Here is a 127628-nt window from a genome sequence, read left to right as displayed (position 1 = left end):
GAACAACTTTAATATAGATTATAATCTCCATTAATGAGTCCTAAATGTGAAAGCTGTGTAATGTATTCACTTCAGATTTTCTAACATTCTCCATTACTCATTACAGCTCGATAGTTTCAGGGTTTTGTGTTGAGGTCACAAGAACAGATAAGTGGCTCTAAATGTCTGTCACGTGGGCGTGCATGGCCACAGATAAAAGTTGATTCAAAACACATTTGATTCTGGATGAACTTGAAATCTGAATGCACATCATTACCATGGTTTGTGGGAGTGCGTTGTTATTACAGATCTTTGAGTGGGATACATACAGTCTAATAAGATTTGTTCAGATGTCATGAGTCTTCGAGAGTTTGAGATCACTTAGTTGGATAGACAACTCAAAAATGGTTGAAAGAGACTAATTTTCAATATATTGCTGTTAGCTAGCAAAAAGGCTATGACTGACTTTAAATTCATGGATTGACATAAGTGTGGGCTTTTAAAAAATGGACAAGATAATAGTGTAAATTAAATTGCAATGATTGTTTCATTGACAATTTGACGCCTCAAAAGCTCGATTATATTTAAATGAATAAAAAACTGTTATATTTCCCTGTCTTTATTATTATTCTGTCTGCCAAAATTGTACAATTGGTAATTAAAAAAAAAGATCATGTATGATGTATTCCTACAATATTTAAAAACTCCTCTCATGTTATTATGTGTGATGCTGAATGTCAATACAATTGTTTAAAAATAGAATCACAATTTCAACTTTCTTTAACAGTTAAGCCCCATGCCCCCGGACGCAACATCTTGCAAGAAACAGCGTCTGAGGGCTTCTTAAGATTTAACAAACTATGAATGTGTCATACTCACTTAACGGGAAGAAACTCAGCTATCAGACAATATTAACCATTTTTAGCTAAACGAAACACAAGGGTAATAACAAAGGCTCTGAATTAGCCCTGAGCGAAAAAATGCTAACGCACTTAGCACAGAACTCACGGTAAAATACCCTTATTACTAATCGGATCTGCACAAACAAAATATCGATTAGCAAACTGAGATTCCACAGATTCCAGAAATATAAGTATCATCACTGAGCGACCAGAACTCGCGGCATGGGCAACAAAACCAGACATCACACAACGTAGCATTAGGTAGCAAACACGGGACATTGTCTTATCTTTTGCTGTTTCTGATCAAAAGTTGTGTGCAATGGCATTACAACGATAAAAACACTGCTGAAGTTAATCCAATGCGTCTGTGTCACTTTGAAATGATTACTGATAATCCATCTTCATATTTATGTCAATAACGGAGATTTCATATTAGCTGCTACGAGAGTGTATGACAGCTTCCGGTTTTAGGCATTCTGGCTACGCATCACTCATTCACCAATGGGTAATGTTTAGATGGATTTTAGGGACTTCCACTCGATTCTATTGGCTCTAACGGTTAAAAAGAGGTGTCAATCATCAACATCGATAGAGGGGGGCCAGAGATATGGAAAATGCACCCAAATGACCCCAGAAGTGGGTTTTCTTTGCTAAATCTCTCAAAAAAAGGTCAAACGTCACTTGTTTTGCATCAATCTTGATACAGGGTACTTATAGGTTATAGTTTGGATTCCTAAAGCTTTTAGTCTACTATCCCATCATTCAAGGGTAGTTTTCACTACTTTTTTTTGGACGGATACTATCATTTACATCACTATGTTCAATCTGAATTTACTTTAAAATAAAAAAATTCTATATTGATTCTGACTTTTCTACATCCAACTCACTTATCATTGCTTTGAGAAAAAAGATGATTAACTTACCCCTTTTAGAAGTGAAGGTAGTCAATTGTTCTGGAAATGTCATTTTCGAGCTTCAGTCCTGAAAAACAGGCTCAGGGCTCAACTGGGATCAAGTTAAAGAAAAAACAACATTAGGCAAAAGTGTAAACATTTTTGTATAAGTAGCTAAAACTGAAATAAAAGGACTGCAGAGTATTTGTTCCATAAAGTGATTCCATTTATCTGGAGATGAAGTGATTTCACAGAGTTGACACTGACCAAACACTGAAGTGAGTTTGAGATTTACAGGAAGTAGAACATTTCAGTGAGTGTTTCCTGAGTGGAAATGACACTGAAGATCCAGGGAAGGCTTCTTGGGAACAAAAAGCACAGTGAGTCACTTTTGGTGTGAAATACAATTCTGGAAAAGCATAAAGAATTGGAGGACCAAGATCATCACAGCTGACCACTTTTCAGACATCATACAAAGACCAGCAAACAGCTGTTACGTTGTGTGATATGAATGTGAAGCTTTGTTCTTGTATAAAAGCGCATTACATTACATGTCCCTTGTTAAACGCTTTTATCCAAAGCGGCTTACATACATTCAATACTGTGGACAATTTGGGATGAAGTGCTGACATGGAAAGAGAGGGGGGAGGGGGCACAGGCACGAGCAGAGGATGTTAGAGGGGAATGGGCTGAAATGCATAAAAGGCCACATCAGCGTTTTTTCTTACCAATCTAACAAAAATATGCCTGGAATGACAATTTCTTGTGACGGTGTAGAAGCAATATTTAATTGTATTTTTTTTTTTAAACAAATCACTGACAGATCAACACACTCTCACTCCCTAAGCGTCCAGGAGCGACGCTTGGTCAGGGTGACCGTGGCGTGCAGTTGGGACGTGCCGAGGCTCCTTCAGCTTCATAAATGGACGCAAAGAGCTTTCAACTGATTGCAATGTATTCCCAGGGGTCATTTAGATGCTTCTTATGAGACTTGTGTTTTGTTTTGGTAAAAATGGTCAGTATTGTCAGTTAGCTGAGATTCTTCCCGTTAATCTGGTATAAGACATTAATAGGTTCTTAAATATTAAGATGCCCTGAGACAGTGTCGTGAAAAAAAAAAGAGCCCCCGCCGAGAGGGCTTTGGGGCTTAACAGCCAGGGGGGGATGTTTGGTTGAGGGAGAAGAAGTCATTGGGCTGTTGACAGGTTTCGGTGAGCAGAAGGAAATCAAGAGATTTTTCCAAGATTAGTTCATGGACGATGTGGGCTTTCTTGTTGAGTGATCGGATGTTAAGGATGGCAATGTTAGTTGAGTGGGAGGGGCGTGGTGTGGTCACAGGCTGAAGAGGTAAGAGGTTGTCCAGGTTGACAATGCGGGGGGGAACGTGAGATGGGGGGGAGAAACGGAGAGGAGGTGGGAGGAAGTGTGTTATTATTAGTTTTTAGTGGTTGAGGGCAGTGGAATCCACTCCAGGTATTTGGGCCAGCTCTGAGCAGAGCACAGCTCCACCTAGTGTCAGCAGAAAGTATTCAAAATAATTATTACAAAAAAATGCAAAAAATAATTAAAAAATATATAAAATATCTTTTAAGATCATGTTTAATCATCTGATTCGTCTGTACATTGCTGTTTTAGTCTGTGTTCTTCTAATTAGTGTCCACAGTGTGTCGCTGTTTAGAGCCATGTGGGACAAAGCCCGATCATGCCCCTCCCTCTCACTGTTATAGTCAGCGGTGCCCAACCAGTCGATCGTGAGATTCCCAGTCGATCGCGAGATGTGTCTAAAAATAGAACAACAATATTCTGTTTTATCGTTAATGTCCTATAAAAATCTTCCTGTGCCAGAATAATGCACTTGAATGCATCAAAGCTTTGTGATTGGCCGGCGTGACCCCATGTGTCGGGGTGTGGCTGGTGGGCAGTAGTTCCCTGACGTTGTCCGTGTCAACAGGAGTGACAGTTCGCACCGCACACACACAAGACCGCAATTATGGCAGAAGCAAAAAAGCCCAAAATATATAATTTTCACTCCGAGTGAGAGGATGATTATTTTTTAATCTATTCCAATTCAATCTGTCTCATCTGCAATGCGAGCGTGGCTTTATCGAAGAAGGTTAATTTAGGAGCGGCATTTCAAAACAGTGCACAAACGCTACGAGACGGAATTCCCTCCTAATTCTGTCCTACGCTCCCAAAAGGTGAGGGACCTGAAAGGACAGCTAATGCACAGCAGTCCATTTTCACCAGGCCCAACAACAAGAGCAAGGCTGCTACCATAGCATCTTATCATGTCAGTCACGTTCTTGCGAAACACATGAAGTCTTTCAAAGACGGCAAAGTTGTGAAAGAAGCATTCCTGGAGGCTGCCGACGCGCTTTTTGGGGACAGTAAACATAACAGTAGCATTTCGATATAATAAAAACTCAAGTTAGATACCGTTATTAATCAGCTGTAAGTTTTAGTTTGTTTAAAGTTATTCATTATAATTATTGCACAAAATGGTATAAGAATGCAAACATGAAGATCTGTTCTGTTTAAATTGATAGTCTATTATCAATTCAGGTTAAGAAACTAGTGTTGCTTGCATCCTATTTTAAAAAAGGCATTTCTTTTTATACTCTACTAAAATGAAGCAAAAAAAGGGTTTGATTCTATTCATTTTGTCTTTTTTATTGCACTTTGGCAGCAGATTCCTGTGTAGCTTCAGATCTGAGTTGTCTTATTAGTAAGCCTAATTTATACTTTTGTAGCAACACTATTTTTTATATAATGGCAAAGAAAGGGTTCAGAGTCTTTTCCTTTTTTCTTGTGTCATATGTGGCAGCACTCTTCAATGTTTCTTGAAAACATTACCCACTGTAGTATGTGACGTGTGAATAAACTCCAACTCTGTATCAACAACACTGTTGTGTAATTTCAGTTAAATACTTTTATGTGTGTAGATTAGAAAGAGGTAAGATAAAGGATCTGCAGTATTTTATGAAGTATTCATCGTACAAAGGTCAGTTTTATACAAGAAGTGTGTATTTATCTGGTAGTAGGCTGTCAGTAATGGCTACGTCTCTCTATTTGGGCTGGTAGATCTCGGCAGACTGGCAACTTTAAAAGTAGCTCTCAGTTCAAAAAAGGTTGGGCACCCCTGGTCTAAGTCAACGGTGACTGTAAAAACGACACTGCGCATGCTCAGAGTATTGTCCTATTTAGGCCCAATCCCAAACCACTCCCTCGACCCTACCCCTCCGTGACGGAGTGAACTCCGTCTGTAGCCACACTCGCAGCTCAACGAGGCTTCCTCCTATCAGATGGAGGGAGTAAATACAGCAGCAAGCTTTGGGACGGTCTCCCCTCTCTCAAAAAGACAAAAAGTTTAAATTAATAACTCAAATAAAACTCCAAACATCTTTCATTGTGTTTCAAAGCTCTTTTAGTTTTAAACCTGATGTTTATAAGCTTCTTAGTTTTTGCAACAGTCTGTAAATATACACAACTTTATAATAAAATGCACACATTTACCTTTTTCTAGACTAAACACAGGTATGATCCTAAGTTAAAAACATATTAACATCGCAGTTTATCAGTGGATGTTTGCTGGAACTACTTGTTAGCAGCTTGTTTCCTGACGGACACACACAGCGTGACTCCGGTCAGATAGAGACCGGTCTCAAGTCAGCACCGCTGCAGACTCGCTGTTTGAGGGCTTGATAGCCCACTCCCCCTCCACACTTGTTGGTTTGGAACAGCACTTAATATGGCGGACCCTCCGTGCGAACGGAGGGGTAGGGTGTAGGGGGCGGTTTGGGAATGGGCCATATTGTAGTTCCCGTGGGAGGAGTTATGCAGAGAGATTCAAAAAGGGGGTTTTTCATTGGTAGGTAAAATACGATGGCCTCGTTGCAGCCAATCAGCGCGAGCCAGAGGCAATCTGGAAACAAGAGTCTCTTAGATTTGAGGCAAGATAAACACATCTGGGCCTTTTCTCAATCGCGAGGAAACTGGCTTCCAAGCCAATATTTCAAGGATACTACGTCATCGAGTGCCGCCGAAGGACTGTTCCAATCTCCAGCATACTTGGAATTCCACCGAGGCCGCGTCGTTGGTTTGGGGGTAATTTCGAGGCTGCACATGGGTAGACTTCGCGTCCTTCAAATCCCCACAATGCTTTGGGCACGGACCAATTTCCCCAAATCTGTGGCGGGAAATGTAAGGTGGGGCCTCTCATATGACGCACACCTGCACACTTTCTAGCCTGTTCCACTCTTTGTTTTCCGAATGCCAGGAAGGATTCTTGCCTAGCTTCTGAAGGAAGTGACTCGGAAGACATGTGCTACCAACCAAGAATCCTTGCGATTGAGAAACGGCCCTGGTGTCCGTTGTCTCGCATTCTTGCCGCCTGCACACGCACTTCTGCATAGACCTCTCTCTCTTCTGCCCCCTCCCCCATCAGCTCAATACATACAGTTTCACATACTTTTGGCCATTTAAGATATAGTTGGATTATACAAATATCACATGTGAGTTTACCTTAATATGAGTAATAACGAGGAAAACATACCTCTGCTCTCAAGCAGTCCTACACATCGTTTCTGAAAATAGTAGAACCTTACATAAACATATACAGAGAACGCACTCATTTTATCCTGCAGCCCTCCAGATGTTTTGACAAGCTGTGTCCAAATAAGGATATCCCATTTCTCACATCTCCACTTCTCCAATACAAATGTTTTCACTTCTCATACTTCCAGCTTTTTGTTATACAGACTGCTACTATTTGATACAAAGTAATTAAACACACATCCTATATATCAGGTGACATTAAAATGAATATACCAGAAATACGCCTTATTGAAATTTCTGCTATAACACGTTAATTTAATACTTCAAATACTTCAGTACTTCTCAGGCATGCCGGGTAATCTGTGACGTTTCGCTCTCAAAAGTTGGGCCATTTTATCATCATGCGCCAATGAGCAACTCTCTAAGGCCCATTCCCAAACCGCGCCCTACACCCTACCCCTCCGTTTGCGCGTTCACGCGGAGGGTCCGCCATATTGAGGGCTGTTCCAAACCAACGAGTGTGGAGCGGTATGGAGGGGGAGTGGGCTATCAAGCCCTCAAACAGCGAGTCTGCAGCGGTGCTGACTTGAGACCTGCTTGAGACCGGTCTCTACCTGACTGGAGTCACGCTGTGTGTGTCGGTCAGGAAACAGTATTTCCAGCAAATATACACTGATAAACTGCGTTGTTAACAACCTCATGATAACCTCATATGTTTTAACTTAGAATCATACCTGTGTTTAGTCTAGAAAAAGGTAAATGTGTATTTTATTATTAAGTTGACTGTTGCAGGAACTAAGAAGCTTATAAACATCAGGTTTAAAACTAAAAGAGCTTTACAAAAAAGTAACACAATTAAATATGTTTGGAGTTTTATTTGAGTTATTAATTTACATTTTTTGTCTAAGAGATGCTGATTTGAAACCGTTGTTACATACAGTTAGGGCATTTCCTGTTTCTGCCGGAGAGAGGGGAGGCCGTCCCAAAGCTTGCCGCTGTATTTACACCCTCCCTCTGACAGGAGGGAGCCTCGTTGAGCTGCGAGTGTGGCTACAGACGGAGTTCACTCCGTCACGGAGGGGTAGGGTCGAGGGAGTGGTTTGGGATTGGGCCATAGGAATGAATGAGGCCCCGCCTCCCACGCTTTATCCAGTTCTTATTATACATCCATGCTCCACACCCGTTGCTTTGGAACAGCCCTCAATATGGCGGACCCTCCGCGTGAACGCGCAAACGGGGGGGTAGGGTGTAGGGGTAGGGTGTAGGGGGAGGTTTGGGAATGGGTCTTCATGTGTGTGGCAAAAAAATGATGACCATAGGGGCACTGAGCTGCCATCCCCACCATACTTCATCTCACATAATTCAGAGCTGATTGGCTGTAAGTATGTGTGCCGCGAAAAGTGTGGTGTGTGAAGAGGAGACGAGAGACGCATCCTAAAACCCGGAAGTAAGCTGCGCATGGGTTCCCTCCACAAAAAAGCAATGAGATTTTTCCATAGGATTTTGAAAATAGCTCAAAATAAGATCTATGGGAAACGTACCTGTTAGATAAATGCACGTTTTGTTCAGCCGGATAATATCCACATGTCTACCATACTTTTATAATTTTCGAATCATAAATCTATCGATTAGATTTATGATAGACTTTTGAAACTACAAGAAGATAAGGAGGACTTTTACAAAAAAGTAATAGAGATTTTTGTCCAGAAGGATAGGCAAATGGACTTCATCTTCAAGTCAAGAGATGTTTCTCAATACTCTAATTTCCCCTCCTCGACTCCTAGCCTCGAGACTTAGTGCCGCCAACAGGAGATGCGAGGACTGAGGGGGGGAACCGAGGAGAGAGGAGGGGAAGCAGCAGGCGGTTAGAGAAATGAGAACTACTCTCCTCTGAGCGGTCATTTTAAAGAGACGTCCATTAATGATGACAGGAGGCACAGCAGCTGTCTGATGGACAGATGTGTTCACGACGACTTATACTTTTAATTCATTGACAGTGCGGTATAATGAGACAATAAAAGGCTACAGATGCGGACATATACACACACACACATATTTATATAAATATATACAATTTCAGAATCAAACAAGTATGAGAGCACTCTCATAATAACACAATCATAGACTGGATATATCCCCCCCTTCTCATGGTCGCTGAAATGGGGAATTGAAATGAAGGCCCAAAAGTTGTATTTACAAGTATTAAAAGTAAGCATAGGACACCAAACCAATTGAGACCTGTTTGTCCGACGCATCTACGCACTGTACAACACACACACACATACAGCTCCTAAAGCATATAATATATACAGTGGGGAAAAAAAGTATTTAGTCAGCCACCAATTGTGCAAGTGCTCCCACTTAAAAAGATGAGAGAGGCCTGTAATTTTCATCCTAGGTACACTTCAACTATGAGAGACACAATGGGGGGAAAGAATCCAGGAAATCACATTGTAGGATTTTTAAAGAATTCATTGGTAAATTCCTCGGTAAAATAAGTATTAGGTCACCTACAAACAAACAAGATTTCTGGCTCTCACAGACCTGTAACTTCTTCTTTAAGAGCCTCCTCTGTCCTCCACTCGTTAACTGTATGAATGGCACCTGTTTGAACTCGTTATCAGTATAAAAGACACCTGTCCACAACCTCAAACAGTCACACTCCAAACTCCACTATGGCCAAGACCAAAGAGCTGTCAAAGGACACCAGAAACAAAATTGTAGACCTGCACCAGGCTGGGAAGACTGAATCTGCAATAATTAAGCAGCTTGATGTGAAGAAATCAACTGTGGGAGCAATTATTAGAAAATGGAAGACATACAAGACCACTGATAATCTCCCTCGATCTGAGGCTCCACGCAAGATCTCACCCCGTGGGGTCAAAATGGTCACAAGAACGGTGAGCAAAAATCCCAGAACCACACGGGGGGACCTAGTCAATGACCTGCAGAGAGCTGGGACCAAAGTAACAAAAGCTACCATCAGTAACACACTACGCCGCCAGGGACTCAAATCCTGCAGTGCCAGACGTGTCCCCCTGCTTAAGCCAGTAATTGTCCAGGCCCGTCTGAAGTTTGCTAGAGAGCATTTAGATGATCCAGAAGAGGATTGGGAGAATGTCATATGGTCAGATGAAACCAAAATAGAACTTTTTGGTAAAAACTCAACTAGACGTATTTGGAGGAGAAAGAATGCTGAGTTGCATCCAAAGAACACCATACCTACTGTGAAACATAGGGGTGGAAACATCATGCTTTGGGGCTTTTTTTCTGATAAGGGACCAGGACGACTGATCCGTGTAAAGGAAAGAATGAATGGGGCCATGTATCATGAGATTTTGAGTGACAACCTCCTTCCATCAGCAAGGGCATTAAAGATGAAACGTGGCTGGTTCTTTCAGCATGACAATGATCCCAAACACACCGCCCGGGCAACGAAGGAGTGGCTTCGTAAGAAGCATTTCAAGGTCCTGGAGTGGCCTAGCCAGTCTCCAGATCTCAACCCCATAGAACATCTTTGGAGGGAGTTGAAAGTCTGTGTTGCCCAGCGACAGCCCCAAAACATCACTGCTCTAGAGGAGATCAGCATGGAGGAATGGGCCAAAATACCAGCAACAGTGTGTGAAAACCTTGTGAAGACTTACAGAAAACGTTTGACCTCTGTCATTGTCAACAAAGGGTATATAACAAAGTATTGAGATGAACTTTTGTTATTGACCAAATACTTATTTTCCACCATAATTTGCAAATAAAGTAAAATCAGACAATGTGATTTTCTGGATTTTGTTTTCTCATTTTGTCTCTTATAGTTGAGGTATACCTAGGATGAAAATTACAGGCCTCTCATCTTTTTAAGTGGGAGAACTTGCACAATTGGTGGCTTACTAAATTATTTTCCCCCACTGTATCAGGATACAGCCGTTGTGTATTTTATTATGTGAAGCTCTAAATGGTCTTAGAAAAATATCGACTCTTTGTTTGTAGATATCTACTAAACTACAGCATACAAATACAGAGAGTAATGTAGGCCTGTTATACTGAGTGATATATTTTACACACTGCTCTGCTTTCTGCACGGACCTCACAGCTGTTCTCACTGTAAAAATCGCATCGCGATGAAAGCAGTTACTAAAATAATATCCAGGGGATGCATGCAGAGCTGTCATTGGCTGAGATAAGTCCGGCCGTGCGTAACGCCTCCACCGTTCCCGGAAATGCATCCGCGGAGGAGCCGTGGAGGACCCATCAGTGGCCGTTTCTCAATCGCGAGGATGCTGACTTGGTAATCGCGTACTTCCAAGTCACTTCCTGAAGAAACGAAGCAAGAATACTTCCAAGCCACGGATTCGGAAAACGAAGAAGAATGGAAGGGGCTGACAAGTGTGCCACTCTCTCTAACAGTTTCAACATAAACTGTACCGAAAATAAATACCTCAAGATGTCTATCTAATTATGAACTTGCTTTACTTTCACGGAACACATTTTTAGTGGTAACAAATGTAACAAATTTACACACTTACCAGCACATGTTCTACGCCACTACATACTTACATTTCAATGTGTGCTGTGTCGGTTCAGCCATTCTCCGGGTTTTTGAAATTGGTCCGTGCGCAACGCATTGTGGGGATTTTAAGGGGGCGAACTCTACCCATGTGCAGCCTCGACATTTCCCCCAAACCAAGGACGTGGCCTCGGTGGAATTGCAAGTATGCTGGATATTGGAACAGTCCTTCGGCGGCACTCGATGACGTAGCATCCTTGAAATATTGGCTTGGAAGCCAGTATCCTCGAGATTGAGAAACGGCCAGTGTCTCGAGTCCTCGATGCTCGGTCCTCGATGTGCATTTAGAGAAATGAGATGTCCTTCAACATGGCGCGCTGAAATCCATTTCCGGGGGTCCTTCTCAGGTCGATTAAATGGAATCCTTGCGTCCCTCACTTGCGTCGTTTCCCTGCGTTTAGTCCCTCCCACCAGGGAAGCACGGAGATACGCTAGGAAACCACGAGAAGCAGGGAAATTAGTTTTAAGGGCAATGGGACGTCCTTTCTTCCGGAGCACGTGAAGCGACGTCCGTTTGTGATGACGCTGCACAGCTGTTCGTCTGACAGCAGCCAGCTCTGTCCCCGTTATTTTTCATAAACACCCCCGCCTCTGTTGTAGACCCAAATACATTAAATAAAATAAGAACTCATTCTCAAAAAAGATAAACGCCATTCTTAAAATGTATAAACGAAAAAAGCGATCATGAAAATGTTTCCAATAAATGAATAAAACATTTTTTGACCTCTTTGTTGTTCAGATATATCACATATTTGTAACTAGATGAATTGAAAGAAAACACAGTAGGCCTTATAGACTGAGGAGTGACTCTCGTGAGTTTCATGTATTTTCTTCACTCCGCTAGGAAACTGCTCTCGTGTCAAGAAGCATCAGATCAGTGCATGCACTGCATCGTCCAATCAGTGAGCGATACACAGTAAAAGGGCGGGGCGAATATCTGTGGATTTCATCGGAGGATGGTCTGGTGATTCCTCCATTATCGCTCCTTGCTCCTCGGTCCTCCGGCAGAAATAAGCGCCATGGGACGGTACTCAAGATGACGCAGACAAATCAACTTCCGGTGATACCGAGGACCGTGGCCGTTTCTCAATCGCGAGGATACTGGCTTGGTAGTCGCACACTTCCAAGTCACTTCCTTCATAAAAGAAGCAAGTATACTTTCAAGCCACGGCTTCGGAAAACAAAGAAGAATGGAACAGGCTAACAAGTGTCCCACTCTCTAACGGTTTCAACATAAACTGTACCGAAAATAAATACCTCACGATCTCCATCTAATTATGAACTTGCTCTACTTTCACGGAACACATTTTTGGTGATAACAAATGCAACAAAGTAACATATTTACCAACACATGTTCTACGCCACTACATACTTACATTTAAATGTGTGCTGTGCTGCGTCAGTTCAGCCATTCTCCGCAAGGGTTTTTGAAATTGGTCCGTGCGCAAAGCATTGTGGGGATTTGAAGGACGCGAAGTCTACCCACGTGCAGCCTCGAAATTACCCCCAAACCAAGGACGTGGCCTCGGTGGAATTCCAAGTATGCTGGAGATTGGAACAGTCCTTCGGCGGCACTCGATGACGTATTATCCTTGAAATATTGTTTCCTCAAGATTGACAAACAGCCGGAGGAAATGAAAATAATCGACACTACTGTAGGACCGAGGAGAGGAAATTAGAGTATTGAGAAACCTCTATTGTAAGACCACAATTTTATTGAAAATGGGATCTTACTAAGAGAGAACAATTCAATATTTAAATGATAAAATTACATTTTTTGGGTATGCTTTTGTTGAACTGTCTGTTTAAAAATTAATCGAAGCATCAGACAAAAAAAGCTTTTGAAAATAATGTTATATTTTGATTTAGGTCAAAATATAAGTCAGTGCCAGTGCCTCACCAGCCATGAACCTCACTGCAGAAGCTTATATACAGGACTGTCTCAGAAAATTAGAATATTGTGATAAAGTTCTTTATTTTCTGTAATGCAATTAAAAAAACAAAAATTTCATACATTCTGGATTCATTACAAATCAACTGAAATATTGCAAGCCTTTTATTATTTTAATATTGCTGATTATGGCATACAGCTTAAGAAAACTCAAATATCCTATCTCTAAATATTAGAATATCATGAAAAAGTATACTAGTAGGGTGTTCAACGAATCACTTGAATCGTCTAATTAACTCGAAACACCTGCAAGGGTTTCCTGAGCCTTGAAAAACACTCAGCTTGGTTCAGTAAACTAAATCACAAGTATGGGGAAGACTGCTGATCTGACTGCTGTCCAGAGGACCGTCATTGACACCCTCCATCAGGAGGGTAAGACACAAAAAGAAATTTCTCAAAGAGCAAGCTGTTCACAGAGTGCAGTTTCAAAGCACATCCACAAAAAGTCTGTTGGAAGGGGGAAATGTGGCAGGAAACGCTGCACAACTAAGAGAGATGACCGCAGCCTTAACAGCATTGTGAAGAAGAGTCGCTTCCAGAATTTGGGGGAGCTTCAAAGACAGTGGACTGAAGCTGGAGTCCAGGTATCAAAAGTCACTGTTCACAGACGTGTCCGGGAAATGGGCTACAATAGCCGTATTCCCATGGTCAAGCCACTTCTGAACTCAAGACAACGGAAGAGGCGTCTGACTTGGGCTAAGGAAAAGAAGCACTGGACAGTTGCACAGTGGTCCAAAGTCCTCTTTTCAGACGAAAGCAAGTTTTGTATTTCATTTGGAAGTCAAGGCGCCAGAGTCTGGAGAAAGGCTGGAGAGGAGCAAAATCCAAGTTGCTTGAAATCCAGTGTGAAGTTCCCACAGTCAGCGATGGTTTGGGGAGCCATGTCAGCTGCTGGTGTTGGTCCACTGTGTTTCATCAAGCCCAGAGTAAATGCAGCTGTGTACCAAGAGATTTTAGAGCACTACATGCTTCCGTCTGCTGAAAAGCTCTATGGAGATGAGGAATTCATTTTCCAGCATGATCTGGCACCTGCCCACAGTGCCAAAACCACCAGTAACTGGTGTACTGACCATGGCATTACTGTCCTCGATTGGCCTGCAAATTCCCCTGACCTGAACCCCATAGAGAATATGTGGGGTATTGTGAAGAAGAAGCTGAAAGACACCAGACCCAACAATGCTAATGAGCTAAAGGCCGCTATTGAAGCATCCTGGGCATCCATAATACCTCAGCAATGCCACAGGCTGATTGCCTCCATGCCACGCCGCATTGATGCAGTAATCCGTGCAAAAGGATTCCCAACCAAGTACTGAGTGCATTAATGGACATTTCCAAATGTTTGATTGTGTTTTGCTGTTATAAATCTTTTTTTTTTACTTGGTCTGAGGAACTATTCTAATTTTTTGAGATAGGATTTTTGAGTTTTCTTAAGCTGTATGCCATAATCAGCAATATTAAAATAATAAAAGGCTTGCAATATTTCAGTTGATTTGTAATGAATCCAGAATGTATGACATTTTTGTTTTTTTAATTGCATTACAGAAAATAAAGAACTTTATCACAATATTCTAATTTTCTGAGACAGTCCTGTATAGACATCTAAGTTTTTTGTGCCCCACCACTTTTGTACATATAAAAACGCCACTGTAGCCAGGCCACCACCACGGTGGGGTTTAGTGATGTATTTAAAACCAGGGGGGGATGTTTGGTTGAGGGAGAAGAAGTTATTGGGCTGTTGCCAGGTTTCGGTGAGCAGAAGGTAATCAAGGGATTTTTCCAAGATTAGTTCATGAAGGATGAGAGCTTTCTTGTGAATAAATGAGAGAATAAACTAAAAGGAAACACTAAACTACAAAAACATTCAACATTACCCAAATTAATGAAGAATTTGAAGATGCAAAACAAGCACAGAGAAGGAACTGCTGCCAAGACAATAATAAGAACCAAAACAAGCCAGTCAACGAAAGTTTGATTATCCGTTGCATGTCTGTGTCCAGCATCTTATTTTCTCATAATCTGCAAAAGTTAGTGTTTGCTCCTGTGGTCTGACCTTTTATGGATCAACTGACACCAAGTACAAGGAGGCGTAACATGTAAAAGCATGTAGAGTCACATACGACACGCTATTATAAATAATTTATTATCATATTATGGTTACAATTATAAAAGGATATCAATTTGCTCTTAATCGAAGCCTCCCAAAAATATAAAACTGGGCTGTATAGTGTCAGGAGTCTCCACCTGATGGCAGCACCGAGCACAAACTTCCCAACAAATTTTAATAAAAATTCTGCTAGAAATGACTAGATCTTTCACAGTGCCCACACCATATGAAAAAGCTCATATTATCCAAAGCAGCATGAATACAAAATAATGAATACATTAAAAAAAGAAATGTTCACATTATTGCAACTTGTTGCACAACAGAATAATTCCAAAATTAAATGTATATTCAATTCTAAAATAATTCTGCTAAGATAAGTTTTTTTTATTGTGATCTACAACTATCTTATAGATTTTCAATTAATATCCGATAAAGAAAAAATAACCAAATAGCTTTTTTTCTTTTTTTATGAGAATATTTTGAGCATTAAAAATGGAGTTTGAGAGACATTTTCCGAGTTTATACATACCTTTTCTGATGACGCTGAAAATATTCTTATGTTGGGATGTCATCCATCTGAGTGTATCCACCTTCACTATTATAACTCTTGACAGTACACATAAAAAAAAAGAAGATATTTATGAAATGTTGCTGCTCAAAAGGAACTGATTATGAGGGTAGTAGCTTGATTGAATGATGATAAAGGTTCTGACTGATATACTGGCCCCGAAACATTAGACAGAACTACACTATCAAATTTATAAACCCAAAAAGTTGATATTGTCACTAGAATACAATTATTTCCACACCAATAAGAAAAACACAAGACAATAATTCTTCATACATCAACCATAAAATGGATTTATTTCACCAGAGGTCCAAACATATTTCCGTGTTGCCCCAGGATGCATAGAAGATGTCAGTGTCATAGGAATTCAACTTTTACAAACCAGTGTTTACAATCTAAATTTTCTTCAGCTCGACCATTGGTTTGAACATAAAGCCAGGCGCAACAGATCTTTATGTTACACCGTATCAAAATGCCACCGTCTAACTGGGACAGTCTGTGAAGGAATTAAAAAGGAATAAAGAGGGGGGCGGGGGGCAGTTTAAAAAAATAATCTTAATTTGATCAGAGGGACGGTTGTGGTTCTGCAGGTGAATGAGTGTAAGGCTACTGGTATAGGTCAAAGAAAATCTCTCTTCAGTGTTTTCTCACTATTACACTTCTCTCATGTGGAGGGAAGTGGAAACTTGTACAAAACCACATTACTGTAATAAAACTAATACTCCTTATGTGGTTAGGGTGGGGTGAGGCCCCAGCTCCTAATAGTAAACTGAGCTGAAGGGTCAAATTCAGATTAATAGGGGAGGGGAAACGGGGAGCAGGGCAAAGGAAAAAGAAGTTTAGTGAACATCTGTGCAGGAAGCTGTGTTTGGGTTAAACCATCTACCACTGTCAGTAAACACCCCCCCATCAGAACATCCTACAGCATCTGTAGGCATATCTTACAGCTCTTAATTTATCTGTTCCAAAGTGGAAGGTTTAAAGTGCCCCCGTCACCGCAGAAGGGGGGGAGGAGGTTGAGAGTAGGGGTTTCACTTTAGAAAAACAAAAATTCAGAAATGAGAAGTCCATACATAAGTCCATGTTTCCCCCTCCCTCAGAAGCAGGTAACTCAGCCACACCCCCCGGGGAGGGAGTGTGGAGGGTGGATGCTCTTACTCTCCCCCTCAGGTTAGCCTCTGCACGATGACGGCGTTCAGGAGGTTGGCCTGCTCCAGCGTCAGGCTCTCATCCGACAGCTCCTTGTTGGGGAAGGTGGTCATCAGGACGAATTCGCTGGCTGCCATGAGGGGCCGGGCCCCCACCAGAAACTGCCGCAGATCCGACACCCTGAAGGAGCAACAACACGGGCGGTTACTGATGTTGCGGTGAGTAAGGGATAATGTGCAGCAAGACATTCACTACTGCAGAATTCGTTATATTGACCAGAGTTATGCAGAATGATATGACTGCACATAGTCCCTTAACCAGAGCGTCCTTGGCAACGGTCTGCTATCAACAATTAGCAGGTCACTGAATGTCAAAATTCACAATTAGTTAACCGAGTCGTTTGATAACAAAACAGCTTTTTTTGGGGCATGGGGTTAACTGAATGAGAAAATGTCATACTCAATCTAAAAGAGGGAAGCACAGATTCACCGTCTGTTCATCGGTAATTGACGATATTCACCTTGTTGACTTCCAGGTAAACACGATCAATCACAATGCTTATCCATGGGGTCACATCAATCATGCCCGTCTAAATGTCTGTCGGTTATTTGAAAAGAACACTCTGCTACAGCATAAGAAATCACGTGTGGTTTGTTTACAATTTAACGTTAAAGAAAACTGTCAGCAACCGAGGACCACCAACAAGAATGCTGTCTTAATTGTTGATGTGTGCGTGCCATCTTTCCGAAGAGAAGAGCTCATGAGGGTGTGATGTCGTCACCTGTGGGTGTGGTTGAACCTCTGCACCAGCCGGCCTCCGTCATGCAGTCTGATCTGGATATTGGTGACGGGCTGGGAGGAGTCCAGGCTGACGGTGGCGCTGGCCTGAGCCTCGTTAGCCAACTGGTCCTGCTGCGAGGAGGTGGGGGAGTTAACCAGCTCTGGGGTGGCACTGTGGGAGGAGGAGGGGGAGGGGAAAGTTAGCCAAGGCATTTTTATACAAATATTTGCATCTTAATATTTGATAGAATTAGCTTCCTAAAAAACGGGAATTAGTCAGCATTTTGCCATCATACATACATACATCTTGGCGGGGCGCTGCGCCCTGCCTGAAATTCAAGGTGTTTTTTTTATTATTTAAAAAAAAAAGTAATTTATCTACGGTCACTTTTCACATGTGCTCTTTTATTAAATAAACTAAACGCCTATGTTATTATTTATCCAATGTGCATGTTCCGGTGTCCACTGCTTAGCGTATTCACATTCTCCCTCCGCTCTGTTACTGAAGGCTCCGCTCCCCCCCCCCCACACACACACAAATGCACACACTCACAATCAGAGACAAGAGCGGAGGAAAGGAGGAGAACAACAAAGTGTAAAAAAGTCAAACAAATCTGCATTATTGCCCGAGCTCTGCTGTCTGCCCGTTTGTGTCCCCCCCAAGTTTCAAATTCGTTTATTATTATTTTTTAACCGCAAGCCGTTATCGTCACGGGAGAAGGACACACAGCCTGCCCAGGTGGACGCGCGCGAAGAATAGTCGAATGAGTTGGCTGAATAAAAAGACAGGAGATATGAGTTGGTTTATTCAGTAAATTAGCTCAGGATAATTGGATGTTCTGTCTACACCTGTTGATGTGAGGCTAATGAAGGATTTGCTAGCTTGAAGCTAATGGCATTTAGCGGCAGAGACTCAACAAATTGCCTCTTAAAATGTATCGTCAGCAATGTATGACAAGCAGACTGCTTGTTTAATGTTAGACTCACACCAATAGCTCAATATGATCATAACACGATTGCTTTCATATCAGAGATCAGATGAGGTGGAGCTGCCTCCAGCAATAGAGGATGAGGCAGAGAGAAGCAGCAGCAGCACAGGGTTGCAGCAGGTATGTTATATGCTGTAGTCAGGTGATTTAAATGTATCAATGAAAGGAAGAAGTGTAGGCTACATGATAAGAAGGGAATACAGTCTGAATTAAAGTAATTAGTACAGTGTAACACTGTACTTGATAATGTACAAATACGTTGTTACTGTACGCTATCAATAACAATAATCCACAGCTTCTCTCTCTGCTCCAGCGGATAAAAAAATGTTGGGGGGGTACCCGAGCAGCACCCTGCAAAGGCAGTAAACCTGGGAAAACACTGTATCACAAATAAAAAAAATAATAATAAATGTATCAAAATAATTTAAATAAGAAATAAATACAATTCGGTTAGATGTAATTAGGAGGGTCTTAGGGCTGCACGATTTTGGGGGGAAATTTAATTGCGATTTTTCTGACAAATATTGCGATTGCGATTTGCGATATTTGTTTTTAAGCGACCCAACGTAAGGTTATTGTAAAATGCGGCCATATCTCCGGCTAGGAAGGTCGTATCAACATGCTCCCGTCCTTAGCACCCCCACAGCCCGAGCTACGAGTGAAAGAACTAAACTTACATAAAACTTCCGTTGGGTTGCTTTAAAGTCAAGCTTCAGTTTAAGATTCACCCTGTAATAGATGTAGAACATGTGATGGAGCATTACTAACCTGACTCAGATGCTTTGTTTCACCAAACCATCTAGGGAAGCTCCATTGGAAGCCATTTGGAAAGGGCAGGCACTTTCAAAAATACTTGGCAGGTGATTGGATCAATCTGTCTATCACCTTCTATCATGGGCCACTTCTGATTGGTTAACAATGGCTGTTGCATGTGGGGCACAGCACTTCTGATTGGTGTGGATGACTGACACACAATAAAAATGTTTTTAAAAAATGTAAAAAAATAAATAAAAAAGTGTTTAAAAAATCGCAGGCTTTGCGATTTGATAATCGCATCATTTCAAATCGCAATTTCGATTTAAAATCGATTAATCGTGCAGCCCGAGTCTTGAGTTTGCTTTTAAAAGTATGAACAGCTCTGCTGCCCTCAGGCCCTTAGCATCATAAACTCCCCACGCTTTTTAAAGCCCACCAAGTGTAACATTATTAAATTCTGAACTGGATACTGAATACATGTTTTCTTACTTGTAGCTACTTTATCCAACAGCACGAACAGTGTTAGCTACATATAGAAAACCCCCTTTTCAGTAAAGACAAGTTAAAAAAACAAACATTTGCAGCAAATCCCATTATTAGTTTGAAGATGCATGACATGATGCGGCAGCAGACCATCACAAAATATCCAAGACATTGCCTACACTACAAATGTGATAACTGAATAGCAACTATGTCGAATTTACAATCGTAGATTTCCTTATTTGGGTTATTTAAGTGCTGTTAAAATCCACTAACTTTACTTTAAGAGAAGGGACAACTTTATTTTAATGTGCTTAAACAGTGCCGCATGACTAGTTGGAAAGCAGTCATTTCACTGGAATGAGCCCAGACATAAGGACAGATATAAAGATGATTCATATTTACGCAGAGCAGGTAAAACTAGTTTTCCAGACTTGATTTAGATGCTGCTTTTTGTTTAGAAAACAATACTGAAAGCATGTTCAACTAATAAACAAGACAGCTCATCAGTCTCACGTTCCCAGCTTCTGTCCTTCGCCACCAAAGGCCTTGAAGGCCACCTTGGGTTTGGAGAAGTCCTCGTCTCTGTGGTCCTCCATGTCCAGGTTGACCTGGCCCCCCCGGGACCGCTGCCTCAGCTCCAGGGGAATCTCCCTGCAGAGGGACAACCGGTCAACATACAGCCATATACATATTCACATAGGAGCATTAGAGTCAAGTGTGTGTGCTGACAATGTTTCTATTAGTGACTGTTCTCACCCTCTTCTGATGGCCTCGAGGAAGTTGGCATTTCCAGGATCGCTGTAGTTTCTGAGATCACCGTTATCCAGACTGAAGCCTGTCTTCCACAGCTTCAGCACCACGTGTACCTAACAACAGACAGAGAATGGGACAGATCAAACATCAGTATAGATGTTATTCCCCTACAACTAGTCTTAGCAAAAACTGAACAATTTGACCTTCTCTGATGACTTTATTTAGTTTAGTCTTTTGTGTGTACTGTACGTGTGCAGTACTTAAATGAAACAGCAACAGCTTTGTATGTCCTGTACATGTGGAACCACAGCATGCCAACTACATATTTTATAAGTTAACGGCTTAATGTAGCCTACAACCTTAAAATTATGCTGCATATCGAGGCATTAATGGATTTACTTTCCCTCAATATGACCACATTCAATTAGCATGTACTGAAATGTGCTCAGGGCTGAACAATAAAAAGCCTATAGTCATATGACTGGACATTTTATAGAACATTATGAAGCTAGTGGACCATCACATGTTTCTATACAATCTGACATATTCTTTGTGTAGCAACACACGCCTATTGGATAGTGGGTAGAGGCCAAGTTAGGCTCATCACTTTGACGCCTTCAAGTTAGAGTCCGTACTGAAGTTATAGTTTAACGATGTTAATAAAAACAAACAATAACTAAAACAGGAGCAAGCGGTCAATCCTCATAACTCCCTTTGTCTTTCCAAATCAGCCCGGAATCAAACAGCTGGACTAAGAATCCAACCCCTGAAACCAAACCCATCTGACAATTGGTGGAAGTGACCTTTTACAACCATGTTCTGTGTAAAAAACTAATGATAATTATAGAAATGTGTAATTATACAAAATAATCATCTTAGCTCCTACACTTTGTTTATGTTAGATAGATAGATGGAATGGGAGGGATGAAACCCCTCGTTAATGGTCTCACATGTAGAGCACACAGCACACAGTGACATTTGGCCTCTGCATTTAACCCATCCTAGTACCAGGAGCAGTGGGCAGCTGTTGTACAGCGCCCGGGGAGCAATGGGAGTGGGGGGGAGGGGGGTGTCTGGTGCCTTGCTCAAGGGCACCACGGCAGGGCCCTGGAGGTGAACTGGGACCTCTCCAAGTAGCAGTCCACTACTGCCTGAGCCACTAACAATCACAGTGCAGAACATGTGCAGAACATCTGATACAAAAGTAATCACAGCAACTAAATGAAGTTTGTGTAAAAATAACAATTTGAATACATTTTGTGCAGATTTATTATAGACATTAAATACACTTTTCTTGTTGAATTATGTTTTTTTATGCTTGGCCATTCTTCTATTAGCTCTTAGGTTGTTCTTTTTGACTGTTTAGTCAGAGAAGGGTGATGGCATAAGCCCTTGTGCTGTGCCTTGAATAGTGCCAAAAATGGCAGACACAAAGCAAGACGTTAAGACAAACTCACATCTTGCTGGCTTCTAGGGCCGCGCCTCTCTCCGGACACGTAGGCTGACTCCTCCTCAGGAGCTGCACCCAACCTGTAGCCCCCACCGATAAAGGCCTAAGAGCAGAGGAGGAGATAAACACTGATTAATAAAGCACAAGAAGAATTACAAACAAGAAGAGGATGGAACTGCTGACCCATCTGTTTGAGCGATTAAAACAAATATGTTTTATACAGATGTAGAGGGGGAAAAGGACAATGGCGTTGTTCTCAAGAGTTCCCCCGTACCTTGGCTTTGCTGGTCTCTCCTGGCCCTCTCCCAGGCCGGTCCAGTGGCACAGCCCCATGTTCTCTGGCCCCCTTGAATAAATCCTCCACCACTTCATTGGAGCTCTTCTTCTTGGGAGGCCCTACGATCTGCTGCCCACTGCGCTCCGACCCCCCAGCAAAAAACCTGGCAAGGTGAGAAAAAAGGAGTCAGGAATTAGAAAGTTCTATGAATATCCCCCTCTGTGAGGGTCTCAAAGTCTCAGGTAAGATATTTATTTTGAGAGATGATAGATGGTGAGTTTAATGTCTAGGAAATATCAGAGAGGCCAACTCAGTGGACATTTTTAAACGACAGCTTAAAAAAACATATTTTTTCATTAGCTTTGTATGGTGACACCCCACTTTAAAAATATATTATTTTATTCTTTATTATATATTGTTTTACTTATTTTATATGTTTTTAATATGATTTATTTTATCATTTTATTAGCGACATTCCTTTTTAAGTTGCTCTTTTAATAATTTCACCTTTATTATTTCTTATTCATCATTTTAGTTTATATTGTTATCTTATTTGGGTTTTTATTTTATTTATTTAAATGTTTTTTACATTTTATCGTATGTATTGGTTTTGTCTTCCTGTATTTTACTGAGGGAGATCACTATGATTTCATTGTGTTTAATTTTGTATTACCATACCTTGTCTCTTAAACTGTTAAACTGTTATATCATGTTGTTATGCTGCATATGTACTTCAAGGCTTTATTGTCTGGCCTGATGAAAAACTGTGATGTGTGCCTTGTTACAGCACTTTTAGCTCCATGAAAAGTGCTGTACAAATATAACTTATTGTATAAGTGAATACAATTGAAATGGCTCACAATCTCACTGTGGAAAGCAGCATTGTATTCAAGTCTTCCTTGCTCTTGTTTTTGCATTCCAACAGCTTACAATTAGCTCAGGCTCTATGATTACTTATGTCATTCTAGTGCATGAATTGCAATCACTTTGAAGAGTTACTATGTAACAGATGTGCTCTGGATTGTATTTTTCCAGCTATAATTTAAAGGATTATTATTAACTCTTTTGCCCTGGTTCTCAAAGGAGCACCTGGAGATGTTGCTTGGTGCTCAATTAATGTTTAATGGTCTCCTTTTCACTGCAGGAGAAACCTACGCTAATGTTCTCTGTTCGTCTTTATTTTGTTGCCTTTATATATGCTTTATTTAAATTATCTGTAAATGTATTACTTAAAAATTGTAATTAATGAATGGAAAGTATGTGCTTTGAATATGACTTATTAAAAACAATTACAACAGAACCCCTGACTTTTTTAACGAAAAATCTTCTAATTGAATAGGTGATTGCAAGGGTGAAAAAGAGTGTTTTGCAAAAGTGATTTTTTTACAAAAATATTATTTCGATCTATTAAAAAGGTAGTTCCATAAATGAAAGGTTGAACAAGAAGTTATTTTGTCTTTAATAATGAGTTTTCCTAGCACAATAGGTAAATAAATAACAGAATAAGAACATTTTACAGGCTCTTTCTTCAGAGCCTTGGGACTGGAAAAATGTGATTTTATGGTCTTCACAGAAGCAGGGACATCTGGAACCTCAGTCAATTAACTTGTTTTTCTTCCAGGAATGTTATTGTTTGGACGGAAACAAAATCTGATTATTTATAGCTTGAAACACTGAGTGTTCATTTGACCCCTCACCTAAAAACTGCTGTATGATCAGGGGTGCACATAACTTTTTTGCCCTGGTTCTCAAAGGAGCACCTGGAGATGTTGCTTGGTGCTCATCCTTAAAATGAAATGAACCGTAACTTTTGAGGGGGTCTTGATTTCATTTGCCAGACACACGGCACTGGACACACATGCAGAGGTGAACACAGAACACACATGCACAGGTGAACACAGAACACACATGCAGAGCGAACACAAGACAACATTAGCACGACCAGTAATCCTACAAGCTGTCTTCACTACCCACCTGACTGTTCTCCTCACTGTCTTCCTCTCTATCAGACATGGTAGCTGATGATGTAGGCCTACTACTTTCTCTCTGGTTGAGTCTGCGATTAGCTGCTTGCATCCACAAGCTGGTTTTGGGTCGAAAGTCTCTGTTGTCATCTTAGACAAGTGGATGTAATCAAATAAGTATGTGAACATAACCAATAATCTACCATAGCCAATAACAAATGAATGTAACTTACTTTATTTGTGTTGTTCATTCATATCTTATTTTACCTTAACATTTATTTAAGCATTTTTTTTATCTCTCCAGTTTTAAAGGATATTTTTGGTTACTGTCCTATAGTATACATTGGAATGGTTTTAAACCCGTTTATCCCAATAATTATAAAGGAGTGCCTTGGAAATATGTGTTTACATAAATTGTGACCAAACCGTTTGAACTTAGACTAACTAAGTTAACTATCTAAACACTCCGAGTCCTTTACCTCACTGAGCTGTAGTTATCAGCCTCTCAGTCTGACTGGCGAGGACTCTCCCTCCACATTATTGTAGAAACATCTTTTTCTTATATCCGTTAGAGCAGCTTGCACCAGATTCTAATAACAACAGCGCCGGTACCGGTGCACCCTCCCTCTCTCCCACTTTGGCTGTGAGCTGCGGGCGCCAGATAAGCCAACATCCCCCATTTTCATCACTTACAGCACCCATCGTACAGGGCAAATGAACCGTGTAACCGGGGTGAAAAGGGTGTTACCTTTACTTAATTATGAATATTGTTACATCAAGGCCGAAAATTAGGATGAGCACCAACGGTCAAAAATGTTTTTTCCCTCCCAGAGCTGCCAGCGCAGCGCCTCCCCAGGTGAACATCTATAACGCGGCCGGCCCTGAGTTCATATCATAGGTTCATATGCAACTCGCAAATATCTTTTTCTCTCTCTCTCCCTCAATGTTGGTAAGCAAAAGTGCCTTTTTTCAAATGACCCGGTGCTCTTTTTTTGGCGGAGGTGCGCATGCACGGAACTATACATTGGGGCTATGGAGACACAATGTTGAAACCGTAAGAACCGTTATTGGTCAGCGTGTATTGCTAATATTTTGTAAAACAATCTTTTGATTATGGTATAGATCAGTGGTTCTCAACTGGTCAGGCCTCGGGACCCACTTTTTCCTTAATCAATAGATCGCGACCTGACATTTTTAACCACTCAAATCTATTCAACAAAAAATGCTGTTGTAATATCTACGCTTTTCAGCATACATTATTAACTAAAGTGAAGTACAGTGCATCCCTTATATTCCTTCACAGAACAAAAGAATGCTTTTAAAAGGTTTAATGAGATGATGGAATGAAAGCTGAACTGTATAACATAAAAAGGCACACATGAAAACCCAACCCCAGAAGGGGGGTCTGGGGGGATTGTCCCCCAGGAGATTTTTAGAAATACTAACATATAAACTACGCATTCTGGTACACTCTGAGAAGAAAATAAATAAATGTATTACTACCCGAAATATTAATAATATTTTATGCCATTGTTTCTTTTTCACTTTGTTCTGACAGCTGAACTTGCTGCTCCACACAGAGAGAAGAGTTTGTGTGAATTACTTTAAATTGTGGGTAAGGGTAGATAGCTCCCATTGTTCTGTGACCTGTCAATCATCAAACCGGGGATCATATTTCATTATGCGTTCATTTGTATCTGAAGTTGTACATGGATGTATAAAGAATAGTTCTACCGCAAAGTTATTCTCCGTGGGGACTTCCGGCAACAATCTTGATTCTGATTGGCCAGAAAACTCGAAAAAACCTCAGCAAAGATGTTTTATTGAGAAGAGGATCACGACATGACAGAAGTTTTCAGAACCGTTTATGTTCCCCGGTACTTCCAGTCCAACGCCTACTGCATGCACAGCGTTAGAATATCGGGCCTTCAAAATAAAAGTGTGACTTTTTTGCCAAAAAGAAAAAAACATTTTTCAATTTATTTTTCTTCACTCACACATCTGCGACCCACTTTTGGGTCACGACCCACCAGTTGAGAACCACTGGTATAGATTGATAAGGAATAAATCAATAAAAAGATTGAAAAATGTCTAAGTAACCTTCTCCTTTTCTGTATTAGCAAACCAACTCTACTTTAACCGTCTGCTCACTGCGACACCACTCTAGCACATTGAATAAACTAAACACAGCACTAACTGCACAGAAAGGTGTCATGTACGAAACAAGGCCAACCTTACCACAATCTCACATTACAAAGCGAACAGGAAATGGGGATATTTACTGTGGAGAGCGTAATTAACTGAGAGAATAAGAAAGATAAAGTTGACAAGTCAAATATACAAACAATTGGGGCTGCACAAAAAGAGGCTATATATTTTCTACAGGGAAATTATATTTAACCATTATTCTGATGCCAGGATATTGGGGTTGCAAACACTTCCTGGACTACAAATCATATTCTACAGACTTAAACGAATATCGTTTGTATGTACGTTAAGCAGTGATTCGACTCCAGTGAATGGAGGCGTGTGGCGCAGTGGACTAGTGCACTGGTGTTCAGATCAGGGGAGCACAGGTTCAAACCCCACTGCAGTCAGCATGTTGTTGTGTCCCTGGGCGAGACACTTGCCAAAATTGCTCCTGTGGGAATTGCCCACAGTATTGAGTATGTAAATCGCTTTGGATAAAAGCGTTTAACAAGTAACATGTAATGTAATTCGCAATTTCAATATCAGGCAAAACAGTTGGAATTAGTATTTTTTACTCAAATCGAGCAGCCCCACCAGCAATCATGAACCCAGCTTGAGCAAAGTCCTGGAATGCTCAGGCTCTTATCTTACAAACCTAATACAACATACATCAACACTAAATACCCAGACAACACTTTTTAAGTACAGTTACCAAGACTTCTGAAATACAGTATATTCTTCAAAGGAAAAACACAAGCACATTTTTGGATTTGAGCCAGCTGTCCAGGTAACACACCATGTGTAGTGTGAACACTTTTCTAAGTATTGTGGACTGAGAATTGTTCAAATTGACAGGGCTAACACATTTAACCACGATGAACAACACTGACTGTTTTTTCAAGAATTCTGTCAGCAGTTTATTGAGCCCTAAGATAAGTACTCTGCATTAACCCTGCGAGTGGTGTCACGATAAACACTGTTATCTGAAATACGATATATCAATAGGATGCAAGGTAGAAATAATCCACCACCTTCTAAATCATTTTAGTTTCTGTTCGCTTTGCTTTGTCTAAATCACACTTGCCAAAAACAAGAGACAAAACGCACAATAAAGATCCTTTGACTGATAACATTATTATTATTATTATTCAAACTCTCTACAGATACCTTTATAGTTGTTGTTTTGCGATAATAATATATTGAAAATCTGATTAAAGCCTGAAACATAGTACATTTTGTATTAGGGCTGCACGATATTGAAAAAAACTGACAGTGCGATATTCTTTCCCCCTGCGATATATATTGCGTTTTTTTTAACTATATTTAACCGGATGAAGGATTGTAGTCACGGACGTCTGGATCTTAACTGGTTGACTCATCATACCTTAAGTCATGATCTAACATGTCATGATGGTTGCTTACCCTCAAATAAGGGGGTTCATCTGTGAATGAAGAAGAGTGGTGTCTAGAAGGGATCCAAGAGATTAAACGTATTACATTAAACTATAGGAAGCTTCATTATCACATTAGGGAATTAACATATGTGACTAAATAGGTAATTTAACTTTTTATTCCACAATTAAAACCTTTTTTGTGCAAATAGCAGCAAAGTAGTGGACATCTTTTAAACAACGTTATAAAAATAAAATTAAGAACAGCTAAACACCAGCTGCTTTATGCCGTTTTGAATCTTTCTCATATGGTGTAACAAAAAGGCATCTGAAATAGTTGTTTGCTGTGCATGCAGACTCAGAGCCTGCATGTCACTCCACTCAAGTACCCCTGACATGAGAGCTGCACACGTTTTCCTTTTGTAGCAAGCAGCAAAATAATTGTAACATGACTTGTTTGAGTTAATTTATCTACTTAATATCGATCATCATTTTTTTTTAAATCACACGTCCCTGCGATGTGAATATCGCGCATGCGCATATCGCGGTTAACTTATCGCCATTACACGGTATATCGTTCAGCCCTATTTTGTATTAGAATTTACTTTAGTTAACACATTTATTTCTCTTAACCTCTTAAGTACGAGGGTCCCCCCAGTGGACCCCCCCCCCCCCCCCCACCGTTTTTTTACGAGAATATGTCTCAGGCAGTAGCGTGGCGTGGGGAAAAAATTAGGGGAAGCCAATAATACGTCCTTTCTTTTGGGGTGGGGGGGGGTGTGGTGGTCAATGTAATAACGTAACCAGATGAGTGATTACAGCGCCCGGTATCATTTTACACACATTTGTATCATACAGATGCAGGACTTACACACGCCTGTTATCTGACCGACAGGTCCGCACGCACTCTCCAGCCGAAACTCTAATAAGCATTCATTCACAAACTAAATCAGGAGACCTTCAACGTTTTACGTCCGGTTCGCTCCTTTGTTCCTCGCTGTAAACGGCTCCAGTTTGGGCATTGGCCTGTCATCAGATTGTATTTGTTGTTGCTGCTGCAGCGGAAGTTTAGTCCAATTATTTTTTATTAAATACTCCATATCTCCACCCTCCATAATTGCACTTGCTTCAGTTGCTTGCTACTTTCTAACGGCGGTGTAAGTGGTGCAGTGACGCTATCTATCTTCTATCGATTAGATTTATCATTCGAAAATTATAAAAGTAGGGTAGACATGTGGATATTATCCGACTGAACAAAACGTGCATTTACCTAACAGGTTCGTTTTCCACTGACCTTTTTTCGAGCTATTTTCCAAAATCCTATGGAGAAATCCCATTGCTTTTTTGTCGAGGGAAACCGAGCGCAGCTTACTTCCGCTTTTTGGGACGCGTCACTGCACCACTAAATTGATGCGATTTGATTGGATTGTGAGGCAAGGGAAGCCAGCCGCCTCTGGCTTCCCTTGGCATGGCCATGACCAATCACAGGTTGGCAGGGACATGACGTGAGCCTCATCTGATTGGTCAATCCCTCCATTTTTTTTCACCAAGGGAAGCAAATTTCGGCTGGCCTTCTCTCGCAACAGAGAGTGCAATCTACTGTTTCACCATAACATCTAGAGGGGCGCTGTTTCAATATTTGTAAAATACTCAATGAGAATGGGGGAGAGACGGGCCGGCAGCAACACACAACAATGAATTTCCGAAACTAAACGAAGTGTTTTTATTTATTTATTAAAATTATAACTACAATCCGAAAAAACAGGGGAAGCCTGGCTTCCCTTGGCCTCCAGGAGAAAACGCCACTGGTCTCAGGGCTTCTTAACATTTAAGAAACTATTAATGTTCCATACCCTTTTAACGATAAGAAACTCAGCTAACTAACAATATGAACCATTTTTAGCTAAAAGAAACACAAGAGTAATACCAAGCCTTTGAATTAGCATGGAGCGAAAAAATGCTAACTAATGCTAACGGACTTTTCAAACTTTTCAAAAGTTGTGTTCACCGGAATAAAAACGCCGCTCAAGGTTAATCCAATGTCTTTGTGTCAAGTAGAATTTTTTACTGATAATCCACCATCATATTTATGGCAATATACTGGGTATAAAGTGTTGCCGTCCAGGCTTGTACCTTTAGATGTGCTTTGTTTGCTTCTCTATTATATAGTTCTATGGTAATGTTTACGTGGATTTGGGAACTGCCCCTCGATTCTATTGGATATTTTGGTTAAGAAAAAGGTGTAAATCACCCAAATCGACCAATAGGTTCCAGAGATATGGTCCTGCGTAAAGTATGAAGAATGCCAGCCAGCTTAAGCACTTTACGCAGCAGACTTTACTTATTGTTTACTACGTAAGGAAGCAGGAATTGCAGGACCCAGAGCGCACGGAGCACAGGGCGGACAGCAGATAACGGAATTGCAGTTTTATTTCTTATAGATTATCAGAACATTTCAAAGGGGATACAGCCACATTGGATATTAACCTATGGATTAACTACATCATCGTTGTTATCGTTTTAATGGTGTTTCCCACACAATGTTAATACTTGGGCGGGCCGCCCAGGTATATTAAGGCCCGCCCAAGTATATTTCTGACCTTTTTTAATTTTTTTTATCCGTCCGCGAGCGACACCATCTGCGAGTGATTAACTAATGGACAATGAGCCCTCGCTCTACGTCTCCTGTGCCTGTTCGCTCTGCGGTTGATTAACTAGGGGACAATAATCCCCCCCTGTTCGCTCTGCGATCGATTAACTAGTGTATGATCCCTCGCTCGACACCTCCTGTTCGTGCTGCCATCGCGTGGAGGGAAACGAGAAACGGAGAAGACAACGTTAATTTAGAAGACGCGGACACTAAGGTAAAGTAACTATTTTCTCCTTATTGTGTTGCTGTTTTCTGACTTTGGTAGGAGATTCAAATTATTTGAAGTTAGTGGCAACTAAGAGTGTATTTAACGTAATCAGGCCAACTTTGCTGCGTGCAAGTTACGTGTGCTAAATTAAATATAAAAAAGATTATAATTCGTTTTCTCTTCGGGCTATGCCAGTTAGAAGGACACAGATTAACTTTAGCTAAGGTTAGACTGTTAATTTCCCCTGCATTACTCCTCAGATATGAGTATTCAAAAATATTTTAAGAGAATACGGCGTGAGGATGAGGAGGAGAGACGAGGAGAGGAGGAGAGACCACAGGTAACTTAGCCAATGTTAGCATTTTGCTTGCAATGGCAATAATAAATGCATAAGTCTCAATAATGATATATGTCGGTTCATTTGACCTGAAATTATACAATTGCAGTCAACAGTGAGTTGCAATGCAGAGACCAAACTAGATTCAAGCTTGTTTTCAATTCTAGCCGGTGGTCAGTGAAGATGCTGGCACAACTAGTCAGAGTATTGAGGGAGAGGCAGCAGGTCCCAGTGTGGTAGAAGCAGCAGCAGGTCTCAGTGTAGAAGCAGGTGCAGGTCCCAGTGTGATACAAGCAGCAGCAGGTCCCAGTGTGGTACAAGCAGGTGCAGGTGAACAAGCAGCACAGTTCCAAGCATCACAGACACATACACAGACATAGTATAATAGCAAGGAGAACTCCACCATTTAAATGCAGTAATAACAATACATTATTTTCAGATTCCAAGCATCGCCACTCAGGATGGAACCCTGATTGGCTTAAAATGCCACAGTTCAAAAATTGGCTCTACCTCACCCAGCATGGTATGAATGGCATTTGCAAGTTCATATTTGTAATAAAACTTATTTTTTGTAAGAATTAACACGTTTTTCTTTTTAAAAAGGAATGTTTTGCCGAATCTGCAGGCAACACAAGCCTCCAATAAAGAAAGGCCCCTTAAAACGGGCTTTCATAGAAGTTGGGATTCTTGTTTTCCGCAAGGATTATATCGAGCGCCACATCTCCTCAGAGCCTCATCAATATAGTGTAAAGCATCAGGTCTCACTTGCATCAGGTATATCATTTTATATCATTTATGTAAAGCTAATTTCTGCAACCTATCAACCATGTTTAGCTCATATAATGAATTATGTCTTTGCCCTTGGTCTAGGCTACTCAGTGATGCAGGCTTTTGAGCCCACAGTTATTATGGAGCATGAGGCCGTCATAGGTGGATTCAAATGCCTTTACTGGCTAGTAAAGAACGAGATTGCTCACCACACCAACTACCCTAAGCTCTTAAGTTTAGCTCAGCTTTTGGGTTGTGATTACTTTGAAAAGCTGAAGGTAAACCTAGTACAAAATTATGCTTGTGAAACTAAGAACTTTGACCAGCTAAATGTTAAATGATGTCTTTTTCTCAGGTGGATCAAAGAAACAATTATCAATCACACAGAATAGTGGATGAAATGCTGGAGATCCTTGCAGAGATAGTAGAGTCGCCTATTTTGGAAGAGATAAGGTCATCTCAAGCAATCAGCCTAGAGGTTGATGAAACCACAGATGTATCTGTAAACCGCCAGCTGGATTTACATGTTAGGTGGGGTATTTTTTAAAGGAATGATGTGCATTTAAATAAAGGCCTAGTTAAACTTAATATTTATTAATATGTGTGAAAACCTATACATTTTTATTTTAGACACCTGGATAAAGAGGGTTATGTTTTCAACCACTTCCTTGACCTGGTAACTCTGGAAGATGGGAAAGCTGACAGCGTTGTTGCTGCCATCAAGAGTGTACTACAGAAGAAGGATCTCCCGGTAGACAGGCTCTATGGACTCGGGACAGACGGTGCAGCAGTGATGACGGGTATGGAGTTTATTGTTAAATCTAATGGATTGTGTGAAATGTGTATTGTCAGCTGTTATTAAAGGAAACAAAATGACACCCTCAACACTGCATTTAATTCTTAAACTTAGGCCGTCTGAATGGAGTGGCAAAGCAGCTCACAGACAGTTTTCCAAAGCTGGTTTCTGTAGCGTGTGCTGCTCACAGACTAGCACTGGCATGCAAAGATGCCTCAAATGCTGTCAGGTATATGGCAAACTTCAGGAACCACCTGCAGGAACTGCACCTATTCTTCCGAAATAGTGCAAATAGGTCAGCCACACTGAGTGCTGCCGCTACCACTCTTGGTCTGAACGACTTGAAAGTCAAGGTGTGTTTTCACCTATTTTCATAATACTATTGTGGTGTCATATTATTTACATATATTTTACTTACCAGTGTTTCTACTTGTTGTTAGGAGGTGAAAGATACAAGGTGGCTATCGCAGCACCTAGCCGTTCAAAACCTCCAGAGGAACCTTCCAGCTGTGCTGGCTGCTCTGGCGGAAGAAGCGAGCACAAGGAAGTGCCCAGTGGCCAAAGGTCTATACACCTTCTGTGCCACATACCGCTTTGTGGCTGCCCTCTACCTTCAGGCAGATGTGCTGCCCCACATTGCAATGCTGTCCAAGGTGTTTCAGAGAGCTGATGTGAACTTTCTCCACATAAAGGAGCAGGTAGATTACAAAGAAATGCATTTGATGCTCCCAGTTATTTGCATTATCGATCCTATTATATTGTTGTCTTTTTCCACATTCCCACAGGCAGGCGAGACCCCACTCCCCGGAACGTTCCTTGCTCGCCTACACCAAGACTTGGACAACCCAGGTGGACTTGGGGCGTTTAGCATTGCCGGAGAGGAGGAGAGGATCAGGAGGGGACACGGAATTCTGGAGCGCCCCCGGGAAGATATGTGGGCCAGATTTGTCAGAGATGTAAATACATCCCTTCTTACTTTTACATTCCAATATTTATTTTCCTTGAACTGAAAAATGTATAATATCATTCCAGGTCCTCAAACCTTACATCTGCAGCCTGGAGAGCAACATTGAGAGCAGGTTCCAGCATATTGAAGTGCTGGGGGCCTTCAGTGTCCTGGGTCCAAAGGCAGTTACCTCAAATGATGTAACCAACATTTCAATGTTGCAGACCCTTGCCAACAAATTCATCCCAGGGCAGGATGCCACAGTTATCCAAGAGTTGACCTCCTACAAGCAGCATGTTCTTGAAGGAACATTTAAGGTTGGTAAATACCTAAATTAATATGAACTTGACGGTTAGAATTGCTTGTTTTGACATCTGTAAATGTTTCAATTATACTGTATACTCATTTGCCCTGCCTTGGCTAATCTCTGAAGGACAAGACACAAGCTGAGATCATGCAGCTCCTGGCCAGTGAGAAGGACGAATGGGCAGAAATATACCCAAACCTCAGCCTTCTCTCTTCAGCGGGGTTGGTCATCCCTGTCTCCAGTGTAAACTGCGAGAGGGATTTTTCTACGATGAACAGGGTAAGTGTCATTCCCTGTTGCATATCATTCTGTATAGTTCATTTAAAACAAACTGTCTGTTTTACAGGTGAAAACTGACATGAGAAACCGACTGAAAGGGGAGCACCTGGCTGCATGTATGCGGATAGCAGTCAGTGGACCAGCACCAGAGGCATTCCCATACACACAGGCGTTGGAGCTGTTCTTCAACAAACCCAGACGGATTAAGTGCTCTGACAAACAGTGCCATCTTTGTACAAAATGAATATTGCCATACAGTAATGTAAAGTTAATGAATAAACATGTTGTTAAAACTTGTTGTTTGTCACATGTGTTGCACGTCACAAAGCCCGCCCCGCGGTCCGCTCGCACCGTGCTCCGCTCGCAGCCCCCCCCCCCCTGGCACCTTCCCCCCCAAGTATATTTCAGATCTGTGGGAAACACTGAATGCCATTGAAGACCAGTTTAGACCAGACAAAGGTAAGCCATGTTAGCATTGTGGGCTACCTAGCGCCACTTCTTTTGATTTACGTTTTTGTTGATAACGTTGCAAGTGTGTATCTTTCAGTGTTGAGGTGGGCACCGTTAGATTATGTGTCTTTACAATCATAAACGATGTGTTGGATGTGCAGCTGGGATAAGTAATAAGGGAGCTAGGAGTGATTTCCGGTGCATAATAGGTTAGCATTTTTCGCTCGGGGCTAATCCAGAGGCTCACTGTTAGCATTGTGGGGCCTAAGAGGATAACAGAGTACCTGTATGTTTTTTTTATTTTTTTATTTTTTACAACAGTTGTATTTGGATGGAATGAATACCTATAGTGATAATTCAAAGCAATACAATTATTTTTACAGTGAAAAAGTTCAAATGGAACCGATGGTTCCCAAATTATCCAGAGGTGAGTCCACCTGGACTTTATTTTTCTAAACCTCTCTAAAAAGATCAAATTTCACTTGTTTTGCATCAATCTTGATACAGGGTACTTATTATATGTTATAGTTTGGATTGCTAAAGCTTTTAGTTTATTAACCCATCATTCAAGGGTGGTTTTCACTATAAGTAATGGGTTTTTTTTAGGCGGACATTATAATTTACATGTTTTTACTATGCTCCATCTGAATTTACTTTAAAATAAAAACATCTAGATTGATTCTGACACTTCTACATCCAACTCACAGATGTAACCTTGCTTTGAGAGAAAAGATTATTAATTTACCCCTTTTAGAATTGAAGATATAGTCTTTGATGTGTTAGTGGCATTTTGGAGCCTGAAACCTGAAAAACAGGCTCAGTGCTTAAGAGGTTAAGTTAAGCTTGCTAGTAGTTGGTGTAATGTAAAAAAAGGGCATTAGCAAACAATCGTTCTTTTTAAACAATCAGTTCACTGCAGTGCCCTGACAGCAGATTCTGTCGATGCAGCAGAAAAGCACAGATGACCGGCTCACAGAGAATGACGGGAGACCAGAAATAGATTGGTGCATTCTGGAAACACCCTGCTATGTTTGACTTTCTGCCAGCCAAACACAGAGCAAGCTGCTGAGACAGACAGACATGTATACAGCCGTGAACAATTGTCACAACCAATGAAGATAAAGAGAAATAACGCTAACGGCTATTATAAAGGGCAAATACTTTTTACTTAAATGTGTCTTTGAGTCTACTTTAGTCCCTCTGAATGCCTTGATCCATTTTCTATAATTTATCCAACTCTAATCTGTACGTTTCTTCAGAAAAAGGTCATTGCATTTCAAATTAAAGGTGACCTATCATGCAAAATGCACTTTTGTACGTCTTTTATACATGAATATGTGTCCGCCCCCGGTGTTCCAGGGAACTCACCAAGTGTCAGAAAACACAACCCTCTCTATTTTCCTCCATACCCAAATCTCTTAAAAAGGGGCTGCAATGGATCTGATACAGACTGATCCAGATTTGAACACTTCTATGACGTCACAGAAGTGGCGCTACAGCTATTGGGCCAACGCCACCAATCAGGAGGAGACAGCCACGGACATTGTCGTTCGAAAGCGCTGGAGACGCTGTAGTACATATGCCAGGCCTGTAGATGATGCTGTTCTCACAGAATCAGCCCATGCAAAGACAGTGTTAAATTGAGCGAAATGAGGAATGGCTAAAATGCATGATCTGTTTGGTATTTTGACAAACAAAAAGTATAAATATGCCTTATATAGGTAGGGTCCTACACTATATTATTCAAATATAGCATGATAGGTCCACTTTAATAAATAAATAAAATTGCAATTACTTTGCATCCTTGTGTAAAGTATGCTGTAAATACTATCCTATGTTTACATTCTATTGGTAGTAGGTTGGTCTATTAAAAAGTGTATACTAAGTTATGATGTATATATATATGGTCTATCTCAGAGATACTTTGTAGATAATCATCTCTCATTGTTGATTTGTATTTATTTACTGTTTGCATATATTTTCTTCTCTCTACTGTTAATGTTTATTTTCTATTTAAATTCAGGTGCAATGACTTGTTTACATGCTGCTGTGGCAAAATAATTTCCTAAATGGGGATCAATATATTAAATCTAACCTAAAGCAGTCAAATATCTACCGTAAGGTGCCAAGTTCAATCATTGAAGAAAAATACACCATTATGATTATTCTAAAAGTGAGTGATACATTGCTAAAGATAGACCAAACTGGAAATCCCACTTACCTTTGTCCTTCCTCCTCATCACTCTCCTCCTCTGCGTCATGCATCATATCTCTGAAGGAGGTAACTCTGGGCTGAGCGCTGATGATAAATACAGTTTTAGAGTAATGGTCAATAATGGACATTGCATTGAAGCTTATGAGTGTGCCAATACATTTTCTTGGAATGTGATGTGTCAATAAGTCACCTTGGCCCCGCAGACCGAGACACCGATGAGCCTATCTCAGGCTGAGGAAGCGTCACTATGTCTTCATCAGCTCCATCCTCAAAGAAACTGGCGAGTGCGAGCTGGGAAGAAGAAAAATGTAGGTCAAAAGAAACGTATTTTATATTTTTTGTACAATTTGTCATCAGGGTCCTTTTACTATTTTACACGTCATATTTTTCAGAGAGGGGTCCCTCAGTTGCTCTTCTTGAAGCATTTCCCCTAATGGGCTTTGTTTGGGGATTTTTCCTTATTCGAAATGGAAGTCATAAAACAGAGGGTGCTGTATAATTTACAGATTATAGAGCTCCTTGAATAAAATTACCATGAATGACTTGTTTTACTGATAACCATTAAGAGAACATTTCAGTCAATAGCTAGATAACTTAATTCCTTCTTAATTGCTGTGTCATAACGTGTGAAATCCCTATTCACACAAGACAATCAAAGTTAATATGTATTTTGTCTAGTTCTCTCATGTGTAAAATGCTATATTCCACAGTTGAAGCGCTACTCGATTGAGAACACTGGATCATAATAGTAATTCAGTTTCGTTTTCTATATGTAAAGTTATTTGACGATGAATTGAGTGTGTTTACAGCCGTCCTCCTACCCACAAACATGACTTTCAACGGGACAGCTGACACAGCAGCGTCAGAAGCTAACTTATCTTTACCAGGTTGACTGACATAAATCTAACGTCACATCGGTTCATGCTAACGCTAGCTAGCATGGCTCAATGGACAAACGTCAGAGTAGCTTTAGCCCACACGTAATGGCAACATGACACTTCAGGAATGGACAATTAAGTAAACATGACTGTGTTTGCTTACTAATTGTACATTGGTTTTATTGTTTGGTGACAGAAAGCGGCCAGTCTATTGTCAAAGGGTGACTTGCACAAATTACCGGTAACACAGGCTAACGTTAGCCGGGAAGCTATTCCCCTTACACCTATCCTGTCAGCTCTGTTTTCTGTTTACTTCCCGCCTTACAGTTCCCCACTGTTTAACTGGGAAAAAATGAAACACTTACCTGCAAATTCCATCCTGCTGACTCCAGGAAAAACCGGGCTCTCTCCTCATCCACATCAGTAACAGCGACGAACTCCCTCACAGACTCCTCTTGGCTCGCCATTTTTGATTTGCTCCTTCAGCGACTCGTCCGCCTCTACCCGGGAAACAAGCGACAGCCGATGGTTCCTATCTGTTCCAAACCAAGCAGGACTGTTCAGAGATGGGACTGCCCAAATGTATTCAAAAGCGATTATCAACATAGAGAATGCTTTTTTCTTGTGGATTCAAAATGTCAGTAGGAAAATCATAATTTATGCTGGTCACTAAAAGGAAATAGCCTAATAGGTCATTGCCAGGGGTTACCACGACATAGCAAGTCCATGGATAGAGTAATCTTATTTAAATATCTTGGTTGTTGATTGATGAAAATGTACAGGAGGAATCATATTAGAAATATTGACATCAAATGTGCTTTATTTAATACGGTGCTTGTTGGTTTTGAAAGGTAAGCTGTCGAAAACACATTATTACACACATACAGGCCTTCAATGAGAGCCATTTTGGATTATGATTACTTTGTGTATTAAGCAGCAGTTAAAAGTAGGAAAGAAACTGGACAGAAGAATACAATGCAGAACAATGAGATTACTGTGGGTTCCATTACTCATACAACTATTTGTTAAGCCAGAAGCAAAGTAAGAACGTCAAGCAAAAAATACAATTATGTCCTACTACATATTGCAGTATGGAAGCCATCATATTTTTATGGCTATTCTGACCCACAATACTTTATCGAGCAAGAGGGAAAAGGTAAAGATGCAATGTTGTGATGCAGTGGGCAGGGCCGTCCCTGTCCAACTTGAGGCCCCACGCAAAGTCATATTCGGGGGGTGGGGGTGCTAGTGGAGCCTCGCCACAATTGCGCAGCATTTGCGCTCAGTTGAGGCCTCCTCCGCAAGGTAAGGCCCAAAGCAGTCTGCGTAATCGGCCTGTACGGAGGGACGGCCCTGAGAGGTGGTGCCCTCTGAACCTTGTAGTGCAGTAAAAGTAATTGCATAGTGCATAAAAACAATTGATATTTATTTAAAAATCATACATTTCAGAATCAGAATTAGAGAATAATGAGTTAGGATATCAAAAACAATTACATCATTTAAAACAATAATTGATAAGTCACAATCGTCGTAAGACCGCCCCGGGATTCCACCGGGTCCGTCTGCGCCGCGTTACGTATGCGCCACGGTTTGGTTCCGACCTACTCCTATGCTCCTCCAGCGTCAAACCCATGGTCAAACCCCACCGGGCGCGTTTCAGAAGCTGAGCGTCTTGCGTGCCGGCTCGCAGTTTTTGGTGATTTGGGCATATTTCCTGGACAGGCTACTTTGTACAGACAAAGTTAATAATAATTGTAATAGTCCAGTTATAAAGGACATGAATCAAAGATGTGTTGCTGTATTTTAGTGGTAAACATTATTTTATTTATTATTATTTCATTATTATTCTATAATTTACACAGTGCCTGTAAACCGGAGGAGAATGCTGCATTTCTCCTCGAAAGACTACGGAGGGATAGGGCCTGCAAAATTAGTTTATTTTGGGGATTGACACAAATCTTTCTTTCTTTTTTTTCTTGTCGGCCTATGTCTCTTAAGTGATTAAAAAAAACATTTGGAGTCAGTTATAAACAATATAAAATGAGGGCTTACTGCTTCTGCACTTATACAATAAATGATATTTACCAACAATAATGACCATATTAATCATGTCAGACAAAGATATGTTTGGAAAAATTACGACTTAAAAAAAAAGAAATACGCTATATATATCATAGTTAAAATATGAACGTAAAAAATCGGAATACATGTCAATATTGTTGTTCTTATTATCTTATTTGCTAAACGTTTTTGTGTAGTGCTTTTTATGTTGTTGTATTATTTTAAAATATGAACGTAAAAAAATCGGAATACATGTCAATATTTTTGTTCTTATTATCTTATTTGCTAAACGTTTTTGTGTAGTGCTTTTTATGTTGTTGTATTATTTTATTACGCTTATTTATTAATGTTCACCACCACGTTTTCCTAGGACTGACGTTCTTAGGTGGGGTGATTCCGCTTTGAACAGGTTTTTCTATTGCCACTGTTCTTGTTTTTTTATGAACTGAATAAAGTTGCTTTAAAAAAAATTCAAAAGATTTAAACCAATCAGAAGCGGGCTCTACTGTCTTTACCGGCCAATCAGATTCCACAGCATTTTCGACGCGTCAGAGAGTATAAATAACCCCCCCGAGGATAAACACGTCAGTTACTTCTTACACTGGACCCATAAAGGCCTTGCTGTGAGAGATAACTTGGACTTTTCCTCTTATTCATCAAACTCCGTATACTCCACATATTCCGAAAATGGTGAGTACGATAGTACAGCTTTTGTCTACTGAAAGTATGTATATTCAACCAAATTCAATGCTCCGAACGTGTGTCATCATTGGAAAACGTAACAAGCTTACCGTTTACTCTTTAAAGAAGACTCATCAGATTTTAAAATGTTAACAAAAATGTTGAGGTGTAAGATGAAAAACCAAACTTCGTCATGTATATGTCGTTTAAACTGTGATGTTGATAAATTAAGTGTAACTCGACGGAACTAAGATGTCGCAGTGACGCATTTACAATCGGCGCCAATTGTTGGAAATGTATACACTTCCTGTCTCCTTTGTGGGCGGGTTTAACGTTTTTATATTAAAACAATTAAATATTTACACGAATGTAAAAAAAAAAAAAAAAAAGTCTTTCAATTGCAGTTCATCGGGGCGTTTTCTTTTTTTTCTTACGTTTGAAATTTTTACTCGTCAATAGAATTAACGTGTTGCCAAATCTCGCGAGAGTTATTTTTGCTGCGACGTTTGTTTCGAACACGGTGTATGTTCGTGTCATGTTAGAGACAAGCGAACTGGGTCCAGTGTTAACTAAGTTTAGCATTGTGAGAGAGACGATTAATACATTTGTTAACGTTCAGATATTTTACGCCAAAAGTGCCAGCATTAATTGCCCTCAGGGGTGTGGCATTGGTGCAGCCCGTGTGACACAGAACATTTAAAAGCGTAGTCTCCTTTTTTAATCCCGTCTGCATACAGCTGCGTCATTGTGCTTTTGGTATTAGACATAATATGAACAGTATTTAGCCTTATTTTTTAATAAAGGGTTTTCTCTTCAGATGACAACTGTGTCAGGTAAAATGATATATCATTTGGTTATTAAAAGAGCCTTTATCTCTGGAGCAGTCCTCCACATGTGGCAATATGTTCGAATATATATTTTTAGATTTGCACAAGAATAAGTCAACTAAGGTTCCTTTATGATATTGGCTTAACAACCTTTTTTTTCTCGTTACAGCGTGAGTGTCTGTCCATCCACGTCGGTCAGGCTGGTGTCCAGATTGGCAATGCCTGCTGGGAGCTTTACTGCCTGGAACATGGGATCCAGCCGGACGGCAGGAAGCCCGGTGACCAGTCAATTGGAGGAGGAGACGATTCCTTCAACACCTTCTTCATGGAGACTGGATCGGGAAAGCACGTCCCCAGAGCAGTTTTTGTTGACCTGGAGCCCACTGTCATTGGTAAATTCACATTAATTATAAATGATAAAAGTTTTGAAGGCTTCTTTTTATTTACCCCTTGTACAAAGCTTCCAATAAATTAATGCTGATTCTCCTTAGATGAGGTGCGCACTGGGACCTACCGCCAGCTGTTCCACCCTGAGCAGCTGATCACTGGCAAGGAGGATGCTGCCAACAACTACGCCCGTGGACACTACACTGTCGGCAAGGAGGTCATTGACCTTGTGATGGATAGGATCCGCAAACTGGTGGGTATATTTAGAACGGAAGTCAATTTATAATTTTGCTGAAGACTATTAAATGGAAATGAATCGGTGTATTGCCAAGTAGGTTTTCACATACAAGGAGTTTGCGAACATATATTGGTGAGTACCAAAGTAACAGCGAAAATAAGTATTGCAAAGCCAATTATCATAAATAATAACATATGTGACGTATATGTTTTTAAAATAAAGATCTGTACAGTGTTTGAAACAAAGACATAACCATCTCATTACACTCTTTCAAACGTGAGCATATTTCCCTGATTCTGGCCCACTTGCATCGGCTTCCTCCACCCTGCAAAATTCAGTTTAAGATCCTCCTGATCACATTCAAAAGCCCTCCATGGTATGGCACCCTCTGATCTGTTTTCATTTAATCTATTGTATATGTTTACATGCTGTGCACTAATAAACCCTTTAATAATTCGCTGTGGGAACTGCACTTTTTTTGCTAAAGTTGTTATTATTTGATGATTTTTCTCTTCCTCTGTTTCAGTCGGACCAGTGCACTGGTCTTCAGGGTTTCCTGGTTTTCCACAGCTTCGGAGGGGGCACCGGCTCTGGTTTCACCTCCCTGCTGATGGAGCGTCTGTCTGTCGACTACGGAAAGAAGTCAAAGCTGGAGTTCTCCGTCTACCCAGCTCCCCAGGTGTCCACCGCTGTGGTGGAGCCCTACAACGCCATCCTCACCACCCACACCACCCTGGAGCACTCTGACTGTGCCTTCATGGTTGATAACGAGGCCATTTATGAGATCTGTCGTAGAAACCTTGATATCGAGCGTCCCTCTTACACCAACCTCAACAGGTTAATGAGTCAGATTGTGTCCTCCATCACTGCATCCCTTCGTTTTGATGGTGCCCTCAATGTTGATCTGACAGAGTTCCAGACCAACTTGGTGCCCTACCCCCGTATCCACTTCCCTCTGGCCACCTATGCCCCTGTTATCTCTGCAGAGAAAGCTTACCATGAGCAGTTAACGGTGTCAGAAATCACCAATTCCTGCTTTGAGCCAGCCAATCAGTTTGTTAAATGTGACCCACGCCACGGTAAGTACATGGCCTGCTGCCTTTTGTACCGTGGTGATGTGGTTCCCAAAGATGTGAATGCTGCCATTGCAACCATCAAAACCAAGCGCTCCATCCAGTTTGTGGACTGGTGCCCCACTGGTTTCAAGGTGGGCATCAACTACCAGCCGCCCACTGTAGTTCCTGGTGGAGACCTGGCCAAGGTCCAGAGGGCTGTGTGCATGCTGAGCAACACCACTGCTATTGCAGAGGCCTGGGCTCGGCTGGACCACAAGTTTGATCTGATGTACGCTAAGCGTGCCTTTGTGCACTGGTATGTGGGTGAGGGTATGGAGGAGGGGGAGTTTTCTGAGGCCAGGGAAGACATGGCTGCTCTGGAGAAAGATTACGAGGAGGTTGGAGCTGATAGTCTGGGAGGTGAGGATGAGGAAGGAGAGGAGTATTAGCAAGGCAAACATTCCCCTTTATTGATCTCTGTGCCTTTTGTGTCAAATAAAATCTGTGATCTGAACTTATTGTTTGCACTCTTCAATAAATTCACTGATAAATGTTAAAAATGAACTGCCTAGATGGGTTGTATGTATTCACTTCATTTCATCAAATGTTTTGACTACAGAGATGCTATTGCTCAATTTAGTCACTTGGGGCCAGTGGTGTTAACATGTTCTCAACAGACCAGGCATTGGCAATCTACTCGAATGTACTGCTGGATTCATCACTAAATCATTTCACATCAAATAATTTAAGAACATTTGCATATCTTACATTTACTTAAAATGCGAATTATGCTTTACTTGAGAAGAACTCGAGTCCTAACATAAAACCCCTGGTTTTAAATAAGGTGTGATCTTCACTAGGGTGGGGTGGGTGCTCTCATGCTGACAAACAGGTGGTGTTCAAAAAATATTTCGGTCTACTGTTCCCAGATGGAAAATGAATTAAACTGAAAGCCGTATTAAACATGTAAAGACAACATTGAAAAAGACTACAGATTTTAGTAAAAAATAAAGAGACGGGTGTTAAAGTTTTACATTTTCAGTTCTGTAATTTTTCACCATGTTGGGTTACGAATAAAGGTTTTCTTGAAATGAAGCAATGTTTGATTTCCTGAACTGAAACATGGATTCTACAGCACACCGACCATAATGAAAACAGTTTTATTGCATTTAAAATCGCCTCTATCGTAGTAATTAATGCAGTGATGCAAACTTGTCACCTTTCGGCAAAAATTTGCCGTTTTGAATCCAAAATGTCGTTTGTGTGATTCATGTAGATTTGCAATAAAAAATATTTTTGGGGTCTTGGACCTGGAGTAATCGTCGGCCGTGAGCTGTTAAGTGCCATCATGACACGCATGGTGTTCTTTTTTTATATATTATAATGAAGCGCGAGCTTCATTATAATATAGTCTTCCTGCCTGTCGGCTCTGCTCATGGATGTATAATAAGGCCCTGCTGCTCCCCTATAAGGGTCTAGCTTCAGCAGCTACATTACCTACGGGTGCGTTCGTTAATATTAACTGTGCGGTCCGGAGTCACTGTGGCACAGACTGGACCGCTGGTGAACAGCTGTTAGAACGGGCCGTTCAGGTGTTCAGAGCAGAGCTCCCTGTCGGAGCGGCAGAGCGTGATGTGAACTGAAACGTTTTTCTGTGGCAATATTATTTAAGGAATCGTTGAGCTAGCTAGCTAGCATACATTGTCACTATCTGCTAACGTTAGCTTTAGCCTTTTATTTCTAATAGTATTTTTCATAGGCTATAAACAGAGGTGGTATATATTGTACTTGATTAAAAGTAGAAGTACTCAGGTCTTGTACTCGAGTAAAAGTAGAAGCACACAGATCTTGTACTTGAGTAAAAGTAGAAGTACTCAGGTCTTGTACTTGAGTAAAAGTAGAAGCACTCAGGTATTGTACTTGAGTAAAAGTAGGAGCACACAGATCTTGTACTAGAGTAAAAGTAGAAGTACTCAGATCTTGTACTTGAGTAAAAGTAGAAGCACACAGATCTTGTACTAGAGTAAAAGTAGAAGTACTCAGATCTTGTACTTGAGTAAAAGTAGAAGCACTCAGGTCTTGTACTTGAGTAAAAATAGAAGCACACAGATCTTGTACTCGAGTAAAAGTAGAAGTACTCAGGTCTTGTACTTGAGTAAAAGTAGAAGTACTCAGATCTTGTACTTGAGTAAAAGTAATAGTACCAGAGTGTAAAAGTTACAGTAAAAGTCCTGCATTCAAAATGTTCCTCAAGTAAAAGTAGAAAAGTATTATCATCAAAATATAGTTAAAGTAGCGACAGTGAAAGTAGTAATTGTGCAGATTGGTCCATTTCAGAATAATAGATATGATGTTTTATAATGATTGATCATGAAAGTGTTCTCAAAGCTGCAAGGTGCAGCTAGTTTGAATGACTTTGTATACTAAAGGATAGCTTGTGGATTTACTCCAGGTGGAACCAAAGTCTGATTTAACACTTGATTATATTTCACATCATTCATCCACATCTGTAAAGTAACTAAAGGTATTAAATACATGTAGGGGAGTAGAAGTACACCATGTACCTCTGAACTGTAGTGGAGTAGAAGAACAAAGTAGCAAAACATTGAAATACTTAAATAAAATACAAGTATCTCAAAATTGTGCCCAAGTATAGTACTTGTTGAGTTTATGAACTTAGTTACTTTATATCATGTGGCTATACAGATAGAAAGACTAAGCCTTGCACAGAGGCATGAAAATACATTTTCAAAATGCTCAACAGTGCTGCCAAAATTATAAACTGACTGCTACACAATTAAAATAAATGCTTTTATATATTTCTATTAGATGTGACTCTTTGGCGTTTCTGTTATTATTAACACTGCTGATTTAGTTGTTCTGACTGCTAAAATCCTCTGTTATTCCTCATTTTAAAGCCGATATTCTGTGGGGTGGGGGAGCCGGGGGCTCGGATCAGGAGCGGACTGGGACTACAAATCAGCCCGGGACTCTCGACCGGCCCACTTCGGTACCGCCGGCCCACCGCGGTGCTAGTGACTTACCGCAGAGGTAGACATTAAGGGTAAAATGCCACTGGCATTATATTATCACTGGCCCCACCATTGTAACCACTGGCCCGGAGCATTTGTCCAAAAAAAAAATCGACTAATAATGAAGAAAATTAACACATTTGTTGCAATAGTAATGTATGCACAAACTACATTACTACTTGTACTACAACATTTGAATCATCAGTTCTTCCTCATATTCCTCAATTGTTCATATTTGGTTTATTAAAATAATGATATTGTGGTCATTGTTAAAACATGTCTGCTATTATTATGAGTATTATTATTTGAATAATGCACTTTCTGCCTTCCTGTCATTAGGAGTTAGACATGTAATGACTATGTAATTGATTTGATTAGAACCTTCATTATCCTAAACTGCTGGGACATTTCGCCAATACCTTTATATTGTCTACTCTTCACTTACTTGTCAGCATTGATGTACAGAGCCGACAGAAGACCTTGTTTATATTGGCATCATATTGAGAGGTGCAGCCAGTGACGCGTCCTAAACCAGGAAGTAAGCTGCTGGTTCCCAGTTATGGCTAGAAAGGATCCGTCTAGTGTAAATATTACGTCACGTTCTCGTTGTAACTCTCGTTGTAATCGGAGCGGCTCGGAAACACATCTACAGCAGTAACATGATGCAACATACACATTAATGCAGCAGCAATATTAATAGAGAAACATCAGACTTAATAGTAAAACACTGCAAGGGAACATTTTATTGCACCAGGAGCTATCTTGGGACTCTTACTGCGACAACGTTGACTTGCCTGTGAATAAAAAATAAACCATAGTGTTGGTGATCTACAGTGTTGTCATTCTTCTTTGAACACCAACAAGACCGCTAACACCCTATTTCAACAATCACACTCCCTGTCATTGACATAATTAATAGATAGTTTAGCTTCTCACCATCATTGGCTGTGGCCAGCGCCGTATAGATAGAAGAGTTACGACAGCGGAAGTCCAAAAACGGTTATCGTCACGTGGTTCATGCAGACGAGAATCGTTCCCCGGAAGTTCATGGCGGGCAATGTGAATGCATTGATAACAGGAGATAGAACTTCGACTTTTGGTAATTATTAGTGAATAAAGGTTTTGATTTGCAATATTTATACAACAAATCGATATGTGTATGTATTTACATCAATATGTTTTAAAAAATAAAATAGAATTTGCTAATATTAAGTGATAATATTAGGATTAGTGTGAACAACTAGTTTACATGTTAGGCTAACAGTGCCTTGGTTAAAGAGCCTGTTGCTGTTTATTTATAGCTTTGAACTTGTATAGTAGTCAGGAGCATCACTTTCTAATGTTTATTGATATATTTAGAGGGAGGGGATCTAAAGGAATGCTTCAAAATTCAGATTAGATTAATTTCTACCATTTTCTTAAATTCATGGTAGTTTCAGTAATCCCATGGTAATTGAGGACACAAGTTATCTAAATGACTAATGTTATCTTTATAGCTTTCAGAAAGGACAGGAGACCGACAGGTGACTATCAAAGGACTAGCAGCAGCAGCAGCAGCAGCAGCAGCAGCAGCAGCAGCAGCAGCAGCAGCATGATGATGATGATGATGTTAAATGTGTTGTTTTAGGAACATCCATTGCAAATACATGGAATTCAATAAACATTGAATAGCATATCATGCAGTTTGTCTGTGCCTTTTCCTCCGTGTTGTCCTGGTTTGCTGTGCTGCCTCCTAGTCGCCACCATGGTTTGCTGTGCTGCCTGGGGATGCTCAAATCGCTCTGAGAAAGGAGTACGAATGTACGGCTTCCCCACTGACACAGAGCGGAGGAAAAAATGGCTGGCACAAGTCAGCAGGAGCAATTTCATGACCAACAGCAACAAAATATGTGAGGTTAGGTTATTGTATACAAACACTGCATTTGCACTTTTTCACAAAACGAAAACCACACCATTGGGAAAGCTTAATGTTTTGTTTAATACAAAAAAACAGGGAAAGGCTTGAAAAACACTGAGAGTTGAGACTCAGGGTGCAGGGTGAGGGTCTCAGTGCAGGTATTCAGGCTCCATTGAATCCCCCTCTGGTTCTTGTGCTGAAAGAGGGAGTAACAGACAGGAGAAAGGGTTATACACACCTATATAGCACACCTATTGGATGGGAAATTGCCTTGGGGAGATAAGGTGTGGTCTTTGTTCCCAACTGAAGTTATGGAACTTTATTATTTGTGAGTTTAACAAAGTATGACAAATGGCATCAGTAACAGATGTGATATGAATTTCTATAAAGTTGTCTCACATTCTTGGTCATATTTTATATACAGTATATAATGAGTATAACATGTCCAGTAAGTATAAAGTGTTTCCTAATACTGTGTATTCAACCACTATGGTATAGTGTATGGTACTATGGTATGGTATCCTAGCTTAATCTGTTATCTGTAAACGTTCACTAAATCTACTAATTTTGGGATAATCCACTGACATCCTTTAATACACATGTTAATTTGAATCAGATGTACTGATAATATCTGCAATATAAATCTTTAAACTTCTTCTTACCTTTAAAAGTCCGTCACAGTCTATACGGCGCTGGCATCTCCGTTCACTCCAATGGACCACTTTTTTACAGCAATGGCGGATCGTGGAGCCTCTCAATCGTCCCCCGGAAGTTAGCGCCAAGGCTAGCAGAGCTGTAGAGTTGCAGCATAATAGACCGTTCGTGAAGGACTTTTAAAGGTAAGAAGAAGTTTAAAGATTTATATTGTGGATATTATCAGTACATCTGATTCAAATTAACATGTGTTTTAAAGGATGTCAGTGGATTATCCCTAAATTAGTAGATTTAGGGAACGTTTACAGATAACAGATAAAGCTACCGGATCAAGTTAGCAGCACACGTTGAACAGCCTTTTAATTGTAAATTCCGTTCTCTTAATGTCATTTCGTCCAACGTTGTTGAATTAGAGAAGAAGGTCTTCTAAAAGGGATTGTATGCGGGGGTGGAGGGAGTTAAATATTAGATAAATATAACTTTGGTGCGTGTAAGAGTGAGTGTTTTTAGCAGAGCCATATTGTGTCCTTGTGATTATGTTGATTATTACCTGTCTGTATAATGTTGCAGCTCAGCTGATTTTGGATTGATGGCAAAGGGAGAGGGACTTAAGTGAGAGTGAAAACACAAGGTAAGTTTAATACTACTGTTTTATATAAGTAAGCATACTAAACATGTATTCTATCACTGTATTATATAAGTAATCTTGTTAGTAACCTACTGTATGGCAGGTGGAGGGGCAGTGATGTTACAGGTGGAGGAGCAAAACTGCAAGACTGCAAACTCACAAGACAGAGAAATCAAAGTTTGTTCTCCAGAGAAGAGGTTGATTTCACTTCATTTATTTCATATTTTCTAAAGATGTGGAAATGGCAACAAAAAAAACTTGAGAGCTGCAACCAAGACAACTGTAACAACATGAGTAGAGAGCCACCAAGGTTTTTCAAGTCCATCTCTTACTCCATTTTGCCAACCCAAATGTCCAGGTACATGACGGGACACCTTGCTTGTTTTTGTTGTTTGCGCTCCTCTGGCTGGGTGCTGGCAGGTGGAGCGCAGTGATGTTGGCAGGTGGAGGGGCATTGATGTTACGGGTGGAGGGGCATTGATGTTAGCTGTTACACACCAGGCTCAAACTTAACACATTGCATCCTTCTTTGCAGTGTCCTTATTCCTGGAAGGGGAATCTGCAATTCCTGCAGAGTTTTGTAACCCGTTGGTCCGCACGCAAAGCGAATTTTTAAAGCCTTCTTAATTGTCTCATTGCTCCATTTCATCCCTTTTGTGGTGAGTCTGCCTAATGCCTTAGGTTGGTCTTTTTAAAACGTTTTCTTATATTTGTTGTCCCTAATTTTCATTGTTTTCTTGAGAGCTGCATTTTCCTTCCTGATTTTTCTTAGTGCAGACTTTGCTTTTTTGGTGATTCCTTCTTGGCTCTTTAATTTTCTCTTTAATTTTTTTAATAGATCTGTTTGACTGGCTGCTGGTTCCCTCGTATGCTGACTGGCTGCTGGTTCCCTCGTATGCTGACTGGCTGCTGGTTCCCTCGTATGCTGACTGGCTGCTGGTTCCCTCGTATGCTGACTGGCTGCTGGTTCCCTTGTATGCTGACTGGCTGCTGAGTGGGTGGTGTCCACCCTCCCTGTCTCTCCTCACTAGCCATTTCCTCTCTTTCTTCACCCTCACTTTCCTTTCTCTCAGTCTCCTCATCCCTTCTTCCCTCAATCTTTGAGACGAATGTAAGTAGAAGACATGGCACTGTAGATTTTCGAACATTTAAAATATTATACCACTTAAAAATAAGAAATATGACTTTTGTTACTAAGAGTTCATACTTATTATACCTGTGTCACCTTTCACCCTATAGCTGTGATCATGAGCTATGGGCTTTGTAGATACAGGTCCCGGGGTGAATCGTGGTGCAGGGGCCCTTCTCTTTTTGACCACAGGGCGATGCACGAAGATGGTGGGTATAGCCTCTGCTCTCAGCCTAGTCTTGCCCTTTTTTGTCTTGAAAAACTGGTCTGCATCAAAATGTGCCTGCGGAGTGACTTGAGGTTACTTCACACACAGAACAACTCAGTTTTGTCTGCCCACATACATATTCCATAGTGGTTGAATACACAGTATTAGGAAACACTTTATACTTACTGGAAATGTTATACTCATTACATACTGTATATAAAATATGACCAAGAATGTGAGACAACTTTATAGAAATTCATATCACATCTGTTACTGATGCCATTTGTCATATTTTGTTAAACTCACAAATAATAAAGTTCCATAACTTCAGTTGGGAACAAAGACCACACCTTATCTCCCCAAGGCAATTTCCCATCCAATAGGTATGCTATATAGGTGTGTATAACCCTTTCTCCTGTCTGTTACTCCCTCTTTCAGCACAAGAACCAGAGGGGGATTCAATGGAGCCTGAATACCTGCATTGAGACCCTCACCCTGCACCCTGAGTCTCAGCTCTGTGTTTTTCAAGCCTTTCCCTTTTTTTTTTTTATTAAACAAAACATTAAGCTTTCCCAATGGTGTGGTTTTCGTTTTGTGAAAAAGTGCAAATGCAGTGTTTGTATATAATATCCTCACATATTTTTTTGCTGTTGGTCGTGAAATTGCTCCTGCTGACTTGAGCAAGCCATTTTTTCCTCCGCTCTGTGTCAGTGGGGAAGCCGTACATTCGTACTCCTTTCTCGGAGCGATTTGAGCATCCCCAGGCAGCACAGCAAACCATGGTGGCGACCAGGAGGCAGCACAGCAAACCAGGACAACACGGAGGAAAAGGCACAGACAAACTGCATGATATGCTATTCAATGTTTATTGAATTCCATGTATTTGCAATGGATGTTCCTAAAACAACACATTTAACATCATCATCATCATCATGCTGCTGCTGCTGCTGCTGCTAGTCCTTTGATAGTCACCTGTCGGTCTCCTGTCCTTTCTGAAAGCCATAAAGGTGACATTAGTCATTTAGATAACTTGTGTCCTCAATTACCATGGGATTACTGAAACTACCATGAATTTAAGAAAATGGTAGAAATGAATCTAATCTGAATTTTGAAGCATTCCTTTAGATCCCCTCCCTCTAAATATATCAAACATTAGAAAGTGATGCTCCTGACTACCATACAAGTTTAAGAAGATAATATTGGTTTAAAAGAATTCAAAGCTATAAACAGCAACAGGCTCTTTAACCAAGGCACTGTTAGCCTAACATGTAAACTAGTTGTTCACACTAATCCTAATATTATCACTTAATATTAGCAAATTCTATTTTATTTTTTAAAACATATTGATGTAAATACATGCACATATCAATTTGTTTTATAAATATTGCAAATCAAAACCTTTATTCACTAATAATTACCAAAAATCGTAGTTCTATCTCCTGTTATCAATGCATTCACATTGCCTGCCATGAACTTCCGGGGAACGATCCTCGTCTGCATTAACCACGTGACGATAACCGTTTTTGGACTTCCGCTGTCGTAACTCTTCTATCTATACGGCGCTGGCTGTGGCCAACTGATGTTAACGATCGCCACGTGACATTCAGCCAAACTCTCACGAGAGTTTTACACAAGACGGATCCTTTCTAGCCATAACCCTGGTTCCCTCGACAAAAAGCAATGGGATTTCTCAAACGGGTTTTAGAAAATAACTGGAAAAAAGGTCTGTGGAAAACAAACCTGTTTGATAAATGCACGTTTTGTTCAGCCGGATAATCTCCACATGTCTACCCTACTTTTATAATGTTCAAATCATAAATCTAATCGATAGATTATAAAAGGGTTTTAGGACGCGTCACTGCACCACTAGAAGCCAACTCCATCGATCAAGCTGGCTGAAACTTTCTCTCCCTCTTCTTCTCATGCTCCCTGTCACTCTCCTTTAACTCCTCCGGTAACTTTCTTTTATTTGAAGATTGTTTTTTGCCCGGCGCTTGGCCGGTTACCGCTGGTATTAATTTTTTTTTGGCGAATGGTTAGGTGGCGCGATAGTCTGTAGTGAAGGAGCGCGCTCCCGCTCACGGGAGCCTGCTCGCGCTGCGCTCCGCAGCAAACAGCTGTTTGCTTTTCACCCAACAACGACAACCGACTCACGGAACTCTATGTTGTAGCGTTGATAAACGAAACAATTTAACTAAATTGCCCGAGCGGGCAAGTGGAAAGTACGTTATGCTGGCCCGGGGTGTCTAAATAGTGCTTCCGGGCCAGCGGGCCATTTATAATGTTTTATAATTTGTGAGGAATCCATGCTCTTTCGACCATTCAGGATTAAATGAAGTCTTTCGTTTCGGCATTTCTGCGGTTTAACCTACCGATAACTAGGCGGAGTTGGCTCATGAGCTAGTCTGCTAGCGCTAACGTCACTCTGTGCCACAGTGCCATGCCGTGAACGTGACGTCAAGAAGCACATGGCTAATTGTTTACGTTTATTAACCAATGAAATACAAGATATTTATTTGACATCACATTCAGCCAATAATTTGTAAGACCACAAGTCTTACAGGGATATATACTTACACATAACTTATTTTTTGTATTTCTTTGTATAATTGTCTATTTTTTTTTTATACCCTAAAAGTATAAAATGGGGATCACCTCAAAAGGAGGACAAATGAGCGTCCGGCTCAAGGCTGCGCCGGCAGACGGACACAGACATTGAAAACCGGACTGTCCGACCTAAAACCGGACGGATGGCCACCCTAGCTGCTGCGCCGGGAGACGAGCGAGTGTAGGCATACATGGTAAGTAACGTTAGCCTGGGGCTGGCTAGGCTACATTTTTGAGACATGTCCAAAAAAAAGTAGAAAATGTTTTTACATTGAATGTAGGGTGACCACCTGCTAAGAAGCCCAAGGGGGGACAAGGGGTATGTTTCTGAGGGACAATGTGGGACACTGCCCGGCGCGGAAGTGGTTTACCTATTTCTAGCACATACCATCTTACATAGTACATTAATAGTGCCCTATTCCACTAGACATGTGTAATATCTGATGTATGTCCATCAATAGGCCACCAATGTGTATTTCTTTCTAAATAAAGATTCATAACATTTTGAACAATGAATTGGCAAATGCTATTTAACTTAAGCAATTTATTCACTTCAAGCAACATTCATGAGAAGGTTCCAAATGTTTTTTCAGTATAGACACAGGAGTGCGAACCCATCAACATCACAAGGTGACAACAATGCAAAAAGTTGCCAACATAAAATCCTATGCAGAACAATGACATTTTCACCTAAAAGGCAACTGTAACCTAAAAATGGTAAATTTGCAACCCTGTAAACAGTCCACCAATGTTCAAAATCAATCAAACTACATCTTAGAGAAATGGGATATTAACTAGTTTTCTTCAGGTTTCTTCTTGAACTTGTATTTCTTGTTGGAGCGTACAGCATTGAGGAGAGCCTTCTCTTTCACTACATAAGAGTAGAAGTCCTTGCAACTGAATGTGAAGTTGCTCTTCACCTGGATTTCTGACTTGATGAGGTTTACCGAACATCTGTTCCTTGTGTCTGTCCAGCATCCTGTCATCAGTGAAAAGACCCTCTCCACTGAAGCATTGGTGATTGGTACACTCAAGAGGAAAGAAGCTAATGCTGTCATGTTTGGTGTGTGTGTGTGCTTGAGTAAGGTGGCCCACTTCTCAACGACTGAAGCTTCTGACTGCACAATGGCCTGTTGGTGTGGCAGAACAACACAATACTCATCATATAGTGCATCCATGTCCAATTGCTTGCTTAGCTGCAGGACTTCTACAGCTTCACAGAGATGGGTGAAGTTGAATGGGCTCTTCTGTAGTGCCAGGCTAGCCACTTTCTTCTGGTAGTTGGAGTCTGAGAAGTCATAGCGCTGCTCCAGGTAAGTGAGAGAGGACTGGTAGAAGTTGCACATATCCTCTCTGAGCACAGCTGCCTGCCTGATATAATCTATACAATTATTTAGGCCTACATCTTTTCAAAAATCATAGTTGCTTTTTTTTGTGAAATCATATAAGGTACACAGAGCCTGGTTTCACAAAGGCACGGAAGAGCCTTTAGCCTTTATGTTTGCGTTCGCTACTGATGCTATTTAATTTCATTGAAGTGAAGGAAACGTTGACTTTTAACATAGTAGAAGAATATCAATATGATTAGACATCAGTTAGCTAACGTCAGATAAATAGCTAACACAATATTACATCCATGAACATAACTTTAAATGTACCTTTAGTTGTTGCCTCTCGTTGCTCATGTAGTGGTCTTTTGAGGACTTTGAAACAATCTTCGACAGAGGCAGGGGCAAGCACATCAGTGACAATAGCTTCTGCCTTCGTCCGACCACAGGCCATCCTCTTGGCAATGTCCGAGTCCGGATAAATCGTTGGGGCTAGCTTTATGCCACAATCTCCTGCTCGATATGATGTAGCGTGTTGGACAGTGTGATACACACTCGTCACCTCTGCAGCAGTGACTTTTTTGGGTCGGAGGAAAGCATCCATAGATTTCGATGTCTCTTTTTGTTGGACATTTTTCTTGTGTGTGTCAGTCAGTCTGTGTCGTTTGACATCGTATTCGCCTCCATGTCCGATTGAGAAGGACGTTTTGCAAATGTCACAGAAAACCCTCTCACTACCCCCCTCAACAGCCTTCAGCCACACATATTCCCTCTCCCACTCTTTCCTGTACCCACACCTTCTCTTTTTACTTACTGGTGCTTCAGACGCCATTTTCTATAGACAAGTTCACGCGACAAAACCACGGGTAGCGCGGCATAACCCTACACAAATGCACTTCATTTCCGCCGGAAGTCTTTTGCACAGCGTCTGTCGCCGCGCGTGCGGCCGTTTGCTGTCATGACGACGACGCAAAATTTGACAACCTAGTCAGCAGTTATACTGGGGGGTGGGTGTGGCAACTGTAGCGTGCTGAACTAGTCTCAAGTAATGCTAGTTTGGCTGCCAAGAGCTCAAGAAGCTAGAGCGAGCAATTCTTTTTTGAGCAAGCATTGATTATGCGTGACATGGTCTCAATTTGCGGGACGCATGAATTGGGGTTCAAACGCTGTGCGTGCACGCGCTACGCGGGACGGGTGGTCACCCTAATTGAATGTGATGTGACCTAATTAACTGCATAGTCCTACTTGTGACAACATATTAGCCCAGAGTTGAAGGGCTGTGAATGTTGGTAGTTGTGGTTGATTTTGTTTAAATATGCCGAATTGTGATATGGGTTTTTATTGTTCAGATGATTTAGCTAGGCTAGCTAAGAGCTGCTAACGTCAGCGGTTTCTTGTAGCCATAGCAACAGTAAACGTTCACATGGACCAACGAGCTGTAAGTAGAGATGAAGCTGCAGAATCAAGCTGTATTGTAAATACAGATGAGATACTTTGAATTTTAGCACAAAATATAAGTAAACCTATAGGAAATAATTAGATTAATTTGCAATATTTGACATTAAATGTATTGTAATCTTTCAATTAATTTATTGTTTACTGAGGTGATAACTATTTCATAATTTGTGTGTAACTTTAATTTCTTTGTAAATGTGTTGCTTTTACTGTAGTTTTAAAATGGCTGTGTATAGTGCTGTCTTGAGAATTTTCAGGTTTTGTCACAAAGATCTTACTTTTTTGCATTGGAAAACACTAAGTGTCATAATGAAAACATGGCAAAGCCACTAGTGTTGTTACGCTCGCGAATGTTTCGTTCAATATGAACTAATCTTTTATCTTGTACATTATTCTGTGGTTTTGAGTTATTTCCCCATCCAATGATAAATGCTTTCCCTATGTCCAGCCCAGACAGGTTCAGGGGAAGTCCAGCTGGTCAGTTCAGGGAGAGAGCCAGACCAATTCAGGCAGCCCAAAGACTGCACCACCTGAGAGGGAAAAGGCTGTAGAGAGTGAGGAGTATGTCAGCCCAAAGACAGGATCACCTGAGAGGGAAAAGGCTGGAGAGAGTGAGGAGTGTGTCAGCCCAAAGACAGGATCACCTGAGAGGGAAACAGCTGTTGAGAGCTATGAGTGTGCCAGTCAAATAACAGATTTTTTTTCACAACCTGATTAGAGAAATCTCCAGTCATTTTTAAATTACCATCCTCAGCAAAAAAGTAGCAATCCAGTGGTGCAGAAAGTGTTCTGTAGCAGAGACGGCACCAGTAGAAGGTGCCTGACGTACTGTCCAGAGCGTCACATGCTGTATTGTTTCATCTGCATGGCATTCGGTAAGAGAACTGATAGCAGTCTGTTCATCAGTGGAATGTCAGATTGGAGGCATATACACCAGCGCACAGAGGAGCATGAGAGAAGCAGTGGACACAGAAACTGTGCTGAAGCTTACCTCTTGAAATCCACCAGTGCTGATATCAGCAGTGTGTTTGGTGGCAGTCAGATGTCGGCGCACAGAGAGCAGGTCAGAAAGAGACGGCAGGTTTTGGAGCGCATCATAGATATCATCAAGGTTCTTGGGAAGAGGGGGCTTGCATACAGGAGGTCAGAAAATGAGGCAGCATATACTCTGGAAGACCACACATTTGATCATGGTAATTTCTTGGAACTCATACTTCTACTGGGGAAGTATGATTTCTGTTTAAAAGAGCACCTGGACAGCTGCATTGAGAACAGCAAAAAGTTGCATTTGTCTGGTGGCACGAGAGGCAGAGGTTCTCTTGTAACTTTACTCTCCAAAACCACAGTCAACTCAGTGATAGATGCAATTCACCATCTGATTAAAAAAAACATCTCCAGCTGGAAACAACACAGGACATCACCTCTCAGGATCAATGCTCTATAATTATGAGGTATGTTACTGATGTTGTTCATGAGAGGCTTGTTGCAGTGCTGAAGTGCAGTTCATCCACTGGACAGGCCTTTGTCAACATGCTGTCAGAAGTTCTGGACAAAATGGGCCTCAGCAAGACCATGTGCATTGAAAATGCGACTGATGGGGCATCAAACATGCAAGGCCAATACAAAGGATTCTCCTCACTATTGTCTGCACAATCTCCAAACCAGGTGCATGTATGGTGCTACGCACATGTACTAAATCTGGTGCTTGCAAACACAACCTAGATTGTTATTGAGAGTGGGTCGCTGTTTGCGCTCCTCAATGGCATTGCGGTATTCATCAAAGAGTCATATAAAAGGATGAATGTGTGGGAAGAGTCAGGCCGAAACAAGAGACGTAGACGCCTTGCTCCTATTGGCGAGACACGCTGGTGGGCCAAGCATGAGGCCCTGAAGAAGGTGTTTGGCTCCTTTGGAAAACCGGAAGATGGTTCTGTACGTTGATGTGCTGTTGACATTATCAGCTATACAGAAACACGCAACAGTGAAACCATGTATCCGTGTCATGGCCAGAGGATATGCAGTCATTGCTCAAGTATGAGACGATCTTGACGGCTCAAATCTTCCTCCGCATATTTGAACATACCTCTCCATTGTCTAAATACCTTCAGACGGCAGGATTGGACATCCTCTCTGCTCACAGAATGGTGGCATCGACACAGGATACGCTGAAAAGCTTGGGAAGAGATTTTGAATCTGTAAAAAAAGCAGCAGACACATTTGTCAACTGGACAAACACAGAAATCCAAGAGAGAGATGACACGGACATTGAAGTGGAGGCCACACTGCCACAAAAGAGGAGGAGGATGAAGAAAGTCTTGCCTGGAGAGATGGCTCAGGATGAGACCCTGGATGATGCAGAAAAATCCTATGAGGTGAATGTGCATAACCGGATCATGGACACAGCAATTGAAGCCATTCATAGGCGCTTTTTAACACACGGAAATCTATATGCTGACTTGGCATGTCTGGATCCCAGAAACTTCCCTCAGCTCTGCACCAGTGCTCTTCCCCAGTCTGCCCTCCAAGACTTAAGCAAGTGCTTGCAAGGATTTGACAGCAGAGCAACCAAGGAAAATATGCAGGCCGAGTTGAAAAGCTTTGCACTCCAGTGGAACAGGCTGAAGGCATCCCCATTGGCAGAGTACAAAGCAAGAACAGTAGAAGATGGATCAGGTGGTGAGGAGGACAACACAGAAGAGGTTGAGATAACTCCCATAAGCTGTTGCTCCTGCAAAGAATGCCCTCTGTGCTGCTACCAGATACTTCGCCGTTTCAACATGCTAACAGATGCATACCCTGTCCTAGGCCTTGCTTATAAATACCTGCTTACATTATCCCTCACACAGGTGGCTTGTGAGCGCACATTTTCAATTTTGAAGTTTATTAAAAACAGACTCAGAAGCACCCTCTCATCTGATAAATTGGAGGCATTTATGTTGATGGCCACAGAGAAAGACATCCTCATGTCCTTGGACTCTGACTCTGTGATAGACAGACTTGCAGAGAAGAGTGAGCTGCTTAAAAAGCTGCTCCACTGATAAGGCATGAAATATTTAATATGATTGTTATTATCACACATCACACATTATGGATGTAGTAATTCATTATTTGTCATTTTAATGATGCTTTTCAGAAGTTGTATTGTGCTTATGTGTTGATCCTTAATGGTGTGATCATGTACACTAAATTATCAATTATTCTCCATTACAGGTTGTTCTGATATATTTGAGGAGTCGTTCTCCCTCTGTTCTATACGTGGACTTGTTCTCTCATTTGGGACCATTGTTAGAATTTGGTAAGTTTATCATGTATTTTTTAATGTTGTATAAATTCATACTTCATAATTTAAAAAAAGTTTTGAAAGAAACGCACATCCCAAAAGTTTTCAACTCTAGGTGCAGGACTGAGGAAAACATTTTATTTATTTTTCAGACTTAATAATGTATCCAATTCCCTCTCAGGTTGACCACTTGACATGTGAGAGCTTGAGGAGTTGTTCCCCCTTCGTCCATGTTCGAGGACTTGCTCTCTCTCTGCCTCCACTCTCTACCTTCACTGCACCAAAGTTTGGCTGTTGAGTCTCCTCTAGTATGGTGAGTTTATAATTTTTTATGTTTTATGAAATCATACTGAATTTGTGATGATTAGAGACTTAATAATGTATCCGATTCCCTCTCAGGTTGACCACTTGACATGTGAGAGCTTGAGGAGTTGTTCCCCCTCCGTCCATTTTCAAAGATTTGCTCCCTTACTGCCTCCACTTCACCACTTTTTGAGAAGTCTATGATTTTTTGAGTATGTCATGTGTCTTATAATGTTATATGAATTCATACTTGATTTGTGATGATGAGAGACTTAATAATGTTTCCATGTCTCTTTTAGGTGGACCACCCTATATATGACAGCCTAAGAAGTTGTTTTCCCTCTGTCCCCTTTTGAGGACCTGCTTTGTCTCCTCCATCAGTCACTGGGCCACTTTTAGGTTCCTGAGCTTATTTCATGTGGTGAGAGGAATGCAATATGTGTATGTTTAAAGGTTATGTTTAAAGGTTTATGTGAAGAAACATACTATATGTGTGATAAAATGACAATTGGTAATTCATAAATGTCTCTTTATATTCTCTGCTACCATTATCTCCTGTCAAACAGGTTTTCCTGACCTGCTAGAAGTTCTTCTATGATGCTTGAGTCATCCATCATATCTGAGAGCTTCGTCTTGACTTTGTGAGTTTATTATGCAACTTGTTTTGTCTCAGATTGAAACAAAAGGTTTGATTATGATTATTTCCTGGCTGAAGATTTTCATATTGATGGTTTTAATTTCAAACATCTGCATATCTTTTAAGTTCAATTAACAGTTATGGAGGTAGGCCTTAGGGCTCTTTTGAGACTTAAGTCATCCTTCATGACAGATGCATTTGTTGACTAAGTGTCACTACGTCACAAAAAGGCTACTTGGCTACATATATTTGTCAGTACACAGATACTGAGTACAAGTTCTGTTTGCTGTTTCTTTCAGGTCACGAATTTGGTGAGGAGTGGAGCTGGCTGGCTGCGGACGAGGAAGTATAGAGCAATACATACTTGTGCACATACACGTATATACAAGAATGCATATCTATTCAGACCTGTAACCCATGTCTTAGACTTTTCACACAGCTACAGTATATATATATATATATATTTTTCCAATTCTCTATTTATGGTTTCATAATGAGTGAGTGAGTGAGTTTCAGCTCTAATGCTGCTACTGTCTGTAATATGTTTCTATTTAGATTATTTGTCAGGATATTTTTTTGTTATTATTGTCCGAGTCTGGTTGTAACTAATACTGGGCTTACACCAAAAGATTTTCACAGTCACAGACTAAAAACTGAAAGGGTAGCATAAGGGTTCTTCCCGTTAGTCTCGTCCCACCCCTAGTCATGACATAACTTCTGTTGTGATTTGACACTATAATGAATAAAGATTGATTGATATAGCTGTCAATTTTAGTCCTTGAGTTCATAGTTAAGTGCTTTATTTGTTAACTGCTATCAAGGAATATGACTCTCCTTTGTAGTATGCATGAGAGAAGATGCCGCAAGTTTAGTGGACTTCTATGTAGTGTCCGCTGAAAATGTAGTAGGCTGGTCTGGACAGAAAATGCCAGGGCTGAATTTTTGTCCCAGTCCACCCCTGCTCCCTAGGGAGGTGTTCCAGGCACGTCCAGCTGGGAAGAGACCAAGGTGTAGACCTAGGATCAGGTGGAGGGATTATATCTCTTCGCTGGCCTGGGAGCGCCTTGGGATCCCCCAGTCAGAGCTGGTTGATGTGGCAAGGGAAAAGAAAGTTTGGGGCAGTGGCGTAGCTGTGGGTGGGCCCGGGTGGGCCTGGGCCCACCCACATGCACGTCTGGCCCACCCACAGCCAATCAGCGCTTCATAGCGCAGAGCCGGGAAGCCCAGAAGGAAGTGCCACAAACTGCAGTTCATCTAGTGGCCGACAGGGGATGGATGCAGAAAGGAGCAATTCCCATAGACCCCCATGTTAAAATGCCCAACTTTACAGCAGAAATAAACACGTTTCTATCCTGGATCCAATAAAACTTATTCTGGATATAGTTAGATTCCACCTTCATGACAATGGAACAGGGAGTGCATTTTTTTACCGTGAGCTTTTATAGTAAGTAAAGTAACTTTTGCCGTGAGTGAATGAAAGTATTATTTCTTCTTGAAGTCTGCAGTTTAGCGTGTACACATTTGCTGAATATGAAAACACTCAGTGTGTGCCCATGTGCGACTGTCAAGGATAAACAACCTGTGGCCGCCGATATATATATATATGTCATATGTATTATTGCTACACAAACATTACATTGCAGTTGTAGTGTCGCCAACTCCGTTTCTAATATGCAAAAAGACAGCAACATGCGTCTTTTAGATCTTTCCAGACGAGAGATCCCTCTCCCCCGTCTGTGTGCGAGGGGGCGGGGCAGTTTACACACACGCTCTGCTCCATGCATGCAACACACACACACACACACACACACACACACACACACACACACACACACACACACACACACACACACACACACACACACACACACACACACACACACACACACACACACACACACACACACACACGGAGGAGATGGCGGAGAGAACGCGCGCCGAGGTGTGGTTAAACTATAGCCGTGTCGATGTGGACAATGCTCGTTACCAAAAGTGCAATAAGAGTTTAGCATGTAAGGGCGGTAACACAAGCAATTTGTCAAAACATCTTGCAAAAGTGCACCACATTCAGACGGAGGAATGCACCGGGTTTGACTGTCTTTCTAGCAGCTCTGTAGCCCCATCCACGAGTAACGTTTCCACGTCAGGTGTTATGTATGCAAGCAGCAACACACGGAAGCCACATTATACAAACATGGGTTAATGATTAGAGTTAACTGAGTTATTTATTTTGTTAAAGTTTCAGCTATTCTGTTTACAGTTCTGTCATCAGATTATTTAATACGATTTGTTAAAACATTGTTGTTTCTTTTGATGTGAAATATTATATATTTAATTTAAATAAAAAGCAATGTTAGTTTTGTTCACAATTTGTTTAGTAAGTTTACCTTATTTTTTTCTCCAAAAGAACCGATAAAAGTACCGTTAAAAGGACCGGATCGATAAGCGCTATCGATAAAAGTTAAAACCTTAAGGATACCCATCCCTGTCAGTTTTACACACATTCTGAGGCCGCCGTGCCTATGTTTTTATTTTCACTGCTAATTTATGCTTATTTTCTATTAGTGCATTAAAAAATCATTAAAATCATTAATGAAGTTTCAGCTCAGACCCCACGCTTAATATGTCTCCCCCTGGTCCACCTACATTTCTCCAGGCCCACCCACACAATAATTCCTGGCTACGCCACTGGTTTGGGGCTCTCTGCTGGAACTGCTACCTCCGCGAGCCGACCACGGATAAGCGGGAGAAGATGGATGGATGGATGGATGGAATCAGAACGGACGGTGTTGTACACTAAAACGTGCACGAAATTAAATGAAATCTTACTCTGCACGTTTTGGAGTCTTAAGGCCCTGACACACCAAGCAGTCACCAGAGGTCTCGCCGACGCCGGCTGTTGCGTCGCCGTGTGTCGCACTGGAACCGACTGGAACACACCGCAAAGACTTCAGTGCGTGAGTGGCAATAACTCTCCTTACCAGCAGGCGGCGGTAGTGTGTATTCGTCATTCAAAAGAGTCAACAACCGGAAGACAGAGAAGAACAGACATGATGACGTGATATAAACAAACAACAAATAGTGTGTGCGTTCCATTTTCCTTCTCGTCCATCGAAAATATGTTTCGTGCGGTTGGAGCTATCAGCCATTACAGTGTTGCTTGTGGAAGACATTCTCAAGCAACAGTCTCTTAAGAGACGGAAGCGAAGAATTAGGAGAAACCGCACTAAATGGGTGAAATCATGGATACTACAGCGAGAAGCTCATGGGGCTTTCCCGAACCTGTGTCGAGAGCTGGGGGGTATACTACGAAGCAGGATTTTTGCTTAGCCAGCTAACTTCAGGGAAAACTCAGGGTTTCCGGACCTATGAAGCTGGTTCTCTTTTTAGCAGGCTAGATCTCCATGGTAACTTATGCTGTGCGGCTAACCAGAAGCCTGTACTACGAAGCTGGTTCAATCTAACCTGGATATGTTTGAGTTAGCCGGTTGGCCTAATCCAAATCATACGCGCTCTCCGGGCCCGGCGCCACGAGGGGGCAAAAGGGGGCATTGCCCCCTGAGTTGTATTATTTGCCCCCTCACTTTGAATAATAATAATAATGGGTTTCATTTATAAAGCACTTCATATTTGACTTCAAATCCCGAAGTGCTACAAGCACTGTAAATTGAGCATCATTCATCCATCAAAAAGTACAATAAATGTCACAATTATAAAATAACTTTAAATAATTATTTTCCCCAATACACGTTACTATGTTTAGATCAGATATGAGGGCAGGCAGTCAAGCAACTTGTAAAAAAGCCTCAACCCCAAGTAGGCCTGTCACGATAATTAATTGTGTTGGACGATAAATCTTTCTGGAAATTATTGCGATAAACGAAAATATTGTCGGCACCGTTTTAAGACCATTTTAGACATAATGATAATATATAATAATAATTAAAGTATATCCTTCAAACATAACTTTTTATTGAACATTCAACATTGCAAATGAAATGTGAAATAATATTAAAATATATAAATTAATAAATAAAACAAATTAATTAAATTATAATAAATTAATTAAATCACACACAACCAAAACAATAAATTAAATAGAGTCAGGCTGGAAAACAGAGCTCTCTCTCTCTCATATATATATATATATAAAAAACGGAATGGGGTGGTCGTGTTTTAGGTGGTTTAAAATGCGTGGTATTGCCTGCTTTTGTCGCTACCTTTTTTAAACCAATGCGACACACCGCCCGGCTGATTCAAGTCCGTAGGTTCGCCTCGTTGATTTGGTTTGAATCCAAAATACTGCCACACCGGAGAATCAAGATGTGTCGTTAGGTTTTGTAACCAATTCCATTTCACTTTAAATTCCCCGCGAGTAAGTCACACGTTGTCTCCCGCTTGACGCTATATTATTAATTTGGCTGCTACGCTGCTGCACGTGCACGCGGAGTGTCCTGACCTGGCTGTGTGTCAGCCCCGCCCCTCACAGCGCGCCTGGCAGCCACAGCGCTCCAGGCTAAAATGCTGGTCACATCTTTATGAATTGTAAACGGCCATTTATCGAGCTCAGAAAAGTAATCGAGTCCATTTTTATTTATCGTACGATAAGTCAATTTATCGATTATCGCGACAGGCCTAACCCCAAGTGAGCTTGTAGTCTGAATGTTAGCGTGTGTGCTTGTAAACACAGTCGGATGGGTGACCAAGACGTCCCCGTTTTCCGGTAGTCCCCGTTTATGGTGGCCGGTACCCGGTTGAAACTCCCGAAAATGCTCCCGTTTTTGAATGTGCTTTAAAAAACATAGAGCAAGGTGATATAAAATGTTACATGTCAGTAAAAACAGAGTAACAGTGTTGTGCCTTTTTGTAGCGTTAGCGTATTTCTTCTTCTACTACTTCTTGTACTTATGGTATGTATTATATAAACCGTATTGGTACAATGAGCGACATCTAGTGGCGGATTGTGGAAAATGTATCTGATTTTTCTCATGGCAGTTATGGCGCATTTCCACTACACGGCCAAATAGAGACAAACCAGGGGACTTTATTTTTAATCTGTGTCCGTCCATTTGGTGTAGTATTTTATCTTATATTACAGTTTGTCTATATATTATTCACTTTCTTATGAAATGCAAGGTTTTAGGCCTTGGTTTGAACATTCAATCCTGAAAATAAAAAGATCAACCAGATGAATTGTTCTTTAATCGTGATATACAGTAAATAGTAAGTAAGTAAATCTGATAGGAAGACGAGTTAAGGGATAGAGGAGAAAAGGTTATGGTATAATTACAGAGCCTGTACATTTTTACATTGAAGAAATCAATGTATACATTCAAATCAATGTTAGTCTGTTAACCAAAGTGCAGCCATCTGATAATGTACTATCTATTATTAAAGATCAGAGGACAAGAACAGAATGAGAGGGGTAAATCCAGAATAAAAATAAAGAAGCAAAGAGATTGTAGAGCAGTGAGAAGGAAAAAAACTTGGTGTGTCAATTCATTACATTGCCAGTATTTTTTGTTGTTGTGAGAAAAAATCGCCCCCTCTGATTTTTTAACAGCCCCCTCAGTCATTCCATCCTGGAGCCGGGCCTGGCGCTCTCGCTTAGCGGTCCTACGACGCTGGTTATCAAGTGGATCGCTCAAGCCAGCCGTGTCCTATCTAGTTTGGTGCGCGTTCAGATGAAAGGGGTGGTATTTGGAGTATTCGACCAATCACAAACATGGACAAGCATACTGACAGCGCAGCGTCATACTTCCTGAATGAAAAGTCAACTATATAATTAGACACATATGAAGACATTAAACTTTAAACATCCATGACTTAAACACTTTATCCAGGATCAAAGCCACATAGCTGCACCTGCAAGGTGAATACAGCTGGTAAAAGAAAAAGTGTTTGAATGCGTACATTAACAGGTTTATGATATCACTGCCCCGTCTAAGACACGATCTGACTTTAATTACATTTGACTCGAGTGTTTCCTCAACTTAATGTGTTGCTTAAAATAATACTTCTGCATACAGTATGTGACACTGTGAGTGTTGCACGGACAGATACGGCTCAGCTGACTCAGATAAGGAAATATATGATATATTGTGATGTGAATGATAATGGGATACATCGACGTCTGCACAGTGACTGTACGCAGGTAAGGGGGTGAAAAGTTAGGACGATTCTAAGGGCCCGTGACTGACGGGGGCCCCAAAATGTTGAGAACATTAAGAAAAACAATGTAAGTAACCTTTCATCAATCCTCAATAATTAACATTAATAGAACGTTATATTGATAAAGTACTCACTAAACTTACGATTAACTTAACTTATTTTCTTCCAAAAGTTAATTATCCAAAGCCTCTGTACACCCCCTTCTATTTACATGTAATGGTTTGGTCCTGCCTCAAAACGCGGTGCGGCACCGGCACTTGCAGAGAGTGAAAACATGTGAGGAGGGATGCTAGTACTTAGCCTAAACTTGTGTTTTACGATGTCTCAACGACTCAAAAAGTCAGGCTCTAAGTAAATAAGAGAAAGGAGAGAAAGACAAGAGAGAGGGACTAAAGGGCGACAGTATGTCACCCAGTTTTTCACAAGAAAAGGTGTGGTCCATGAGTGGTGGAAATTATTCTGTTAGCTAATGTTTTGTTTTTACTAAACTGACATTAAGTAGACTACTGTTAATATCTTTACAGAAAATTCAGAGGTTTTTCATTTCACTGCTCTTTTAGCTGACATTTAAAGGTAGGGTGGGTAATTCACTTCAGAAACACTTTTTTTTATATTCCATGGAATGCTCTTAACATCCCGATAGCAATGAATATATTAAATCCTTTGATAATAAATACATACAAACATTTCATCTATGGAGGCCGTGGCGCTGTAAAAAGCACGATCAATCATCTGAGCCGGCCCGGCTAAAATAACTGGATGGCCTACCTGCCTGTCAGCCTTCCATCTGTGCACAAACTTATATCGTGCCCTCATTGGTCCCGTGAGCGTTTGTGTGTGTTGGAGGAGGGGCTCTGTATGGAAGTCTGAAGGAAGGGGCAGATTTTTTTCGGTTGTGTACTTTCAAATTCTAGCACACTCGAGCTGGTTTTTCCATTCTTACCTCCTTACCTTTAATAAATGCAGGCACATTTTTAGCGCCTATTCATACTAAATCAGTTGTCCCTCCCCCTGGTGCCAGGACCAACGGATCCATCTCTAAGCTCAGCAGCCCTGTCCCTCCATAATGCTGAACCTGAACCAGCTTTTCTCCCAACTGAAGGAGGTGAGCAGCATTGTGTTGAATGACATGAAACTTAACATATTTGAAGGGAGACTATATATATATATATATATATATATATATATATATATATATATATATATATATATATCAAAACAAAAAGCTAACATCTAATTTTAATTATACATTTCAAACACAGTATTTTCCCACATAGCCAATGATCTATATAAAACAAAAAACTGCTTTTAGTCTATTTGGATGATGGACAGTTTGAAGCGTTGAGTGAGTCTTTATTAGGTAAACTACATGTTAATCACCGACATTTTGGTTATGATATTAATACTAATGTTATTATATTAAAGCAGGGGTGGGGAACCTCTGGCCCCCGGGCCGTATACGGACCGCTAGACCATTTGGTACGGCCCTCGAGGTAATTTATAAACAAAGTGCCCTGTGCCTGGTGGTGGGGCCCAATGTGATATATTTTCATGGGGCCCAAAAACCCTGGCGGCGCCCCTGACTGTACGTAATGTTACTCTGATCCGGTTACTTATGTTGTGGCAGATATTTAAGTAAGCTTTCTTAACGCTAATGTTATAATAGTCAGATTGCTCTGAAGATGGGAGGTGATATTCTATTAATGTTCACGTTCACACAGTCGGTGATCTTTGCCGGCCGTCTTTCCTGCAACGGCAGTTTTTCTGTATTTCCTTTCTCCTGTAATATGACTTGATCGCTTTAAACTCCGCACACTGAGCTTTGATTGGTCAGCAGGCAGTGCTTTCACTGAGTTGATCTCTTAGCCTGCAACCTAACCTGCTCTGGGGCAGGTGGGTATACTACGAATCTAGTTCAACCTATCCTGGATATGTTTTGAGTTATCCGGTTGACTTAATCCAAAAACAAAGCTGCTCTCGCTAAACTGTCCTACAACGCTGGCTATCAACTCGTTCGCTCAAGCCAACCGTGTCCTATCTAGTTAGGTGCGCGTTCACATAAAAGGGGTGGTATCTGGAGCATTCGACCAATCACAAACAAGGAGATGCGTACTGACAGCGCAGCGTCATACTTCCTGAATGAAAAGTCAACTATAATATTAGTCAAATATGAAGAAGTTAAACTTTAAACATCCATGACTTAAATACTTTACCCAGGATAAAAATCACATAGCCACACCTGCAAGGTGAATACAGCTGGTAAAAGAAAAAGTGTTTGAATGCGTACATTAACAGGTTTATTATATGCCCCATCCAAGACTTTAATTACATTTAACTCGAGTGTTCCGTCAAGTTAATGTGTTGCTTAAAATAATACTTCTGCATACAGTAGGCTATGTGACACTGTGAGTGTTGCACGGCCAGATACGGCTCGGCTGACTCAGATAAGGAAATATATGATACATTATGATGTGATATGATATGATAATGGGACACATCGACGTCTGCACTCACAGTGCCGCGGACTGTAGGCTACGTAATGTTACTTTGATCCGGTTACTTATGTTGTGGCAGATATTTAATTAAGCTTTCTTAACATAATAGTATAATGATAGTTATAATAGTCCGGTTGCTCTGAAGATGGGAGGTGATATTCGAATAATTTTCACGTTCACACAGTCAGTGAATTTGGCCGGCAGTCTTTCCTGCAACAGCAGTTTAAACTGTATTTCCTCCGCACACTGAGCTCTGATTGGTCAGCAAGCGTGGTGCTTTCGCTGAGTTGATCTCTTATCCTGGAACCTATCCTGCTTCGGAGCACAGGCTAGGTTCCAGGATAAGTCGCCATGGAGATCTAGCCCGCTAAAAAGTGAACCAGCTTCGTAGTACCGGAAATCCCAGAAGTTATCTTGCTAAACGAAAATCCTGCTTCGTAGTATACCCCCCAGGTTAGCCGCACAGCATAAGTTACCATGGAGATCTAGCCCGCTAAAAAGAGAACCAGCGTCGTAGGACCGGAAACCCAGAGTTTTCCCTGAAGTTAGCCGGCTCAGCAAAAATCCAGCTTCGTAGTACAGGGGGGTATACTACGAATCTAGTTCAACATACCCCACGATATGTTTTGAGTTATCCGGTTGACTTAATCCAAAACAAAGCCGCTCTCACTAAACTTTCCTACAACGCTGGCTATCAACTCGTTCGCTCAAGCCAGCCGTGTCCTATAAAATCACATTTCTGCCGATAGGAGAGGATGCTGGCGTGGTTTGTTCACCGCTTCTCCACCGCTATCCTACTTTCAGTTCGTGTTTGAACATATTTGATCTGATTTTTCTTTATACATCGGTTAGTTATATATAACATCTGTCAATATTGGCTCCAACTGAATCTCTACTTTGTTCAAGTCGTTTTCCGTTACCTATTTGCTTTTTCGCGCGTAGCGGACCCTTGCCGGCTAGCCCGTTTGCTACCAGCCTCCAGCCGTTGGCCGTCAACAATCTCGTCAACTCCCTGTCGTCAGCTGGCCACTAACATTGGACACCTTCGTCTCTGCACAACACAGCTGCAGTGGGAAAAAATATTTTTAGCTGTCCCGGTGCGGAAAGCCCTAGTAGCCATGACCGCTACCTCTACAGCTAGCCAACCTCCAGTCACCGGGTTGCTACATGCTAACGCTAGCATTGGACCGCTCTCCTTATTTTCGTCTCTTAGCCTTCATTCCACTGACTCCCGCAAAATCACTGATTGTCAACAGAAACTTCGCTACTCACCCCGATCGCCTGCCATGATGTGTGCTTTCCTGCTGTCTGACATTAATCCTCTCAAGAGGTTTGTTGTGAGATGCATCCTTCCCGCCCGACATGACTCTGTCATACCCCATCGAGGAACTACTCCAGCTAAAGCACACATCCACTCCACCATGCCCGACGATGATCTCCGCCATCAGTGAACATGGACTGCTACAACGACCCAAATACATTCACCGAAGCTCCGGACGAAAGTTTGTTTACTCCCGGTCCGGTCATTCCATCTCATCCATCTGGTCTGCTGCGTGCACTGACACACCCCCTCCATTTCATCATCACAACAACCAACACGTGCACTCTGTCTGCCTACGCCCCCTTCCCAAAGCACCCCAGCCTGTTCAAACTCAACCTCATCTTAAACTTGCTCTGTTTAACACCCGGTCTCTAAACAACAAGGGTCTCATTCTCAATGAATTCATCACTGACAATAATCTGGACTTTCTCTGTACACAGAAACTTGGCAAAAACCACAGGAATACTTCTCCCTCAACCAGACAACACCCCCAGGATACACATATATTGAAAAACCACGCCACCATGGGCGTGGAGGTGGAATTGCCACAATTCTAAGAAATAATATAAAAACAATTGCAATAAACATCCCTTGCCCCTCTTCATTTGAACACCTTGCATTTAAACTGCCTGGTCCAAAACCCCTGGTTACAGCAGTCATTTACCGTCCCCCCAAACCAAACCCTGCTTTCCCCTCGGACCTTGCTGAATTCCTCACACAACTTTGCTCTATCTCTCCATCTGTATTATTACTTGGTGATTTCAATATTCATGTCAACTCAAACGACTCCAATACCGCTACAGAACTCCTGGACATGCTCAACTGTTTCAATATCACACAACATGTTGATTTTCCCACCCATAAAAAAGGTCACACACTGGACCTGATCGGCACCACCGGCATCGCCATCAGCAACCTGACCACCTATGACCTCACCATCTCCGATCACCTGTCCCTCATCATGGACATCCTAACCCCAACCCCTCTCATCAAGCAGAAGCACACCATACAATTCCGGATTATCAAGTCCATACACCCGTCCTCCCTCTCCTCCCTACTGGCTGACACCATCCCTGACTCCACCGTCACCCAGAATGTTTTCCCTACTGACCTGGTCAACACCTACAACAATGCTCTCTCCTCCTGTCTCAACCAACTCGCTCCAATAAAAACCAAGTATGTCTCTTTCACTCACTCGGCCCCCTGGTACACCGATCATCTCTGTTGCCTCAAAACGAAAGGTCGCCAGCTCGAAAGACATGCTAAATGAACTGGTCTCACTATCCACAAAGACATTTATAGACTGCACCAACAGCAGTACAAAGATGCCCTCAACAGTGAAAGCTCCTTCCACTACTCCTCTGTAATACAATCTGGCAGCAATAACCCAAAGTCCCTTTTTTCAACTATTAACAAGCTCCTCAACCCCATGGATAATATCTCCAACTCCTTCACCACCTCAAAGTGTGAATCCTTCCTCTCATTCCTCCAAAGCAAAATTGAAATAATACACAGCAACATAGCCAACTCCTCCGTCTCGTCCACCACCCATCCTTTTCCGGAACCTGCCTACCCTCCTCCTTCCAGGCACCCTTTTACAGCCTTCAGACAAATTACCTCACTGGACATAGTTGCCCAAGTCACCGGCATGAATACCTCAACTTCCTTCCTGGACCCCATGCCCTCCACCCTTGTCAAGGCCTGCCTCCACCAACTCACTCATCTTATCACCACAGTCATTAACTCCTCTCTGTCCACTGGACTCGTCCCCCCTGATCTGAAACTTGCTGCTGTCACTCCCATACTCAAAAAACCTGGTCTGAACCCTGATTCCCTCAATAACTACCGGCCCATCTCTAACCGCCCATTCCTGTCAAAAAAATTCTGGAGCAAACTGTTGCCTCCCAACTAAAATCCCATCTGGACTGCAATAACCTTCATGAACCTTTTCAATCTGGTTTCCGTACTCGTCACAGCGCAGAATCTGCCCTACTCAAGGTGACCAACGACATTCTCCTCTCTGCTGACTCTGGTTCCCTCTCAATTCTCATTCTCCTTGACCTTACAGCCACATTTGACACGATCAACCATCCCATCCTCATCAACCGCCTCCAGTCTTCCATTGGTATTACCGGTACTGCCCTCTCCTGGTTTAAATCCTATCTCTCTGACAGACATCAATTCATCTCCATTAACAACTCCAAATCCCCCACAGCCCCCGTCAATCATGGCGTCCCTCAGGGTTCTGTACTTGGTCCCCTTCTGTTCATCATCTACATCCTCCCAATTGGACAAATCCTCCGTCAACACCAAATCCAGTTCCACTGTTATGCTGATGACACACAGCTCTACCTCTCAACAAAATCAATTTCTCCAACCACACACTCCCAGCTCAGCACTTGCCTCACTGACATTACAATTTGGATGCAAAACAATTTTCTAAAACTTAACTGTGACAAATCGGAACTTATAATCATTGGCCCAAACTCACTTACCCGCTCAACCCAAGATTTTTTTCTTACCATCGATGGCTCCATTGTCGACCCCTCCACTCACATACGTAACCTTGGCATCATCCTCGACCCCACCCTCACTTTCCTCCCTCACGTCAACCAGGTCACAAAAAACGCATTCTTCCATTTAAAGAACATCGCCCGCATTAGACCCTCCCTCTCATTGACCGCTGCTGAAACTCTGATCCATGCCTTTATAACATCCCGACTGGATTACTGCAACAGCATAGTTTTTGGATCAGCTGTATTCAGACTAAAAAACTTAAATATGTCCAAAACTCAGCTGCCCGCTTGCTCACCTCCACCCGGCGCTCCGACCACATCACCCCTATCCTCCATGACCTCCACTGGCTCCCCATCAAACACCGCATTGACTTTAAAATATTACTTTTCACTTTCAAAGCCCTCAACAACCTTGCCCCCCCCCCCCCTACCTCTGTGACCTCATCCAACGACACATCCCCACCCGTCGCCTCAGGTCTGCTGAAGCTAACCTACTGCAGCCCATCAGGACAAAGCTCCGGACCTGGGGTGACAGGGCCTTCGCAGCAGCCTCCCCCACACTCTGGAACTCCCTCCCCAGCCACGTCAGATCTGCCATCACTCTCACATCATTCAAACAATCCCTCAAAACTCACCTTTTCACTCTTGCCTTCAACTCCCAATCAACAAACCCCTTGCCCTTATTCCTCCTACCTTAGCACTTTTTACTTTTGTTGTTATTTTGTTTTACTTGCTTGTAAGCGTTTTGAGCACCAGGAATAGCGCTTTATAAATGTAATGTATTATTATTATTATTATTATTTAGTTAGGTGCGCGTTCACATAAAAGGGGTGGTATCTGGGGGGTATACTACGAAGCAGGATTTTCGCTTAGCCGGCTAACTTCAGGGAAAACTCGGGGTTTCCGGTCCTACGAAGCTGGTTCTCTTTTTAGCAGGCTAGATCTCGATGGTAACTTATGCTGTGCGGCTAACCTGCAGGTTAGGTTGCAGGCTAAGAGCTCAACTCAGTGAAAGCACTGCCTGCTGACCAATCAGAGCTCAGTGTGCGGAGTGTAAAGCGATCAAGTCATATTACAGGAGAAAGGAAATACAGAAAAGCTGCCGTTGCAGGAAAGACGGCCGGCAAAAATCACCGACTCTGTGAACGTGAACATTAATAGAATATCACCTCCCATCTTCAGAGCAATCTGACTATTATAACATTAGCGTTAAGAAAGCTTACTTAAATATCTGCCCTAACATAAGTAACCGGATCAGAGTAACATTAAGTAAAGTCCGTGGCATATCACATCATAATGTATCATATATTTCCTTATCTGAGTCAGCTGAGCCGTATCTGGCCGTGCAATGTTTTGGATTAGGCCAACTGGCTAACTCAAACATATACAGGTTAGTTTGAATCAGCTTCGTAGTACAGGCCTCTGGAGTTAAATGAAATGCCAGATTTTCCTGTCATGTTGACAGGTTATCATCATGTAGGCATTGATAAAAGCTCATTCTGAGGTCAGTGCAGAAAGCAGAACAGTGTGTATAATATATATATCGCTCAATAATATATGTAACAGGCCTACATTTCACACTTTATTTGTAGGCTTTAGGAGATATCTACAAATAAACAGTAGGGTTAGGTTTAGGATTAGGGAGTGTATAGGTGTCTGTTGTAATGAATAGGCCGCCAGCAAAGGCCATTGTTGGACTAACAGTGGGTGAGTGTTTGTGTGTGTGTGTGTGTGTGTGTGTGTGTGTGTGTGTGTGTGTGTGTGTGTGTGTGTGTGAGAGTTGATGTGGCAGGCAGACAGGCAGGTGTCAGTAGGTTATCTGACATATAAATGGTCAAAAATTGTATATTCTCCGTTAGCTTACGAGCTCCCCGTTTGAGCGAAGGACTGTTCTTTCTCAATGCAGCATGACATTGGATATGCGCTTAACTTGCCCTGGATTGTATTTTTTACGAACATTTCCCTAGGAGGAGTATGCAAAAATGTGCTTAAAATGCATGAAAAACGCACATATTTGAAAATGGCCGACTTTCTCGGGGGCAGGGCTATTGGAAGGCAATTTGAAATATGTCCGCAATCATAAGAGCAATGTGTATACAGCGTTTCGTGAATATCGGAAAAATTATATGCGAGTAGTTTGGAGTAATTTGCGACATGTAAATCGTCAAAAATGGTGTATTCGCTGTTAGCTTACGACCTCCACGATTGATTTATCAAAAATGTAATCCGCAATTTCTTCATGACATTGGCCAGGGGCTGAACCTGTCCTGCATTTGAATTTTTCCGATCATTCCCCTAGGAGGAGTTCGCAAGAATGTGCTTAAAATGGCTGAAAAACGCACATCTTTCAAAATGGCCAACTTTCTGGGGGGCGGGGCTAATGGAAGGCAATTTGAAATATGTGTGCAATCATAATAGCAATATGTATACAGCGTTTCGTGAATATCGGAATAACTATATCAGAGTAGTTGTGAGTAATTTGCGACATGTAAATCGTCAAAAATGGCGTATTCGCTGTTAGCTTACGACCTCCACGATTGATTTATCAAAAATGTAATCCGCAATTCTTAATGAAATTGGCCAGGGGCTGAACCTGTCCTGCATTGGAATTTTTCCGATCATTCCCCTAGGAGGAGTTCGCAAGAATGTGCTTAAAATGGCTGAAAAACACACATCTTTCAAAATGGCTGACTTTCTGGGGGGCGGGGCTTATGGAATCTATTTACAAATATGTCCGCAATTCCATGAGGAATGTCTGTGACAAAATTCGTGAAGTTCTGAGAAACTATATGTGAGTACCACACAATGTACAGAGATGTACGAAGGTGCCCCAAGAGAACTCCAGCGATTGAGTGACACTAGATGGGCATGGAGATTTATATCTCTCCTTAACATTATGGATAGATTACCGGCCCTCAAGCGAGTACTGCAAGACATAGCCCAAGAACGCAATGGTGAGAGATCTATTGAGGCACGTGGTCTGCTGGCACAATTGGATCTATAATTCATTGTGCATCTTGTAACACTCCGTAAAGTGTTTGCAGAAACAAAATTTCTCTCTGACATGTTACAATCTTCATCCCTTGACCTTGGCTGTTGACTTAGTTGGATCTTTAGTTCAGACATTGAATGACTTCAGGCAGGAGTCATTTTTTGATAACTTGTGGGATGAAGTGTTTAACATTTCTGAGCAATGTGATACTGCAATACAAGAAGCAGCAAAACGACAAAAACGACTGAGCTCTAAACTTGCTGAAAGCTTCGTACTGACTACTGTTGGACAGAGAGAGACAGAACAAGATAAACACGGGTTTCGTACAGCCTTTTTCTACCCTGTCATTGATCAGATGCTCAGTGAGCTTAATAGACGGTTTTCAAACACAAACTGTGACATGATGAATATTATACAAGCTTTTAACCCCAAAAGTGATGCATTTCTGAATGAGACAACTCTGTTTTAATTTGCTCAGTTGTACGATGCAAATATTGAGGACTTGGGGCACAAACTACATCAGTTCAGCAGAATTTTAGATAGGAAAATAAAGACTGGGATGCAGAGAACTGATAGTACAGTGGAGCTTGTTCAGTTCATTGAGCCTTATAAAGAAGTGTTTTTGAGCTCTTCAGACACTGCAAAATAGCAGTAGCAATCCCAGTCAGTTGTGCTTCCTGTGAGCGTAGTTTTTCTACATTGAAGCTGGTCAAAACCTTTCTCAGATCCACCATAACTGATGAGAGACTGAGCAATCTGGGTGTGCTTAGTATTGAGTCAAGGAGGTCAAAGGCTTTGAATCTTGATTTATTTGTTGATCTGTTGGCCAAAAATCAGGATTTTGTTGCTGTAATGTGACATTTTGGGAAGGAAACTACAGCCTGGGATGCAGACACCCTTATGTAAAGTAGAGATGTAACTGTCCATTGCCTTTATTTTTATATGTAAATCCGTGTTTTCCAGATATCACTGTTTTACGTTTATTAGAAATGTGACGGAATATACGTAACTGATTAGTGCGTGTGCAAAACAGGTGTGTTCAGTCTTCATGTTTGTTAAATAGCCTACGTGTCTGCTTATGGGAAATAATACATCTGAAATCTATGTTTTCTATCTATATCTATGTATTTTATTTCATTTAAAGTCAACATTTAAGATTTGTAAACGTTTACATTAAATCCTTTTCTGTGGATTTAAAAATGTATATTTTCTGGTACTCTTGTTGCGTAAACTTGTTGATCGGTTTGCCAAAAAATGCAGGATTTTGTTGCTGTAATGTGAGATTGTGCAGACACCCTTATGTAAAGTAGAGATGTAACTGTTCACTGCCTTTATTTTTATATAAATATGATATGGTGTTAGTGCAATTCAATTTAAGCTGAAGCTAACAGTAATAACTATAAGATCTATCTGAAATAAATAAGTGTACTGAAACAAATACCAGTAACTGTTGCATTGTTTTCTTATGCGCAATTACTTCATACTGTCTAGTTCTCTTTTTCATCCTGCATTTATTGTGCCCCTTCAGAAAAATACTGGCCCCCCAGTGGCCCCCCCAGTCAAATTGGACTCTAGAACTACCACTGCAGAGGAGATTTGTCACATTTTTTATGGGCGCACCCCTCATACTCAGCTCTGCTGCTCATCCCACAAATGCTTGTTCCTCACAAATGTGGTACCATTTGAAAGGTAGGAAAACAGGCTTTCCAACGGTATAAGATAGATGAAAAGCATTGTTACAATATAGAAATCCTCTACCAAACACAAATTGCCTTACTTTTTGTGTTAAGTTTATATTCAAATATCTTGAATATCTACCTCTCTTTTTGCACCTAATACCAGGACTTTTGTTATGTAACATTGACAGTGCTCACATTGCTCGCTTAATATGAAATTGTAATATGATATAATTAATATGAATGTGAGTTTGAGAGTACCTTGAACATTACATTGGTAAACAAATATTAGATGTAAAATGTCGCTATTATTAGAAATAAGAGTACAAAATCGTCCAGACTTTATTGAACCTTTGAGATATTATAAGCCATAGCTCAATTCTATCTAAAGTCCTAATATGGTAATCAACCGGTACTTTTTCTGCTATTAACGTTAAAATGCCACCATGTCACATCTTTGGTCTATTTTACATTGTGTTAATTTATATCTGCAGACTAATTAAGAAAATAAAGCAACAGAAGTGCAACTTTTTCCTCTAAATATATTGGGTAGAAGTATGAAAATAAAAAAAAGGAATAGGTGTTAAAGTATGTCCACTTGAGTTAATATACTTACCATGGCTGAATTCAGATTTTAAACTATCGAGTACATTTAGGAAAGGGCAGATGACATTTAAATCTGATAATGATATATTGAAATAATCTGATGATGTAAAAGGTATTTGGAATTAAAACTATATGCAACAATTTTGTATTTTTAGAGTAGTTTGACAGTGCTAGCTCTGTATCATGAAAACATTTTAGAATGACATGACAATTAAGTGAATATTCGGTTCATAGTATTTGAAGCAGATTATTAGGTTATGAGAGTAGAGTGATTGTATAGAAAAAAAGAGTGCAAACAATAAATACAAACAGATTTTATTTTCTGAACCTTGGCACAGAGATCAATAAAGGGGAATTCTTGCCTTTCTAATACTCCTCTCCTTCCTCATCCTCATCTCCCACACTATCAGCTCCAACCTCCTCGTAATCTTTCTCCAGAGCAGCCATGTCTTCCCTGGCCTCAGAAAACTCCCCCTCCTCCATACCCTCACCCACATACCAGTGCACAAAGGCACGCTTAGCGTACATCAGATCAAACTTGTGGTCAAGCCGAGCCCAGGCCTCTGCAATAGCAGTGGTGTTGCTCAGCATGCACACAGCCCTCTGGACCTTGGCCAGGTCTCCACCAGGAACTACAGTGGGCGGCTGGTAGTTGATGCCCACCTTGAAACCAGTGGGGCACCAGTCCACAAACTGGATGGAGCGCTTGGTTTTGATGGTTGCAATGGCAGCATTCACATCTTTGGGAACCACATCACCACGGTACAAAAGGCAGCAGGCCATGTACTTACCGTGGCGTGGGTCACATTTTACCAACTGATTGGCTGGCTCAAAGCAGGAATTGGTGATTTCTGACACCGTTAACTGCTCATGGTAAGCTTTCTCTGCAGAGATAACAGGGGCATAGGTGGCCAGAGGGAAGTGGATACGGGGGTAGGGCACCAAGTTGGTCTGGAACTCTGTCAGATCAACATTGAGGGCACCATCAAAACGAAGGGATGCAGTGATGGAGGACACAATCTGACTCATTAACCTGTTGAGGTTGGTGTAAGAGGGATGCTCGATATCAAGGTTTCTACGACAGATATCATAAATGGCCTCGTTATCAACCATGAAGGCACAGTCAGAGTGTTCCAGGGTGGTGTGGGTGGTGAGGATGGCGTTGTAGGGCTCCACCACAGCGGTGGACACCTGGGGAGCTGGGTAGACGGAGAACTCCAGCTTTGACTTCTTTCCGTAGTCGACAGACAGACGCTCCATCAGCAAGGAGGTGAAACCAGAGCCGGTGCCCCCTCCGAAGCTGTGGAAAACCAGGAAACCCTGAAGACCAGTGCACTGGTCCGACTGAAATAGAGGGAGAGACAATGAAATATTTGAGATACAGTTATGCGTTACACATCTTTTGGATTAACTCTGAAACAAAGAGAAGGAAACTTACTAAACGTTCTGAATATAAAGAACATTTGGAAACACTGTTTAGCTTTTCCCCAGCTATGTCAGAGACACTGGTATTGTTTTCAGCTTATGAGTCAGTGTGCTCCATCTTGGCAAAGCTTTCTCATGGCCCTCAGTACATGGCTTTCAGTCAAAAATGTGCCTAACAGTTCAACATGCTCAGGAAATTCTACACCAGAGATGATTAAATTGGTAAATCAAGCCAGGATTTTGCCATCTTGCTTTGAACGCAGTCGCGTAAAAATGCCTTTGCAGCATATGACTAATCAAAACTGTTCCAGATGTGTAGTATAGGTTCAAATTAAGGCAGAGTTTGAATATGGGTGTGGACAGAACAAGGGTGCAGGAGATAAGAGTATCGGTTCAAATTCCTTTTATGTGACAACCTACTTGGCACTAAAACTGAATCATTTAATTTAACATTTTAGTTTTCTAAATATACCCACCAGTTTGCGGATCCTGTCCATCACCAGGTCGATGACCTCCTTGCCGACGGTGTAGTGTCCACGGGCGTAGTTGTTGGCAGCATCCTCCTTGCCAGTGATTAGCTGCTCAGGGTGGAACAGCTGGCGGTAGGTCCCAGTTCGAACCTCATCTAAAAAAGGGAAATAAGCATAAATGTAAGCGTTTGACTAAGAGGTGGACAAATCTACACATCAGCATCTTTGCATTTTTGTAGTGAGAGGTCACCGATGACAGTGGGCTCCAGGTCAACAAAAACTGCTCTGGGGACGTGCTTTCCAGCTCCAGTCTCCATGAAGAAGGTGTTGAAGGAATCGTCTCCTCCTCCAATCGTCTTGTCACTGGGCATCTGTCCGTCCGGCTGGATCCCATGTTCCAGGCAGTAAAGCTCCCAGCAGGCATTGCCAATTTGGACACCAGCCTGACCGACGTGGATGGAGAGACACTCACGCTGGAGGGGAAAAGGACGTGAAGTTCATGGCACTATAACTTTATTTTATTTTTTTAAGCCGTGGTTGGCTCAACCTTGTGCTAAGTCTCACAAATTAGATGCTGAAGGCTGCTTTAAAGATATTTTAATATTTAAATGAGTGGAAAAAAGCCTCCTTTGTTAAGAACCAGAACATCATGACAAAAATCACATGATTGAAGTACACATTAAGCCTAGGAACAGACAACCCCTTGAGAAATGGCTACTTATATCAGAGGCTGATTATTCATACATAACATTAACAGTGTATTAGGTGTGTTCTCACCCTGGAGTACTTTTCCCCGTTTAGTTCCTTTAGTGCCTGGAATTTTGCGTTCACACCAAAAAGAGTACTTAGTTCCGAGAACTTTTACCCCCATTTTTAGTGCCTGCTAGAGAGGTGTTAGGCTACTATCCAGGGGAGAAAAAAGTACCAATTTCGATTGGCTGGGCGAATTGCAAACCACGCCCCGTAAAACTCTGAAAACTTTTGTGAAGCCGCCATTGTATTTGCTGGCATTAGCATTATTAGCATTAGCCCTGCGCACCAACGGAGAGAGAATAATTTATGGCAACACAAAAAGCTGCTGGGAGTCCCAGCAGCTTCTACTGAAGCCAGTCCCCAACTCCGGGGACTTCGGGTGGCAGTTTACGCCGTGAAGTGGTTTGCGGCCTTCCAGTAAACCCAAAGCAGAAGAAGAAGAAGTGACGTCAGTTTTTATTATACATCCATGCTTCACTTGCGTAATCTTCCCTCAGGGAGCTTATTCCGGGGAACGCGATCTGTACTTAGTTCCATGAGGGCACTACGTGCTACGTATGGCAAAGTACTTGGTGTGAAAGCGGCTATAGACAATACTTTTCCTAAAACCAAACCAAATACAGCTGTAGTTCCTTCTTTTTAATGCATACAACATAACATATTAAATATAAAAGGCCCCATTGTGCTTTTAGTGAACAGGGTGTGTCTGAAAAGCCAGTGGTTGCAGTTTAATAAAGGCCAGCCTCTTCAAACAGCCGGTAAAAGAGGAATGTGTTGAAAGTTCACTGACCTCTGCCAACAACTGGGTACAGGCAGGGAAACCACGAAACAAACCTGAAAGTGGATTGTGCCATGTGTCTGTCAAATGAACACATATTTTACCACTTACAGTTGAAATGAACTACTGAAGAAGGCGTTGTTAAACGTCTATAAAGTATATCTATCTATCTATCCGTCCATCTAACTAACTAACCTGTTAACAGCTTTTTTTATTTGTTTAAATGTAGGTCAGCATATGCCACTCCTTAACAGTTATAACAGTAAGTGAAACTAGTTTGGTCGCCACGTGATGGCACACGTTCATATACACAAATTGAGAAAACCTATATCTTTACACTAACCATGTTTTTTTAAAGTTGGGAAGTCTTGAGTTTGTTGTAAAATAGGAAACAGGCACATTTAACTCTTGCAGCAAGACCTTTATGAGTCCAGTGTGAGAAGCAACTAATGTTTGCTTTTCCTCTAGGCGGGTGGTTTATACTTCCTCAACAGGCAGAGCCGCGGAATCCGATTGGCCGAAAGTCACGTGAGCTGGACTCCTATTGGTTAAAAAGTGGTGCAGGAACGTTAGAATGGGTCCTAAAACCAGGAAGTGAGTTCAGATGTTAGGCTTAGCAGTGCACGTTTCTGATCTTGCTAGCCGATGAGGATGCACAGATACACTTCTTGAAATTCGTGAATTGTTTTATATGCTGGGCTATACTTCAAATGAATGGTTTCACAGTCCGTTTCATTTTCTTACTTGCACTTTGTACTCTGCGGTACTGCTTGTTTTGACCACTATGTGGCAATGTATCTCCATTTTACACATAACTGCATTTACTCATTAACACTGTCTGTGCATCATATTGGTTTGAACAAAGGTCTTAAGGATTGATTATATATTATTATAATACAGTGGTTCTCAACCTTTTTACACCAAGTAGCCTACCACCTGAGAAAATAGTTGTCTCTCCGAGTATGACCAATGTTAAAATACAGCCTATGCACAGTTCATGCAGGACTCGAAGGCAAATGTATTCATAATAACATTATTTATTGTCAGCCACAGCTACATGTCTCTCTCTCTCTCTCTCTCTCTCTCTCTCTCTCTCTCTCTCTCTCTCTCTCTCACACACACACACACCACAAGTGAGAATATAAAGAACAAAATAATAACTTATTTTCACACAACAAATGACAACTGTATACACATGTCATTTCCTGGACATATACCAAAGTGTGAATGTAGGCCTCCTGCAATACATTGTAACAGAAAACGTCCTATTGGGAATTCAGTTCCACAATAATAATGAAAGCCTCCAGGAGCAGATGAGCCTAAGGGCTAATAGCTCATCTTCAGTCTGCTGATGTTTGCTATTGCCATTTCTGTGGTGGCAAAGTAAAAAAGAAAAGAAAAAAGATAACAATTAAGGACAAGTGTGTGCTTTTTCAGATTTTGACCTCGGTCACAGCCTTCTCTCCATTCTTTGCGCAAATGCCTTCTTCCTGAGTCACTTCTCTCCTCCGTCACAGTGTTGTGACTGTGCATATCACTTTTGCATTTCTGGTGGAGCCTGCGCTTGTGCTCGGTTGATCGTTCGCTCGCTAATCGTTCACGGTTAGTAAGGTCATCATTAACAACACCAGAAAAAAAATAAAAAAGTTTTTGTTTCTAAATCTAAAAACAACAATAGCCTATAAGAACTTATTTAAACCACAGTTTCAATTATTTCAAGCTTATTTTCATTCGTTGTAGTATTTTGATTTATTTTTTAATCAATTATTCAATCAAGCCTCAAACTGATGGCACTTGTCCCTATAGAGTGGCGAAGTCATGCCCATCTACTTCCGGTCCATGGGACTCATATTTCGGAAAAATAATGTATTGAAGTCAATGGATGAATGAATTGTGCCATGAATTACACATATGATGTTTGTCAATCTTAAAAAATAATTTCCATGTCAAAAAAGTCACAGTTTGTCGTAAAACTGTTGAAATATAAGACTATGAAAAATACGCAACTAGAAAGACTACAAATCCCAGAGTCGCGTAAGTGATGTCACAATTGTTTTCCTCCACTAAGAGATAGCTAAGATCAGCGCCATATAGATACAATCTATCTATATGGCGCTGGCTAAGATAAGATAACGTTAACAAGATGCCTGTGTGCTTAGTACCAGGTTTTTATCATACCAGCAATGGGTCTTGCTCGTTCTTTCGCTTCCCGTCTGATGAAAGGACCAGGGGTGGCTGGATCAAGTTAGCTACCTAGCTAGTAGCTAGCACGTTAGTTAGCATTACAGCCTTGTCATATTTATTAGCCTTAATATGAAGTAACATTAAGTAACCCAAAATGTTAAACAGTAAGAGTAGTAGTCATATTTCGTGAACCCTTTGAAGAGTACTGTCACCGGTGTGATCATTCTATAATACACAATTGAAGCTCGGGGGAGAAATGCTAACGCTAGCATCGGCAATCGCCGATCTTTTCTACTTCATGCTATTTGCACAAATGGTTGACATTAAACATTAAAAAGACCAGTCAGTTCAGAGAGAATCAAAGGAAGGCAGGCAGGCAGCTTTGCATGACATTCTTCTGGACGTGTTTCATTGTGGTGATAGTGAGGGTAGTCAATCGTTTTGTTGACAGTAGTGACGGCCATCTTGGTGACGTGTGTTGTTGTGGGAGATCAGAGATGAAGTTCATTGAGCGTTTCACACAAACAAATGTGTTACTTCACAGTTTTACGACACATTTTTTTTTTTTTGACTTGCAAAATTATATTTTAAATTGACAAACATCATATGTGTAATTCGTGGCATAATTCAAACGGGATCGAAAGATAATCTTTCTCTCTCCATTGACTTCAATACATAATTTTTTCGAAATAAGGTCCCATGGAGGTCCACCGGAAGGGGAGGGACTTCGCCACTCTATAGCCTGTTTTAAACTGAAGTATTTCGTTATTTGAGAAACCTAAACTAAAGTACTGCTTCACAAGATGCTCCACATTCTTCATTTGATTGCAGTTAGTTAGTTGTTAGTTGTTGTCTCCTTCTCAAGTCACTTATGAAACTACGACTTTAATCTCGTAATTATGACTTTATTCTCGCATTATTGCGACTTTATTCTTGAAATCTCTCTGTTTTTTTTCTTCCAAGTGTGGCCCTAATACTCCGTCGTACTTATCACCAGCTGCTCTTGCAGTAATATTTTATTAATATATCTGTGTTATGTGTAAAGGTTAAATAAAATATGGAAAGCTGACAGGCAGGTAGGCCATCCAGTTATTTTAGCCGGGCCGGCTAAAATGATTGGTCGTGCTTTTTACAGTACCACGGCTTCCACAGATGCATTTTTTGTATGTATTTATTGTCAAAGCATTTAACATTGCTATCAGGATGTTAAGAGCATTCCATGGAATATAACAAAAAGTGTTTCTGAAGTGAATTACATACCCCACCTTTAAGTGAATATCTAATTGATGATGATTAATTTCCTTGTTAATAAAGGATGATTCTTATTCACTGGATAAAAAATACTTTCTTTAACTTAATCCATAGCTCTAGAAACGACTCTTATGGAAGCCCATTTCTGCCGCAGTTAAGCCCCATGCCCCCGGTACCGGGGGCAAAACGCAACATCTTACAAGAAACAGCGTCTGAGGGCTTCTTAATATTTAATAAGCTATGAATGTGTAATACCCACTTAACGGGAAGAAACTCAGCTATCAGACAATATTAACCATTTTTAGATAAACAAAACACAAGGGTAATACCAAGCCTCTGAATTAGCCCTGAGCGAAGAAATGCTAACGCACTTAGCACAGAACTCACGGTAAAATATCCGTATTTCTTATCGGATTTGCACAAACAACATATCAGCTAGCAAGCTGAGATTCCACAGATTTTAGAAATATAAGTATCATCACTCTGCGATCGCGGCAGGGGAAGCAAACCCAGACAACACACAACGTAGCTTTACAGAGCAAAAACTGGAAATATGTCTTACCTTTTGCTGTGTCTGATCAAAAGTTGTGTTCAATGGCATTACAACGATAACAACGCTGCTGAAGGTTAATCCAATGTCTCTGTGTCCCTTTGAAATAATTACTGATAATCCATCTTCCTATTTATGGCTATAACCTAGTTTTCAGTTTTCAGTTTTCAGAGTGTATGAAAGCTTCCGTTTTTGGGCATTCTGGCTACGCATCACTCATTCACCAATGGGTAATGTTTAGATGGATTTTAGGAACTTCTCCTCGATTCTATTGGCTCTAACGGTTCAAAAGAGGTGTCAATCATCAACAGCGATAGAGGGGGGCCAGAGATATGGAAAATCCACCCAAATGACCCCAGAAGTGTTTTTTATTTTGCTCTCTAAAAAGGTCAAATGTCACTTGTTTTGCATCAATCTTGATACAGGGTACGTATTATATGTTAAAGTTTGGATTCCTAAAGCTTTTAGTCTACTATCCCATCATTCAAGGGTGGTTTTCATTATAAGTAATGTTTTTTTTTAGACGAACACTATAATTTAATTTTTTTTACTATGTTCAATCTGAATGTACTTTAAAATACAAAAATTCTATATTGATTCTGACTTTTCTACATCCAACTCACAGGTTTATTATTGCTTTGAGAAAAAAGATTATTAATTTACCCCTTTTAGAAGTGAAGATATTCATTTGTTCTGGGAATGTCATTTTGGAGCCTGAGGCCTGAAAAACAGACTTGGGGCTTAACTGGTTTAAACAAAAAAGAACAATGGCTTGGTGAAGAAATGAAAAGTACGTTTTTTCAAAAATAACGATTTAGTATGTTAAAAGAATGACTTATAATAAAGTGTCTCAAAATAATGTGAAGCTTTCCTAAAAATAATGACTTTTGAATGTTTTTCATTTTGAGATACTAAGTTATTATTTACAGATATTTTTGGGGAAAAGGAACCTCGATAACTTATATCTACCAAGTATGCTTCTTTCTCAGGGCTGCCCCTGGCCAACTTGTTGCCCCACGCAAAGTTATGAGATGAGGCCCCCTCCGAAAAATGAGGCCCCAAGCAGTCTGCCTGATCTGCTTGTATGGAGGGGCGGGCCTGTTCTTTCTAATGATTTCTGGGTTATTTTCTTTGGGACTGAGGCTTCCTACAGACATTATTATTTATTTAGGTTTTATTTTATCTCATCTCGTCTCTTTCAAATGACCGCATCTCATCAAGATGTGACACCTCAGTGTCTAAAACAGCATTCTGATTCTAATCTGCATGTTATCAGATCTCTAGTTTGTGTTCTTGTGCGAGTGTACCGTGAAACAGATGTGTGGGACAGCCCACCTCTGACAAAACCAGTCCAGAAAACATGTTCCTTTGATATCTGTAGGATAAGCAGATGGAGATAATTCCCACAGCAGATACCTTTGTACCCCCGCCAAGGTGTCTGATGGTGGGCTGGTCATATGGCACGGAGTAATAAGTAGAAAGATTGGGAGTATCTTAATTATTTTTTGGGGGAAAGGGTTTATGTGCTTTTTTTCTGCTGTCGGTTGCTTTATCCAAAAGGCTAATTAATCTGTAGCAAAGTGAGAAAACCATGTTGTCACCAGAGAGAGAGAGAGAGAGAGAGAGAGAGAGAGAGAGAGAGAGAGAGAGAGAGAGAGAGAGAGAGAGAGCGTGCGCACACCACTAGCTGTTTAGGAGCTGTTAGGAGCTGTTTCAACAACAAGTTGTTTAGATAGTTAACTTTGTCTAAGTTATCTCTGTGGGTCTCAAGCGGTTTGGTCACCATTTATGTAAACACATTTCCATTTGAGGGGGGAGTGAGATTAGTGAAATACGCATGAATAATTACAAAAAAAAGTTCTTATGATTTTATGATTATTTAAATGTATACAGTTCTGTTTCATATAGGTGTTCCCATAGATCTAGTCTCTTTATTTCCCCCTCAAAGTGCACCAGCACTGATGCATTTAACTCCAACATTTAACAAAAAAAATCTTACCGGGGGTGCATGCCTCCGGACCCCGAATATTTTCACATGAATAGATTTCTAAATAGATTTTCAATTTTTTTTAAATAGTGACCCATGTCCATATGTTTATTTTTGGGTAGTAGATTTAAACTAGAGGGCTATCACCATGGGCAGCAACGCTTTAAATATTGACAAATAAATCCAGCAAAATGGCACAAAAAAAGCTGGTAGTGGCCTGGCTGGGTGTATAATTCCCGGCCTGACTTATTGTCCCAGTCTGGCCCTGAAGGAGGGTCATATATTGTTTCCCCTTTGAATGTTTTTAGCTTCAGGGTCTGTGTGATTAGGCAAAAGCAACCACATATAGAGCAAGAGAGCAAAAGAGACAAAGAAGACAAGAAGGGAAAGATGTTTAAACCTGCTCACTGACAGATTACGAGCAGGAAAAGGTGCAGATGTGAGGGAAATTGGGAATGAAACTACAATGCACATAAGACTAGCGTTACAAACTGAAAATAGCTAAGGTGCTTAAAGTGTACCTGAAGCCAGTCACATGTTGATACTGTAAGTTAAAACAAAGGGAAAAACACCACAGTTAGGGTGAGCCCTAACACAGGTGACGGATTGACAGCATGTCGCCTCAGGAAACCCTGAGTCTGGTGTTGTAGCAGTAAAATGTAACTAACTACCGTGTTCAGTTACAATGGGGTAGTAGCAGACAGCGGACATTGACATGTTAGCAGAGGTTCATTTTAATGTCAGGATGAGGAGAGAGAAGAAGAGTCTGAGGCCCTGAGACATACTAGAAAACATAGGAACTGATTCCAGACATGTTAATGATTGTGATTAAATATAGTATTTTAGTTGATTAAGAGAGATATGCTATCAGAAAGGTTTTAAGTATGGGGTCATATGAGTGCCAATAAAAAAAAGGGAAATAGATTTAAAAAAAAATTATGAATACATTGGGAAATAAAAACACAGACACATTTCAAATATGAAAGAATATATTTATTTTAGCATTTATTTCTGTTTATGTTTACTTATTTGTATATATTTTTATCTTCTAAACATTTCTCATTTATTGCAAATAAATGGCTATAGTTTTATATTTTTAAGCTGTCTGATGGTGATACATTTTAAGTAGGAACCAATGGAAGTTGAGTCAAAACTGAATTGTCTTTTTGTATAAACTAAAGCGAGAGCACCCAATGAGCACCTTTCATAAGAATCCAGTTCTCTTTAACACAACCATGTTCAAAAGGCATTCACATTTCTATCTTCCTGCTGATCGTCTGAAGCTGTTGATGATAAAGCAACTCTGAACTTGTCGTTTTTTACTTTAATGTTAACGGTTTACACAACCCGACACAACATGTGAATAGGAAATGTTTTATAGGCTAGTATGAGTATCAGTGGCGAGCCGTGACTTTTATACCTAGGCCCTCTGACCTGGCCCTCATTTAACCCTTCACATTCTAACAGAAACTGAATAGGCAGATTCGAAGGATTTATTTCTTTGGAAGTGTTATTTTAAATACAATTAAATCAAGTTATTTTGGTAAAACTAATGAAAAATATAACTAAAATAGTTAACAGAAATATATTAAAAGAATATATTTTTAAAATGTTTTTAAATATTATTTTGTAGAATATCTTAGGCCCTCATAGAGACGGCTCGCCACTGATGAGAATATATGTTTAGCTCTTCTCCCTTGTTATCCCAATACTTAGTGCACATGTATGAAATAGGAACATTTCCCAAAATGTCATACTTTTCCTTTTAAATCATAAGGTTGTGTATCCTTTGTCTTGTATTTGGTATGCACCAGACTTGGATTGAACAAAACAAAAACTGAACAACTTCTTTAGCATATCTTGCCTGAGTATTCCGATTAAACTTTGCAACTACATTTAAGAAAAAACCCAGTCGATCAAAGATACCTCATGCAACTAACCAGTTTTTGTTTTACCTTGAGCCGCCTGCTCAACGACCATCGGCGCATTCTGACAGAGAAACAACAGCTCATCAAAGTGAAGCTGCTGGAGAAGGTTGGTCAGGACAGGCATCCAGAAACCCCTTAAACCTCCTCCCTGTGCCCCTCCCCTGTGGAACACATCATTGTGCAATTATCTTGCTCTTCTTTCCTCCCCAGGCTATGGTTTCACGTCATAAAGAAGAACACAGCGTCATTTATGGCTCATGTTAGCAAGTGAAGGCTGGATCTCCCCCTCCCGATCTTGAGTTTCAGGAAAGCACCTAACCTTTTGACCGGAGGGCACCTTAGAATAATACCTAGAGGCCTCATTAAAATAAGACAAGGTTATCTCTTGGTACGTAGATTTGTTCTGATCAGCCTCCCTAAATCTGTTGATTGATACTAACTTTAAGAACAAGTGTACACAAAATCTTGCTTCCTTATACAGTATCTGCTCATTGTTTGCCGATTTGTTATCCTCGTCCTCCTCGTCCTCGTCTTCTTCCTCGTTCTGCAGGAGTGTGAGGCAGAGCAATATATCTCCCTCGCCTCCAGGCAGGAAGTAGCTATAGGGACAATGCTGTCTGAGGGGTCAAGGCCTTGTGTTAACTGAACTGCCCTGAACTGAAGGTCAACAGTGTCACCACCACCCTCTTGTTCTTTAGAGAGGAATCCCTAACAACAGTGCACATAGAGGGGAATCTGAGCTGTACGAAAAATAGAACACATTGTAGTCTTTGTTCACATGTTCACTATTATCCCAATACCATTTGGAATATGATATGCAATGGGGCAAAAAAGTATTTAGTCAGCCACCAATTGTGCAAGTTCTCCCACTTAAAAAGATGAGAGAGGCCTGTAGTTTTCATCCTAGGTATACCTCAACTATGAGAGACAAAATGAGAAAAAAAAAATCCAGAAAATCACATTGTCTGATTTTTAAAGAATTTATTTGCAAATTATGGTGGAAAATAAGTATTTGGTCAATAACAAAAGTTCATCTCAATACTTTGTTATATACCCTTTGTTGGCAATGACAGAGGTCAAACGTTTTCCGTAAGTCTTCACAAGGTTTTCACACACTGTTGCTGGTTTTTTGGCCCATTCCTCCATGCAGATCTCCTCTAGAGCAGTGATGTTTTGGGGCTGTCGCTGGGCAACACGGACTTTCAACTCCCTCCAAAGATTTTGTATGGGGTTGAGATCTGGAGACTGGCTAGGCCACTCCAGGACCTTGAAATGCTTCTTACGAAGCCACTCCTTCGTTGCCCGGGTGGTGTGTTTGAGATCATTGTCATGCTGGAAGACCCAGCCACGTTTCATCTTTAATGCCCTTGCTGATGGAAGGAGGTTGTCACTGAAAATCTCACGATACAGGGCCCCATTCATTCTTTCCTTTACACGGATCAGTCGTCCTGGTCCCTTTGCAGAAAAACAGCCGCAAAGCATGATGTTTCTACCCCCATGTTTCACAGTAGGTATGGTGTTCTTTGGATGCAACTCAGCATTCTTTCTCCTCCAAACACGTCTAGTTGAGTTTTTACCAAAAAGTTCTATTTTGGTTTCATCTGACCATATGACATTCTCCCAATCCTCTTGTGGATCATCTAAATGCTCTCTAGCAAACTTCGGACGGGCCTGGACATGTACTGGCTTAAGCAGGGAGACACGTCTGGCACTGCAGGATTTGAGTCCCTGGCGGCGTATTGTGTTACTGATGGTAGCCTTTGTTACTTTGGTCCCAGCTCTCTGCAGGTCATTGACTAGGTCCCCCCGTGTGGTTCTGGGATTTTTGCTCACCGTTCTTGTGATCATTTTGACCCCACGGGGTGAGATCTTGCCTGGAGCCCCAGATCGAGGGAGATTATCAGTGGTCTTGTATGTCTTCCATTTTCTAATAATTGCTCCCACAGTAGATTTCTTCACACCAAGCTGCTTACCTATTGCAGATTCAGTCTTCCCAGCCTGGTGCAGGTCTACAATTTTGTTTCTGGTGTCCTTTGACAGCTCTTTGGTCTTGGCCATAGTGGAGTTTGGAGTGTGACTGTTTGAGGTTGTGGACAGGTGTCTTTTATACTGATAACGAGTTCAAACAGGTGCCATTAATACAGTTAACAAGTGGAGGACAGAGGAGGCTCTTAAAGAAGAAGTTACATGTCTTTGAGTCCCAGAAATCTTGTTTGTTTGTAGGTGACCAAATACTTATTTTCCACCATAATTTGCAAATAAATCCTTTAAAAATCAGACAATGTGATTTTCTGGATTTTTTTTTTCATTTTGTCTCTCATAGTTGAGGTATACCGAGGATGAAAATTACAGGCCTCTCTCATCTTTTTAAGTGGGAGAACTTGCACAATTGGTGGCTGACTAAATACTTTTTTGCCCCACTGTAGGTCATATATAATCAGCATATTTGGTGTAAATATTCCAAATGTAGAGTTGTACAATAATTCTCTGGTTTTATAAGCATTTTTTGGACTTGTTTACATCACATTTGGATTATGCGTATCAATTGGGGGTTTTATTTGCTTGTTTACGACAAACAAAGATGCAAAAGAAAAGCCCATATTTCCTGGCTAAATGAGAAATTTGCATTATTTTAGAGATTTTTTTGTAATCATTTTCAGGTTCATCTTAGTATAGTCTCTACTGTGACATGTCTCCATGCTCTAATGTTCAAAAAGCTCTTTATTTTTCTCATACCGCCTGTGCTGCAGCACCTCTTTTCACCTTCTGTCTGAAACCAGAGCCCAGTCTGCTCTGATTGGTTAGCTGGCCGGCTCTGTTGTGATTGGTCAACTGCTTAGAGATGTTCCGCCCCTTAGACTATCATGTAAAATGTGTTAGCCAATAGAAGCTCAAGTGTTACAGAGTGATATCACTGCTGTGTTATGGTAGTAAATAAAGGACTCCCTCTGGATGGAACTTTGGGATTTTAGTCTTTGTACACAATTAACATGCTCAAAAACCTATAGAACAAACTACAGGAAAGCTTCTTTAAACATAATCCAGCTATTTTTTTAAACAGGTTTTTGGATTTGCACAGTTATTGCAACGGTGACCTTTATCAGAAGATGGTAGAAGGAATGAAGGAAGGACACAGTTTTTAGCAACAGATGTTAAACTTTGAAATAACCCTCTTTTCATGGTGGCATATAAACAGCAATGTTAATAAAATATAAAATGGTAAACAGTAAACAGTTTACAAGGAAGTTATCTTTTTCAGATGGAGGGCGAAAAACGCAATACCTTTATCTAATTAGTTGTCTGTGTTGCCTCATAATTGCTTCTGTGATCAATTTGATCTCATGTAACACAGCTTTGTGATTTCTTTCCTCCCAAAGTAGATCATCGTAACGATTCTTTCACAGAATGTGTAGCCTATGGGCTGTTATGATCTCTGTGGTGTCACAATGAGGCGCAGAATTTTTGGACCTTTTGATTCTCATTCTGCTTGTATCAGTGTCATCACCAACGGTGGTTTTACACTGTTGAAACCATCACTGCATTCACAATGCTACAGCGGTCTTTCCCTTTGAGAGAAGCTTTCAGACCACCAGACATCACCACCATAGAAGTCCAGGTGCAGTCAGCTCCAACAATGGCTGCCCCGAGGGTCACTGTCAGCATGGGGTTTTGTTCCCACCCATCAAAAGCCTAACCATAATAACAAACCGCCAGAACTATTTCTGAGGATCAGGCTGACATAATACCACTGGGACACACCTGACATCATTCCGTAATGTGTTAAACATGCAGGAAGTAATTTAGTACTAAGAGGCCTGTTTGGTTCACCCATCATGAGTCTTCAAACAGATTAGAAACAGGATGGGAGGAGAAATTAACTGCAGGTAATGATTGTTTTCAGTCTTATGGCCCGTCCACACAGCAGCGTTAACAACTCTTCCAACGCTTCTGCCCATTCACTTTGAATGGGGTGACGTCACGTTGCCTCGCTTTTCGCCGAACTGCATTGTGGGGAAGCAAAGCGAAGATTTCCAGGATTTCCAGGATTTTCAGGATTCAAAAGTTGAGCAATGTTCAAATTTTGAAGCTGAGGTGGAAGCGTCAGCCAATCAAATCCCGTTTATGCAAATCTGACAGTACAAGCGCTAGCCAATCAACCCGCGTGCAAGCTGGGAGTGACATACAGCAGTTAATTTTCTATATTCCTGAAAATGGAGGAGAAATTAGTTATTGCGGTAGCAAATCACCCGGTTCTTTATGACCAGTCGCTAATAACTTACCGGGATACAAACCGGAGGAACCAGGCATGGAGGGAGGTGGCAGAAACAGTGGGTGAAACTGGTAGGTTTTCGCCTGTTTGGGGAGTTTATATCCAGTTTACTTCGTTTTAACATTGTTATTGCTTTGTATGCCGGGGGTGGGAGATTCATGTGATTGGTTGTTGGTCGCGTTGCTCGCAAAAAATCCACAAGCTTTCAGACACGCCCACCTCCAAGATTTTCAAGATTTTTTTAACGCTGCTGTGTGGACGGGCCGTTAGAGTAAATCCTGAAAGGTGGAATGAGAGATATTAGCATACAGTAGTGGAAGAAATTACATCTTTAGTCAAAGTGACAATACTACAGTGTAAAAATACTACAATGAATGCGTACTCTGCATTTAAAATGTAACTAAAAACTGCCCTGTTTTGGTTTGGTAGGATGATGCATACATAGACTCACTAGCTGTCACAGTTGGTAAAGAGAGGACATTTTGGATTTACATTTATCAGGTGGCCAGAAACACAACTGCAAATGAATTGCAATTTTTCTGTAACTGCTAGATTTGTAATTGATGGTATTTCGCTAACAAGTTTGGTATTTTCCACTCAAATGTCACAAAAACGATCTAGGTGTACAGATAGTACTTTGAGTAAATGTAACAATAACCCAGTGCTGCTGTAGGCAAATGATATCTACATTCTTAATCATCGCTTAGTTTTCCCTTGAGTAACACAGGGCAGGGCGGATATCCAAACAACATAATCTCCACTTTATCTCTCTTTGTGTTGCCATGAGGGTGTGCAGGTTGGGGAAGAAGGGAAGAGGAAGCGCCTTATTATCTCTGCTGCCATTATTCTGTTTAACTAGCCCATTAGTTTTCCCTGCATCACATCTCAATAGGTGCTTCTCTGCACGTGCACATACTTGAAAACTGTCTGTCTGCCCGTCCAAATAGCAAAACCAGAGCCAGCTCAGTTTCAATCATCATGGCAGCAGACAATCATCTGATACGGCTGGCAGAGCCCGGTCTGTTGGGAGAAGAGAGGAGCTACTGACCTACATATGACAAGAGTGTATCCGCTCTAAATCACCTGCATATTGTAGCAGATCATACAGTGTATAGATCATCATACAGCAGCAGTGAGGTTGCTCTTATAGTGGCTGCGGGCACTACTAGGCTGTGAAGATGGCCGATAGAAAAGGGTCCAATCCATTCTCTTATTACCCGAGCAGGCGGCCATAAATCTGAACATGGCCTCTCCTCTGTCCTGCCAGAGAGAGATTTACTACAACCAGCAAGCTCCCAACTCCTCTCTTCTTTCTTTATTTTCACACCTTTGTTTCCTCCTTTCTCCTCTTTCCTCACTACATTTCCTTTTTTAATCTGTGCATTCTCTCCCTCCACTTCCCAGTGTCGCTGAGGGTCAAGCTTCCAGCGCTCCCTCATTGTAACTCAGAGACACACAGTGACACAGCAGCCAACACGCTTTAATTAAACCCACAATGATTTATTTTCAGGAGGACAAAATTGCTGCAAATGAAGGCAGTGACTGATGTAGAGTGAAAAATCAATGCAGTTTAATCAACAGAAAATAAACTGAATCTGCTGCACCTTCAATTCCTAATTCCGGTATTGTAGATAGAACGTTTCTATGTAATTTGTGTTTAATTTACCTATTAACAGGTAAAGAGTAGATGTGTTTATTTAAAGGTCCCATGTTATGCTTTTCCGGTTATTACCCGTCCCCATGTGTGTTATCAAGGTTTTTATGCAGGTAAACGGTCTGCAGAGTCACAAACCCTCAAAGTACACTCTGTAGCGAGTAAAACTCTAACACAGAAAAGACCTGTCTATGCTGCCCCAGAACGCCTCATTGGAGATTTTTCTTTTTCTTCCTGGGTACAGTGACGTGACCATACCCAAATGAACCCATTGGTCCAAATGGACCAATCCGTGGAGCTCACACACACACTCTCTCAGTGGCAAAACCGTGACGCGCTGTTGGGGGGGTGTGCTAGTGGAGACTCGCAGATCCCCCATCTGCGAGGCTCCACTACGGCTCCGCTGCAGCCGCGCAACGTCCCGCCAACACAGCACCCAGACCCCACGCAGCATTCTCGTCTGTTTGTCATTACTGGTGTCATTTTCTGGTTGCTAACAAACGCCATTGTAACACATAATCACTGATGTTCCGCCGTAACAGTGGTGGACTCATCAGAACAGAGTGGGCGAGCTGACCAATCAGAGCACAGTGGGCTCACAGAGAGGGGGGGCAAGAGCTCCAACAAGCCATTTAGGACAGAGTGAATACACATACTATACAGAGATGCTGTATGAGAAACCAATGTGAGTTTGGAACATTGAACAATTTAAATATATTCTAGTATACATCAACAATGGAATTATGATCAGTAGAAATGGCCATGACATGGGATCTTTAAGTCTTGAGTAGATCACGTTTTAATCGAATTGGTTCTTGTGGTTTAATTGGTTTCATGGATACAAAAAATCAGCCAGTAAAACCCTACACATGATATAAGGGTTTTTAATTATGTTGGTTCTTGTCATTTTATTGATATTGTTATACTATTTTATAGCTTTTAACTATAAACTTTTTCTGAATAAATTATATTCCACCCTAAGCTTTTTTAACACCACAGGAACTTAACAATGCATAACGTTAACTCTTAACAACCTGTAAGATTTTGGTGACATTAATTATTAATGAGCTTGCTAGGCGAGTTATGGGACAACGCAAGAGGTGAGACTATTATACATTTTCTTCCTCGTTTCACAAAATGACTGTTTAAAAACAGTTGTATTTCACAGGAGAGTTTGGCTGCCTCTCTCTCTCTCTCTGTGATCCATAACATAAACCAGCCCGCTGCTTGTCTTCAGGTTTCCTGCTCTCTTTTCTTTAAGATAAAATTACATAGAGCAATGTAGTCCTTGGTGGCACTGATGTTTTTTTTATTGAATTGTCTTGAAAACTACAGTTTATGTATTCAACGTGTTTTATAGTTGGCTTTACATTTCCCGCTGTAGGAGGTAGGACTTTGTTACCTGCACGTCAGGCTAGCTGTTTTCCCCTGTTTCTGCTCTTTGTGCTAAACTAAGCTAACCTGCTGGCTTCATATCTCACACAGAGATTAATTGGATGGTTATCAGTCCTATTTGTACTTTCTGAAATGTTGAAACTACTCCTTTCATTGTATATCCAAAAAAAAGAAGCTGGACAGGAAAAAGTCTTGGAATGTGAGTCGGAAAACTAAAAGGTTTCCTACCAGTGAAAAGGCTATTGCTGCTTCTCAATTCACAGTCTTCTGGAGTCCTACTTGCACTTGCTATTTTGACTGTATATGTAACTGGAATGGAAAAATGCAGAGAAATATGACGACTCTTGGACATTTCTTACCCTCAACGGTCGCCATCTTGGCTAGCAACGGTTGTGGTTGCTCCTAGTGTTAATTCCTTTTTTACATGACTAAGACGAGATGATGACGAGCTAAAAATAGATTCTTGATAACTAAATGTATATTTAGTTTTCGTTGACGAGACAAGACGGGACTGTTAATGGTGGACTATCGGACATTCAAAATGCAGCATATTTTCCCCAAGTGTCCGTCTTGTCTGTCAAAATGCATCTTACGTTTTCTAACTTGCAATATCATTATTTCTCATTGATTTCTGTGGAACTTCTTTCCAAGGTCAAAAGTTGTGGTTACAGTAGTATTGTAATAAGTGACCACGCAACAGTGTTTATGGAGATCAATTTAGGCAGGTTTGAATGTCACACAAGATGGAGGTTACAAGTTGATCTACTTCAAGACCCAGACTTTGTTAAATTTGTGGAAAGTTGCATTGACAATTATTTTGAAATAAATACAGATGAAACTTCAGCCAGCATTAGATGGGAAGCATTTAAAGTTTATATAAGAGGAGAAATTATCAGTTTTACAAATTCTAAAACTAAGCAGCATAATCAAGAATTACAAACATTAGAAAACAAAATTAAGAAAGCAGAGACTGAAATGTACTGTCACAATGATCCTGAAAGATTACGTGATCTATCCGTCATGAGAGCTAGTTACGATAAGTTAACAAGTGACAGAGTGGCTAAAAGCCTAATGTGGACTAAACAAACGTACTACAGCCTGTCCTCCTACAAAAACCGACCAAATAGGTCGATTGTTTAAAACCTCTTAAGCCCAAGGGTCCCCCCAGTGGACCCCTCCCACCGTTTTTTTACGAGACTATGTCTCAGGGCTTCTTAACATTTATGAAACTATTAATAATATATAAACCCTTTTATTAAAAGGGTTTATATATTATTAATAGTTCATATTGTCAGTTAGCTGAGTTTCTTATCTTTAAAAGGCTTTTAAAGATAAGAAACTCAGCTAACTGACAATATGAAAAATGTTTAGCTAAAAGAAACACAAGAGTAATACCAAGCCTTTGAATTAGCATGGGGCGAAAAAATGCTAACTAATGCTAACAGACTTTTGCACAGCACTCACGGTAGCAATGCCCTTATTACTTATCGTCACTGCACAAACAAGATATCCGATTAAAGCTGAGACTCCACATATTCCACACATGTAATGTCATCACTGTACGACCCGGAATTCGGGAGCTATCAGCCAGAAAAGAGAAAGTAAACAACATCCGGTTTAAAAAATATTACAATAATTACATCTTACCTTTTTTGATTTGTGATCAAAAGTTGTGTTCAACGGAATAAAAACGCCGCTCAAGGTTAATCCAATGTCTTTGTGTCACGTAGACATTTTTACTGATAATCCACCATCATATTTATGGCAATATACTGGGTATAAAGTTTTGCCGTCCAGGCTTGTACTTTCAGATATGCTTAATTTGCTTCTCTATTACGTCCGCAATGGTAATGTTTACGTGGATTTGGGAATTGCCCATCGATTCTATTGGATGCAATGGTTAAGAAAAAGGTGTAAATCACCCAAATCGACCAATGGGTTCCAGAGATATGGTCCTGCGTAAAATATAAAGAATGCCAGCCAGCGTAAGCACATTACGCATCAGACTTCACTTATTGTTTACTACGTAAAGGCCCGGACACACCATGTCGAAATCGGCCGTTTTCGTTAGTCGGACGACGAAGCGTGCCCTGTCGCCCAAACTCGACGTCCCGCACCGTCGGCCGTGACACGCCTTATTTGGCCTTTCATGGCACGGCCGATTCAACATGTTAAATCGGCCGTGCGTCGGCCACAGGCAGTCAGACAAAGAAATCACTCGGATTGGCTGTTCAGCTAGCGAATTAGTGCATGAGAAGCGAAACGATTGCTTGAGAATGTCTTCCACAAGCAACGCTCCAATGGCTGATAGCTCCAGTACCGCACGGAACATGTTTTCGATGGACGAGAGTGAAAACGGAACGCACATGCTATTTGTTGTTTGTTTGTATCACGTAGACTGTTCTTCTTCTCTGTCTTCCGGTTGTTGCCTCTTTTGAATGACGAATACACACTACCACCGCCTGCTGGTAAGGAGAGTTATTGCCACTCACGCATGCACAGATCGTACGTGCTCTGCTGAAGTCTTTGCGGTGTGTTCCAGTGCGACACATGGCCAAGACGCAGGAGAACACGCCGACGCAACAGTTGGCGTCAGCGTCGGCGAGTTCTCTGGTGACTGCTTGGTGTGTCAGGGCCTTAAGGAAGCAGGAATTGCAGGACCCAGAGCGCACGGAGCACAGAGCGGACAGCAGATAACGGAATTGCAGTTTTATTGCTTATAGATTATCAGAACATTTCAAAGGGGACACAGCCACATTGGATATTAACCTATGGATTAACTACATCATCGTTGTTATCGTTTTAATGCCATTGAAGACCAGTTTAGACCAGACAAAGATGAAGGTAAGCCATGTTAGCATTGTGGGCTACCTCGCGCCACTTGTTTTGATATACGTTTTTGTTGATAACGTCGCGAGTTTGTATCTTTCAGTGTTGAGGTGGGCACCGTTAGATTCTGTGTCTTTACGATCATAAACGATGTGTTGGATGTGCAGCTAGGATAAGTAATAAGGGAGCTAGGAGTGATTTTCGGTGCAGTAATAGGTTAGCATTTTTCGCTCAGGGCTAATCCAGAGCTCACTGTTAGCATTGTGGGGCCTAAAAGGACAAAACAGAGTATGTTTTTTAAATTTTTTATTTTTTACAACAGTTGTATTTGGATGGAATGAATATCTATAGTGATAATTCAAAGTAATAAAATGATTTTTTACTGTGAAAAAGGTCAAATGGAACTGATGCTTCCCAAATTACCCAGAGGTGAGTCCGCCTGGACTTTATTTTTCTAAACCTCTCTAAAAAGGTCAAATTTCACTTGTTTTGCATCAATCTTGATACAGGGTACATATTATATGTTATAGTTTGGATTCCTAAAGCTTTTAGTCTACTAACCCATCATTCAAGGGTGGTTTTCACTATAAGTAATGTTTTTTTTATTAGGCGGACATTAGAATTGACATGGTTTTACTATGTTCCATCTGAATTTAAATTCAAATAAAAACATCTATATTGATTCTGACACTTCTACATCCAACTCACAGATGTAACCTTGCATTTTCGAGCTTGAAACCTGAAAAACAGGCTCAGGGTTTAAGAGGTTAAGCAGCTTAGATTACGACCCATAGCCACGTTTTAAAGTGTAGCGCCTCTGGTGGTCGTGTAAGAAACAACATGCTCCCGTTTATTCACAAATAACACTCTCTGGAAAATCCTAAATTGTAGAATAGTTTGGCCATTAAAATGCTTTTTGATTAGATTTCTAGCGAGAAGTGTATATTGTACTTTTAGAATCCACGTCCAGTGGATGTGTAGGATCTATTGTTTGATAGATATTACGAAGATGATTTGAGGTCTCGCCAGGATAACGTGTATGCAGCTTCCATGTAAAGTTAGCGTGGGTGAAAACAGTTTTTCCGGTCTCGAAGTTTTCATAATAAAACCGGATACATTCCCCTCACTGTCAAATGATTACACAGTGATATCTGCATTACTCAGCCACTAAAAAATCAGTTTATCCTTGTTAATTACACAACATTGATTGGTTTAAATTGTGTACAATGCTTTTGTGCTTTTAACCTTCGATTCAGAGAAACAAATAGTTTTTTAGGAGTTTAGACACTACAGACAAATAGTTTTTTAGGAGTTTAGACACTACAGATTCCGTAAGACACTACACTACCCAGAATCCCCAGCTATCGTTTGGGACTACAACATCCGCCTTGCTTTACAAACCCCGTGATTACTCATCAAGCCCTGTGATTGGATGTTTGAGTGGCAGTGGGACAAGGTTACGCCGAGCGTCAACAGCTCTTTGAAATGGAATGGAACCACGGCGCTTTCACACTGCAATACTTTTCCCACAAAGGTTCATCAGAACTTAGTTCATCAGAACTCTTTAGTTCTGATGAACTAAGTACAGATCGCGTTCACACCGGAATAAGTCCCTGAGGGAGGATTAGGCAAATGAAGCCGCTGACGTCACTTCGTCTTCTTCTGCTTTGGGTTTACTGGCAGGCCGCAAACAACTTCACGGCGGATACTGCTGCCCAAAATCCCCGGCCGGAAGTCCCCGGAGTTAGGGACTGGCTTCAGTAGAAGCTGCTGGGATTCCCAGCAGCTTCTACTGAAGCCTTCCGAGTAAACGGCCAGAACGCCGACACCTCCTCATCTCCACCGCTCCCATGTTTTATTTTGTGTTGACATAAGTTAGTCTCTCTGCGTTTCTGCGCTGGGCTAATGCTAATGCTAATAATGATAATAAAATGGCGGCTTCACAAACGTTTTTGGGAGTTTGACGGGGCGTGGTTTGTATTCCGCCCAGCCAATAAGACACAGGAACCTTTTTCTCGCACGAAAGTCCCTCTAGCAGGGACTGAAAAGGGGGTAAAAAAGGTTCAGATTAACTCATTTTAGTTCCGGCTCTTTTTGGTGTGAACGCGACATTTCGGAACTATATCAGAACTAAAGTGGGAAAAGTACTGCGGTGTGAACGCGCCTAAATTAGACGGCTGGAGCAGTACAGCCACCACAGCATTACCTAATGCAACTCCACACTACGTCTTACGGTGCTGTGTACCGGAGGGGAGAGAGAGAGCAGCGAAGGTGGGGAGAGAGATGTAATGCGGTTTCCTGCTAAAGCTGTGGAGAGTATGTGCTGCAGGGAGGTGGATGCACAACGCACCCAGGAACGAAAGCTAGCTCCGGTCCTTTTCCCGTGAGGGAAACTGTGGACTCGATGTCCTGACAGGCTGGAGTTTGTGCAACCTGCACAAACTCCAGCACACCATGATTACAAATGGTGAAATGCAATGTAAAATTACCGAAAAAATACCAGCTCACTAAATCACAACCGCTCAAACCAACTACAAACTACTACCGCGGATTGGGCAGAGAACGAGTCCGAGAAAGTTGCTCCCCCATGTGATGTAATATGACGTGTTTGACGTATGACGTTAAAAAAAAGCAGTGTTTAGTAGCAGAGCTCAAAACGGCTCCTTTTCCTCTGAATTCCTGCCCTTATGTCTTGTAAAACATATCAAATCCTGCATTAACATTTTTAATTGTAATTTTCAGGCAAGGTTGAGCATAAATGTAGTAAAATAAAAACCTGCAAGTTGATCTTTAAGTACTTTGTCAGACTTCATATTTATCTGTGGATAACCCCCCAAAAAAATGTCTTATTCAAAAGAAGACCTTAACTTAAAGTAATCTTTCATGTTAAAATAAAGCCTTATTAGTTTGTCTGTTTTGCACATCCTCCTGTTAATATCTTTGAACGTCCTGCACTAAACTGTTTTATTGTAGAGATTACTACAGTATCTTCTTGATATGTTATATTTTGTATGTGGCTACTCTTAATATTTAAATGTTTTCATCAAATAAAACTTATTCAACAACATTCAATAACGTGCTTTAACCACTAGGCAGCGCGGGTTAAAAAACCAGTGGTGTAGTTAATAAAACACAATAATATCAAACATAATATGACTATTAACTTTATTGTGAAATTAAAACAGAACGGTAAAGGAAAATACCGTTTCAGTCTCTCGATTTGAAGCTTATGCATTGTACCATGAACCTGTATAGATCTGTAACAGTCAACAGCATGAGGAGTTGGAAAGGTAGTAAATGATATCTTTAAAAACTAAAAAGAAATCCCTTTCTATCAGCTGTGCACCGTTATGGTGTAAACATAACCTATATACCAATTGGATCAAATATAAAAGTCAGCCGAATTAGTGTTGATACTGTGAGGAGACGTATTGTGTGAAAAGAAATGGAAGATGTTGTTTAATTGCTGATATAATTTCATATAACGTTATTATATATATTATATATAATTTCATTGTCTTTGGGAATGCCCACAAATTCAAATCTCCTGGAAGGATGTTATTAGGTGTCTGTCACAGATGTTTAACATTAATGTCCCTTTGAACGTCACACTTTATGTACTTGGAATATATCCAAAGGACTTCAAACAGACTTCAAAACAAACCAAGCTTCTGGATTTTGGCCTTCTTCAAGCCAGGAGGGCTATCGCTTTATGTTGAAATGTACGGATGCCCCATCACTGAGGATTTGGTTGAAGGAACTTTCTGGAAGTGTTGGTCTAGAAAGACTGACTTACATCGCTAAGGGAAAGCGGAAGGACTTTGTTCAGCTCTGGGAGCCATATACGTATGCACATTATGAGGGACGGGAATCTGGACTGCCTCTGAAAAGAAACTGAAATTATTTTAGTTTTATTTATTTTATTTGTAGGCCTATGCTTTTAATACTGGTGCAATGTGAGGGTGTGTGTCTGCGTGTATGTGTGTACTGTATGTGTTTGTGATGTACTTTTTTGTTCAATAAGAAAATACCAATAAACATATTGTGAAAAAAAATAAAACAGCTGCCAAAATTAACACTGGTTGCTCTTTGGAACAATAAACTGAATGTATACAAGTGTTGCTTATGTTAGAAATTAAAATCAATGTTTTATGGCATAATTTAGTTTAAACATACCGTCAGCTTAAAAGCTGTTTTATTCTGAAAAAAACGGAAGTTCTCGCACAATCTTAATGCCAAGCTTTTATTCTGAAAATCCTTCATCTCCGGTTAGCATTTAGCATGATTTTAACACTACATCTATAGACGTCGAGATATTATTATTGGTGAATATTAAATGAAGGTACAGTTTATTTTAATACGTTTTGTTTACAGACGTGGGTAGCATATGACGACATCCGGGGCTACCATAAATGATAACTGCCGTAAAGTACTTCTAGTATCATTAAAGCAACTATTAAAGCCGTTATAATGCATTAAATAAAAAGTTATGAAAGAGATAAGGAGGAGAAAAGGAGTGTGGAAGTAAGCAATGAATGTAAAATGTCGAAATCCTCTGTTTAACGCGATGTCCTACATTGAAGACTAAGGCGGGGGGCCCCCCTTCTTCACAGCATGGAAGAGGATAAAAGGGGATGGCTGAGCACAGCTCGGCCTCTCTCCTTCGCTGCAGCCACATCAGAGACAACGCCGCTTTTGTCTTTTATTTACCTTCTGTTTTTCTATTACCACGTTACTTAAAGTGGACCAATCATGCTATATTTGAATAATATAGTGTAGGACCATACCTATATAAGGCATATTTATGCTTTTTATTTTTCAAAATACAAAACAGATCATGCATTTTAGCCATTCCTCATTTCGCTCAATTTAACACTGTCTTTGAATGGGCTGATTCTGTGAGAACAGCACCATCTACAGGCCTGACATATGTACTACAGCGTCTCCAGCGCTTTCGAACGGCAATGTCCGTGGCTGTCTCCTCCTGATTGGTGGAGTTGGCCCAATAGTCGTAGCGTCACTTCTGTGACATCATAGAAGTGTTCAAATCTGGATCAGTCTGTATCAGATCCGTTGCAGACCCTTTTTAAGAGATTTGGGTATGGAGGAAAATAGAGAGGGTTGTGTTTTATGGCGAGGGATGCGTGTCCATAAAAACGGCACATGGTGAGATCTCAGATTTGGCATAGAGCTGTTGAGGCATGGACCGGTGATATACAAGTGAAGATTCGGGGACGATTGGACCGTGTCCATTGGACTTACAGCGACATCGTGCTTCATGGCGAATGGTCTGTCGCCATGGCAACGTCATTTGATGACACCCCATAATACGCTTAGATGCGTTGATGGCTGCATCGTTACCAAACCTGTCAATGTGACATCATGTTCCATGACAAAGGTGTCTATATTTGAGCTAACGACGACAGCTATGTGTCACCAACAATGTATGAAATAGGTGGAACATGTTGAAGTCAGTATGAAGTCTCCATCAGACAGAAAATAATAGGCTCAGACAGTCTGTTAAACTCCAGTGACCACGTCGTTAGCTCAAACACGAACACCTGTGTGTTATGACATCATCGTGTTCCATGACACAGGTGTTTATATTTGAGCTAACGAGGTGTGCAGAGATCAAAGCTTTCCATTGTTCTGAATGAGAGATAAGGAAGTTGAGTATCTGAAGTGTCATTTTTGTGTACTTTCGGGTTAATAATGTGGCCTTTTTGGGAGTTTAACTAAAGGTGTGCGGCTGCTAACGTGAGGAAATATCAGCCTGAAATTACAATGGGCTTTAATAGAGGCATGTTGAAAGTTTTTGTCACTTCATGCCCTCAAGAGGCATTTTGTTTAATTAGTTTTGCTTAATTATTTATCATTTTTCAAGCTAGGAGATGTTTTCCTACGTTTGTCATGAAAAATTATGTTTCAGGAATGTAGGGTTTGGGAATTATGGCAGTTTTAAAAAACAATATGAAGGCACATTTCAAGATTTCCTAAACTAGCTGTGACATCACGCACTCTAGTTAATGTTAAAATCTGAAGAAAGCATCTTTACCAAGGTCTGAACAATGTTTAATATCTCTAAAAGTAAGAATCAGATTTAAAAGTTGTGTTACAGGAATAATGTCAAAAAGATGTGTAACATTTTAAAGTTGGAATGAGGTTTCTGAGTGAAAGTATGAATGAACCAACAAGTCCTCCAACTCACGACCAAATATGCCGATTGTTCAGGCCCAATTATTACGACCAAATATGTTGTTTGTTCAAGCGCTTAATACGTCCTGCTCCCGTTGAATGCAAAAGTTACTCTCTGTAAAATCCTACATTTTAGTATAGTTTGTGTTAGGGCTGGGTCCAAAGTTCAGGACCTACAATGGCAGCGACCAGATAGATTCAGTCTTTTAACAAAGTTTAATAAAGGAAAAAAGGAGCAACTAAAAAACAATCCACAAAATGAAGGTGGATCTAGTTCACGCTGGTGGGGGCAGCAGGACTCAGGCTGGCTCGAGCAAACACTGGAAAAACAGAGGAAAAAACAAGGTTACTCTTCAACAAAAACAGCAAGAGAAAATCACACTAAGCTAGGCTACTACGACATTCAGCTCTACCGAGTGAGACGGAATTATCTGGCACTGGAGTGTGAACATGACCAGGGTTTTATGGAGGAGTTGATTAGATGATTACAGGTGCTCCTCATTGTGAACCAGCTGAGCCTTCTAACGATCACCACACTGCAAAGGAGAGAGAGAGAAGACATAGGGGAGGAGGAGAAAGCAAAACACCAATGGACCAATATATCTTGGGGCCAACTTGCACGACTCAGTCTGGAGTGGCAGGTCACGAGCAGATAACCAGACCCTTTGGCCGACCTGGTAGTCTGGAGCGTGGGTTCGGTGGCGATTTGCCAGCTTCTGGTTACGGGCAGCAGTTCGGGTGAGGGCTGCTCGGGCTTCCCGCCAGACTCGGCGGGCACAACGGAGATGGGCCTGGACTGAGGGAACAGTCACTTCCGTCTCCTGGCTGGGGAACAATGGGGGCTGGAAGCCGTTAGAGACCATAAAAGGGGACATCAATCAATCAATCAGTTTATTTATATAGCCCAATATCACAAATGTTACATTTGTCTCAGTGGACTTCACAGTTTGTACAGAATATCAGTATGACAATACGACACCCTCTGTCCTTAGACCCTCACATCGTACAAGGAAAAACTTCCAGAGAAAACCCCACAGTTTAAAGGGAAAAATGGGAGAAACCTCAGGGAGAGCAACAGAGGAGGGATCCCTCTCCCAGGACGGACAGACGTGCAATAGATGCCGTGTGTAAATTGAAAAGATAATACATTTGCAACATAGGTAGTCCAAATGTTTTGAAATGCATGTGTGTATAATAAGAAGATGAATCCACGAGGATATCCATCCAGGACTTATGATCCAGGACCGCAGCCACGACTCAAGATCCAGGACTCGCAATCCATGACACAGGACCGCAGGATCATCCATGACTCCGGATCCCGGCGTATATAGACACCAAAAAGAAAGAAATTTGGGGAAGCTGGGTTAATCGGAACATGAGAGTACACAGGTATAGACAGAGAGAAGGAAGAAGTAAGATGTCCCCCGACAAACTAAGCCTATATCAGCAAAACTAGGGGCTGAATCTAATCAGCCCTAACTATAAGCTTATCAAAAAGGAAAGTCTTAAGCGCACTCTTAAAAACGGATAGGGTGTCTGCCGTCCGAACACAAACTGGAAGCTGATTCCACAAAAGTGGAGCTTGATAAGAAAAGGCTCTGGCTCCCATTGTACTTTTAGAGACTCTAGGAACAACCAACAACCCTGCATTCTTGGAACGCAATGCCCTAGTAGGACAATAGGGTATAATGAGTTCTTTAAGGTAAGATGGCGCCTGCCCATTAAGGGCTTTGTAGGCGAGAAGAAGAATTTTAAATTCTATCCTGTGTTCTATAGGGAGCCAGTGTAAGGCAGCCAGAACAGGAGTAATGTGGTCCCTTTTCCTAACTCTGGTTAGTACACGAGCTGCAGCATTTTGAATCAGCTGAAGCGACTTGACTGACTTCTTGGTACACCCTGATAATAAGGAGTTACAATAATCCAGCCTTGAAGTAACAAATGCATGGACTAGTTTCTCTGCATCGTTTTGAGGCAAGATATGCCTGATTTTTGCAATGTTACGTAGATGGAAGTAGGCGGTCCTTGAAATTGATTTTATGTGGGCGTTAAAGGATAAATCCTGATCAAATATAACACCAAGATTCCTTACAGTCTCACTGGAGGCCAAATTAATGCCATCCATAGTTAATATATCTTTAGATAATTTGTTTCGTAGATTCTTCGGGCCAAGTACAATAACTTCAGTTTTGGTCGTGTTTAACATCAAAAAATTTAAGGTCATCCACGTTTTTAAGTCCTTGAGGCAGTCTTGAATTTTATTTAGATGATTAATTTCATCAGGCTTGATTGATAAATATAGTTGAGTATCATCCGCATAACAATGAAAGTTTACAGAATGATTCCTTATAATATTGCCTAACGGAAGCATATATAGGGTGAACAAAATAGGTCCAAGCACTGAGCCCTGTGGCACTCCATGGCTAACTTTGGTTTGCATGGAAGATTCATCGTTGACACGTACAAACTGAGAGCGTTCAGATAGATAAGACCTAAACCAGCCTAAAGCAGTTCCCTGTATGCCAACTAAGTGCTCTAGTCTTTGCAATAGGATATCATGGTCGATAGTATCAAATGCAGCACTAAGATCGAGTAAGACAAGAATAGAGACAAGTCCCTTGTCAGAGGCTATTAGAATGTCATTTGTGACTTTAACCAGAGCTGTCTCTGTGCTATGTTGTGTTCTAAAGCCAGACTGAAAATCTTCAAATAAATCATAGTTTCTTAAGTAATCACACAGCTGTTTTGCGACTGCTTTCTCAAGAATTTTTGAGAGGAACGGAAGATTAGAAATAGGTCTATAGTTGGCTAAAACCTCTGGATCGAGGTTGTGCTTTTTAAGAAGCGGTTTTATCACTGCTACTTTGAATGATTTTGGAACATAGCCTGATAATAAAGACATATTCATAATATTTAATAAAGAAGTGCTAATTAATGGAAAAACTTCTTTTAACAGCTTAGTTGGAATCGGGTCTAAGATACACGTTGATGGTTTAGAAGAGAGAATCATTGAATTTAATTGTTCAAGGTTTATGGCTGAAAAGCATTCTAGTTTACTATCTAGTGTAATATTATTAGAACTTACGTTTCCGGGAGCTGTTGATAACACTATACTGGTCAAAGGCAAGAGGTCATTGATTTTGTTTCTAAGAGTAACAATTTTATCGTTAAAAAAGCACATAAAATCATTACTACTGAGTGCTATGGGAATAGAAGGCTCAGTCGAGCTGTGGCTCTCTGTCAGCCTGGCTACAGTGCTGAAAAGAAATCTTGCATTATTCTTATTCTCATCTATTAATGAAGAGTAGTATGCTGCTCTCGCTTTACGCAGTGCTTTCTTATATTCATTGAGAGTAATATGCCAAATTAAACGAGATTCTTCAAGTTTAGTGGAACGCCATATCCTTTCAAGTTGTCTCGACTTTTGCTTTATTTTGCGGGTTTCGGCATTATGCCATGGAGCTAATCTATGTTGTTTTATTTTCTTCTTTTTCAAAGGAGCAACAGAGTCTAATTTTATTCGCAGCGCATCTGTAGCACTATCAACAACATGATCAATTTGGGGTGGTGTACATTTTGTATAAGTTTCCTCCCCTACATGCAGACATGCTATCGAGTTAAGTATTGGTGGAATCTCTTCCTTAAATTTGGCTATAGCACTAACAGATAGGTTTCTGCTGCAGGAGCTTTTGGCTAATGCTTTGTAGTCTAGTAACAGTACTTCAAAAGTTACTAAGAAATGGTCGGATAAAGCAGGATTATGCGGTTCGACTAATAGTTGCTCAATTTCAATACCATAAGTCAGAACAAGGTCAAGAGTGTGATTATAGCAGTGGGTTGGTTTATTTACACTCTGACAGAAACCAACATAATCTAATATAGAGTTAAATGCAACAGTAAGGCTATTTTTATCATCGTCAACATGAATATTAAAGTCACCTACGATAATTACTTTATCTGTTTTAAGTACCAAAGCTGATAAAAACTCAGAGAATTCTGATAAGAATTCTGAATAAGGACCTGGTGCACGGTACACTGTAACAAATAAGATTGGCTGCAAAGTTTTCCAGGTCGGATGCGTAAGACTGAAAATGAGGCTTTCAAAGGAGGTATAATTTAATTTTTGTTTAGTATTGATAAGTAAACTTGAGTCAAAGATTGCTGCAACTCCACCTCCTCGGCCCGTGCCTCGGGCAATATGAGTATTGATATGGCTGGGTGGAGTGGCCTCATTTATGCTGACATATTCTTCATGTCTCAACCAAGTTTCAGTGAGACAGCATATATCAATATTATAATCTGATATTAAATCATTTACCAGTATTGCTTTAGATGCTAGAGATCTTATGTTTAAGAGACCACATTTAATCTTCCTGTTTTGTTGCACTGTAGTAGTTGTTACATTTACTTTTATTAGGTTATTATGTATGACACCTCTATTAGGTTTTACCTTAAATTGTCCTTGGGCAGACACACACACCGTTAATATTGGGTATTTTATTGGGGTCGGGATTCCTATGGATGACTGCCTAGGAGAGAGCGCAGAGAAGCGTGTAAGACTGCGACTCTGCCTCCTGGTCTCAACTCCAGTTTGTCATGGATTAAGTCCACAGAGCCCTGAAATGTTTGCCGAAATGAGATTTGCACCTTCCAAAGTAGGATGAATGCCGTCTCTCTTAATCAGACCAGGTTTTCCCCAGAAGGCTGTCCAATTATTCACGAAGCCCACATTGTTTGCTGGGCACCACCAAGACAACCAGCGCTGAAATGATGACATGCGGCTATACATGTCATCATTGATCAGATTGGGGAGGGGACCAGAGAAGATTACATACCTGTGGCGGAACTGACCAGGGAGTTATGGTCGTATTTCACCCATGCCAAGTGCGAAGACCAGGAGGCGGGGAGACGGGCAGCGACACAACGTAAGGCTGCCTCCAGGTTCTGGTTGGCCCGCTCTGCCTGACCGTTAGTCTGTGGATGGTAACCCGAAGAGAGACTTGCAGTGGCCCCCAGTGCCTGACAGAATGCCTTCCAAACCCGGGAAACAAACTGGGGACCCCGATCTGAGACAATGTCCTGGGGAATGCTGTGAAGCCTAAAAACATGGGACACTAGGAGGTCTGCCGTCTCCAGAGCAGAGGGCAGCTTGGGCAGGGGGACATAATGGACAGACTTGGAGAAATGATCCACAATGGTGAGGATGGTTGTATTACCTTCTGACGGAGGAAGTCCTGTAACGAAATCCACAGCAATATGCGACCAAGGGCGGTTAGGTATGGGTAAAGGGCGTAGGAGGCCAGCTGGAGCACTGTGAGAGGATTTACTGCGGGCACAGACAGAGCAGGCAGAGACAAAAGCCCTGGTGTCAGCAGACAGGGTCGGCCACCAAAACTTCTGCTGGATTAGGGTCAAAGTTCTGTGAAAACCTGGGTGACAGGCAACTTTAGAAGAGTGCCCCCACTGGAGCACTGGAGATCTCACGGAGGAAGATACGAACAGCCGATCGGGAGGACAGGCTGCTGGAGCAGGATGTTCCTGGAGGGCCTCCTGAACGGTCTGCTCGATCTCCCACCTGGCCGCTCCAACCACACAGGAGGTAGGGATGATGGTCTCAACGGAGCTCTCTTCCACAGGGGGTGAAAACTGACGGGAGAGAGCATCTGGCTTGGTGTTCTTTAATCCAGGGCGGTAAGTCAGAGTAAAATTGAATCTTCCAAGGAACAGTTTCCACCGAGCCTGACGGGAGTTCAACCTGTGAGCAGAACGTAAATAGGACAGGTTTTTGTGATCGGTCCAAATGATAAACGGACATACAGAACCCTCCAACCAGTGTCGCCACTCCTGCAGGGCTAGCACAACGGCTAGAAGTTCCCGATTCCCCACATCATAGTTCCTCTCTGCAGGTGTGAGGCGTCGAGAGAAGTAGGCGCAGGGGTGGAGTCTATGATCCTGGGACGAGCGCTGGGAAAGGATTGCCCCGACACCTAGATCTGAGGCATCAACCTCCACCACAAATTGGATTTCTGGATCTGGATGAATGAGGACAGGAGCGCTGGAAAACAAATCTTTTAGTTTACTAAAAGAGGACTCGGCCGCAGGGTACCAGGCAAAAGGCAGTTTGATAGAGGTTAACTGGGTTAGAGGAGCAGCAATATGACTGTAGTTGTTAATGAAACGTCTAGAGAAATTTGCAAATCCGAGGAACCTCTGCAGCTGCTTCCTGGTTGAAGGAACTGGCCAGTCCCGAACTGCTTTCACTTTAGCTGGGTCAGGTTTTAACTGCCCCTTTTCAACGATGAAACCCAGGAATTGAACAGATGACACATGAAATTCACATTTTCTCAGCTTTAACAAACAGTCTGTTCTCGAGGAGTCTCTGGAGCACACATTTGACATGAGAAACATGATCGTCTAAAGACTTTGAAAAAATCAGGATATCATCTAGATAAACAAAGACAAAGTGGTTTAGCATGTCCCTTAAAACATCATTTATAAGGGCCTGGAAGACAGCTGGAGCGTTTGTTAACCCAAAAGGCATGACTGAATACTCAAAATGGCCCAGGTGAGTATTAAATGCTGTTTTCCACTCGTCACCCTCTCTGATGCGAACTAAGTAGTATGCATTTCTAAGGTCAAGTTTAGTAAAGACAACAGCGTCATGCAATGGGCCGAAAGCAGAGTCAATGATCGGGAGAGGATACTTGTTTTTGACGGTAATGTCATTTAGACCTTTAAAGTCAATACAAGGGCGCAGGGACTTGTCTTTTTTGTCCACAAAGAAAAAACCCGCTCCCACAGGTGAGGAAGAAGGACGAATGATGCCAGTGGACAAGGATTCCCCAATATACTTCTCCATGGCTTCTTTCTCTGGCCTGGAGAGGTTGTACAGTCTTTTTGTGGGTAAGGGGGCACCAGGGAGCAGCTCAATAGCGCAGTCATAGGGCCTATGTGGTGGCAGAGAGAGGGCACGATCCTTCCTAAACACAAGTTTAAGGTCATGGTACTCGCTAGGAACAGATGAGATATCAACCTCCTCAGCTGGACTAGGGGAAGAAAATTGAGTTTTAGCTGATCCTAGGCAATGTGAGTGGCAGTGATTACTCCAACCAGTAATGGAAACAGTTGCCCAATCTATCTGGGGATTATGAACCTTTAGCCAGGGTAAACCGAGGACAACAGGTGACAGCGGAGAGGAGATAACAAAAAGTTCTACAGTCTCTTGATGATTATCGGACATGGTCAGCGTAATGGGAGCTGTGCGGTGCGTGACCTCAGCTAATAGTCTGCCATCTAATGCTAACACTTCTTTGGAATTAACCAGTTCAATAGTGGGAATGGACAACTTAGAGATGATGCCAGAGTCAATGAAATTGTCATCAGCACCAGAATCAATGAGGATCTAGAGGGAATATGTGTCCTGTAGCATACCTGGGATTTGAATACGACGACCAGGGGATGAGGAAATGGAAGAATGGCTCACCAGCGTTCCCCTTATGGCTGATGAGCCCGCTCTTTTGGCATCTCGGGACACCCCGCGATGTAATGACCCCCTTGTTCGCAGTAGTTGCACAACCTCAGACGGAACCTGCGTTGGCGCTCTGCTTCAGTCAACTTCATCCGACCGATCTGCATGGGCTCCTCCTGGTGAGGTGTGGGTTGAGATGCTGGCGAGAACGGCAAACGAACACTGGCGGGCTCCGGAGGTGGGCGAGGAACAGCTGGTGACACACAGGAAAGGGGGGAAGGGAAGAAGGCCCTCTGCCTGACTGACCTCTCCCTACGTCTCTCCCTCAACCGGTTATCTAGACAAATAGCCAGACTAATTAACTCCTCTAAGTCGGAAGTCTCGTCCCTAGCGGCTAATTCGTCCTTGATTTCGTCCGCCAAGCCTCTTAAAAACACACTCTGTAAAGCCGCTTGGTCCCAAGTACACTCTGCAGCTAAAATACGGAAATCCAGGGCATATTGGGAAAATGAGTCTCTTCCCTGACGGAGAGAGAGAAGCTGGCTGCCTGCCTCCTTACCCCTAACAGGGTGGTCAAAAACCTTACGTAGCTCCCCGGAGAAAGCATTATAATCTGAACACAGGTAAGGCTTGTTAGAAGAAACTGCCAGCGACCAAGCGGAGGCTCTCTCAGAAAGAAGGCTCATAACAAAAGCTACTCTAGACTGATCAGAGGCATATGTAACTGGCTGCTGACTGAAAACTAACGAGCACTGATGAAGGAATTGGCTGCATGTCCCTGGATTACCTGAATACCTAGCGGGGATGGGAATATGTGGCTCCTGGAGACCTGGACTCAGTGTTGCTGGATGAGCAGACCGTGAAACGGGAGAGGGGGCTGGAGGGAATGGAACAGGATCTTGGGTAAGCCGGGTCGCCACGTCTTCCATGCGGCCGCTCAGCTGAGTCATACCCGTCGTGAGTTGGTCAAGCTTTTCATTCAAGCTTCTCAGGACGGACTCGTGCTGACCCACGAGCGACCCCTGTGAGGACAGGGCCTGCCTAAAAAAATCAGTCTCTGCCGGGTCCATGTTTTTTGGCCAGATAATTCTGTTAGAGCTGGGTCCAAAGTTCAGGACCTACAATGGCAGCGACCAGATGGATTCAGTCTTTTAACAAAGTTAATAAAGGAAAAAAGGAGCAACTAAAAGATAATCCACAAAATGAAGGTGGATCTAATTCACGCTGGTGGCGGCAGCAGGACTCAGGCTGGCTCGAGCAGACACTGGAAAAACAGAGGAGAAAACAAGGTTACTCTTCAACAAAAACAGCAAGAGAAAATCACACTAAGCTAGGCTACTACGACATTCAGCTCTACCGAGTGAGACGGAATTATCTGGTACTGGAGTGTGAACATGACCAGGGTTTTATGGAGGAGTTGATTAGATGATTACAGGTGCTCCTCATTGTGAACCAGCTGAGCCTTCTAACGATCACCACACTGCAAAGGAGAGAGAGAGAAGACATAGGGGAGGAGGAGAAAGCAAAACACCTAAACCATAACAGTTTGGCCATTAAAACGCTTTTTGATTAGATTTCTAGCGAGAAGTGTATATTGTAGTTTTAGAATCCACGTCCAGTCGATATGTAGGATATATAGTTTGATAGATATTACGAAGATGATTCGAGGTATGCGGCAGCCTCCATGTAAAGTTACGGGTTGAAAACAGTATTCCCGGTCTCAACGTTTTCATAATAAAACCAATGATCAAATGAACATTTAATATTTATTACTAAAGGTACAGCCGAATCATCACAGCACACTGAACCTTTTACCACCGCAGATCAGGGACGAGCACAGGTTCGGGCTAATGTTGCCCGGGCAACGGCCCGTTTGGCCTTTTTGGCTGACCTGCCCCTCTGGAGAGAACGAGCTTGTTTTTCTTTTTTCTGTTGTGGCCGAATCAACATGATAAGCCCACAATTAGTATTGTAGCGTCTCGCTTTGTCAACGCGCTTTGTCAACGCGCTTTGTCAGCGCGCTTTGTCAGCGCGCTTTGTCAGCGCGCTTTGTCAGCGCTGTCATCTGTCGGTGCATTAAGACCACCTCAGTGTCGGATTTTGAGTTGTCTCATGGCAGTTAGGGTATAAGGGAAAAACCAGGGGACTTTACTTCCTCTTGATACCGTCGGTTATTTACAAAAAAACACCTAAATATACATGTTATTGTGCTTCTATCTTTCTGTGTCTTTTCATCTGTAAACTCCCTCAATGGGGCCGCTCGCTCTCTTTTCTTGATCGCCCTCTCACGGGTGAACAGTTCAATGTACTGCTTCATTGTAGGATTTCTGCCATGTCTCTACCACTTTAGTTTGACCATCTCTGTTACTAAGTTATGGAATACCAAATAAATAAGTAATTAGATACCTTACCGTTACTGCGCTCATAAAGAATGATAAGAATAAGAATAATGCATATTGAACTGGTTTCATTAATGAATGAGTTTATTTAAGCTAATTAGTTAGAAGCCCTATTTTATCAGAATGTCTGCACAGCAGTTACAATGGTCAAACTACATTAAAACAGGATTGTCCCCATTTTGTCTTTAATAGTTACTAACATTAGATATTTTAATGAGATATGGACCGCAAAACAAAATATGTCCCTGGTTTTCATTTTTAAAATCAAGTCACCGAATGCAAGTAGTCGCCTTAGCTTATTTTGTTATGAGATGTGAATTACTGTTCAATTTAGTTTATGTAATAATCGTTTGGTTTCTTTTACATTAAAAACAAGTTACAATTTTCAAAAGGTCTTGTGTTTTTTTTCGGGGGGAGGCCCTTTTTCCAGTTTAGAGCAATAGCCCCTCCAAATGTCTGTGCACGTCCCTGCCGCAGATGGACCAAAAAAGGGAGCGTTTAAAAAAAAAAAAAAGGGGCGGGTCCACTCAGTGAAACGATCAAAACGAAACATGGAGGAACATAAGTCTGCGTTTAAATCGTGTGTGTGTGTGTGTGTGTGTGTGTGTGTGTGTGTGTGTGTGTGTGTGTGTGTGTGTGTGTGTGTGTGTGTTGTGTGTGTGTGTGTGTGTGTGTGTGTGTGTGTGTGTGTGTGTGTGTGTGTGTGTGTGTGTGTGTGTGTGTGTGTGTGTGTGTGTGTGTGTGTGTGTGTGTGTGTGTGTGTGTGTGTGTGTGTGTGTGGTTAAAACACATCAGCCTGCGGTCGCTCTTAGCTTTTCTAATGATTCTGAAGGTAAACGCAGTGAAGGCGGTGCGTGAAAGGCTGAGTTAACCCTCCCGCTGCCTCCTGGTGCTTCCGAAATTTCATGAATTGAAGGAGGTTTTCCTTCTATAAAACAGCTGTGGGCAGTAGATACTGTGAGTTTCACAGACATGAATACATAGATCAAGGCAGACTGGTGCACACACTCTCCTGTTTTGCCAATCCGGTGGTTAAACAAATATAGCTCTACACCCCTGGCCGAAATGTCCTTAAAATGAAGTTTGAGTTCGACATTTTAATTAATTCATTAATTCATTACCTTTCCAACTCCTCATGCTGGTGACTGTTACAGGTCTATACAGGTTCATGGTACAATGCATTTAAGCTTCAAATCGAGAGACTGAAACTGTATTGTCCTTTACCGTTCTGTTTTAATTTCACAATAAAGTTAATAGTCATATTATGTTTGATATTATTATGTTTTATTAACTACACTACTGGTTTTTTAACCCGCGCCGCCTAGTGGTTAAAGCACGTTATTGAATTTTGTTGTTGAATACGTTTTATTTGATGAAAACATTTCAATATTAAGAGTAGCCTACATACAAAATTGAAAATATCAAGAAGATACTGTAATGATCTCTACAATAAAACAGTTTAGACGTCCAAAGATATTAACAGGAGGATGTGCAAAACAGACAAACTAATAAGGCTTTATTCAAACATTAAAGATTACTTTAAGTTAAGGTTTTCTTTTGAATAAGAAAAAAATGTTGGGGTTATCCACATATAAATATGAAGTCTGACAAAGTACTTAACGTCGAATATATTGCAGTTTATTTTGGCACTTGAAAATCACTTTCCCTGAATTTGAGTCAGGTGTAACTAAAGTCTGATTTAAGGGTTGTTTATATTTCACATCATTAATCAGAATCTGCAAAGTAACTAAAATACATGCAGTGGAGTAAAAATATCAGGTTAACCTCTGAATTGTAGTGGAGTAGAACAAAGTAGTATGCTGCTGTAACAAAAACATTTCCCAACTTGGGACCAATAAAGTATATCTTATCTTATTTTAAGATGATTGATGGCTACTGCCATATTTGCAAAATTTGCTTCTGAACCTTGACAAATGCATGTTTCAGGCTTATCAATGAACAACAGGAGGGGTCACAGACATAAGACCAGCTGTTAAATAAAGCACTTCTGACCTTAGCTGTCATGTGGGTATATTATTTCACCCATTTATTAATTATATGTTTTAAATTTGATAACACCACTGTTCATTGTATCCCCTAGACCTCCAGGGTGTGTACACAGTTTAATACTGGCAACTTCTAATTGTGGGAAATACGAAAACGTCTTATAAAGAGACGTGCCATATAATGTTGCGAAACACACAATAGCCAGCATGTGTAGTTCTGGGGGGGGGGTTTGGAAAGTCTGCCGTGGTTCCATTCCATTTCAAAGAACTGTTGACGCTCAGCGTAACCTTGTCGCACTGCCACTCCAAGTCCAACATCCAATCACAGGGCTTGATGACTCACAGGGTTTGTAAAGCAAGGCGGATGTTGTGGGGATTCTGGGTAGTGTAGTGTCTTCGGAAACTGTAGTGTCTAAACTCCTAAAAAACTATTTGTTTCTCTGAATCTAATCGATCTCCTTCGCATAGAGTTGATCAGGTTGTTGATTGTGGCCTGTGGAATGTTGGTCCACTCCTCTTCAATGGCTGTGCGAAGTTGCTGGATATTGGCAGGAACTGGAACACGCTGTCATATACGCCGATCCAGAGCATCCCAAACATGCTCAATGGGTGACATGTTAGGGTTAGGGTTTAACCCTAGGGTTTTCGGACCCCCCCAGACCCCCCCAATAAAGCAAAACTGCACGTTTCAGAGTGGCCTTTTATTGTGGCCAGCCTAAGGCACACCTGTGCAATAATCATGCTGTCTAATCAGCATCTGTGAGGTGGGATGGATTATCTCGGCAAAGGAGAAGTGCTCACTATCACAGATTTTTTCAGATTTGTGAACAATATTTGAGAGAAATGCTTATTTTGTTTATATAGAAAATGTTTTAGATCTTTGAGTTCATCTCATGAAAAATGGGAGCAAAAACAAAAGTGTTGCATTTATATATTTTTTCAGTGTAGTACTACTAAATAACCGGAAACAGACGTAGGCCTATAAGGGACATTTCGAGCTTCATTGCGATACACACCCACTGAACTGAATGCAGCGTAAACATGACGTGTTGCTATAGCAACGACTTTTGTCTACTGCGGTTCCTTATAGATAGAGAGATAGATTGAGAGAGAGCGAGATAGATAGATAGATTGATTGATAGATAGATAGACAGAGATAGACAGATAGATAGTTATCAATAGATAGATAGATAGATAGTTATAGATAGATAGAGAGAGAGAGATAGAGAGATTTGTACCTAAACAAAATACAAGTCTAACACCAAGCGTTTAAATCAGCACTGGTAGCGACATTTTATACTTCATGCTATCGGCACAAACTATATCATATGAAAAGCTGAGAGTCCACAGATTCTATAGGTATAAATGTCATCCCTGTGCAATCAAAACTCACTGTTCTGTATGATAAATGAAAGAACATTGTACCTTGAAAATCTATAGCGGGTCAATTTGACCCGTTGGTGGTTTTAGGTATACAGCGAACTCTGGCGGTTCTAGTGTTAAGCTCGGTGATTGGATTGTTTAGCCGCAATGCATGTTGGGATATGGTGTTTATGCGATATGAAATCCGAAAAACATTTAAAAAGAAGGAAATAATACTTTATTCCGAGTGTGCTTGCTTTTCTCTTTGAAAGTCATCACTTAACGGCATTGTAATACACGGTTCGGATGCATTAAATATTACACATCTGCCGTAGTTCTTTATTTATAGAGCCCTGATGAGAAGACTTCTAGACAAACTGGAAGAAATTCCGCCGAAACTGAATACGTGACGTGAATCATAAATATATCAGCAATTCAACAACATATTCAATTTCTCTTCACACAATACGTCTCCTCGGAGTATCAATACTAATTCGGCTGACTTTTATATTTAATCCAATTGGTAGATAGGTTATATTTACACCATAACGGTTCACATCTGATAGAAAAGGACTTGTAGTTTTTAAAGATATTACTGATTTTCTTTGAATATAAGAAAGTAAATACTGAGTTGAAAGAATAGTCAGGGGTTTTGGGTGATGGAAGACACATCTATGGATTCAGAATTTCAATAGCTTACCATTAAATGACGGATATACCTTTCTGTCTGTGATGTTTTACAAATCACATATTAACGTGTAGAAGTAAAACATGTGAAATAATATAGCAATATCCTTTAAAATGATGTGAAAACATGAATAAAACTACACATCTTCAGATGTTATACATACATAAGTGTCCTACACTAATAATAAAAAGTTATCATGGCATTGTATGCGGTGTGTACCTTGTGTAAAAAGCACGTTATTGAATAATCTTTTTAATATGTTATATTTGATGAAAAAAATATTAAGAGTACATACAAAATAAAGGGAAAGTAGAAGGTCAATGATAGAATATAAAAAATCAAGAAGATACTGTAAGTGATCTCTACAATAAAATAGTTTAGTGCCGGATGTACAAAGATATTAATAGGAGGATGTGCAAAACAGATGGTCCCGTTTTAGATGTGGTTTCATTTCAAAGTGCTGTTTGACGCTCTGCGTAAGCTTGGCGCACTGCCACTCCAACATCCAATCCCAGAGCTTGAAGATTAATCACAGGGTTTGTCAAGCAACGGGACTGTAGTCCCAAACGATAGCTGAGGATTATGGGTAGTGTAGTGTCTTCGGCCATCCTAAACTCTGAAATGTTTTTCGGATTTCATATCGCATTAACACCATATCCCAACATGCATTGCGGCTAAAACATCAAATCACCGAGCTTGATCCATAGCTGAGGATCTTGGGTAATCAGTTCAGTGGGTGTGTACATCCATGGTGTGTACATGTGGTGTGTATCACAATGATGCTCGAAATTTCCCTTATAGGCCTACATCTGTTTCTGGTTATTTTATTTTGAAATTCAGTTCCTGACGGACGCCAAAAAAGCCCGAGATTATAACAATGTATTATTTAGAAAAGAATAACAAATTAGAATAAGATGAGACCGGATTGAACATTCAAAGGGCTATAGTACAGTTCCCGATAACTTGCACGCAATTACAAGCAATACCCATCCAGACAAAAACATAGTAAATGTGGTCACATGTGCCCATTTAAATTGCACCTATTAACACGCTTGAGCTTGAAAAGAGAGTCAATGAGCCAGTGTAATCATCAGTGCAACAAAGCCCCCAGGCGCAGTGTGCTGCTGTTAATGGCTGCTAAACCTAAGAGCATCTAGTCAACATCCAAGGCCCTTTTAGAGCCTTTAAGTGTCCAACACTGACACAAACACACACTTACACACACTTACACACACACACACACACACACACACACACACACACACACACACACACACACACACACACACACACACACACACACACACACACACACACACACACACACACACACACACACACTGTTTAGGGTAATACCACATGACATTCCACTAAATGCCTCCCAGACAATCCCCCCTCGCCAGCTTTCTAGCGTTTTTATTGGTTGTTATGGAGAGAGACCAGGGTCACCGTGGTAACCACATGCTCGGCTGGATGCAGGACCTCATCTGGCTGCGTATAGGCGTCTGTGGGCCATGCCTGTGAGGAAGCTGCCCCAGATCTCAGTTGACATTTGGTAGCATTCAGTGTCTGTGTGTCTGAGTTAGTGTAGAGTAGATGTGTGTGTGGTGGGGGAGGGGTGTGTGACTCTTGTCTAATATGAATATATTTCCTGTTTTATGATTTTTATGCAATGAGAACATTTGGATGTATCCGTTAATCATTTTTTTGGGTCTTTCATTGTATCTAAAGATGCATCTGCAGACTTGTGGGGGGATGAAGAGTCTGGGTTAAATATTGATTTGCCTCATCCAAACGCAGTGCCCTCTTTCCAATGGAATTTATTTTTTCCGTCTCTTCATCTTGTAATTTTTTCCCACAGAATTGTTGGTTCGTTCATCACAATTTAAAAAGGCTTAGTTTCTCTCAGTCTATGCATGTGCTTATGTAAGCCAAGAAGATGGAGAGTGAGACAGAAAGAAGACAAAACAATGTGAGAAAGACTGAAAGCGATTAACAGGATTATACTGACTGTTGCTCAAGCCTTCCAAATCACTGTCTTCACTGATAAATATATCCAATAACGAAATCAATTAAAGCCTAAGCAGCTGCAGGACAATCGTCTGCAGCCGATCAGTACCTTTGTTTTACTCCGGTTGAAAGATTATCCATCAACATCTCTGAGATGGTCAAAAGTTAGTGGATAAACAAAGTTGCACAAAAATGTAATTTAAAGACCGTCTTGGAGATGCCCTGAAACATTTGCAGTATTATTAACTAGGTGTCGATGGCAACATTTCCAGTAAAGATCCCAAACCCTTCACAGTTAGTATCGTTTTTTTCCATTACCCACCATTCAGTGTTGCCAGAGAAGAGAGGCAGAGGTAAATCATTTGCAGGATTTTTTCCCGCTCTCTGCTAGCGTTGCGAGAAAAGGAAAGAGGCCCTATTAGGCTTTTTAGGGTTTTTGTGCATGTCAATGGTATAAAATCCCAAGAATCCTCTCACACACACTCCCCGCCCCCGACCGAAATGCCTCTATTGGACTCCTTTATTACTTTCGTAACATAGTGACAGCATTATGTAACACTCACGCTTCTATTGGCTAGCGCTCCAATAGAATGTACCTGATACGCTAAGGGGCGGGACATCTATAAGTAGTTGACCAATCACAGCGGAGCCGGCCAGCTAACCAATCAGAGCAGACTGGGCTCTGGTTTCAGACAGAGGGTGAAAAGAGGTGCTGCAGCACAGGCAGTATGAGAAAAATAAAGAGCTTTGTGAACACTAAAGCATGGAGACATGTGCCAGTAGAGACACAACATACTAATATGAACCTGGAAATGAGCAGAATATATCCTCTTTAATGCTATTGCTGACAAAAAAAAAAAAAGAGTAATGGCAACTGACAAGGAAACTTGGAAGTCTGATCCACAAATACACCCCCACGTAACGCTAAAGATAAATAACCAGAGATCACAGAAATGGTTTAAATCACAGTTTAATGGTGGAGTTAGGTTCAGAAACAATCATATTTTTTGTTTATCTTCTTCGCTAGCTGTATATTATGTGTAGGCTAAAAACTGAATCTGGTGTTCATATAGACATCCCTGGCTCTGTAAATGGGAAACAAACAGAATGGCTCAGACCAAGGCACAGGGGCGGATCTAGAAAAATATTCATGGGGTGGCAAGAGGGTGGCAGGAGATTTTGAGGGGTGGCATCCCCTGGCAGAAGTATATGCTGATTTAATCGCAGTCATGTCAATTAATGTTAACTTGGAAAGCCACAATATTTATTTTAACTCAATAACATTTGGTGACATTATTGTGGCACATCAGTAAAGCCTTAAATATAAATACATAAGGTGGCAGACTTAATTTAATTAATTTTAACTGAACAATAACTGAATGAGTTTGTTTCACTCTTAGACCAGCATGGGTACCAAATCTATGCAGACTGCTGCAATAAGTATATTAATTAACTGTCTTGTCGATTTTTGTCTAAATTAGTATGATACTATTAACAATCATATTATTCCTATCAGCTGTCAATCACTGTTATGATTCACATATTCAGTGTTATTATTAAATAAACTATATTTTTTGGAGGAGTTAATGATGAATGTTCCTCAAGATGCTTGCTCACCCTCCTTCAAAATTTGAAAGACAAGTAATTACTATCATATATCAAAAGAATCAAAGGAACAGTTCAGCGCCCATAAAGAAACATTTTTTTTACACACGTAAGGTCATCATCTTAACAGTTTATTATGCTCATCGAGTCATCCGTGAGCAGAGCATCAAGTTGGCATGCCTATAACAGCTGAATGTGGCAATGACCATCTTGTTCAGCAAAACGCGTCACAAACTTATTAAGATTTAAAGCTATGGTGCATTTTGATTCAATGCTGAGTACAGCCTGAAGAACATATCGAGGATTAAAAAACTAATGTCACAACAGGACTTAGAAAAGCTTGTCCATGCTTTTATCTTTAGTAGACTGGACTACTGCAATAGTGTATTCACAGGGCTGACAAAAAAATCCATCAGAAAGCTGCAGCTGATTCAGAACGCAGCTGCACGTGTCCTCACTAATATACTAATATACAGTCTATGGTCCTCACTAACATTAAAAGAGTGGATCACATCAGTCCGGTTCTGAAATATTTACATTGGCTTCCAGTCGGCCAAAGAATTGATTTTAAAGTACTATTGCTAGTTTTTAAATCAATAAATGGCTTAGGGCCAAAGTATATTGTTGAACTCCTGCATAATTACGAGCCATCAAGGTGCCTCAGGTCTTCTGGGACGGCTGCTATCGGTTCCGAGAGTAAAAACAAAACATTGAGAGGCAGCATTTAGCTTTTATGCCCCGACAATCTGAAATGCTTACTATTTTTAAATCGAGACTAAAAACCGCTAAAAACATATCTCGTTGGCTGCTTTTAATTTAGCTGCTCATATTCACACTACAGTAGGCCTATGCCTTTTAAACATGTATTGTATACCTGTGGTGTTTATTTTTATTATTTTATTATCTTTGCTTTGTAATGGCTGTTGTAAAATGCCATTATATGTGTTTTTACTGTATGTATTCCTAAAAAGTCTTTTAATTAGTTTTGTAAAGCACTTTGAATTGTCGCGTACAGAAAAGTGCTATATAAATAAACTTGCCTTGCCTTGCCTTGCAGCCAAACTTGACAGGCTCTTCTCTGTCATTGTTGACCGAAAATACCTCATTCCTTCCGTCTACTTGGATCCGAAATGCTTCTCGTTTTGCGCTGTCCCCTGTTCAAATGAAATCGCCGCCATTCACATTTCCAGGCTCGCGCCAGGGCCGGGGGAGGGGTTACAAGTGCTGCATTCACTTGCACTCGGACAGAGATTTTCTCTCATAAATGTCTGATGAGCCACAACTTTTCTTTCAAAACAAAGCTGCCAACTGGGGTGGCAGCTGGGGTGGCAAGGCATTTTTCTGAGGTGGCAGCTGCCACCCCGTGCCACCCCGTAGAACCGCCACTGCCAAGGCATACAACAGTATTCCCGCCAGGACAGAGGAAAACTGGATGTACAAAGAGAAAGGCATTAGGGGTGAGAGAGGCGATAAATCGGAGCATTTTGAGGTGTTGAGATTAATTATCAAAAGTAATTTCTCAAGAAATAAAACCACCTTTTAACTGAACAGCAGAGAGAAGACTGTAGACATGAAGTTGTTTCCAAAAATCCTTAATCTTAAAAATCCTTAAACCAAGTCCTATGTTAAAGTTGTTTCAGAAGGATTAAATGCAGAAGACAAAGAGGCTCTGTGGAAGAATCCTAACAGTTCCTCGTTTTCTTTACGACATTTCAGCCACAGGGATTCATCAGACGACCGAAGGATATCAGGGAAAGTATACAGAGATGTCATGAGGGCGGTCAGAGGACTGACCTCAGCCCTCTGATGACAACCAAGGGTCTGTGCTTTGATCTCAAGCGCATAAAGTCCCATCTTCATTCTTTACATTGACGTCATTAGGAAATAGCCATGTAATTTCACCTCACTGATTACTGACCTTCCTGTGTGAGTGGAGTAATTTGAATCACAAGATGGATGTCCCCTAATACCTAGGATAATCCCTTGACCTGCGAGAAATTATTTACTAAAGGTTATTTAATTTGTATTTATCTTTTACTGCAGGTGCATGTCATACCATTTATTATCACTTCATTTATTAATCAAGCTTATTTAGTTATATAGAACTTTACACCGCTGGCTATATAAAATGTTTCCTCATTATAGGAAGAATATCATAAAGAATATAAATTAAAGATAATAGTTGACAATATATTTATTTATTTGCTAAAAAGCCATTCAATTTTTCTTCAGCTTGTATTTCTTCAGCTCTTTCACACAATGTAATTAATTTATTGTAATCCCTTTATTGTCTCTTATTCTTTTTCCCATTTATTTACACATATATTTGTTTCTGAATATACTGTGCATGTGCGTCATTTAGAAGACATTTACCAACACCAAAAATGGTTTGCTAAAAGCGCTGCATAAACAAAATGCTGCAAACACAAAACGCTTAAAGAAGCTAAAAACCAAACGGAAACGGGGACACTAAAAAGTGACGCACACAGCTGGGACCGGAGCACTTGTTGACGTTCGGGGATCATAAAGTTGTCCAACTGTCACTGTGGGCAGAGATAGTATGAAGGTACTGCAGATATGGTGCAAAATGCGAGAGCGTGTAAAACCTGATGTGAGCACTTGCAGAAAATAAATCTGAGCTTGTGTGCATACATTTACACTTGTATAAAATATCCATGTATCTGTGAACCAAATTTGAAGTCACAGAAGAAAAAAAAGTGTTGTAGCTTGTAGAAAAAAAAGGAACTTCTTAGTGATGAAATGTTCACTTGCAGAAAAATATATTTTTAAAATATATTTTCCATTACAACTGCAACTTGGTTATTACAACCTCTCAAATCAGTCATTACAACTTCACAAATCTGCTCTGTGGCAGTATAAATCGACAAATCTGCGGCCGTGACTTTTGCTACACTTCTTGAGATGAATGTGTCGCTAAAGTAATTTTCACCTGTAGATATGGGGGAGAGAAGGGGGTTAGAGCGAAGGGTCGGAGCTTTCAGAACGACGAGGCGCAAGATCGGGTCAGTCACACAGCCATGTCAGGTCGAACCGGATGACTGCGGTGCCCTGCATGTTGCCCCTTTCACACAAACGTAGTTCCAGGGCCGGTACGAGCTTGTGCCTGATAAGCGCCGTTTTTTCCTGTTCAGGCCGCAGCGGAGACGGCTCTTTTCCCCAAAAAACGGGATTCTTACCAACCTCGAAAAAAGTATCGGCCTAGGCTAGAACCGCATACGTCGGAGGGGGGCGAAATTAACCTGAACTAACAGTTTGTGGAGAGTAGCCTACGGCAAATAAAAGTTGAACAAGCAGTAGCGCTGAGCAAAGTGACTAGAACGCAACCACACACTTGTAAAAAAAAACACACTTTATAAAGTCAGGCATCACTAACCAGTAACCAGGCTTCATGTGATTCTGTTTATTTGACCATCCATTCGCTGTTATTGATCATTGTGGAGGGGGCAGACGTTTTGTTTTGTATAGCAGCTATCAGATGGAATCAATACAGGTTACATGTCCGACTATCACAAGTAGAATCATTATGAAAAATACTGCGGTAAAATTTGCCTGTAGAAAACGGCTTATGCCACAAGTTATAGCAACAAGCTACAAGTAGCCTAGTCGATATAGTCAGTTTAGCTTAGGTTGCTATGCTAACATCACCCATTTTATACCAGAGAAACTTTCATAACAGCGTTGATGCCAAAAAGCGTCAATTCATACTGAAACACATTCACTTATGGGGAATTGGGGATATTTATCAGCTGCTTGTGTGACAGTCAAACAGTGAATACTTTACAGCGGTCGCTGCTGTGAGTTAACGGGAGAATAACCTCCAGTGGACGAGCAGCACTGCAGCGGTCGGTAAATGCCGCTGTAACACATTAATAAACAATGAACCACGGCACTCTGGAGAAAAGTACAAGGTTGGAGAAATAGTTATTTTATTTAATCTGGCTTCGTATGATTAAAAGTAACACGATCATCGACCCGACGCAGTCCCCCATTGTTGTTGTTGTGAGCGAAGCACGGAGCTAGAACGGGAGCTGCTTTGGTGTGAAAGGGGCAACAGTAGTCACTTGTGAGTGACTGACCCGAGCTTGCGACTTGTCGCTCTGATAGCTCCGCTCCTTCGCTCCAACCCACCTTCCTCCCCCCACATCTACAGGTGAACATTACTTTAGCAACACATTCATCTCAAGAAGTGTAGCAAAAGTCAGTAATGACTGATTTGAGAGGTTGTAATGACTGATTTGAGAGGTTGTAATGACTGATTTGAGAGGTTGTAATAATCAAGTTGCAGTTGTAATGGAAAATATATTTATAAAAAAATGTTTTTGCAAGTGAACATTTCATCACTAAGTTCATTTTTTTTCTACAAGCTGCAAAACTTTTTTTTCTTCTGTGACTTCAAATTTGGTTCACAGATACGTGGATATTTTATACAAGTGTAAATGTACGCACACAAGCTCAGATTTATTTTCTGCAAGTGCTCACATCAGGTTTTACACGCTCTCGCATTTTGCACTGTGAGACTGACCGTTGAGCGGCCCGACCAAGCAAGGGGGCAGAGGCAGAACGTCCAAAATACAACCCGGTGTAGGCATTTATTACTCACGGGCACATGACACAGCCTCAATCTCGCTGTTCACGTGAGCACAGTCACCAGCCACAAGGATCTCACACACCCTACCTGTCCACTGACAGGG

The 127628-nt window shown here is 41.1% G+C and overlaps 4 protein-coding genes and 2 long non-coding RNA genes across 9 annotated transcripts; 4 read left to right on the top strand and 2 right to left on the bottom strand.

The window, feature by feature from the left end:
- Window positions 1-15778: 15778 nt before the first annotated feature.
- nsfl1c (NSFL1 (p97) cofactor (p47)) lies at window positions 15779-38054 on the bottom strand. Its single transcript, XM_079674067.1, has 9 exons — window positions 37894-38054; window positions 36841-36941; window positions 36657-36734; window positions 22147-22312; window positions 21880-21975; window positions 20426-20535; window positions 20183-20320; window positions 17443-17613; window positions 15779-16841 (listed from the first exon to the last, which is right to left on the bottom strand). The coding sequence occupies exons 1-9, from the start codon at window positions 37993-37995 to the stop codon at window positions 16679-16681; spliced, it is 1125 nt and encodes a 374-aa protein (XP_079530193.1). The 5' UTR covers window positions 37996-38054; the 3' UTR covers window positions 15779-16678.
- On the top strand, window positions 31319-34810 carry LOC307035083 (zinc finger protein 862-like). Its single transcript, XM_079674064.1, has 10 exons — window positions 31319-31412; window positions 31493-31663; window positions 31760-31935; window positions 32013-32188; window positions 32288-32457; window positions 32568-32806; window positions 32894-33409; window positions 33486-33716; window positions 33833-33985; window positions 34053-34810. Exons 1-10 carry the CDS (start codon window positions 31373-31375, stop codon window positions 34227-34229), a joined length of 2049 nt encoding a protein of 682 aa, XP_079530190.1. The 5' UTR covers window positions 31319-31372; the 3' UTR covers window positions 34230-34810.
- A 2065-nt stretch (window positions 38055-40119) lies between the features above and the next one.
- On the top strand, window positions 40120-43872 carry LOC307035084 (tubulin alpha-1C chain-like). The gene is made up of 4 exons (XM_079674065.1): window positions 40120-40279; window positions 41267-41489; window positions 41589-41737; window positions 42249-43872. The coding sequence occupies exons 1-4, from the start codon at window positions 40277-40279 to the stop codon at window positions 43224-43226; spliced, it is 1353 nt and encodes a 450-aa protein (XP_079530191.1). The 5' UTR covers window positions 40120-40276; the 3' UTR covers window positions 43227-43872.
- A 2893-nt stretch (window positions 43873-46765) lies between these two features.
- LOC307035087 lies at window positions 46766-50896 on the top strand. 3 transcript variants are annotated; one of them, XR_013807003.1, is made up of 7 exons: window positions 46766-46908; window positions 47306-48545; window positions 48931-48991; window positions 49074-49647; window positions 49827-50099; window positions 50228-50326; window positions 50764-50896. It is a non-coding gene; the product is annotated as an uncharacterized lncRNA (long non-coding RNA). The 3 variants fall into 3 exon arrangements; XR_013807004.1 differs by lacking the exon at window positions 46766-46908 and having other exon boundaries at window positions 47132-48545; window positions 49092-49647; XR_013807005.1 differs by lacking the exon at window positions 46766-46908 and having other exon boundaries at window positions 47133-48545.
- Window positions 50897-55978: 5082 nt separating this feature from the next.
- LOC307036597 lies at window positions 55979-63840 on the top strand. Of its 2 annotated transcripts, XR_013807400.1 has the most exons (7): window positions 55979-58757; window positions 58926-59010; window positions 59177-59308; window positions 59395-59510; window positions 59598-59719; window positions 59865-59939; window positions 60235-63840. It is a non-coding gene; the product is annotated as an uncharacterized lncRNA (long non-coding RNA). The 2 variants fall into 2 exon arrangements; XR_013807401.1 differs by having other exon boundaries at window positions 55979-59010.
- Window positions 63841-78011: 14171 nt separating this feature from the next.
- Window positions 78012-81637, bottom strand: LOC307036269 (tubulin alpha chain-like). The gene is made up of 4 exons (XM_079676417.1): window positions 81482-81637; window positions 79858-80080; window positions 79614-79762; window positions 78012-79056 (listed from the first exon to the last, which is right to left on the bottom strand). The coding sequence occupies exons 1-4, from the start codon at window positions 81482-81484 to the stop codon at window positions 78079-78081; spliced, it is 1353 nt and encodes a 450-aa protein (XP_079532543.1). The 5' UTR covers window positions 81485-81637; the 3' UTR covers window positions 78012-78078.
- Between the last annotated feature and the right edge of the window lie 45991 nt (window positions 81638-127628).

The sequence above is a fragment of the Notothenia rossii genome (genome assembly GCF_949606895.1).
Source record: "Notothenia rossii genome assembly, chromosome: 4".
Taxonomy (NCBI): Eukaryota; Metazoa; Chordata; class Actinopteri; order Perciformes; family Nototheniidae; genus Notothenia; species Notothenia rossii.
Note: the sequence above shows the minus strand (reverse complement) of the source record. Positions and strands in the feature narration are given on the sequence as shown.

Bases quoted from the DNA above. Each gene is read 5' to 3' on its own strand.
- LOC307036269 (XM_079676417.1), bottom strand. The intron at 79,763-79,857 runs GTGACCTCTCAC...TCCCTTTTTTAG, and splicing joins CCTGGAGCCCACTGTCATCG to ATGAGGTTCGAACTGGGACC. The intron at 79,057-79,613 runs GTGGGTATATTT...CCTCTATTTCAG, and splicing joins TGGACAGGATCCGCAAACTG to TCGGACCAGTGCACTGGTCT.
- LOC307035083 (XM_079674064.1), top strand. From the start codon at position 31,373: ATGCCACAGTTCAAAAATTGGCTCTACCTCACCCAGCATG. The intron at 31,664-31,759 runs GTATATCATTTT...CCCTTGGTCTAG, and splicing joins TCAGGTCTCACTTGCATCAG to GCTACTCAGTGATGCAGGCT. The intron at 31,936-32,012 runs GTAAACCTAGTA...TCTTTTTCTCAG, and splicing joins ATTACTTTGAAAAGCTGAAG to GTGGATCAAAGAAACAATTA.
- LOC307035084 (XM_079674065.1), top strand. The intron at 41,490-41,588 runs GTAAATTCACAT...GATTCTCCTTAG, and splicing joins CCTGGAGCCCACTGTCATTG to ATGAGGTGCGCACTGGGACC. The intron at 41,738-42,248 runs GTGGGTATATTT...CCTCTGTTTCAG, and splicing joins TGGATAGGATCCGCAAACTG to TCGGACCAGTGCACTGGTCT.
- nsfl1c (XM_079674067.1), bottom strand. From the start codon at position 37,995: ATGGCGAGCCAAGAGGAGTCTGTGAGGGAGTTCGTCGCTGTTACTGAT. The intron at 36,735-36,840 runs GTGACTTATTGA...ATTTATCATCAG, and splicing joins TCTCGGTCTGCGGGGCCAAG to CGCTCAGCCCAGAGTTACCT. The intron at 22,313-36,656 runs GTAAGTGGGATT...TCACCTTGCCAG, and splicing joins GATGAGGAGGAAGGACAAAG to GTTTTTTGCTGGGGGGTCGG.